Consider the following 109,973-nt stretch of genomic DNA (forward strand, 5'->3'; position numbering starts at 1 on the left):
GTACAGGGAAGGGCACTGGAGCACTGATGGTAACAACCCCAAGGGGGAACTAATCTAAATACCTCCTGTGATGATTCATAAATGACAATACTTTGTAGCTACCGAAAAGAATGAGGTTGGATTATCTGCAAAAGTCAGTGAAAGAAGCAAGATGCCTAAGCATATATAGAGAGAGTTGTAACCTCTGGGGTCTTGCTATGTTGCCCAGGCTGGACTTGAACTTCAAACAATCCTCCCGCCTTAGCCTACTAGTGGCTGGGACTACAGGCACACAGCACTGTGCCTGGCTCTTCATTTGTGTATTTTTTTTTTAAAGGGCATACATATTTTCAGGAAAGATACCTAAAAATCTGAAGTGAACCTCTAGTAAAGGAAACTGGGAGTTTTGGGGGAGAAAGGGGTTTTTACCTTCTTTTCTGTACTATATGAAATTCTCACAATATCTTATAAGTCAAAATTATTTGTTTAAAGATCGCTTGAAGTCAGAAATATGTGAAAATAATAGCCTTAATGAAATTTTGGAAAAGACAATTCATTAAAACTGTGTACCAGAGATTAAGTACATTTTCATGCAGACCAGAGCAGGCTTTTTTTTTTCCCTTCCAGAGCAAGCTTTTGCTTTCCTTCTTTAAGAGTGATTTATTACCTCCTTAGTGACAGCACAGCAGGGTATTGGCTCTTTCCCCCTTCCCTGAAACTTCTGATTTTCATTCACCCTAGACATTCAACAAGTGGTTTCCCAGCTCCCAGAGTTTGGCTCAGTGGTCAGGAGGGAGTTGAATCTATTCCCACTTTAGATTTTCGTGCCAATGTGGGCAGTTGGTATTTGTCTAGCTGGCTGGAGAATGGATTGTTTTTAACTTTGGGGTTTGTAAATTGGTTTAGGGTGCCCTGGAAGAGATAAAGCAGAGGGTCAGTCTGAAAATACCTCTGACTTTATGGCCAAATTTACTTCAGGCTGTGGCACTGTAAGGAAGATAGCAAGGAACTGTGGCTGGTATTAGAAAAAACAGAGCTTAAACTGTGTATGTTCTATTAAATAAAACTTGTGGGAGGTCATTTTTTTGGACTAAGCTCCTACAGGAGACCCCAACAGACCAGACCAAACTAGAATGGAGTCACTCATGCTAGGTGCCATGTAATCAAACTGAACTTTAAAATAGGTCAGTTAAAAAAAAAAAAAGACCCAGAACATTCACAGTATCCCATTAGAAGGGGCCCCGTCAACCTGAGCTGGCATAAGGAAGTCCCCTCTGCTTTAACCCATATAAAGACACCTTTTGTTCCTTGTTTCCATTTTCTTCTGCTTTTTCTGCCTATAAAACCCACTCCTGTGCTCAGCCTTTCTGTTTCATAGATGGGATGCTGCCTGATTCATAAATTGCTAATAAAAGCCAATTAGGTCATTAGACTGAATTTGTTGACATTTTGGTTTTTGGCAGTTCCAAGAGGCTTCCAGCATCATCACATATCTAAATTTAATCACAACTTGCTAATCCGTTTTGTATGTTAGTACCACTATCTCATCCCCAAGTTTAAAATCATATACTTCTCTGGCTTGAAGTGTTCTTATGTGATTCATTAGTTCTTAACCTTTTTTGGGCTCATTTTTTGAGAATCTGGTGAAAGCTATGGAGTCTCCCTTCCCCCACGCTCTGCCTTCTCGTGGAAAAGAATACATTTTTAAAAGTTCATGGACACCATGAAACAAATCCATGGAACCTTGGTTAGAAACGTCTACCATTAACGAATATTTCTAAATCCCTCAAATTAACATTTATAGAAATTGGTAATTATAATCATTTTTCATTTAAAAATATGGCCCATTTCTGCTTTATCAAACCATATTCTAAATGTAATTTTCCATTTCCTTGAAGATTAGGGGTCATTATGAGCAATCACTGCAACACGACTAATCTAAGAAATAGCAAAAAAGGGCAGGCAATGCCCGTAAGGAGTTCTAGAAAGACACTAGGCTCTGATTTACAAGGATAATTTTATACTTACTGATTCTGTATAGTCTTGGCCATCTCCTCCTCCATGCAATTCTTGTGTCAATTCTAATGACCTCTCTTCTAATTCTGTTCAAGTAATAAACCAGAAAAACAAGCTTGTGAAGTAAAAGTAATGGTACCCCTAATGCTGGGGTCAAGGTGCTCAGCATTGCCTGAGGGCTGTAAACAAACACCTGGCAGTCTCCAGGGTGCACAGGCCTCTTAGTATTTACTCCAAGGTCTAGCTGTGCTCTGGCTGCTTGAAGCTGCCAGCAGGATGCAATGGGACTGTCTATAGAGGGCTTTTTATCATCTTTTTATTGTTTTATTTTTATTTTTTTTGAGACGGAGTCTCACTCTGTCACCCAGGCTGGAGTGCAATTGCGGGATCTCGGCTCACTGCAATCTCTGCCTCCCAGGTTCAAGTGGTTCTCCTGCCTCAGCCTCCCGAGGGATTACAGGCGCCCACCACCACACCCAGCTAATTTTTGTATTTTTAGTAGAGGTGAGATTTCTCCATGTTGGTCAGGCTGGTCTCCAATCCCTGACCTCAGGTGATCCGCCTGCCTCGGCCTTCCAAAGTGCTGGGATCACAGGTGTGAGCCACTGCGCCCGGCCTATCATCTTTAAGAGAAAGTTCTAGCCATCCCCTTTAGTTAACTATTAGAGTTTGCAAAAGAAATCTTATCTTTTTATCCTTTCTATTATAATCTTGCTGTTAATGAATTATATAAAATACGCCTAATTTGTACTAAATACGAATATGTGTTTATATTTAATAGACAAAACATTGTTTTGGTGGTAAAAATTTTCCTATAGGAGGAAGACATTTCTTGCTCCTTTGATTTTAGAAGAAATCTGCTTGCATCCCAATAGGACTTACAATGGGTACAAAATACCTAGGGAAGAACTGAGTTATAGAGGTGTCGTATCTTACACAATAAACTGTGGGGTCAGGCCCTTTGGGGCTCAAATCCAAGACTTTTGAGACCTTGTGAACTCCTGTTGTGATCCTGGAGCAGTAAAGGCTAAGGGTCTAGGAACCAGGATAACAGGATTAATAAAGATATCCTTATTTATTTACTAATATGATTGAAGAATGTGAATCCACCGTACTTTATAAATAAAGCACATTTCAACAGGAAGCAAAGCTGTGTTTCAGAGACAGTGAATAAATGGTTTCCGTTGGTTGCAACAACAAAAAAGTCTTTTTCTGGGTCTTGAAATCAAAACCTGTAATTTTTTTTTTTTCAGACAGGGACTGACTCTCGCCCAGGCTGAAGCGCAGTGGTGTGATCACAGTTCACTGCAGCCTCCACCTCCTTGGTTCAAGCAATCCTCCTGCCTCAGCCTCTTGAGTAGTAGCTGGGATCACAGGTACATGTCACCACACCCAGCTTTTTTTTTTTCCTTTTTTTGTAAAGATGTGGTCTCACTACTTTTGGAATCTTCATAGAACGAAAAAAAAAAAAAAAGATCTGGTCTCACTATGTTGCCCAGGCTCGTCTCAAACTCCTGGGCTCAAGTGATCCTCCTGCTTTGGCCTGTAATTGCTAATTCTATGGGGGAAAAAAAATCAGCTTATATTAGGAATTTATGTGAGATGACGTCTTACGGCTTCAAATTCATAAGAGATTTAGTAAACAAAGGGTCTCTGCAATTCAAAGCTTAACATATATGTGAAATATAGGACCCAAAACATCCAATATCAGTGTGATCGGGGTAAAGTGGTCACTGAGATGTCAAGTGATCAAATGAATAAACAGTCCAGTGTTTGCTGTCATCACACTCTTAGTTCTATTTGTTCCAGGCCATTGGATTAATCTAAATACCTATTCTACACATGTCCTAACCCTGGAGAGGGAGTTACTGAGGCATACAAAGATCTCAGATAAAATGCAGACACCAAAAACTAATCCTCTCACTGGAGATATATTGTTTTCATGCGTAGTTTGCAAAGAAGGCTGTTTATTGTGCCAAGCCCTTCCTTTCCATGCACTCATCCACACCAAGTTACATATATCTCTTTGTGTCTCGGTTTCCTCAGCTTTAAAATAAAGATAATCACAGTACCTATGCTCACAGGAATACATGAAAAGATGGAATGAATTAATAATAGAAAGCAGTAAGTAAGCATTTGTGTATTATTACTTTATTATCAATACTTAGTAAAGTTGTAAGATTAACATATCAAAAGTTGGCCAGGCACAGTGGCTGCTCACACCTGTAATCCCCACACTTTGGGAGGCTGAGAAGGAGGATTGCTTAATTTAAGCCCAGGAGTTTGAGACCAGCCAGGGCAACACAGTGAAACTGTCTATACGAAAAAACAAAAACAAAAACAAAAAAACCCAAAAATTAGCCCGATGTGGTGGCCCATACCTGTAGTCCTGGCTACTTGGGAGGCTGTGGCAGGAAGATCACTATGGCCCAGGAGTTCAAAATTCCAGCGAGCTATGATCACATGACTGCACTCCAGCCTGGGTGACATAGCAACACCCTGTCTCTATTTAAAAAATAAATAAATAAATAAATTTCTATATGTAAAAAACCCATTTGAAAATAATAGAAGATTCAACCCACAATGGAACTACAAGAATATTTTGACAATGTGCAGTAACTATATGAAGAAAATGAAGATTCTGAAGGTTATAAAGATTTAAATGAAAAGACATTTCACATTCCTGAATATCAAAGTTTCAATATTATAAAAGATGTCGATTTTTCCTAAATTAACCTAGAAACAATGCAAATCCTATGAAAATACCAAAATGACTTTTTTTGGGAACTCAACAAAATGATACTAGAATTCATCTAGAAAAATCTGATAGAAAATTTCTGAAAAATAATAGTAATTTAGGTGGATGGAATAGGAACTTCTTCCACTATGTATTGAAACATACCATGAATTGAAATAGGGAAAAAGAAATACAAAACAAACTGTAGGTCATTAAAAGAGAATCCAGAAATAGACCACAATACAAATGGAAATTTAGTCTATGATAATGGTGGTATTTCAGATTAGTTGGGGAAAGAGAGATTACCCAATAGGATCTGGTATAACATCTGGCTGTTTAGAAAGGAGTGAAGCTGGACCACTATGAAATACTCTTATCAAGTCAGGGTTCTGTGCAGGAAACAAACTTCTCTAGCTATTTCAAGCAGAAAGGCATTTAATACAGAGAATTAGGTCGTTACAAAAATCATTGAAAAAGCAGTAGGAGCAGAAACTGGAGACCCACGATCATTTTACCATCTGTGACCCAAAGGACAGGACGCTAGTGCTGCTGCCACAGCATTAACTCATACCCACGAAGCAGGTGACAAGACGCTAAAATGTGGAGTCTGGTTGCTACAAACAATTCCTGCCTGCAGGAGATTGTTTACTGGCATAGTTGATGGCCTCTGCCTCCAAATCTTGACCAAGTACACATCATTGGTAGAATATAAACTGTTCAGACCTTACTTATCTTAGAATCTGAAAAACTTCATGTTTAGCCTTTCATCCCCTGTGGTATGGGGTAAGGAGGCATGGGACACCATGCCAAGTGCTAAGAGACAATATCTAGCACACATTCTTACACTAAAATCAATTCCAGATGGGTGAGTTACCTGTAAAAAAATAGAATGAATCTATCAAAAATTTATAATCCTGGAGTGTGGAAGGTATTTCTAAGTAGCATGTGAAATTCAGAAGCCAAAATGGAAAAGCGATGGATTTACTTACATAAAAATTAAAAATGGATATCCATCAATATTTAAATGCACAAATCCCTTGACCACTGCTAGGAATTTACATTATGGAAATGTTTGTGTAAGTCTGCAAAGGTATGTACCCAAACAATGCAGCATTATTTATAAGAGCAAAACTCTGAATCAATAAAACTATGGTCTGCTGTATGACAGAACACTATGAGGGCAAGTAAAAGAAGAGATTTGAAACAAAGATGTTCCCTTTGTTTAACAAAACACATCTGCAGACATATATTATCTAACCCTATATAGAGATTACATTATTTTTGAAAAAGTCATTAGGAGTTATCTTGGTGGGAATATTACAGTAGATTCCTTTTCTTCTTTGTTACTCTAATTTAGAACTTTTAAAATTTCTAACTTTCCCCTCTCCCCTACAGAAAACACAAACCAGAATAATTTTTTAAATTCTATATTTATTTTCTCTTAGAATGTTCATGATTTTTGGTTTTCTAATTTAAACATACATGACTTCAAAATTATATAAAATTGTGTTCTTTAGATGTGGCAAAACAGTATACACTGTGAAATCACTCCATTTCTATTAATGACTGAATTATTTTACAAATAAACTGAATTTTAGTTGAAAGAAAAACTACACTTAGAGGAAACAATTCTATCATACATATACATTTACAGTTTTTTACTTTTACTATCTCTTTATTTAAAATCATTCTTTCCCAAAAACTATACTTCAGCATGAGACTTTTAGATATAAGTATCCAATGGGTAATTAGTATATACAGAGGTGGCTGTGACAAATTACCCACAACTCTAATATATTCTCCTCCAAAGGTGAAAAAATTTCCTTTTAGAAAGCATTTTAACATTTCTTCTCATCATCTACAAAGCAGCAGCAATATTTAAATTATCAAAAATGACAAATCCAGTAATACATAATCATAAACAGTTCCTTAAGAAATGTATTTGAAAAGCCATTATTCCATAAAATATTTACATTGTTTAAATTACATGACAGCAACATTTTCTATTTTAGTTCAACATATTAGTAAGAATCTCTAAACCCCCCAAAAAGAAACGCTATTCATCTTTAATAAAGGAGACTTTATCCTTGGGTTTATTCAGCATCTTTATATCATCCAACAGCTTTTTGGGTGTTAAAACATGTGTAGAACCTGGTAGGAGAAAAGAGAATTTTTCAGAGGCCAGCAGTTAAATCAATTTTCCTTCGCTTAATATAATGTGTTGTCCTTCAAATATGTAAAGTGCAGTAGCCTGGGGTAATGTAACAAAATTTCTGTAAGACATCTTCCTGAAATCTGCCTATGCTGCAATATTTCAATCCTTCTTCACCACTGAGCATGTTCAGTAACTTTTCAGAAACAGTGGCCATTCCTAGTGCTTTGTCTACTTTGTGCTATACATTGGTACAATGAAGGGCAAAACTGGGGATTATCCTATCCTCAGCACTATAACAGTTATTGTTCAATAATAGAGATCCACTAAGTAGTGCTGCAGGTCAAGGCTTAACACACAGATCCAGCGCCTCCATGGGTCAGGAGAGTTTACCTATCATTGGCTTTGACTGAAATTCTTATTTTTTAATTTTTTGTAGAGACGGAGTTTTGCTTTATTGTCCAGGCTGGTTTCAAACTCCTGGCCTCAAGTGACCCTTCTGCCTTGGCTTCCCAAAGTGCTGGAATTACAGGCCTGAGCCATTAGCCTGGCCTGAAATTCTTAAAACTTAATTCCACACAGGCCTTGCCAATGTCATGTCCATATCCACAAAAAATTCAAAATATTTTTGAAGTAGAAATGTATTTGTGCATCAAAAACTATTTAACGGTTAAACAAACGTACAGAACATACTATTTTAAAGGAGCAAGCTCCTTTTCCTCAAATAAGCACATTTTAAAATAAAACTATCAAAAAGTCAACTAGGAAAAAACTCCAGCACATCAGACAAAACACATTCTATGGTTAACAATTTTTTTGCATTAAATTTAGTTTCAAATGTGTAACACAAGATAACATTTTACATGTATACTTTTGCATTTAGAGTTTGTTTAAAAACAGAAAAGAAGGCTGGGTACGGTGGCTCATGCCTGTAATCCCAGCACTTTGGGAGGCCGAGGCAGGCAGATCACCTAAGGTCAGGAGTTTGAGACTAGCCTGGCCAACATGGTGAAACCCTGTCTCTACTAAAAATACAAAAATTAGCCAGGCGTGGTGGCAGATGCCTGTAATTCCAGCTATTCAGGAGGCTGAGGCAGAAGAATCGCTTGAACCCGGGAGGCGGAGGTTGCGGTGAGCCAAGATTGCGCCATTGCACTCTAGCCTGGGGGACAAGAGCGAGACTTAGTCTCAAAAAAAAAAAAAAAAAAAAAACCAGAAAAGAAGAAAAGGAAAGTCTTACCAATAATAACTTCACAGGATTTATGTGCCTGAGAAACTTCATAAGCACAACGCATTTCAGAGTATGTAATCCCTCCAATTACAAAAACAATCAGCTTTGACCCATTTTTTCGGTCTTCTAAATAATTAGCTCTGGGTTTCTGGCGAGCACTAAAAAGTAATTAAAAAAAAAAGTAAACATGTTATAAACATTTCCAAAGCCATAATGCTTGTAGACTTAAAAAACCTAACTCAACCAAACTCAAACTTGCTACCAATTACATTGATTTTTTTTTTTTTTTTTTTTTTTGAGATGGAGTCTCACTTTGCAGCCCAGGCTGGAGTGCAGTGGAGCGATCTTGGTTCACTGCAACCTCCGCCTCCCGGGTCACGGTTCAAGCAATTCTCCTGTCTCAGCCTCCCGAGTAGCTAGGATTACAGGCATGCGCCACCATGCCCTGCTATTTTTTGTATTTTTAGTAGAGACAGGGTTTCACCATGTTGGCCAGGCTGGTCTTGAACTCCTGACCTCGTGATCTGCCTTCCTTGGCCTCCCAAAGTGCTGGGATAACAGGCGTGAGCCACCGCGCCCGGCCCAATTACATTGATTTTTAAGGAAATGACTTAACCATAGTATGACTAACCAAGAGTTAAGCAGGACAGCCACATTTCAAAAACAATTCTAACAAATCATGCCTAATCTGGCTTGGCATTTTAACCTACAGAGTAGAGCTAACATCCTCCCTTATTATTTCATAAGAAGAAATAATGTACCTGAGAAGTCTGCAGCTTCTTGAAATTAAAAAAAAATTAGAGAGTGGCACTGAAAAAGGTTTTGAAGATGTGAAGGGGAAAGGGGCAAGTAATACTTTGGAGCTGATGTGGTATTAGGTTGTTCCTTGCTGGAATGGAATTCAGGAACCTACGATGGTAGGAGGTTGGCTGTTAAGAATTAGACCTGTGTTTCGATTTTTATTCTGCTTGTTTTTGATTCAGTATGACTTTCAGCAAATTACTTAACTTCTCTCTAAACCTCAAAGGCTGTTACAAAGATGAAATGAAACAATGTACAGAACACATTAAGTACAGAATCTGGTGTTGGGTAAGTACTCAATAAATAGTAGTCATTACTTTTACCATTCCTCCTCCAGATTGCTCTAGATCCCCAGAGTCTCATATAGTAGCCACTAGCCACATGAGGCTATTTAAATTTAAATTAGTTAAAATTAAATGAAATTAGAAATTCAGTTCTTCATCCATACTTAGCCACATATCCAGTACTCAAGAGCCACATGTAGCTAGTGGCTGTCATACTGGACAGTGCCAATACAGAACCTTTCTATCACTGCAGAAAGTTCTATTGGCTAGCACTGCTCTAGAGCATAGGAATTACTTTTTTTGTTCACAAGCTCCACTGGTAAAAATTTTTAGCTTTTATTTGAAAAGTAAATATTTCAAAATAAACATTCATTTATAAACAAATATATTAATGTGTAAATGACATATGTGTACTAGTATATATTAGTAAAACTTAATTTCTTCTTTTTTAGGTAAAAATAAGTACCCAATCGTTCATTTTGTTATCTACTTTGAGAGTAGATGACCTAGAATGCCTTGCAGTATAGGATCTCATAGCAAATTTTTGTTTTGGTAGAGATGGGGTCTTGCTATGTTGCCTAGGCTACAACGCAGCAGCTGCGGACCAGCATCATCACAGGGCACTACAGCCTCGAACTCTTAGGCTCAAGCAATCCTCCCACCTCAGCCTCAAGTAGGTGGACTTACAGGGGTGCACCACTGCACCCAGCCCCATAGCAAACTTTTAATAATGTTCTTAGCTGGGCGTGGTGGCTCACGTCTGTAATCCCAGCACTTTGGGAGGCCAAGGTGGGCGGATCATGAAGTCAAGAGTTCGAGACCATTCTGGCCAACATGGTGAAACCCCATCTCTACTAAAAATACAAAAATTAGCTGGGCATGGTGGCGCATGCCTGTAGTCTCAGTTACTCAGGAGACTGAGGCAGAAGAATCGCTTGAACCTGGGAGGTGGAGGTTGCAGTGAGCCAAGATCACACCACTGGACTCTAGCCTGGGTGACAGAGCAAGACTCCGTCTCAAAAAAAAAAAAAAAAAAAATCTGAATCTAGCCTTTCAGATGATCGCTTCCATTCATTACCTTAAAGAATGAGGCAGTCAACAACAGGAAACAAATTTTAAAAATTAAAATTAAAAATTTCCTTTCCTTTTGAAAGATGAAACAGGAACAAGACCCACTCTTGCTCCCATACAAAGTCAAGGACGTATTAATAACTTTGGCTTAAGAACTGTTTCAACAGAGAGAAATAGAGTAAGAAGGCAAAAGAAAAGGAGACAACACTGCTCAAAACAATTCTAACAATTTCTAAGCTTCTGAATAGCAATTTTAGAGTAACGGGATTATATTTAATTTGTTTCACATACATGTGAAGACTGAGAGATATAAAGATAATTAAATCCCTAGATCCTGAAAACTTCCCTCTAAATAGCACCAAGGAGCACTGATTAAAAGCAAACATGTTTTTAAAGCATAGCTGAGAGTAAACAAGTCACAGAAATCTCCAGGGCTATTGGTAAAAAGGAAGCTAAATACTAGAATGGTAAACTGAGGTGAGGCTTTGTCTGCCTTGTGGAGTATTTTCTGATCTTAGCAAACAAGGGGCCGAGCCCTGGGTACTGTGCAAGGTACAGATTGGGAGCTGACACCCTGCATAAGGTCAGGACAACCTCAAAGGCAAGGGGAGATGCAAGGAAGCTTCTCCTCTGATAATTTAGCCACAGGCCTGTCACATAGAGTCTTAAGTATTAATCATACTACCTTCATGGTCTGAGGAACCCCAAACTGAGAAATTAACACAAAAAAGAAAAAACCTCTAATCTGGCAAAAGCACATGCAAAACCTGCCTGAAGGGACCTGCTCTCAATGCTGGCTACCGAAATAAACTCAGCATTCAAAATTACAAGACACATATTGAAATAAGTAACTATGAGTCTGCAGAAATAAAAGGCAACAGAATTGAACCCAAAGAGTGTAAATTAGTGAATTTATTAGATATAGACTACACATTAGGTATGTTTAAAATGACAATAGACAAAAAAGGAGGATAGAGTATGACAAAATAAGAAATAACAAAAAGTCCAAGCATGTTTAAAAAAGAAACATGAGAACTTCTAAAACAGAAAAATAAAGTCACTGAAAATAGAAAAAGAAAAAATAGCTTATAGAGCAGATGAGACACAGTGTAAGAGAGACCTGAAGAACTGAAAACTAAATCTGAAGAAAAATTTCTAGAATGAAACACCAGCAGAAGAAATAAAAAAGTGTAAGAAATTAAGAGACATTATGACAGAATAAGATGTTCTAACAAAACCAAGACTACAGAAGTGGCAATATTTGAAGAATTTATGAAAGATGTAAATCCTCAGATTCAGGAAACATAAATGAATTCCAAAGAAAGAAACAAAAATAAATCCTCAGATACACATAGCACAGGGAATATACAGAACCGAGGACAAAAAACAACCAGAGAAAAAAGGTTAATTATTCACAAAGGTACAAGACTGACAGAAAACACAACTCCCTCCACCTTCCCAAGAGCTAAAGTAGAACCCTGGAAACAGTAGAATATTTTCTACAAGTGTTGACTGAACATACCTCAGCTCTTAGAAATTCATAGCTGGCTAAGAACAACGACCAAATGAAGAAACGAATAAAACTGTAAAGACTACCACCACTGGCCAGGCGCAGTGGCGCACACCTGTAATCCCAGCACTTTGGGAGGCCGAGGTGGGTGGATCAAAGGTCAGGAGTTTGAGACCAGCCTGGACAACATGGTGAAACCCTGTCTCTGCTAAAAATACAAAAATCAGCAGGGCGTGGTGGTGCACATCTGTAATCCCAGCTAGTCAGGCGGTTGAGACACGAGAACTGCTTGAGCCCAGGAGGCAGAGGTTGTAGTGAGCCGAGATCGTGCCACCGCACTGCGGCCTGGGTGACAGAGCAAGACTCTGTCTTGGAAAAAAATAAAAAATAAAAAAGACTACCAGCAACAGACCCACATCAAAGGATACACTTCAGAAAGAAAGAAACTGAGCCCACACGAAAGGGGTGGTGGGCGATTTAACAGGTTCACATGCATGTACAACTGAATTTTAAAAAACCAATAATGCTGCTTAGTAATATGGGGGGTAAAAAAGATATAAAGTGAACACAAATGAAGTAGTATAACATTTAAGGGGTGCATGGTTTACATCCAGTTGGTCTAAGGTTCTTGTATTGTTCAAGAAGAGGGCAGAGATACTAATTAATCTTAGACTTTGTTGAGTCAAATATGCTTAGTAATAAACTGCTACAAGAATAAAAATAGATAACATAACCTCCAAACCTTTTGTAGAAAAGGAAAAAATAAAACAAAAGTAAAGTCCTCAGTCCAAGGGAAGCACCCTATCCAGATATACGTAAAAGTACAAGAATGCTCACTGCATACTGTTTGTAATAATGCCAGTTTTGAGACAGCCTAAATTTCTATCACGTGGAAAACAGATGAATAAATTGCTATACTCATATAACTATATACCAACTAGCAGTCAAAATTTATGCATGTATCAGTCTGGGATAAATTTCACAAACATAATGTGACAGAAACAAAAAAAAGCAGGCTGCAGGAGGACACACAATATGACACTATATTAAGTTTAAAAACATAAGATAGCACTTGTGGTCATGGCAGAATAAGGTGGTCAGGAGATTCCCCTCTAAGAAAACAAGTATACACCTGGATGAAATTGTGGGGAAAACAAAACAAAACATTTCAGGTTAACTGGAAACCACAGGCAGACAACAAATTGAGAAGCATTTAATCTTGAATATCTGCTAACATATCTGGTAAGAATGGTGGTGGTGAACATGTAACCTTCTAGCCTGGGCTGCATCTAACCCTCACTGCTCTCCCAGCTCAGTCAGATAAAAATTATAGCTTTACTGTATTGGTGGAAGACTTGATTCAAGGTGGGGCAGTGAGGCGAGTACAAAATCCTGCAGCTTTGCTAGGTGTGGTCTCAACTTAGGATGGGCAGCCAATCAGGTACAAACAAATAAATAAATAAATAAACAAATAAATAAATAAATAAATTTGAGGTGGAGTCTCGCTCTGTCACCTAGGCTGGAGTGCAGTGGCATGATCTTGGCTCACTGCAACCTCCACCTCCCAAGTTCAAGCGATTCTCCTGCCTCAGCTTCCTGAATAGCTGGGATTACAGGAGTGCGCCACTATGCCCGGCTAATTTTTGTATTTTTAGTAGAGATGGGGTTTCACTATGTTGGTCAGGCTGGTCTTGAACTCCTGACCTCAAGTGATCTGCCCGCCTCGGCCTCCCAAAGTGCTGGGATTACAGACATGAGCCACCGCACCCGGCCAGGTAGAAATTAAATAAGGAAATCCCAGAAGTAAAGAAGCCAAAGAAAAAAGATAAGCTCTCTACACATCATTAGTTGACTGCTAAACTATGCATGTGTGGGGAAAACCTGAGAAAGTCCAGGAAAAAAAATGAGGGAAAAAAGGGCTGGGTGCAGTGTCTCACATCTATAATCCCAGTGCTTTGGGAGGCTGAGGCAGGAAGATCGCTTGAGCCCAGGAGTTCAAGATCAGCCTGGGCAACATAGTGAGACCCTGTCTCTACAAGACATTTAAAAATTAGCTGGGTGTGGTGGCACATACCTGGAACCCTAGCTACCTGGGAGGCTGAGGTGGGAGGCTCACCTGAGCCCATGAGTTTGAGTTTATAATAAGCTACGATCATGCCACTGCACTCCTGCACTCCAGTGTGGGCAACAGAGAGAGGCCTTGCCTCTATTAAAAAAAAAAAAAAAAAAAAAAAAAATTAAAAAAAGGAGGGAGACTTAAGAACTGCCTATTTTGGAATGTAACCCGTAACCCACACTCAGCTTGATCAGTAGAGGATGGAAGCCATACAGGCTTGAAGTGTCTGAACAGATAACTGACTGACCTCTAAACTACACAGACATAGGGGCAACCACTAGAAGCTAAGATAAAAAATTTAAAAATTTTAAAAACTCAATAAGGACATCAGTGGCTACAAGAGAGCAAGAGAGAAAGATTCCATAGTTGAAGTCCACACAAATTACTAAAACAATTTGGAGTTGCTATAATACATTATCTAAAAGGTCCAATTTTCAACCAAAAATTAGTAGATACACAAAGAAACAGGAATGTGTGACTCATACTTGGGGGAAAAAAAAAACATTCAATAGGAATTAACCCTGAGTAGACTCAGATGTCAGGGACTTCCAAGCAGTTATAAATATGATCCAAAGAATTAAAAAGAAAAATATGCTAACAAGTTAACAACAGGGAATCTCAACAGAAGAAGTGGAAATAAAAAAAAATCAAATGGAAATTCTACATGTAAAAATACAATAACAAATTTTAAAAAGTGAAAGAAAAGAGCCTCGGTAACTCACAGGACAATGTCAAACCCTCCAACTTATGTGTAACAGGAGTTTCAGAAAGAGAGGAAGGAGAGAGAAAGGAGCAGAAAAATATTTGAAAAAAATAATGCCTGAAAACTTCCCAAATTTGATGAAAATTATTAACTTGCAGATTTAAGAAACTCAACAATCCTCAGGTAGAATAAACACAAAGAGAACTATACCTAGACACAACACAGTTAAACGGCTGAAAGCCAAACATCAAGAGGAAATCCTGCAAGATATAACTCAAGACACTGTTTAGGATACAAACATATGTAGAAAAAGTATAAAGACATACAGGCAATAAACACCAAATTCAGGACAGAAAATAAAGGGAAAATAATAAAACCAGAGTGTGATATACAGGAAGCTTGAATTATGCTTATAATGATTTAGTTAATAAGCTGGGCACTGGGCATAAGGGTATGCATTGTAACATTCTCTATATCTTTTTAAATGTTTAAAGTACCTCAACACAAAAATAATTATCACAAAGGATTAAGGTCTCTGCTATGTGAAGGAAGAGGAGGTGGGGAAGGAAATACTTCTTGTTTCATGAAAATATTTTTTATAATAAAGTACATTTTCATATTGCTTATCTGGATTCATTTAAAACAAATTACAGATAAAGAAAAAATACAGGATTATATACTTGAAAGAAAGTTGCCAAATATGAGTATCTGTGTACCATTTTAAATTATTAGTCCATAGAATGAAAATTTCATTGATTTTCACTTATAGAATTTACCTTACAGCTCCTGAACCATTCCATACTGCTGGACACTGGGAACAATATGGCCATTCTTTTGAATCTAATCTATTATCAATAGCATCCTAAGGAAGGAAAGAGTTAATTCCATCAATAAAATTGTAAATTGCAGGACTTTGTTTGGCATAAAGGTCAAAACTTGGATTTGCAATTGAGGAACCGTAGACATAAATATTTAGCATAAGATTAGCCTTTTCTTTGAAACTCATAAACCTTATTTCCTTCAAAAATTAGTGAAATCATTTACTTATTAAACCAATATTTGCTGCATGACTCCCTTTCTTCATTTGGAGGGTCCCCATGCTGTTATAAGGATTCCAGGCACCTTATCAGAACCTTTAGTTCTATGGTGCTGGGGGTCTCTAATCATTATTCCAGTCATGACACACTTCTAAAGCTTTGCCCTTCATAGCTACTACTGCTACGGCCTAGGGGTACTCAAGACAATCCAATGGGATATGGGAAGTTTTCCTTTTCATTTTATTCTTTAAAATTTTCCCTTTTTTCAGTGTTAGATTTTATGATATATGTATGTATATAAATATAGTGTATACATAGATTATATATTTTTTATTACAGTAATGCTTAACTTATAAGTAAATAGGTTCATGCTCACATTTTTTTTATGGTTAGGTGTGCATGAACTGAAAAGTATGGAGACCACTGCTTTACAGCATGGTAGTACAAGTAGTATTAACAAGTGGGCACATGGATTGGGCACAAAGTACTCAGTAGTCCAAGAATATTTCAGTAAGACTGCAAGAAGAGAGGAAATCAAGTTTCAGGAGAAATTCTAAAGGCCTAGGACTGTCATGGATCCAAATGTGTATTTTCTGAATTTAACATGCAAATCTTTGTTAAGGGGTTCAAGAAAGTCATTTCTTATTTTACAAATACTAGCCATGGTAAACTGATTAGGAATATGTTTAAAAAAAAAAAAAAAAACTAGCCATAACAAACTACTTAGTTCTACATCATCCTTGTGAGAAAGGAAAAAAAATTCTTACGTTAGAGAAAACAAAGTCTAAATTCTTTAGATTTTTCATATATGTTTAAGCATGTGTGAATAACATAAAATTAGCCAAGCAAAACAGAGAAATCATAGCTATGCACTGTACCAAATTAGCTCCCAAAAGAAAGTGTAAACTGGGGTTTAAGTCAAAGGAAAAGGGGAATAAAAACTATATGATCATGACCGAAGAATCAGTGTCATGATTTTATTAAGCTCATCAAGTAATTTTAAAATTAGCTCATTTTATAATTTCCTATAATTGAATAATGTTCTCTAAGTGTAAACAGTATTAAAGGCATGATTCATCTGACAGCAAACTATAATGAAGTTTACATTTTAATCCAAAAACATTTCCAAGAATATTGGCATCTAACACTTTCTAATAGTGGTCCACATACAAATGTTATTTTGTTGAACTTTCATTCAAATAAATTATATTTTGCCACATACAGCTATTAAAACAAAGCAGTATTTTTCATAAAGCATATATGTGTTTATTTTTTTTTATTTTGAAACAGTCAGTGGTGTGAGTTTGTCTGAGGTCTTTAAGAAAAGAATCTTCAGCCAGGCGCAGTGGCTCACACCTGTAATCCCAGAACTTTGGGAGGCCAAGGTGGGTGGATCATGACGTCAGGAGTTCGAGACCAGCCTGGCCAACATAGTGAAACCCTGTCTCCACTAAAAATACAAAAATTAGCCAGGCGTGGTGGCGTATGCCTGTAGTCCCAGCTACTCAGGTGGCTGAGGCAAGAGAATTGCTGGAACCTGGGAGGCAGAGACTGCAGTGAGCCAAGACTGTGCCACTGCACTCTAGCCTGGGTGACAGAGTGAGACTGTCTCAAAAAGAAAAAAAAAAAAGAAGAATCTTCAAGAGTTTCCTCTCCTCCCTTGACCCCAGATACAGGCTTTTTTGTGAAGCCTCCAACCACTGCAGAAACTTCCTGCCCAATACATATACTCAGACTGACATAAACTACAAAAAGTAAAGAATACTCTAAAGAGGGCACTCAGGTACAAAAAAAAAATTTTAAGGATTTTTACCTCCATAATATCTTTGATAAAAGGTGTCCATCGAGAGAGCTGAAAAGTTTCTTCTGTAGACCGATCCTTTCTTAACGGTTTGCCTTGTTGAGACTAATACAATTAGAGGAAAAAATTAAAAACCAGTAATTCTATTCAGATATAATACTCTTATGTTTCCTAACAAAGATATTTAATTTACCAGTAAATACTATATTGTATTTGACTTAAAACTAAGAGTGGAGATGCCTACTTTAAAAAATCTGAGTGTGGTCACATAACTCCACTGAACAGTATTTTGTGCTTTAATGCTAAAATTTATTTATAATCATATCAGAACATATGTCTATTAAAAAAAAAGTATTATAAAACTTGATGGCTGTAGTCCCAGCTACTAGGGAGGCTGAGGCAGGAGAATGGCATGAACCCAGGAGGCAGAGCTTGCAGTGAGCCGAGATCGAGCCACTGCACTCCAGCCTGGGTGACAGAGTGAGACTACGTCTCAAAAACACACACACATACACACACACACACAAACTTGATCGGGCTGGATGCAGTGGCTCACACCTGTAATCCCAGAACTTTGGGAGGCTGAGGCGGGCAGATCACCTGAGGTCAGGAGTTCGAGACCAGCCTGGCCAACAGAGTGAAACCCTGTCTCTACTAAAAATACAAAAATTAGCTGGGCGGATGGCAGGCGCCTGTAATCCCAGGTGGGAGGCTGAGGCAGGAAAGCTGCTTGAACCTGGGAGGCAGAGGTTGCCATGAGCCGAGGTCATGCCACTGCACTCCAGCCTGTGCTACAGAGAGAGCCTCTGTCTCAAAAAAAAAAAAAAAAAGATGGGAAGGAGTGAGATTCTAAATAGAGCTCTTCAAAATTTGACTTTGAGCCTTGTTTTTTTTTTTTTTTTTTTTTTTTTTTGAGACAGAGTCTCGCTTTGTGCTGGAGTACAGTGGTGTGATTTTGGCCCACTGCAGCCTTGACCTCCTGGGCTTACGAGATCCTCAGCCTCCTGAGTAGCTGGGACTACAGGTACACACCAACACACCTGGATATTTTTTTGTTTTTTGTAGAGGTGAGGTCTTACTATGATGCCCAGGCTGGTCTCGAACTCCTGGGCTCAAGAAATTCTCCTGCCTCAGCATCTCCCAAAGTGTTGGGATTACAGGTGTGAGCCACCATACCTAGCGAGCCTAAATTTTTTTAATCAAGAAAATATATGCTTATTTTCTCTGCCATATTATAGTTAAAGGTTACACATTTAACTAAAATTGACAATTGTTATACATGAATCATAAAGACAAAAGTATAAGTAGTGAATTATGACAGAAGCCATAAAATACAAATTTGCTAGAAAACTACATTTGCCCAAATTACATATGGAAAAGAGAACAAAATCTTTAATTGCTTATTCTAAATCTATAGAGTGAACTTAAGAAGATTGTCCACATTAAAAAAAAACAGTTAATACATACAACCATACATACACATATATATAAAGTATATACACAACATAAGACTTCTTACTTGGGGAACAATGGGAACACCAAGGTAACTCCAGTTACGAATCATGTCACTCTCATTTTCTATCTTTACATTCTGGATCAACCTGTCCAAATTTTCTTCCGTAGTTCCTTAAATAGGCAAAAATATGAGTGCACAGTCACATAATTGCTACCAAAATAATTTCAAGGTTTTAGGCAGTACCCATGAATGAAGCTTTTAAAATAAAAAACAGTCCAAATTATATCTCCTTCAGTCTTCTCTCAATTTCATATTTTCCCTTTTATCTTAACCAAGTTCAGCAACTATCTTTCGGTTTTCAAAGATTCTTTTATGATCAATAGTAAAATACTTATTAAAAAGTGATTATCTCCATTACCATTAATACTGAAGATATAAAGTAGAATTGCTCTTATTTTATCACAATTATCATGATTTTTGTTGAGTAGAACTGGAAGGAGTACTCGCATGGAATCTTTCACCTTCTGTCCTTCTGCATCAGTTCCAAGTGCCAGGTCCTTAATGAAAATAAAATATTGTCAGTGATCTATAACCAAAATTCATTTTTTAGTTAAAAACATCTATTATTGGCCGGGTACAGTGGCTCACGCCTGTAATCCCAGCACTTTGGGAGGCCAAGGCGGATCACCTGAGGTCAGGAGTTGGAGACCAGCCTGGCCAACATGGTAAAACCCCATCTGTACCAAAAATACAAAAAACCAGCCGGGCGTGGTGGCAGGTGCCTATAATCCCAGCTACTCGGGAGGCTGAGGCAGGCAACTCATTTGAACCTGGTGGGGCAGAGGTTGCAGTGAGCCATGATCAGGCCATTGTATTCTAGCCTGGGCAACAAGAGTGAAACTCCGTCTCAAAAAAACAAAAGACAAAAAACAAATAAAATCTATTATTAAATCTTGTCAAATTTTAATGGAACACTGATGACATTACACAAGAAAATATGAACATCACTTGTAAACTACTGTTTATACAAAATACTAAAGGTCAAAAAATAAATCAGAGAAGATAAAAATCATTAATCTAAACCTATGCTATCCAGTACTATGGCCACTAGCCACACATGACTACTGAACACTTGAAATGGGATCAGTCTGAATTAAGATGTGCTGTAGGTACAAAACACCAGGAGACTTGAAGTAATATAATGCAAAATTATCTAATTAATAACTTTTTATACCGATTATATGTTGAAATAATATTTTGAATACATCAGGTTGTCAAAGTTTTTTTTTTTTTTTTAAAAGAGACAGGGTCTTGCCCAGGCTGCCCTAACTCCTGGGCTCAAGCAATCCTCCCACCTCAGCCTCCTGAATAGCTGGGACTATAAGCACACACCACTGCACCCAACTTATTCGTAAAATTAATTGCACTTTTTAATTTTTACCTTCATTAATATGGCTATTAGAATAATTAAAATTACATGCAGCTAGTATTCTATGAGGGGCAATGGTCTAAACAGTTGAAGCATGATATAAAAGGCCCCTTGTAAAATGAGCTCTGCTGGATGCTATATTAAATGCTGTACTGAGAAGGTCCTGCCAACAATGCCACCCTGAAATCATGCTCCCAAAATTTAAATCATTCCATTAAACAAAAAATATACAATATATTAGGAGGGACTGTTTACTAAGATACTCTACAGCTACTTGTTAATGTTAGTGGGGAATGACATATTAAATACTGCCTAGGTGGCTCCCCTGATAAGAGAGAGTCTGTGATTCTGTAAAAACCAACCACCGTATCAAGCAAAAAGTTAGGTTTTAACTTACAAAGTTTATCCTGGAAATTTGTTATGAACAGAGGCATTTCTGACTCTGCACATACCTGTTCAGTTTTGCAGAGCTTTTCTATATTAAGCTTGAACTTATTCATGCAATCTTCTGCTAAGTTAAGATGGACAACTTGCTGAAAAACAGAATAAATCAATCATTTAAAGGATTTTAATGACTTTTGTGCAACTGGTAATATTAAACTTTTGAGACAGGCCTGAAAGAAAGTATGGGCTGAGGTGAAAGAAGGTAACATGTACGCAAGGGAACAGCTCAAGAAAGGAAGTAAATGAGAAGGTGATTTACAGGTGAAATGGTTTGGCTATGTCCCCACCCAAATCTCATCTTGTAGTTCCCATAATCCCCATGTGTTGTGAGAGGGACCTGATGGGAAGTGTTTGGAACATGGGATGATGGAAGTGATTTCCCCCATGCTGTTCTCGTAATAGTAAGTGAGTTCTCATGAGATATGATGGTTTTACAAGTGTCTGGCATGTGCCCTGCTTGTACTTCTCCCTCCTGTGGCTTTGTGAAGAAGGTGGCTGGCTTCCCCTTTGCTTTCTGCCATGATTGTAAGTTTCCTAAGGCCTTCCCAGCCATGTAGAACTGTGAGTTAATTAGACCTCTTTCCTTTATAAATTACTCAGTCTTGGGTATTCCCTTATAGCAATGTGAGAACAGACTAATACAACAGGAGGCAATCAACAGACAGCATAAATGGGATGGAAGTGTTGAACTGTTGAATTTGTGTTGAGTTTGACAGTAATGAAAAATAACATGAGAAAAATACCCAGAAGTTCTTCAAGTTCATATTCTCCTTATCTTTCTAAATGTTTCAAGTATTTTAACACACACAAAAATCATTGGTTGACTAGGGTGCAACATGACAAAAATGTTAAGATTATTCTGATAGTATTTGTAAGGAGCAAAAAAATAGTTTACCTGACTAAACAGCTTAAATGCTCTTAAATCTACTAATATGTAACTATTACTTTAAAGAAACATGTAGAATAACATCCACTAGTCAATCTACTGCTGAATTTCTTATAAGGTTGATAAATATTACTCTGTTAGGCTATTCAAGACAAAGATATAGAAAACTTTAAGCTGGATTCAGATAAATCTAGGTTATACATATAGAGAAGTTATGAAGAAGCTTAGATATATGGGATATTTCTCAGACCTATAGTAAGGTTTTAGAGGACAACTAACACCAAGTATTCCATGAAACCCACTGCTAAATCGAACTACAGAACTGAACATAAACTGAATATAAACTAAAACTAATTAGGTATCTCATATACAATACTGCTTACCTTAGTAATCTGTTTTCGGAAATGGGGCATCTTTTTCATCAGCTGGGTAAGAGCACTAAGTGATGTCTAGGAAAAATCAAACTTTTTTTAGGCAAACCTATGATTCAGTTATTCCATATTACAACTTTGAAATCCTAGAGTTTTACAAATTATCAAATCTAGTTAATTTACTGAATATTTGACAATTTTTTTTAAAGAAGAATTTAGGAGGCTTCTGGTTTCACTCACAATAACGTAGCTGATATCAACATTACTCTCCCTTCATAAATAAATAAGATTGGACAAATAAATAAAACAATAGCTTTCAAGTAATGGATAAAAATAGCTCACAGCTGAGACAGCTGAGTGAAGGAAAGCACCAAAGGTGATCCCTGCAAGCACCCTCCCTTTCCCTAAAGTTGTTTTCCAAACACCACTGAAAGGAAATACAGTTCAAGTAGACAGCAATTATCTCCCTGGGTGCAAAAAAAAAAAAAAAAGAAAAAAGAAAAAAAAATGGAGATAAGAGGTTGGGGTTGTGAGGTAGATTTTGGGAAGCAGGGTGCTAAAGAGAAAGGAGCTAGGCAGAACATAACCCAAAAATGTGTAAAGAGATTGTCCTTGAACCCCTAAGCTGCACATGTACAGGGCATAATCCTCAAAGGTGTAATAAAGAACAACTTCTGGGTGGTTAAATGTTGGACAGAGATTTCAGAGGGGTCTTAGTGCTAAAAATATACTAGCATCTCCTGATCTAGACAAAGTAAAGAGACCTAAGTGAACATCCTATACATTCAGTCCTGGGACTATGCCTTAGGACTCAGTGCAAAAGTGAAATAAACTTACCATAACATTGTCTAACATGAAGTTACAACAGAATCACGATTATTTCTCAGCAACTTAACTGCCTGCCAGAACAAAACTCAACATTCTGTGTAGACACAGCATCATCTAGAACCTCTGCAATGTATCATCCACCATGTCTAGCACAATAAAACATTAATAGGTGAAACAGGAAAGTGATTGATACTCAAGTGATAAGACAGTCAATAAAAGTAGACCCAAGATAAGGAATAAGTTCTAGTGTTTGATATCGCAATGGTGACTATAGTTAACATATATTTTGTATTTCAAAATAGCTAGAGGAGAAGATTGGAAATGTCCCCAACACAAAGAAATAATAAATGTTCAAGGTGATGGGTATTCTAAATACAATGATTTGATCATTACACACTGTATGCATGTATAAACATATTACATGCCTCATAAATATGTACAGTTACTATGCATCAATAAAAAAGCTAAGAAAAGAACACCTCAAAATGTAAAAACAAAGAAACTCCCAAAAAGTAGACCTAAGATGGAGTTGGCAGAAAAAGACTTCAAAGTAACACATTTATGTTAAAGTGGAAACAGAGGAAAAGATGGACTACATGGATCAAAAGATGGGGTATTTTAACAGAGAACTAGAATTTATTTTCTAAAAATCCAATGAATGTCCTAGAGTTAAATATAAGACTTTAAGTTAAAAGTACAATGAACGACTTTCATACATTGCTAGTGGGACTGTAACATAGTACAGCCACTTTGGAAAAATAATTTGAAAGTTTCTTATAAACTTAAACATACATTTATTATTGATCCTGCAATCCCACTCTTAAGCATCCTCCCAAGCAAATGATAACATCTGTTCATAGACATGAATGTCTGATATGAAGAAGGTGAATATTTATAGTAGCTTTATTCATAATTGCCAACAATTGGAAAAACTAAAATGTTCTGAAACTGGTAAATTGATAAACAAATTGTGGTACATCCATATGATGGAATATTACTCAGCAATAAAAAGTAATGAAACTACTCTTGCATGCAGCATGAATGAATCTCAAATGCATTATACTAAATGAAAAGAGCCATAGTGTATTATTCCATTCATTGGACATTCTGGAAAAGGCAAAACTACAGGGTCAGAAAACAGATTAGTAGTTGTCAGGGGATGGGGACTGAGTTAAGGGGTTATCCGCAAAGGGGCATGAGGACATTTTTGGGGGTGATGACATTATTCTCTATCTTGATTGTGGTAGTGGTTATATGAGAGTGTGCATTTGTCAAAACTCACAAAACTGTATACTATAAAGGGGAAATTTTACTTTATACCTCAGTTTTCAAAAGGATACAATGAAAGGGTTTAATAGCAGACTGAATACAACAGAAGACAGAAGTAGGGGACTCAAAGTCAGGTTAATAGAGAACATTCAATTGCAATGTAGAGAGGTTAAAAAAAAAAGGTAACAGAATGTAAGAGATATAGAATACAGTCAAGAGATCTAAAAAACATGTTGACTGGGGTCCCAGAAAGAGAGAAGACAGAGAATGGGACAAAATGAAGATGTGAGGAGATAATGACCAAGAATTTTACAAACATCATGAAAGTTATCAACCGAGTGACTCAAGAAGCTCAGCAAACCCCATGGAGGATAAATAGCAAGCAAACCACATTATAGTAAGGCATATCATGGTCAAATTGCTAAAAATCAAAGATACAGAAAAAATATTAATAAACACAGTTTATCTTCAGGAAAACAATAACACTTAACAGCTGCCTTTTTTCAGCACAAATTATGGTAGCCAGAAGGTGATGTATTGAAAGCTTTAAATTGCTGAAAGGAAAAAAATTGCCAACTTTGAATTCCAAATCCAGCAAAAGTATCTTAGAAAAAATTGCAAAACAAAGATGTCCTCAGACGAAAAGAAAGCTGGGAGAATTCAATCTAACCCAGTTGGAAAAACTGAAGAGCAGTAAGAAATAAACAGTACCAGATTGTATAAATATGTGGGTAATAATAAAAGTCTACTGAGTGTTTATAACAAAATAACATCTTGCTTTTATTTTTTGGGTTTTTCTTTCTGAAAAAAATAACACCTTGAGTTTATAACATACGTTGAAGTAAAATACATGAAACAACTGCACAAAAGAGAAAGTGGATAAATGAAATTAAACTATTATAAGATTCCTGAATTATTCAGGACATGACATATTCAGGACATACTATTAAACTAGGGTAGGAATACATTTTTAAATTTCCAGTATAATAACTAAAGGAAGGGCTAAAGGCAAAACACAAATTGTTATATTGGAGATTAAATGGAATTTATTTTACAAAAAGACTTGATAAAAAAGACTTGATAATGAAGAGAAAACAAGAAACTAGATATAAATTTAACTATATCAATAATTACATGAAATATATATGAACTAAACAAGCATTCTAATTAAAATATTTTTGGGCTGGATAAAAAAACAAAATTTAACCAAAAAAGAGAATTTTAGACCAATACCCCTGATGAACATTGATGCAAAAATCCTCAATAAAATACTGGCAAACCAAATCCAGCAGCACATCAAAAAGCTTATCCACCATGATCAAGTGGGCTTCATCCCTGGGATACAAGGCTGGTTCAATATACGCAAATCAATAAATGTAATCCAGCATAAAAACAGAACCAAAGACAAAAACCACATGATTATCTCAATAGATGCAGAAAAGGCCTTTGACAAAATTCAACAACCTTCATGCTAAAAACTCTCAATAAATTAGGTATTGATGGGATGTATCTCAAAATAATAAGAGCTATCTATGACAAACCCACAGCTAATATCATACTGAATGGGCAAAAACTGGAAGCATTCCCTTTGAAAACTGGCACAAGACAGGGATGCCCTCTCTCACCACTCCTATTCAACATAGTGTTGGAAGTTCTGGGCAGGGCAATTAGGCAGGAGAAGGAAATAATGGGTATTCAATTAGGAAAAGACGAAGTCAAATTGTCCGTTTGCAGACGACATGATTGTATATCTAGAAAACCCCATCGTCTCAGCCCAAAATCTCCTTAAGCTGATAAACAACTTCAGCAAAGTCTCAGGATACAAAATCAATGTACAAAAATCACAAGCATTCTTATACACCAACAACAGAAAAACAGAGAGTCAAATCATGAGTGAACTGCCATTCACAATTGCTTCAAAGAGAATAAAATACCTAGAAATCCAACTTACAAGGGATGTGAAGGACCTCCTCAAGGAGAACTACAAACCACTGCTCAAGGAAATAAAAGAGGATACAAACAAATGGAAGGACATTCCATGCTCATGGGTAGGAAGAATCAATATCATGAAAATGGCTATACTGCCCAAGGTGATTTATAGATTCAATGCCATCCCCATCAAGCTACCAATGACTTTCTTCACAGAATTGGAAAAAACTACTTTAAAGTTCATATGGAACCAAAAAAGAGCCCGCATTGCCAAGTCAATCCTAAGCCAAAAGAACAAAGCTGGAGGCATCACGCTACCTGACTTCAAACTATACTACAAGGCTACAGTAACCAAAACAGCATGGTACTGGTACCAAAACAGAGATATAGATCAATGGAACAGAACAGAGCCCTCAGAAATAACGCTGCATATCTACAACTATCTGATCTTTGACAAACCTGAGAAAAACAAGCAATGGGGAAAGGATTCCCTATTTAATAAATGGTGCTGGGAAAACTGGCTAGCCATATGTAGAAAGCTGAAACTGGATCCCTTTCTTACACCTTATACAAAAATCAATTCAAGATGGATTAAAGACTTAAACGTTAGACCCAAAACCATAAAAACCCTAGAAGAAAACCTAGGCATTACCATTCAGGACATAGGCATGGGCAAGGACTTCATGTCTAAAACACCAAAAGCAATGGCAACAAAAGCCAAAATTGACAAATGGGATCTAATTAAACTAAAGAGCTTCTGCACAGCAAAAGAAACTACCATCAGAGTGAACAGGCAACCTACAAAATGGGAGAAAATTTTCGCAACCTACTCATCTGACAAAGGGCTAATATCCAGAATCTACAATGAACTCAAACAAATTTACAAGAAAAAAACAAACAACACCATCAAAAAGTGGGCGAAGGACATGAACAGACACTTCTCAAAAGAAGACATTTATGTAGCCAAAAAACACACGAAAAAATGCTCACCAACACTGGCCATCAGAAAAATGCAAATCAAAACCACAATGAGATGCCATCTCACACCAGTTAGAATGGCAATCATTAAAAAGTCAGGAAACAACAGGTGCTGGAGAGGATGTGGAGAAATAGGAACACTTTTACACCACTGGTGGGACTGTAAACTAGTTCAACCATTGTGGAAGTCAGTGTGGCGATTCCTCAGGGATCTAGAACTAGAAATACCATTTGACCCAGCCATTCCATTACTGGGTATATACCCAAAGGACTATAAATCATGCTGCTATAAAGACACATGCACACATATGTTTACTGCGGCACTATTCACAATAGCAAAGACTTGGAACCAACCCAAATGTCCAACAATGATAGACTGGATTAAGAAAATGTGGCACATATACACCACGGAATACTATGCAGCCATAAAAAATGATGAGTTCATGTCCTTTGTAGGGACATGGATGAAATTGGAAATCATCATTTTCAGTAAACTATCACAAGAACAAAAAACCAAACACTGCATATTCTCACTCATAGATGGGAACTGAACAATGAGAACACATGGACACAGGAAGGGGAACATCACACTCTGGGGACTGTTGTGGGGTGGGGGGAGGGGGTAGGGATAGCTTTAGGAGATATACCTAATGCTAAATGACAAGTTAATGGGTGCAGCACACCAGCATGGCACATATATACATATGTAACTAACCTGCACATTGTGCACATGTACCCTAAAACTTGAAGTATAATAATAATAAAATAAAATAAAATAAAATAAAAAATAAATAAAAAATTAAAAAAAACAAAAACAAAAACAAAAAAACAAAATTCAACTACAAGCTCTTTTTAAGAAGCACACTTTAAATATCAAGACACAGGTAGTTGAAAGTAAAGGATGGGAAAAGATATACTATGTAAACACTAACAAAAGAAAGAAGATATAGTGGTATTAACATCAAAGTAGACCCTAAGACAAGAAATACTGCAAGTAATAAAAGGGACATTTTATGATGATAAAAGGCCAAATTCAACAGAAAGATAGCTATCTTAAATGTATAATGAACTTAACATAGCTTTATCAGTTAATATAACTTCAAAAGTTGAAAGGACTAAAGAAAAACAAACTAATTCACAGTCATGATCAGAGTTTTTAATATACCACTTCTAGTAACTGACAGAGCAGGTCAAAAAAAATCAGAAAAGAAATAGAAGATTTGAACATGATTAACCATCTTGATTTAATGGACACATACAGAATTTACATTCCTTTCAAGTACACATAGGGCACTTATGATAATATATGCTAGGTCAGAAATCAATTTTTTTTTTTTTGAGACAGAGTCTCACTCTGTTGCCCAGCATCCTGAGTAGCTGGAGCCACAGGTGTGTGCCATCACACATGGCTAATTTTTGTATTTTTAGTAGAGATGGGGTTTCACCATGTTGGCCACACTGGTCTTGAACTCCTAGCCACATGTGATTCGCCTGCCTTGGCCACTCAAAGTGCTGGGATTACAGGCATGAGCCACCATGCCCAGCCCCATAAATCAAGTCTTAACATATTTTAAAAGACTGATGTCATACAGTGCACATTCTCTGACCACTGTATAATTAAATTACAACTCAGTAACGGAAAGATAACTAGAAAATTCCCAAATGCTTTGAAATTTAAAAACATATTCCCTATATAACACATGGGTCAAAGAAGAAATCACAATAAGGGTTAGAAAATGTTTTGAACTAAATGAAAATAAGTTATTCCAAAACTCCTGGGATGCAGCTAAGTTTGAGATGGAAATAACTATAAAATATATACAATAGGACAGAAGAAAGGTTGGAAATCAATGTTCTAAAACTCCAACTCAGGAAGCTAGAAGAAAAAATTTAAACCAGGGGTGTCCAATATTTTGGCTTCCCTGGGCCACACTGGAAGAAGAACTGTCTTGGGCCACATATAAAATACACTAACAATAGCTGATGAGGTTAAAAAAAATCACAAAAACATCTCATAATGTTTTAAGAAAGTTTACAAATTTGTGGTGGGCCACATTCAAAGCCGTCCTGGGCTGTATGTGGCCCGTGGGCCACAGGTTGGACAAGCTTGATTTAAAACAAAGTAAGCTGAAGGAAGGAAATAAAACTGAGTAAAAATCAGCTAATATAAAACATACAAGAGTGAAAATCAACAAAGACAAATGTTGGTTCTTTGAAATATCAATAACATGCAGTGGATTTTATTTTATTTTTTTTACATGGAGTCTCACTCTTTTCTCCAGGCTGAAGGGCAGTGGCGCTATCTCAGCTCACTGCAACCTCCGTCTCCCAGGTTCAAGCAATTCTCCTGCCTCAGCTTCCCGAGTAGCTGGGATACAGGTATGCACCACCAAGCCCGGCTAATTTTTGTATTTTTTTTTAGTAGAGACAGGGTTTCACCATGTTGGCCAGACTGGTCTCAAACTCCTGACCTCAGGTGATCCGTCTGCCTTGGCCTCCCCAAGTGCTGGGATTACAGACGTGAGCCACCGCACCCGGACTGCAGGGGATATTAATAATATATAGGGGAATAAATAAATTAACAATAGCAAGATTAGTAAATAAAATCTAACTATAGATTATACACATATTGAAAGGATAAGAGGACATTTCAAAATTTAGATATAATAGACAAATTCCCTGAAAAATGCGATATCCCAAAACTAATGCAAGAAAAAGTAAAAAACTAAATGGTTCTATATCTATTAAATAACTTATCATTAATTATAATGAAAGACCTCCCCAAAAAGAAGTCTCCATGCCTGAACTGCTTCAATGGTGAATTCTTTCAAGCAGCAATAGAACAAGCAGTAACAATCTTACACAAACTCTTTCAGAGAATGGAATGATAAAGTGTGCATCACAATTCATTTCATAAGACCAAAATAATCTTGCTGCTAAAACCTGACAAGAACATAACAAAAAAGGACTATTACAGAAAAGTATTTCTCATAAATATAGAAGCAAATATCCTACAACAAAATATTAGCAAACAAAATCCAGTGATAGAGGAAAAGGATAATGCATCATGATCAAGTGGAGTTTATTCTAGAAATGGTTACTTTTATGTTAGTAAGTCAATAAATGTAATTCATCACATTAACAGAATAAAGGGGAAAAAAAGACAATATCAAAATGCCTTTGATGAAATCCAAAATCGAAATTTCCTGATTAAAAGAAAACAGAAACAGGCTGGGTGTGGTGGCTCACACCTGTAATCTCAGCATTTCGAGAGGCTGAGGCAGGAGGATTGCCTGAGCTCAGGAGTTCGAGACCAGCCTGAGCAATATGGTGAAATTCTGTCTCTACTAAAAACACACAAAAATTAGCTGGGCGTGGTGGTGCACACCTGTAATCCCAGCTGCTTGGGAGCTTGAGGTGGGAGGATCGTTTGAGCCCAGGAGGTTGAGGCTGCAGTCAGTTGAGATTGCACCACTGCACTCCAGCCTGGGTGACAGAACAAGACACTGTCTCTTAAAAAAAAAAAAAAAAGAAAAAAGAAAAAAACAAAAAACAGAAACACAAAAAAACCTGTTGGCAAACTAAGAATAGAAAGGAACATTCTTAATCTGATAAAACTACCTAAAACTAACATAATACTTAATGATGAAATATTGAACTCATTTCCCATAAAGCTGGTAACGAGACAAGGACACTCATCATCACCAGTTTGATTTCATGTTATACTGGAGGTATCAGCCAGGACCAGGAGATATTAACTACTAAAAAAAAAATTTAAGACGTATGACAAGCTTGTCTAACCCACCTTATTTTGTAGTTGTTGTTGTTCTGTTTTGTTTTAGGCTTTTTGCAGCCTGAAGCCATGGTTTTTAGTTTCTGTCTCTAGTGATAAGTGGAAAAGAGGGTATAAGGAAGGGACTTTACCAGCCAAAACAGAAACTAAGAACCCATGACTGCATTCTCTCCTTTGGACACCTCTGGAAGATTAATTTAGAAAGGAAGAGACTAAACTTCCTTTATTCACAGATTATATTACTGTGTATATAAAAATCCAGCTAGGCGCACTGGTACCTGCCTGTAGTCCCAGCTACTCGGGAGGCAAGGGTGGGAGGATTGCTTGAACTCAGAACTTTGAGACTAGCCTGGCCAACAGAGTTCCGATCTGTTAAAAATAAAAAAGCCAATCTATAAACAAAGTACTAGAATTAAAAAATAAATTTAGCAAGGTCACCAGATCCAAGGTAAATATTCAAAAATCATTCATATTTTATATACTAATAAAGTAAAATGGAATTTAAAAAATACCATTTATAACACCAAAAAATCAAATACGTAGACATAATCAAAGAAAAAATGTGCAATACCACTAAAATGAAAATTGTAAAATGTGGCTGAGATAAACTATCTACATAAATGGAGCTATATTCTATGTTCTTGGATCAGAAGATGCAATATTTTTGTTAGTTCTTCCCAAATTAGTGTACAGATTCATGTAATCCCAATCAAAATTTCAGTTAAATGTTTCCGTTGAAATTGTCAAGCAGAATCTAAAATGTGTATTAAAAGACAAAGGTTGTAACAGCTGAGACAATCTTGAAGAACAAAGCTGGAAGACTTATACTACCAAATTTCAAAACTATTACAAAGGTACACTAGTTAAGACAGTGTAGTCTTGTTACAAGGATAGACAAATTGACCACGGAAAAGGACATGGAGTCCACAGACCCACACATTTATGGTCATTTGATTTACAACAAATGCATTACTGCCACTCAATGGTGAAAGGATGGTCTTTACAATAAATAGTGCTTGAGTAATCAGATATGTATAACGAAATAAAATGAAGCTAGACCCTTACACCTCACAGTATAAATCAAAATTAATTTGAGTGAATGGCATGGTTTGGCTCTGTGTCTCCACCCAAATCTCACCTTGAATTGTAATGATCCCCATGTGTCAAGGGCAGGACCAGGTGGAGATAACTGAATAATGGGGGCAGTTTCCCCCATGCTGTTCTTGTGATAGTGAGTGAGTTCTCATGAGATCTGATGGTCTTATAAGGGGCTTCCTCCTTCACTCGGCATTCTTTCTCTCCCCTGCCATCCTGTGAAGAAGTGCCTTCCACCATGACTGTAAGTTTCCTGAGGCCTCTGCAGCCATATGGAACTGTGAGTCAACTGAATCTCTTTATAAATTACCCAGTCTCAGATATTTCTTCATAAAAGTGTGAGAATGGACTAATACAGTTTTGGTACCAGGAGTGGGGTGCTGCTGTGAAGACACCTGAAAATGTGGAAGCAACTTTGGAACTGGGTAACAGGCAGAGGTTGGAACAGTTTGGAGGGCTCAGAAGAAGACAGGAAAATGTGGGAAAGTTTGGAACTTCCTAGGAACTTGAGTGATTTTGGCCAAAATGCTGACAGTGATATGGAGAATCAAGTCCAGGCTTGGGTGGTATCAGATGGAGATAAGAAACTTCTTGGGAACTAGAGCAAAGGTGACTCTTGCTATGCTTTAGCAAAGAGATTAGTGGCATTTTGCCCTTGCCCTAGAGATCTGGGGAACTTTGGTCTCGAGAGATGATTTAGGGTTATCTGGCAGAATAAATTTCTTAGCAGCCATTTATTCAAGAGGTGACAGAACATAAAAGTTTGAAAAATCTGCAGCCTGACGATGTGATAGAAAAGAAAAACCCATTTTCAGGGGAGAAATTCAAGCTGGCTGCTGAAATCTGCATAAGAAACAAGGAGCCAAATGTTAATCACCAAAACAATGGGGAAAATGTCTCCAGGTCATGTCAGAGATCTTTGTGGTAGCCCCTCCCATCACAGGTCCAGAGGCCTAGGAGGAAAAAATGGTTTCGTGGGTCAGGCTCAGCGCCTTGCTGCTTTGTGTGGTCTTGGGATTTGGTATCCTGCATCCCAGCTGTGGCTAAAAGGGGCCAAAGTAGAACTCAGGTTATTGCTTCAGATGGCGCAAGCCGGTGGCTTACATGTGGTGTTGGGCTTACGGGGTGCGTAGAAGTCAAGAATTGAGGTTTGGGAACCTCTGCTTAGATTTCAGAGAATGTATGGATATGTCTGGATGTCCAGGCCGGAGTTTGCTGCAGGGGTGGAGCCCTCATGGAGAACCTCTGCTAGGGTAGTGCAGAAGGGAAATGTGGGGTTGGAACCTCCACACACAGCTGCCACTGGGGCACTGCCTAGTGAACTGTGAGAAGTGGGTCACCATCCTCCAGATCCCAGAATAGTAGATCCACCAACAGCTTGCAACATGTGCCTAGAAAAGCTGCATACACTCAACACCAGCCCAGGAAAGCAGCTGGGAGAGGGGCTATATCCTGCAAAGCCACAGGGGCAGAGCTGCCTAGGACCATGGGAACCCACCTTTTGCATCAACATGACCCGGATGTGAGACATGGAGTCAAAAGAGAGCCTTTTGGAACTTTAAGATTTAATGACTGCCCTATTGGATTTTGGACCTGCATGAGGCCTGTAAGCCCCTCTGTTATGGCCAATTTCTCCCATTTGGAACAGGTGTATCTACCCAATGCCTGTATCTCCATTCTATCTAGGAAGTAACTAACTTGTTTTTGATTTTATAGGCTCATAGGCAGAAGGGACTTGCCTTATCTCAGATGAAACTTTGGACTTGGACTTTTGGGTTAATGCTGGAATGAGTTAAGACTCTAGGGGACTGTTGGAAGGGCATGATTGTGTTTTGAAATGTGAGGACATGAGATATGGGAGGTACCAGGGGCAGAATGATACAGTTTGGCTCTGTTTCCCTACCCAAATCTCACCTTGAACTGTAATATCTCCACATGTCAAGGGCAGGACCAGGTAGAGATAACTGAATCATGGGGGCGGTTTGCCCCATGCTGTTCTTGTGATAGTGCGTTCACACAAAATCTGATGGTTTTATAAGGGGCTTACCCCTTTGCTTGGCACTCGTTCTCCCTCCTGCTGCCCTGTGACGTGGTGGCTTCTGCCATGATTGTTAAGTTTCCTGAGGCCTCCCCAGCCATGTGGAACTGTGAGTCAATTAAACCTCTTTTCTTTATAAATTACCCAGTCTCAGCTATTTATTCATGGCAGCATGAGAATGGACTAATATAGTGAATTATAGACTTAAATGTAAAAGCTAAAATGATCAGCCTTACTGAAGAAAACAGAAGAATATATTAATGACCTCAGGGTAAGCCAAGACTTCTAAGGACACAGAGAAAGTATAAAAGAAATAAATTGATAAATTAGATTTCATTAAAATTGAGATCTTCTGTTCATCAAAAGATACATACATACATAAATACATGTATAGGACTCATATCCAGAAAATAACTTCTAGAAATCAGTAAGAAAAACAGACAACTCAATTAAAAATGGGCAAAAGACCTTCAATGGGCACTTCACAAAACAGAATATCCTAATGGCCAATATGCACAAGAACATTAGAGAAATTGAAATTAAAACCACAATAATATACCACCTCATGCAATGAAATTTTAATTGAAAATAAAGGCAAGAATGTATCAAGTGTTGGTGGCAATATGAAGCAACTAGAACACTCAATTATTGCTGATGGGGATGTAAATCAGTTCAAACACTTTGCAAAACTTTTGGCATTACCTATTAAAGCTTAACACAATCCTACCCTATAACCCAATAATTTTACTCTTAATATACCCAAGAGAAAGAGTGTGTATGTCCACCAAATGACATGTACAAAAAAATCCATAGCAGCTTTGTTCATAATAATCCCAAACTGGAAACAAACTAAATGTCCATCAAAAGGAGACAAGATGAACAAATTGTTGTATATTTACATAATGGTATTACTACTATACACGAATGAAAAAAATGAATTACTAAAATACGTAACACAGGTGAATCTCATTATGTTAAGTTCAAGAACACGATCTATGGTGATGAAAATTAGAATAGAGTTTACCTCTGTCAGGATGGGTACTGACAGGGAAAGGACAAGAGGGAATATTCTGGAATGATGAAAATGTTCTGTATCTTGATTTAAAGTGGTGGTTTCAAGCGTATATATAAGTAAAAGTTATCCAGTATAAACTTAAGATTTGTGTGCTTTACTTATAAATTATATCTGAATATAAAATCCCAATAATGCATTGATAAAATTGACTAAATGGCCTTAAAATCAACTTTATGGCCAGGCACAGTGGCTCACACCTGTAATCCCAGCACCAAAGTGGGCAGATCACTTGAGGCCAGGAGTTTGAGACCAGCCTGGCCAACATGGCAAAACCTTGTCACTACTAAAAATACAAAAATTAGCCAGGTGTGGTGGTGCACACCAGTAATCCCAGCTACTTGAGTGGCTGAGGCAAAAGAATCACTTGAGCCTGGGAGGTGGAGACTGCAGTGAGCTGAGATGGTGCAACTGCACTCCAGCCTGCGTGGCAGAGTGAGACTCTGTCTCAAAAAATAAAATAAAATTAAAAAATTTTAATGAAGCAGGACAGACAAAAATGTTGTTAACTATTGAAACTAGGCAATGGGTATGCAGGAGTTCATTCTCTACCTCTGTGTTAGAACTTTCCAAAAATAAAAAGTTAAAGAAATAAAATAAAGATTTTAAACAAACTTTAAAATTCACCTTCACTATTACTTTGAAAGTTAAGTAAGACTCTTACCTTTCCTTCTGTTGCTTTCTTTGTTGATGAAATTTCTTTCATAAGCTTGGGAATTTCCCTGTCAAATTGTGAGAGAATTCTTTAAATTTCTAAGATGTAATTCTTTACAGAACTATTTTAAGGTTACAAAATGTACTATCACATAGTGTCTAAAAATTATGGAACAAAAATTAAAATGAGTTCACATACTCTAACACAACTGCGATATGTCGATGTCGAATTCTAACCCAGAGGTCATCTTCTTCTTCAAGGATGGCCTCCTTTTCTTTTCCATCTGTTTTATATCTACAAGTAGACAGAAGCACTAAAACTTTTTGATTTTTTTCCCTCCAAAATCAAAAGAAACATTTTCACAAACAATAATTTCAAGACACAACTCAAGAAACTAAAAAGTAAAATCCACTATTTTAGGGGGGTAATGAATACCTACTCAAAACTAAGGCACGTTGCTATCCTTACATTAAAAATAAGTCCTAAGCCTACCAAGACATTTTCAAATATTCAGTTTAGGTGTCATTATTAGAGTTTTAGTTCAGCAAAATTGTACCTTATAAAAAAAATTCAACATCCTACAATTAACTTTAAGAACAAGACTGAATATACTAATGCTTTGTGTTCTAATTCCCTACAACACTGTTTTGATGTGCTAATAACCCACAGTACAATTATCAAATCTCCATTAAGAACAGGAATATCGGCCAGGTGCAGTGGCTCACGCCTGTAATTCTAGCACTTTCGGAGGCCGAGGTGGGCGGATCACTTGAGGTCACGAGTTCAAAACCAGCCTGGCTAACAGGGTGAAACCCTGTCTCTAAAAAAAAATACAAAAATTTAGCAGGGTATAGTGACACACGCCTGTAATCCCGGTTACTCTGGAGGCTAAGGCAGGAGAATCACTTGAACCTGGGGGGCGGAGTTTGCAGTGAGCAGAGATCGCACCACTGCACTCCAGCCTGAGTGACAGCACAAGACTCTGACTCAAACAAAACAAAACAGGAATATCCTCCCCAATATAACCTATTAAATATTGAAGGTGTTTCAGAATTGGTACAAAATTCACAAACATTTATCATCTGTTTCTTTATTCTCCCCCAACCCTATAACCACATCTCCTTTACAGGATGAGAAAGAAAATGAGAGAAAAAAAAATTAATGTAAGCCATAAAAATTGTGATAGCTTTAATGAGTTCTGCTGAAGTGAGCAACAATTTAAGGGATTCATGAAGCTATTCAAAATGGGCTTCCTGACTGATTCCCCTTATCTTTTTATGCAGATACCCTCCTTCCATTTGTGGAACTAGACAAGACTGAATCATCCTTGGAACTACTGATTTCCTGAGTCAAGATCAGGAAGGACTGCATTGAGTTTTCCTAGCTCTGAACTACAAATAATACATATAGACTTCGCTATATGAATATAATCGTTTCTATAACCCCCACAAATTACACATCAGTCTATAAAACCATCCACCCGTGTGGATTACAGATGTCCAAAGACAGAATCACTGTGCTCAATTATATAAGGCTGCACTAAGGATGAAAGCCCTTTTGTCATTTAAAATACCACTTTGTTCTTATACAATACCTTTGACTTATAAGTGATTTGTAAACAAAGATAAGAGTAACAAGCCTGACAATACTCAGGTGATGAATATCCCGTTTTAAAAGTAAATTTAGTTGGGAGGCTGAGGTGGGTGGATCATTTGAGGCCAGGAGTTCGAGACCAGCCTGGCCAACATAGCAAAACCCCATTTCTACTAAAAACACAAAAATGAGCCGGGCGCAGTGATGCACACTTGTAGTCCCAGCTACTTGGGAGGCTGAGGCCGGGAATCATTTGAACTCAGGAGACGAAGGCTGCAATGAGCCGAGATCGCGCCACTGCACTCCAGCCTGGGCGACAGAGTATGACTCCGTCTCAAAAAAGAAAAAAAATGTCCAACAATGATAGACTGGATTAAGAAAATGTGGCACATATACACCATGGAATACTATGCAGCCATAAAAAATGATGAGTTCACGTCCTTTGTAGGGACATGGATGAAATTGGAAATCATCATTCTCAGTAAACTATCGCAAGAACAAAAAACCAAACACCGCATATTCTCACTCATAGGTGGGAATTGAACAATGAGAACACATGGACACAGGAAGGGGAACATCACACTTCGGGGACTGTTGTGGGGTGGGGGGAGGGGGGAGGGATAGCATTGGGAGATATACCTAATGCTAGATGACAAGTTGGTGGGTGCAGTGCACCAGCATGGCACATGTATACATATGTAACTTACCTGCACATTGCGCACATGTACCATAAAACCTAAAGTATAATAATGATAATAATAATAATAATAATAAAAGAAAAAGAAAAAAAAAAAAAAGTAAATTTAAAGAAGTCACCAACATGAAAACTTGAATCTGGACACTTAGAGCTTCCTGCTGCTTTGTATTCTGTTTCCATAAAAAATTGTGATGAAGGCTGGGCGTGGTGGCTCACCCCTGTAATCCCAGCACTTTGGGAGGCCAAGGCAGGCGGATCACCTGAGGTCAGGAGTTCAAGACTAGCCTGGCCAACACGGGGAAACCCCGCCTCTACTAAAAAAAAAAAAAAAAAATTGTGATGGAGCGGAAACCACAGGGAGCTTTACTCCCAACTAATTCTTATCTCTGAATGTTTTTGATTCAGAAAGAAGGGTGTATAGTAGCTTTTTAAAAAATAAGTCTCTACTTAAAAAAAATTAAACCTTGCTTTGCTTGCCAGCAAACCTAAAGAGATACATATTTTAAATATTAGGTTAGAAATGTCTAAAATTTATATCTACGGTCTGGAACTAAATCCTTTACCATCCATTGGTTTATTAATTCTCTTCTAAACCTCTTGAGTAATGCAGGTTTAGAGACCTACAGGGTAACAGAGGTAAATAATATCCCCTCTGAATAAACTGCTTAAAATAACTTTTATATTAGAAAAATAGCTATGTTATCTAACATTAATACAGATAATACAGAGAAAAACTCAGAAACCAAGATTTGACCAGAATGCAAATAAAAATACAATAGAAAATACAAATTTTAACAATATTTAAGAAAAAAACAGTATCATAACTATCAAAAGTGTCTGTATCTTAAAACTAACAAATTAGTTTAACCATAAAATTTCAGAAAACTAATTTTCATTTTTATTATTGTACTCAAGCAGTAAATCGTAGCTGACAAATACCAGTTTGGATTCAGAAATCATGATATCAAATAACATTTGTAATGTATGTAACACATACACCATAAATGATAGAGATACAGTAAGATGATTCCTTGATAGAAAACTATTTCATTTTCCATTTAGGTTTTTATTTGACATTACTTTTAAAGTAAATATGTTTATACCAGGATTAACTCAGTAGAAGGTACCAAAATGGTAAAACTATGCCTGTTGTCCTCAATAGCCATCCTATTTAGTTTTCTAGTGTTCCAATCTTTTAAAATACATTATGTTGATAAGACACATACACTTTTGAATGTATGATTCAGAACAATTATAGCCTAACAATTTTGAACATGGTTTCTCCTTCAATAAATATGATAGTGAGCCTGGTATTTACTTTTCAAAGCAAAAGGGCCAAACTCCATGTGTTTAAATGTAGCTCTACTGTACACACAGTTAACGAAGCAAACACACCAAAAATGCTCCAAAGCAATCAAATTACGCTTTAATTTACAAGGTCAACATATCTGTCAAAGACTATAACTGTAGGAATAAGAGAAGGATAAAGTCTCTGAATAGAAAAGGTTACAGGGGCTTTCAGATTTCTGGTGCCTATATAAATCATTAAATGTTCATATTCTATCCTGTTTGTATATGCCCTTTATATGCCCTTCAAGTTATACTTGCTTGTATGTATCATTCTCAATTGGTAGTAGATCATATGCCATTGCCTGAAAGGTCAGTTCATGCAGGACAGTGGACACAGGATCAAAGCCACGATCAATTATTAAGAGCTGTGAATGAGTTTTACCCTAGAATAACAAGATAAAATCATCTTAAGCAGCTTCAATTTCTTAGTGTGAACATAGTTTTAATATCTTAGAATACAAAGCACCCTTTTCCTAAGTTCTGTCCCTTTTCCCCACCAAAAACATACAACAAAACAAAACAAATGGTTAATTGTCTTAAGAATGTGAAGTTATAATAAAACAAAGAAAAATCTGAGTAGCACAGGAGAGAAAAAATGAAGACTACATAACTAAAATCTAATTACTTTTGTAATTAGAGTAAGAGGGTACATTTAATAACATGGGTTTGAACTGTGTGGATACACTTATACTCAAGAGTTTTTTCAACTAAATAACAGATAGAAAATACAGTATTCGCAGGATGTGAAACCTGCATGTATGAAGGGCTGACTTTCCAGATATGTAGGTTCTGTTGGGCTGATGCAGGACTTGAGTATGCGTGGATTTTGGTATACACAGGAGGTCCTGGAACCAACCCTCCTCTGTGTTTACCAAGGGACAACTATATAATAGCCTGAAAATTCCTTTTAAAAAAGTAACATTTTGTTTGCACTATATCTATTTTCTTATGAATTGAGTTCCAAAAGCACTAAAACTGATATAAATTATGAATAGTAGCTACTATTTGAACTCTAAGTATTAGACATTTTACTAAACAAAAATACATGGATTATTTCATTTAATTCTTTTAGTAATCCTGTGAGACAGGCATTATCATCTCCAGTTGACCATGAGGGCATTGCGGCCTGAAATGAACTAACTTGCACAAATCACACAGGTAGTAAGAGGCAGAATGGAGATTCAAATGCAGGTTTGCTCCAACGTCTGTGCTCTTAACTGTTATGCTATTTTAAAAGACTGTACTGATACCAACTAAGATGATAAATCACAATGAAAGCCTTGTTATCATTAATTCGCAAACATTGCTAATCACTAAACAGTGAATAACAGTGCTGGAAACATTTATTGTTAATGTCAGTATCTTTCATATTTCATTTTAAAAAGTAATAAATTCTTTGGATTAGTATTCAAAGCAATAACAGATAACTACAGATCATTATACAAACATTTTCTATTTATTTACACATAACAGCTAAATTTTATAGGCTAGATTTTTAAAACATTTTACAATTAAGCACATTAATTTAATTAAATTTTGAGACAGTATGATATGGTGGTTCAGAGCACAGCCTTGGGAATCAGCTAGGTGTGAATCTGAGTCCAGCCTTGACCACAATCTTGCAGTACAAGTTTGGCAAAATGCTTATCCTGTTTACATGGCAGTATTCTCTTGTAAAATGAAACACAATTATGGAATCTTTGCCTTATAAGATTACTGAAAAGGTTAAATATAATCATACCATGAAACACAGCACAATAAGCCCTCAAAAATGTGAGCTATGAATCTTCAGAAATATAAACAGGAAAAAGTGCAATATAAGTTCTATAGCAGGCTTAGGGCTTATGATAGCATGTGGGAGGAAGCAACACTTGGCCTGAAGAGTCAGGAAAGGCTTCAAAAATGAGGTGACACTTTATCACTTTATCAAGTGTCCCTGAATAAAGGAAAGGTATCAAGTATTTGAAGGATGATTAATTTTCCAGGCAGAAAGAGTGGAAAGGACAAGTTTAATTTTTGTGGATTTTGCTCTTTTTCCACTGAAAACATGAAGGACTAAAAACATATTTGATTGTATATCTCTTCATTCAACAAACATTTATTCACTATCTTCGATGTGTACTAAGCCATTCTGTCTTCAAAACTACAACAAGAATAACAGCCTTCACTAGGCCTCTAAACCAAAAACAGGTAATTTTAAGGTAACTAACCTAACATCTAAGTTTATATCTTCCATTCCAGCCACATTAATTATGGATTTTGCCTTTTTCTCTATTGCCTCTACCTAAAGAACACTGTTTTCCATCCAATGAACTCCCTCTTTATCATGTTACCTCATTCTTCAAGCTAAAGGGCCTCTTCTTCTTGGGATGCCTTCCAACACTCCAGTTTAGAAGATAAGCCCGGGACTATATTCCCATTATACTCTGTGTATTCTTCTCTCATTCCACTTATTACACAGTATTGTAATTGGTGGTTTCTTGGCACAACTCCTCTTCTAAACTAGCAACAGCTCCTTTTCTTCATTCTCCAGCTACTGTAATATGGCTTCCTAGGCCTCTGGCACCACCTCTGTCAGTCTCCTCAAGCTCTTCATTCTGTCACCCACATGTAAATGCTGGTATTTCCCAGATTTCAACCTTAGTCTTTGATTATATTATTTCCATAGGATAACAATGGCTGCCATTTATTAAATTCCCATTGGTGCCAAATACTTACATGCTAACTTAATCCTCATACCACCTAGCAAGGTATATATTATTTCATCTATTTCATAGATGGAAAAACAAACTCAAGGTCACAGAACTAGTGATAATAGGAATTCCTACATTTATTAAATGTTTACTCATTGGCAAGCATTATTCTAAGGACTCTGCATGTATTAACTCATTTAATCATAACTTTTAAAATAGGTATTCTTTTATTATCCCCATTTTATAGAAAAGAAAATGTAGTTACATAGAAGTTACATAATTTGCCCAAATAGACATCAACTATGAATTAAACGGCAGAACTAGATTTGGACACAATGCTGACTTCAAAATCTGTTAGTTAATAGATTCCCCTCTAAACCTATTAAGGTTTGCACAATTGTGTATGTTAATGATTCTCAAATCAGTATTGGAGATCTATGTTAATGACTCCCAAATCAATACTAGAAAATGAATGAGCAAGTTTCTCTGGCTTATAAAGAAATAAAACAGACTTTATGCATAGTCATTTTACTTGCCTTGCATACATTACCTTTATTAGGCTCTTTTCATCAATCTTGTAGTAGTCGTCAAGCTTTTTTTCAACAAGCTGTGCAAGCTTACTGGCATTATCTAGAGGTTTACTAGAAATGGAAAAAAGGATCAAACAATTATCTTTCTTTCAGTGTATACTTTATAATATCATGAAGTTTAATTCTAAAATTAAACCGGAATTTTAAAAATGTTTACAAAATGAAAAATTATTTTATAAACATCTAAAAGTTCAGATAATATATCAAATAATGTTATATCGATATATTTGGAATTTACAAGGAAAAACCTTATTATATCTGCTTCAGATTTTTTAATATAAAGGAAATAAAATATTACATGTAAAGTTGCAGTTCTTTTTATTCCGCTCCTAAGTCCTGGTCCTCTCCCATACCCCTGCCTCAAACCAAGGCAACCATTATAATTAATTTCACGTGTATTCTCCCTCCAGTCATTTCTGTTTCATATGTGTGTGTGTGTGTTTGAGATTTATCTACATTGACATTGACACACATATCAGATTTATTCATTTTATCTCCTATATAGTATTCCATCATGATTATATTGGATTCTATGTATCAATTCCTCTAAAGATGGACATATGAGTCATTCTTATTACACTATTACAAATACTGAAACAAATGTTTCAGCCATAAAAAAGAATGGATCTTGACATTTACAACAACATGGATGGAACTGGCGGTCACCATGTTAAGCGAAATAAGCCAGGCACTGAAAGAACATTTCGCATGTTCTCACTTGCTTCCGGGAGCTAAAAATGAAAACAATTGAACTCATGGAGAAAGTAGAAAGATGGTTACCAGAGGCTGGAAAGGTGCAGGAGTGGTGGGTGATGATTTAGTGGGGATGGGTAATGGGTACAAAAATATAGGTAGAATGAGTAAGATCTAGTATTTGATAGCACAACAGGGTGACTACAGTACATTTAAAAATAACTAAGAGTATAATTGGATTGTTTTTATCACAAAGAAAGGATAAATGCTTGAGGTGATAGATATCCTGTTTACCCTGATGTGACTATTATGCATTGTATGTCTGTATCAAAATATGTCATGTACCCCATAAATATATACACCTACTATGTATCCACAAAAATTACTTAAGAAAAAAGAGAGAGAAAGAAAAAGCCTCTTCACCAGCACAACAACCTCAAAAATGGGAGGTCTCATTGTGAGGGCTTCAAAGTTTTACAGAATCTTTAGGTTTTATACCATAAAAATAAATAATGTAACATCTATAAAGGGTAATTCATTAAACTCTTTGTACAATATTTTCAAAAGAAAGAAACTTCATTTTAAAATTATACTTTAAAGTCTATAAAGCATAAAGGAATATTTTGTGAAAACAGGTAGAATTTTAAAAGACAGGATTACAGATTATTTATTAGCATCACTCAAAACTAGCCCCCATGTGAGCGATAAAATTATAAATTGGCTATATTTACTCATTTCCCTGAACATAACCAATCACCAACAGTAGAAGCTTCAACAGTTACTAAACTCTTAACAGGAGCCAAACCACTTAGCTCAGCTCCACTGAGTCCAGAATGCAATTAGCACATCTCTTATAAGAAAAAGGTAATCCCAGCACTTTCGGAGGCAGAGGCAGGCGGATTGCTTGAGCCCCAGGAGTTTGAAACCAGCCTGGGCAACATAGAGAGACCCCCATCTCAAAAAAAAAAAAGGAAAGAAAGAAAGAAAAAGAATGTTTCTAATACCCAAGGTATGAATAAAGAGCTTGTCTGGTAATACCTGAATTAAGGAGATAACTTAATCTCCAAGGAGATCACTATACTTTTTCTAAGTACTAATAGTGGAATTTTTAAATGGTAAGTGAAGAGTAATGTGACTTAAAGTACTGCATGAATTTAAAATTAAACAGTTCAGCCAGCTAACTTGACAAATGCCAATGTTCAAATTAAAGGACTTTTAAAAAGACAAATGAGTAATACTTACTACGAGTAGTGCAATATATTTACTACCATATTTATTAGTGCTGAATGCTTTACAGATATTAATTCATTTAATTCTCAAAACAACTGTATATGGTAGGTATTATTATCATTCTTATTTCATAGATAAGGAAACTGAGGCGAGAGGGTCACACATGAACTAGCAGACCAAAATTAAAACTAAAACTGCCTGGCACACACAACAAACAACGTGGATGACTCTCAGAAAATAAAGTTGAGCAAAGAAGTCAAAAACAAAAAATATCATGTGGTTCCATTTATACCAGTTCAAAATCAGGCAAAATTAAACTATGTGTTAAAAGTCAGATGGTAGTCATCTCTAGGGAAGAAAAGGGACGGGAGAGCTGGGAGGGATCACGGGAGAGGCCTCTGAGATGCTGTTAATGTTCTATTTTTTTGACCTTGGTAGGGTTAGATGGATATGTTCATTTTGGAATGAATTAACACGCCATATCTAGCACGTCCTCAAACAATGTCATTTTGTTCGTCATCTCAATATAATGCTGAGGAAAAAGAAAAAAAGATTCCTGGCTGGCCACTGTCTGTGTGGCATTTGCATGATTCCTCCACGTCTGCATGGGTTTTCTCCCGGTATTCTGGTTTCCTCCCACATCCCAAAGATGTGCAGCATGTTTGGTTAACTGGCATGTCTAAATTGTCCCAGTCCGAGTGAGTGTGGATGTGTGTGTAGTGTGCCCTGCAATGGGATGGTATCCTAATCTGGGTGGGTTTCTGCCTTGTGCCATGAGCTGCTGGGGTGAGCTCTGGCCATCCTTCTAATGAGCCTGAACTAGAATAACTGGGCAAAAAATGATCCTGTTTTTATTAATCTTTCTTAAATGTACATATAGTCACATTTCTTTCAATGTTTAATATTAGAAGTGTTTCAGGTCTTTATGTAGAAGTCTGGTGACATTACATAACCAAGCAACTTAATTCTTGTTTATATCAATTAGCCTATGGTAAAACTGGTTTTGTCAGTTTACGAGAACCCATCAACAACATTAAGTGAGGACTTACTGTATAGACAATTTAGGCACTTTATAGTAAACTTCATTTTTAAAAAGAAGTATATAAGTCAAGGTATATAGTACTAAAGTTAAAATTTTACCCCTTAAGAAAACCCCAAAATTTATTTAGAATAGGCACAGAGATTAGATACTATAGATACTTAGACATTGTAACAGGTATCCATAGAATATGGTCATTTAAATTTGCTGGTGATTTAATGAAAAACATTAACTGTAACACTGTATTCCCTATGTGACAATAAAGACATTTCCTCTAAGCATTCTTTAAACTGATGAAAAACTGTCTGTAAATTGTACCAAATTTAGGCTCTGAAATTCAGTAACAGAAGCTATTTGCTATTTTGAAATTTAAACCACAAGCTTTAAATCTCCTATATGTAGAGCATGGTAATTACACAAAGAAAATAAATTTTGCAAACCAATATGCAAAGGTACAGAGACATTACTTACCTCTATAATGAATGGTAAACAGGAAGTATAACATGTGCAGATGCTCAGTGTCTCACCTTTTATATCTTACTCCGGGATTTTCATCCAAGGTGGCACACACTGTAACTATCTGGTCAGCCATTGCTTCCATAATGGCATCTTTTCCCTTTGCATTACCAGGGTCTGGACTATAACAGTAATAGAATGCATCTGGTACATCAAGAGTATACACCTAAGTTAAGACAAAAAAACTCACTGTTAATCTGGAGACCTGATTTAAAAATATATATACATTTATATTTATGTTATATATAATGTATATATTATATATATATCATATATAGGATATACATGATATATATCTATATATGATATTATATATATAGATATATATCAAGAAAATGCAGCAACTATTTGGGGCAGTTAAAAAAATACTTGCACTAACCATGCTGTTTCCTGAAACAACTGTGTCTTTACCTTAATCAAATTTCATTTTCTCTGTCATCTTGATTTCATCCTTTATTTCTTTTCTCACTCTCCTCTCCTGCTTAGTCTACCTCTCTCCTTCAATTCTTGTTTCATATACAGATTGTACTATCTGCTTTTTACTACCAGTGCAACAGATGAAGGAATCTGAGATAGTCAGACTAAAATAAAAATCTAACTCCTAGCACAGAGAAACACAACATTACCAAAATCGGCCTATATCTCAGACATAAATTATAAACCCTAACCCATTAGAGAGTAACCCAAAAATCTCCCATAGTTAGTACGTGTCTTCAGTTCTTTAGCTTATACTCTTCATGTCCTTAAAATAAGAGACATACTTCCCCAAAAGACATGGCATTGTGCCAGACATAATATAAATCTTACTATACGTACGTACAGCAAAACCTCACAGATACATTCATTTATTCAATTAACAAAATAATTTACTTATGTACAAAGAACTGGATTAGAGGATTTGGAGGATACAAAAGCAGGAGCTCCCTAAATGGTATTGAGAGTTCCCCGCTAAACTAAATTTTGTTGTTTTTTAAACAACGATAATTTATCTTAAACTATGAAAATTTATTGTAAGTGAAAGTAGGCAAGTAATAAACATTATAGGTTAAGTAATGAATTATGAATAAACTTCTTGCATTTCCTTTTACACAGTTATTCATTTCTCTGGACATAACCCAGCACCAACAACAGCAGCCTGAACATAGATGAAAATTTAGCTGTGGCTCATCCACTTATCTCTTTCCTGCTCAAAGGCTAGGATGCTGTATTAATTGTCAACAAGCACCCTACACTTGAACTGTGGCTTCCTCATAGTATAATATCCCACAGCAGGAGATAACATTATTCGTTTAAAAACATTTACTGCACAGCACCCAAGGCTTCTCCCTCCCACTCACTGATACCAGATTTAGCCACGGTCATGTGTAGGTTTGTTTTTGTCTTTGTTTTTTAAGATGGGGACTCACTCTGTCACCCAGGCTGGAGTGCAGTGGCGTGGTTATGGCTGACTGAGGCCTTGAGGTCCTGGGCCCAAGCAATCCTCCCATTTCACCCTCCCACATAGCTAGGACCACAGGTATGTGCCACCACACCTGGTTAATTCCTTTTTTAAGTTTCTTTGTAGAGACAAGGTCTCACTTTGTCACCCAGGCTGGTCTAGTACTCCTGGGCTCAAGCAATCCTTCCGCCTCGGCCTCCTAAAGGGCTGGGATTACAGATGTGAGCCACTGTGCTCAGCCTGGAATGTATGTAGAAGATACACATGCCACTTTCCAGCAGAAGCTTTAAAAGCCATTGTGTGGCTCCACTATTTTCTCTTTTCCCTTGGCTATGTCCCAGACTAGCCCTTCGGCCTCAGTACTAGAATGTAGAGGATGTAGAGCAAAGCCCCAGCCAAACAACAATGGACAACACAAATGAGAAATAAACCTTTGTTGTAGTAATGCACTGAGATCTGGGGGGTTCCTACCACAAATTAATCTAAGCTATCTAATACCCCAATGTACCAAAGATAATCTGGGGGCTGGTTCTCATTCTATACTCACATTTCCTCCATTTCCCTCCTCCTCTAACTCCTCCCCACTTTCCATCACCATCATTAAAAGTTTTTTAAGACTACTGCCACGTGCTTTTTTCATCTTTATAAACCCATAATCAGCTCCTTAAATACAGATCCTGTCTTCCATCTACTCTTCATGCTAATCTATAGCTAGCTTGTTTCTATCTCTCCAGATCCCTTCTAGTATCCTCTCTACTAACTGTACCAGACTCTCTGTACTCACTAAGGTTCACTGTAAACAAACTCACTCATATTCTTGAATGCTTTCTATGTTTGTCTGACCCTTGAACAACAAGGGCTTGAACTACACAGGTCCACTTATATGCAGATTTTTTTCAATAAAAGTTACAAAGAGTGTGCCTGCCTCCCCTGCCACCTCCTCTGCCGCTGCCACCCCATGAGACAGCAAGATCAGTCCCTCCTCTTCCTCCACCTCTGCCTACTCAACTTGAAAATGACAAGAATGAAGACCTTCATAATAATCCACTTCTATTTAATATTAAGTATATTTTCTCTTCCTTTTGATTTTCTTAATAATATTTTCTTTTCTCTAGCTTACTTTGTTAGAATATAGTAAATACAATAGACAAAATATGTGTTATTCTATTGTTTATGTTATCAGGAAGGCTTCCACTCAACCGCAGGCTATTGGTAGTTAAGCTTTTGGCGAGTTTAAAGTTATACACAAATTTTTCAACTGCACAGGGGGTTGGTGCCCCTAACCCCTATGTTATTCAAGGATCAACTCTACTTGCCTTATTATATATGTGACAGCATCACTTACTTTAAATCCTCTGAAAGGGAAAGAAAGATCTTCCTTTAATCCCTTTGACTCATGGAATCACCATGAGTGAGTTAATCTTCCTCTCCATGTAATTTCTAAATGTGTTGATGTCCAGCTTTATTTCTCTGAAGCACTGTCATATCTGACTTTACCAATCTCTCTGCAATGATCTCCTGACTTCTAGGACTCTACTTTTTGTTAAGGACTTTACGACCAGTTCCACAGTTTGCTGCACCAGCTAATTTTCTGTCATTATTTTTGGTGGAACCAGGAGCCTCCTACATACAATACAGTCCCAACCTACCTACAGAGAGCCTATCTTTCATTCCTTCACCTCTTATAAGCCACATTCCTGCTGTTCTCCTGCACTCTTCTGATTCTGTATCTTTACATCTAGATTAGTTTTACCTCCTAGGTTCTTTCCCTCTTCATTACTATCTTATAAAAATATATCCATTCTTCAAATATTTTCCCAATCTCCCAGTAAGAATTAGCCTCTCTTAATGCTGGTGCAGTGGCTCATTCCTGTAATCCCAGCACTTTGGGAAGCCGAGGCAGGCGAACTGCTTGAACCCAGGAGTTCGAGACCAGACTGGGCAACATGGTGAAACCCCATCTCTACTAAAAATACAAACAAAACCTAACAAAACCTCGCTCCTAAATGCATGAGATGATGGATACATTCCTTGTATCATTATACAACATAGATATGTATCCAAATATCAAATTGTATCCCATAAATAGGTACAATTACAATGTGTCAAATAAATAAATATTTAAAAAAAGAATCTCCCTCCTTTTGTGGCCGACTACAAGATGCTTCCCCAACAAACATCCTCCCCTTTTCAGTAACTGCATTTCAGTTCTTTGTGAAGAATAGCCATATATGCCCAGCTAAAAAATTTTCTCAGTTTCCCATGCACTTATGTGTAGCCATGTGACTCAATTTTAGCTAATGAGATAAAAACGAAAATTATTCTCTCATTCTTTTGTATATCCTCAAATGATGATGTAATAATTCTACAGTATGGCTGGGAGCAGTGGCTCATGCCTGTCCCAGCACTTTGGGAGGCTGAGGTAGGAGGATTGCTTGAGCTCAGGAGTTCTAGATCATCCTGGGCAACATAGCAAGACCTCATCTCTACTATAAATGAAGAAAAAATTAGCTGGGCGCAGTGGCATGCATCTGTGGTCCCAGCTACTTGGGAGGCTGAGGCGGGAGGACTGTTTGAGCGAGACCCTCTCTCAAAGAAAAAAACAAAATTGGGCCGCCCACCTTGCACATGTGCAGGCAGCAACGAGGCAGGTTGCAGCAGGGCACAGGTGCTATGGGGCTGAGCCATGTGCAGGCCATTTTCTTTGACCTGGACAACACACTCATCGACACAGGTGTGACAAGCAGGAGAGGCATGTTGGAGGTGATAAAGCTCTTACAATCAAAATACCATTATAAACAGGAGGCTGAATTCACCTGTGATTAAGCTCAAGATAAACTCAAGAAGGAATGTTTTCACCATTACAATACATGCATTACTGATCTAAGGACTTCACATTGGGAGGAAGCAATCCAGGAAACAAAACATGGTGCAGCCAATAGGAAATTGGCTGAAGAACGTTACCTCCTTTGGAAAACTACACATTTACAGCACATGACACTAAGGTCAGTGAGATGTCAAAGCTATGCTCATTGGAATTAGAAAGGAGGTCTGCCTACTTTTAGTAATGAATGGGGTCAGACAGACCCAGAGGGAGAAGATGAGGCTTGTGTCTGTCAGTCCTATGTCCAAGCTGTTGTAGGTGAACAGCAGAGGGAGGAGAAGCCAGCACCTTCCATACTTTATTACTGCTGCAATCTCCTTGGAGTACAACCTGTGGACTGTGTGATGGTTGGTGACATGTTAGAAAGCGACACACAAGGAGGTCTCAAAGCAGGGTTGAAAGCAACAGTATGGATCAATAAAACTGGAATAGTGCCACTGAAGTCCTCCCCAGTTCCATATTACAGTTTCTTTTGTGCTAGAGTTACCTGCTCTCTTACAAAGTATAGACCGCAAAGTCAGTATGCCCTCTTAAAGCACCTAAAAGGGCATGATTATGAATGTTAAGAGTCAATTTGGAGGGTTTGAGCTAAGAAAACTTAAGCCTTTCTGCTTACTATGGTCCAGTTCTAAGAATAATTTTACTTATGATTTAAGAGCCGATATTGTGAAGGTCCTCCTAACTCAACTGCTTTTAAGTTTTGACAACCAACCTCTGACTGGTATTTACATCTGAAAATTCAGATTGCATTAATACAAGTCAGCAGTGTGGCCCAGAAAACTTGAGGAAATATATTCTTTGCTAGTCTGTGACTGAAGATTTTAAAACTTATTTTATTAATCTTTTAGTATCTTGGTTCCATACCAAGCAGGATAGCTTACACATGGATGCACAAATGTAACGTATATGTTCTGGCTTAAAAATAGATATTTTTAAAGAATACCTATTCTAAAACATAGAGACTTATCATAGCAACTGGATATGGTTAATATGAAATAAGTACTAAGTCACATGCAAATCAAAGCATTTCATAGTGAAATTTTACATATTTTCTTTTTAAAACATAAACCATATTTTTGCCTACTTTAGATATATACATTTTTTATATTATGAATCTGATTTTCTTGCATGACCTTTTTTTTTTTTCAGGGGCGGGGGCAATTTTTCTGTGGTGTGTACATAACAAATAGATGTCTCCAGTTAAAAAAAAGCTGTTAAAATCAGCTGGGCACGGTGGCTTATGACTGTAATCCCAGCACTTTGGTAGGCCAAGGCGGACAGATCATTTGAGGTCAGGAGTTTGAGACTAACCTGGCCAACATAGTGAAACCCAGTCTCTACTAAAAATACAAAAAATTAGCTGGGCTTGGTGGCACATGCCTGTAATCCCAGCTACTCGGCAGGCTGAATCAGGAAAATCGCTTGAGCCCAGTAGACAGAGGCTGAAGTGAGCCAAGATCGCACCACTGCACTCCAGCCTGGTGACAGAGTGAGACTCTGTCTCCAAAAAAAAAAAAAAAAAAAAAAAAAAAAAAAAACGCCAGGAGCAGTGGCTGACACCTTGACACCTGTAATCCCAGCACTTTGGGAGGCCAAGAGGGTTGGATCACTTGAGGTCAGGAGTTTGAGACCAGCCTGGTCAACATGGTGAAATCTCATCTCTACTAAAAGTACAAACATTAGCCCCGCGTGGGGGTACGTGTCTGTAATCCCAGCTACTCCGGAGGCTGAGGCAAGAAAAATACTTGAACCTGGGAGATGGAGGTTGCAGTGAGACGAGATTGCACCACTGCACTCCAGCCTGGACGATGGAATGAGACTCTGTCTCAAAAAAAAAAAAAAAAAAAAAAAAAAAATCAGCATGTGGTGCTTTTTACCATGACATTTTCACACCTTTGCACAGTGAGCTTGTAGCTTTCTTATAGTCTTTGCCTCTTGTGGAAATATTTTCACTGTCTTTTCCCAGACACACAATGGGGTTGAGGGAACTAGACTATCTTGCTGGAGATAAGTACAAGCCACATGGCACCAAAAATTATTTTTCTTCTGTGGATCCATAAGAGGAAAATTCCCTTGGCGTGGGCCTACCCATGGAGGCTCCTGTTTGTTTTCTACTGACAATGGTTTCACCCATGTGATGAACCTAACAGAAAAGAAGGTTTTGCAGCATGACACTGGTACAAAAACAGACACTCAGATCAATGAAACAGAACAGAGAGCCCATATATAAGGCCGCATACCTAAAACCATCTGATCGTCGACAAAGCTGACAAAAACAATGTGGAAAGGACTCCCGAATCAATAAATGGTGCTGGGATAACTGGCCAGCTACATGCAGAAGACTGAAACTGGACCCCTTCCATATACCATATACAAAAATCAACTCGAGATGGATTAAAGACTTAAAGGTAAAACCCAAAACTATAAAAACCCTGGAAGACAGCCTAGGCAGTACCATTCTGGACGTAGGACCTGGCAAAGATTTCAAGACAAAGACGCCAAAAGACATTGCAACAAAAGCAACAACTGACAAATGAAATCTAATTAAACCGAAGAGCTTCTGTGCAACAAAAGGAACTATCAACGGAGTAAACAGACAACCTATACAATGGGAGAAAGTATTTGCAAACTATGCATCTGACAAAGGTCTAATATTCAGCATCTATAAGGAACTTAAATTTACAAGAAAAAAACCCATTAAAAAGTGGGCAAAGGATATCAACACTTTCCAAAAGACATACAGGTGACCCACAAGCATATGAAAAATGGCTCAAAATCACTGATCATTAAAGAAATGCAAATAAAAACCACAATGAGATACTATCTCACACCAGTCAGAATGGCTATTTTTAAAAAGTCAAAAAATAATATATGCTGGTGAGGCCGCAGGGAAAAGGGAACTCAAACATTCCGTTGGTGGGAATGTACATTAGTTGAACCATTGTGGAAGACAGTGTGGTGATTCTTCAAAGACCTAAAAAACAGAACTACCATTTGCCCCAGCAATCCCATTACTAGGTATATACCCAAAAGAATATAAGTCTATCATAAGGACACATGCACATATATGTTCACTGCAGCACTATTCACAATAGCAAAGACATGGAATCAACCTAAATGCCCATCAGTGGGAGACTGGATTAAAAAAAAATGTGGTCTCTCTCTCTCTATATATATATGTACCACAGAATACTAAGCAGCCATAAAAAAGAATGAGATTATGTCTTTAGCAGGAACATGGATGGAGCTAGAGGTCATTATCCTTAGCAAACTAATGCAGGAACAGAAAACCAAATACTGCATGTTTTCACTTACAAGTAGGAGCTAAATGATGAGGATACATGGACACAAAGAGAGGAACAATAGGCACTAGGCCTACTTGAGGGTAGAGGGTGGGAGGAGGGAAAGGAATAGAAAAAATAACTATTGGGTACTAGGCTTAGTACCTGGGTGATGAAATAATCTGTGTAACAAACCCCCTTGACATGAGTTTACCTATAACAAACCGGCACATGTACTCCAAACCTAAAAGTTAACAAAAAAAGTTAGGGCCAGACGCAGTGGCTCATGCCTGTGATCCCAGCACTTTGGGAGGCTGAGGTGGGTGGATCACCTGAGGTCGGGAGTTCAAGACCACCCTGAGCAACATGGAGAAAACCCGTCTCTACTAAAAAAAAAAATAAAAAAAATACAAAATTAGCTGGGCGTGGTGGCACATGCCTGTAATCCCAGCTACTCGGGAGGCTGAGGCAGGAGAATCGCTTGAACTTGGGAAGTGGAGGTTGCAGTGAGCTGAGATCGCGCCATTGCACCCCAGCCTGGGTAACAAGCGTGAAACTCCGTCTCAAAAAAAAAAAAAAGTTCGGTTTTGCTATGAGCCATTTCCAGAGTGCCATTATAATACTTCAGTGACTCTTATTAGAGTTACCATCTGCCTTATCTGTTTTTCGTATTTTTGGAAATCTATCATCATTTTATAAATATCTGCTTCAGTTCACTCGGAGCTTAATAAATAATGGTTCCACAGCAAGGCATCATCTTACAACCACAGAATTTTCCCTAGACCATTAGGCTAGACAATCTCATGATTACACTAATCAAACCTGGAGTAAAGTGGTTGATAAAGGACAAAAGGGGTTATCCAATGGTTAATAAATATAATTTAGGTTGGTTTTTGGTAGGTTTTTCTTTTAAATATTGAATAAGAAACTACTAATGTAAAATATTAGATTGTATGTTGGAATGTATGTAGTTATGTCTCCAAGTTTAATACTCAAAGAATCAAATTCTAGATTGTATCTATCTGTAAACCTATTTCTTTAGCCAGTTGTTTTCTATCTATTACCAAGAAACAGGATTCTGTGCCCTGTGAAAATATTCTTTTATGTTTACTTCTTACTCTTGATTTTTAAAAATGTGACTGTGTCCTAACCTGTCCCAGGATGCTGTTGCTGTTAACACTGAATGTGTGTGAAAAGGGTATGTTTGTAGTTCCAGGTACAGTACCCATATGGCCTTGACTATATTTTAGCTATTTAAAAATTAAGTTGGAGGATTTTGGCAAAAGTAGTTATGTGTGCGATTGCTCTAACAGACTGGTTGGCATGTGATGCTGAGGTCTTGCCCTTTCAGCCGTCCCACAGGATAGATATAAGCAGTGTCACATTCATTATACTATTGGTGAAGGTTCATCGCTCCAACATGAGGGTGGCAAATTTCAACAAGATCACTCCCAGGATGTTAAGTGAGCAGTTCTTCAGCAAAAATGAGGTAGGAAGAAAAAATGGAATAACTGAATAATATAATATCACATTCCATTGGCACCCTTCCTATGGGAAGAATTTTGTTATCTACCTTCTGAGTGGAATGTTACAGAAGATATTTTAAAATATTGAAATAAGCCTATGATTTTTATAATGTTGTTTTAAAATAATATTCCTTAAAATTAAAAAAAGATATAACAGTAAAAAAAAAAAAATCTACAATCATCTTAGATCATAAGGACCATGCCTAGGAGACTAGACCCCTGACAATTTCACAGAGCTAGCATTATCACCCTTATATAGCCTATTCCTGATTTCTTGTATATTAGGAAGAAATAAATTTCCATGTTGTGTAATACATTGAACGTCCAGAGTTTTCTTTTAATTAGTTGAGCCTAGTCCTACTTGATTTAACCATGACTGAAATAGTTTTTGAAGATGTCTAATACTTTTTAATCTCTTTATAGTATTCAAATGAGGGTAGGACATATATTTTGCTCATCTTTTCACAGCAGACTGCTTTGCATTTAACAAACAACATCCACTGAACATAATCTTGATAAATGCTCAGTAGGCCTTTGCTCATAGCTCAAAGCACCTAGTAGTATTTCATTTATATTCTCACTTGCAAACAATCAAAAATCCAAAATATTTTCAATGTAATTTCTCCAAAACAGTTAGATTTATTAAGCAGACCCTCTTTTTTTTTTGGAGATGGAGTCTCGCTCTCTTGCCCAGACTGGAGTGCAGTGGTGCCATCTCGGCTCACTGCAACCTTCGCTTCCCCAGTTCAAATGATTCTCCTGCCTCAGGCTCCCAAGTAGCTGGGACTACAGGTGCTAACCACCATGCCCAGCTAATTTTTTTTTGTATTTTTAGTAGAGACGGGGTTTTACTATGTTGGCCAGGCTGGTCTTGAACTCCTGACCTCATAATCTGCCCACCTCGGCCTCCCAAAGTGTTGGGATTACAGGCGTAAACCACTGTGCCTGGTCAAGTATACCCTCCTAAGACTCTTTGCAAGTAAGTAAATTAAAAGAAAAAAATTCTTATAGGAAAACCATTCACAGATGGGACCTTACATAATCACAATATTTTGTAAAGACTGATAAGTAGAAACTTCTCAAGGGCATTCTCTAGACATGCAAAGACAGGTTATTTCTATTCACCATCAAATTATTCAGATATCTACACAAATCATTCCTTCAAATACAGCAACTGCAGAATTTTAATAAATTCTGGGGCTAAAATTATATTTATCTTCTGTGAAGCGAGATGTTCTAGAAATGTTTGTAATATTTCTCACACTACCACTTAAATCCTACATCATTTTCAGAAGCTCATTTTCACCCTATACTAAACTTACATATTAAAATAATAAGTTTAAAGGAAACTTTTGGAAAACAGTTTAATGTTAAGCAGATATGTTAAAATCTTATACTTTGGATTATTATCTTTCTTTATCAAAAACAGCAGTATCAGCTGGGCATGGTGGCTCACACCCGTAATCCCAGCACTTGGGGAGGCCGAGGCTAGTGGATCACCTGAGGTCCAGGAGTTCGAGACCAGCCTGACCAACATGACGAAACCCCATCTCTTCTAAAAATACAAAAAAATTAGCCAGTTGTGGTGACGCATGCCTGTAATCTCAACTACTTGGGAGGCTGAGGCAGGAGAATCGCTTGAACTTGGGAGGTGGAGGTTGCAGTGGGCCGAGATTGCGCCATTGCACTCCAGCATGGGTGACAAAAGCGAAACTCTGTCTCAAAAAAAGAAAAAAACAAAAACAAAAAACCCAGCAGTATCTTAAAAGTAATATCGTAGAAATCCCTTATCTAGGACTTGTCTATCCCTTAAAATATTGATCATAGTTCCAAACAACAGCCAACTATTTCAATTCTATAAAATGCTAGAATCCAAACACAGAGAACAGAGCAAAACAAACCTTAACAATTCATTAGCTGTGTGATTTGAGGCAAGTTACTTGATTTCTTGATCTTCAAAATGGAGAAGTACAATCTATTCCTATGGCTATTGAGAGGATTAAATGAATAAATTTATGTAAAGCACTCAGGAAAGTATATGACACATAGGGAGTACTATATGAGTGTTTGGTTATATCATTACAATCATTGCTATTATTAATTGAAGGCTCAATGTTCCAAAGGCAAAACAAGTCAAAAAATCCCTTCACTTTATAAATTAAAATAATTTACATAATATTATATAAAAAGTTTATTAAAGAGCATTTGTTTTAATATCACAAAAGGTTACACAAGCTAAATGAAACACTTTTTTTGGAGTCATCTAACAAAGACTGTGCTCAAAACTCTCTTGATTTCATAACCTGGTAGTTCTGTAATTTGACAAACACAGGACTTGGTGGCAGATATGAAATTTAAGCCCTGCTATTCATTTTTAATTCCAATTTATTGCTCACGCTTCTGACTCCATCATGGGAAATGTCTATTTGTGGATTAGGTTCAAAATTCACTAAATACATATAAAAAATATCTTCAGAATATACTTTATTAACAATAAGCCATCAAACCAAATTTGAAACCTGTCACGAACTAAAAAATAAAAATAGAAAGTACCTGAGATTCATGTGGAATGAAGGAAATATTTATTTCTTTACATCTTCTTATTGACTTGGAGCAAGAAGCCTTAATTTTGTTAAAGAGATTATCAGGGCAAACTGAGGGGAAAAAAAAAACAAAGCATATAGTTACATCTATATCTTTATTCCTTTTAAATAAATAATTCTAACATCCAAGAATAGTTATACATAATTACTGGCTTTCACAGAGTTATTATGAGGACATAAATAATATATAAATATTATTATTTGCTTTACAAAAGATATATTCTAGTGAAAAGGACTATAACAGAAATTCCATCTTTCCCATTCACATCCACCATAACCTCAGATATATTTCCTTAAAGATCTGCTAACAGAGCAAACTGAAATTGTTAGGAAGAAAAATCACATCCAAACTTATGACTTAACAAACAGCAGCACTTTCAGGACATCTTAGAAATTTATACTACTTTTCCAAATTGCCACTAAGTGATCCATACTACAATCATACAACACAAATCATTAATTTTTCCTTCAATTAAAGGCAGCTTTCTAACATTAGAAAATTCTAAGACTCTATAATACTAAGTTCTGGAACTCAGAGCCAGTGTTTTTCCCCTTTCATCAAAAAGTTTATCATTCCATTAGATCTAGGTTGGAATATCAACCACTGGCTCCTAGTATCTTTTAACATGATATCCTTTAGCCTTAAGATTCCTTAAGTTAAAAGAGGGTTCACATTCATTAAATTTCATCAATTCCATAAACATGATGCTCTGTATAACAAGGTTACATTACAAATACTTATGGTGTGACATTTTTTAAAATGCAAACTATTAGGCATGAGATAAAAATTTATAAGAAAAATGATATACTACTTACTTAAAGTGAGGAACCTCTAATAGCAGAGACCAAGACTTAACTTAGATAAATGATATTTTTATTTTGAAGTATATTATATAACATATAACATAAGACAGTATTGTATGTGTCTTTGGACTTCTCTGTGATTCTTTAGTTACCAGTTTTCTATGTGATCATACGGCAGAGTAAGATAAATGTGACCAATTTTCTCCCTTTATATTTGCCAAACAGATGGCTGTTTTCTTCAGTGCCCTCTCAAAAGGTCTTTGTTTTTCACAAGAGAATCAAATCCCTAACTGAAACGCTGATTAAAAGTATTTCTTCCTGTCAGCAGCACAGGATTTGAGGGCTAGCCCTCTCTACCCATCCCTCACATCCCGGCATCCCAGGAAAATGATTGTCTTTTGAAAGCAGTTGGGAATAGTTTCTTTTAATTTTCTATCCCCTTAATATGAATTAGGATAGATATAATCTTACATTTTTAGATTCTTTCTAGCCTAATTAGAATAAATGATAAATAGAAAATCACCAGGACTGAAATAATATTATAAAAAGTAGATACTTTAATGACATTTTGGGCTGATTTTTTAAAAGTCGACAGTTTAAAACCAATGGGATTTTGAACAATGAAGCAATAACTTTTTAAAAGACTTACAGTCAGTGAAGTAAATATATGCTGCTTTATACTTGTTCTCCGATTTACTTGCAAAATCATGCAAGAAACAATCTACAGACTTAAAAAAGGTTAGATGTTAATACACGTTTTATTAAATATTAATTTAAATATGTTACCTTCTGAAATGACTAAGATTATTTTATTTCAGTGATAAAATAAAACTTTACTGGCTAAAAGTTTAATTTGTAAACTGATTTTTTAAGATGCTACATTCTCCAGCCAGTGATAGCTAATAAAGTAGTAACGTAAAAAGAGTAAGGTAATATTAACCAGTTTTGGTTTTGAAAAAAAAAAAAAAAAGAGTAAGGTAATATGTATGAACAGGATGCTCTTATTGGCAATGAAGAGGTCTAGGAAAACTGAAACAACATAAAAGACAAGACTATTGGAATATAACAGATTAAGGAACTAGAAACCAACATACTATAAGTATCATCTACATGGATAACGAACCACCAAGACTTATGACTGGAGAAGTGTTGAAGTGAGACACAGTGAGTGAGAAGCTTAAACTATCAAGTGATTAGAAAGACCCAAAGCTTGGTAGGTGACTGCAAGAATGAGGAATATACAATTTTATATCTTGCTTTTGTCACTTAACATTCAAAATGACCATTTATCTAGGTCACTGACAACCCCAAGAAAAATTATTTTTAATGGCCACATGGGTTTTCATTTATTTATCATTTTATTCATATATTTCATTCAGATATCATCATATGGTCTATTATTTATTAATGCTAAAATTTAATTAGATTTATTTACTACCAGAAACTTAGCTAAACCATTTATTTCCTAACAATAAACTCTAAAATATAAAACATTTTTTAAGGTTCTTGATAAAAAATTACAAACTATTTTCCAAAAAGGCTATATCAATCTATACTCCCACTAGCAGTATATGGTAGTTTCTGCTCCATTATCCACTGATAACCAGAATAGCCAAAATGCACACACACATACACACCCATATATATATTTTAAATCCCTCTGCCAATTTGCTAGGTGAAAAATGGTGCTTTTAAGTTGCATTTTTTTTTCCAATCATGAATTTTTATCTTATGGAATTATATTACAGATAAGATATAAAATGTCATTAAAACCCACTAGCAGCCAACATGTAGAGACTAAAAAGTGTGTATCTTTTTGTTTTTTTTTTAAATGTCTGCTGGAGTTTTTTAGAAGTGAAATGAAACAGGGACTGCCAAATTAATGTTCTACATGGGAATAAGTGAGAGATCAGGTTTTCAAAAATGCATTCTCAGATATTGTACAGAATAAAGAAATCTGATAATTTGGCTCTAAAAGGTTGGTATCAAGTATGAGTTAGGTCATAGAGTCAGATTACAAACTAAAGAATTTCCTTTCACATAAAATATATATATACACAGATATATACCCATCTTCATATATACATACAAATATGCTACAGGAAAGTCACTGAGATAAAGAAGTAATCCAAGACTATAGATTATTTCTTTTACCTACATTACCATCCCCCTAAAAGGTATATAGTTCAATAGGAACTGCATGAAAAACAGAACATGCAAAGAAATGTTATTTTATACAATTTAATTCTGCTTTCATATATGGGGAAAAAAGGAATCCTTTTACTTATACATTCTCATTGGGAAGAATGCAAATAATCTTCTAACACAGAAAAAAACTTTCCTAAGCAAACTAGTTTATGGCAATATTTTTCTACTAAAGGGTACTTTATTACTATGAATTTTCTGTTAGTAAACCATAACAATGGTGAAATATTGATGAACCTGCTTTTTAAGGCCTCAAAATACTCACCTTTGATGTTGGAGTGATGAAATAAAGAGCTTTCATTTGTCTGACAGGTTCACGATTCTTATAAATATTCTCTACAACTAACAAGAAAAAAGGTCATTTTATATAACCAAATATTTATATACTTAAAATAATTTTTAAATAAACTTTACTGTACTTTCCATTTATAATAATATGAAAATACATTTACAAATAATATGAAAACAAAAACATTTACTGGGTTTAACATTTTCTTTGTCTTCACTGGATACATTTTAAAATCCTGAAAAATGAAAAATGAAAATTCATTTTCTTATATGAATAATGTAAGAAATTATTCATTTCTTAAATGAATAATTCATTTTCTTACATGAATTATTCATTAAAATTATAATAACCTTGCAAGTATTTTACAAATGAGGAAACTGAGGCTTAAAGAAGTAACTTATCCAATCACACAGTTAGGAAGTGGAACAGGCAGGCTTCTAACCCAGATGTGACTCCAGAGCCCAAGTTTTTACCTGCCACAATGCTGTTTAAATAAATTGCCGATTAACTCCTATTCTTTCAAAACCACACATATTTATTTTTTCAACAACAGAACGTCACTAGAATTTAGTCAATTATATTTTTTATTATGGAATTAAGCAGTTTATAAGATTAGCTAAAGCAAAGTGAATATAAAGTCAATAAACTTTGTCAAATTAACTATTTAAAGCTACATATATATTTCTTAAAACTAATTTAAAGTATCCTTCAACAAATCCAGAGAACCATCTTCCAAGATTCATGTTGACAAAGGGCCTAGAAAGAATTAACATTAATGTGACTGGCAAGAGAGGTTGCTGCTGGACTTCTCTTTTAAATATGGTGATTTCCTTTTCTCATTCCTAAATGTATATTAGTAATGTATAGGTTTATCATAACTACTACTAGACAACCAAATAATATTTCCAAGGAAAAATTTAATCTTTTTATCTTCATTCTCAACTATTATAGTTTTACTTGAAAAAATTAAGGTTTAATCTGTTTTCATTTATTTCAATTGTTTAATGCTCAAAATGGAGTGTCTTACAGTCATGTTATACATATTATTTTGTTTGGTGAATAATGTACATGTTAAAACACTGAAAATACTGTGACAGATATGATTTAGGGCTCAGGCTCTGAAAATATTCTGAAATCTCTTTATTAATAACAGAAAGTGCCACTTCTCCATTCACTGAAAAATACACATCTATCAAACAACTAAAAAAACAAAGAGAAAGGTCTTTAATAGTGAAAAAGAATAATCTAATTCCCAGTCTGTTTTTTACTTTTTATTTATTTTTTTGAAATAAGGTCTCGTTTTGTCACCCAGGCTGGAGTGTAGTGGCACAATCAGGGTTTACTGCAGCCTTGACTTCCCTGGCTCAAGCAATCCTCCTGCCTCAGTTCTCCAAGTAGCTGGGATTACAGGTATGTGCCACCATGCTTGGTTAATTTTTTTGGATTTTTGTAGAGACAAAGTCTCACTATGTTGCCCAGGCTGGTCTTGAACTCATGAGCTCAAGTGATCTTCCTGCCTCAGCCTCCTGAAGTGCTGGGATTACAGGCATGAGTCATTGTACCCAGCTTCAGTTTATTTTTTTTAAGGTTTTACACTTGACTTTATTCTCCACTCAAGTAGCAAATCCTGACAGAGCATTTTTTTTCCTGATTTTCTTTTAATCCCAAGACACTACTAAATATTTTCATGAATCACCTGAATGACAACAGAAAGTCTGACTGCTGAACCTGCCAATGCTCAGTTTCATAGAGGGATTTTCAGGAGAGCTAATGTGGAACTCAAAAGGACAGTTTTGAGTTTAAGTTAGAAGATATGACTACAATTAAACCATAGCAAACTTAGGTGGTTCTGGAGGATATCAAAGGTATCCCACAGCAGCGAGCTCTATGATATACAGTCCTATGAAATGCTTCTCAAAAATAGCTTTCTGTGGCCAAATAAGTTTAGAAAACTGAATACTATCATTTTACCCACGGGATCCACTTATACCTTGGCATATAAAGACTCTGAAGTCCTAAAGAAAGCTGTTGAGCTCTGTTTAATACTGTTTCCTAAACGTACTGGCCACAGAATCCCTTCCTTGAAGAATATCTATTAATAATGAGCATACAGTAAGAAACAATGGTCTACAAAATGCAATAAAACCTCCCTACAGTGCATAATGGCTCTGCAGTTCCACAGAACTTTTATGTATTATCAAATGGTTCTCACCCTAGTTTCACATCAGAATGACCTTTCAGAACTTAAAAAACTTAAGTGGCTTAATCAATATTTCACTTATCCAGTAGTAGAAAAATCAAGGCTTCAATTTTCTAATTTCTAGTTTAGAGCTTTTTACATTGAGGGTCAGGAAGACCACAGTTGAATATGTAATCAACAATAAAGGTTACTTTATGGCTGGGCATGGTGGCTTACACCTGTAATCCCAGCCAGCACTTTGGGAGGCCAAGGCAAGTGGATTACTTGAACCCAGGAGTTTGACACCATCCTGGGCAACATGGTGAAACCCTGTTTCTAGCCAAGAAAATATACAAATTAGCTGGGTGTGGTAGTGTGTGCCTGTAGTCCCAGCTACTTGGGAGACTGAGATGGGAGGATTGTTTGAACCCGGGAGGAGGAGGCTGCAGTGAGCCAAAATCGCACCACTGCACTCCAGCCTGGGTGACAGAGTGAGATCCTGTCTCAAAAAAAAAAAAAAAAAAAAGATTATTTTATGTATAATCATCAAAACATAAATATTATATGGTCAGACTTTCTTGAGAATACTGGGTATGCTTTTGAACTTCATTAAATTAGGAGTAACGGACGGTACATAAACTACATTAGGATCCAAAATATAAATGAATTATATTTCACTTGGAGCCTCAGATTCCTCATTACAAATGAGAGTATTTATCTGTCTTCATAGGGTTATTATGAAGATCAAATTTTAATAAGTGAGTTAAAGGATGATGAATTAAGAATAACATGATTATGCATGTTACAAGATATTGGTATTTTCCTCAATAGGTAATACAGATTAATATCTCAATAACAGAATCCCGCTTAGAGGAAGATAACTTCTTATGACATTATGATTTTTTTTCAGAATCTGTAAGTATTTCAAATTTTCATACTAAAACTGATTTAAACTTATAATTATTTGTCTCATTTCTGGTAATAAAGATAAATTTATGAAGTCAGCATTATGCATTTGTAAACATGTACAACAGTTGATTTTATGACATAAATCTTGATATCCATTTTAAAGCGATATATGAAACCATAAACTAAATCAAAATACTGAAGTAAAGCTTGTGTATCAATATACAAAATTGTTTTATATATATATATATGAGTAAAACATTTAAAGAACAACCTCAACAAAGCAATTGAGTTAGGCTTGGTTAGAGGTCTTAATTATATGTCTCAGCTGAGGGAAAAAAAAACTGACAGAAGATTCAGAGAAAAGAATGTTAAATCTAATCGTTATGGCTACAGTAATTTAAAAAAATAAGTTCCTTTGAAACACAATTACTAACTAAAATTTAATACCTCAGATCTCCCCCAATTACAATTAAAAAGTGTTCATGCCAAGAATAACACTTACCAGTAATACCTTCTTCTAGAAGATCTGTCATTTTGCAACACGATGCCAAAAGCTTAGTGGTAAATTCATCTAAAAGCATTATCTTAAAACAAACACAAATTTAAAAATACTGTAAGCATCCTATTACCAAGAATGAAAAAAAGAATTTTATCCATTAAACTTTATAAGCCTTTTATAACATAAAATATCAGGACAGTAGGCAAAATGATCTCATCTTTTATCTTGCATGAGCTAGAGATTTTCTCAATATACATGCATATAGTATTGTACATAAGTAAGCAAACAGAAATACTTCTAATTTGAAGCATAGAGCTTATTCATTTTAAATGACACTATGTTTAACATCAAATTTTCTTAAAATTACAATTGCCACTTGTAGAACAATTATTGCACAAAGCACGGTTTTAAGTAATTTCCATGGATTAATTCACCTCATATTTACAATTACCATATGAGGTATTACCATCACCATTTTTATAAACAAGGAAACGGGGCAGAGAGAGGTCAAGTAACTTGTGCAAGGAGCCACAGCTATTAAGTGGTGAAGTTAGTATTTGGAGCCAAGCAGTGTGATTCCAGACCCTATATAGTCATCCCTCGGTATCCATGGGGGTTCGAGGACCCCTATGTATACCAAAAATCCATGGATGCTCAAATCTCTTATATAAAATAGTGTATTTGCATGTAACCTACACACATCCTCCCATATGTCAAATCATCTTTAGATTACTTATACTAGAATACCTAATACCATGTAAATACTACGTAGTTTTTACACTGTATTGTTTTTAAAGTTTGTATTATTTTTTATAAGAGCAAGGTATGCAAACTCTACCTTCCATTCGCCTTCTTTCTTGCAGTCATCAAACACTGTTGCTTTTATCTCTGTTTAAAAAAGAAAGGAATTACTTAGGAATTAAATAAACAGAAACATAGTAATCCAAAGGGTCCAAAATGGCTAAGGAAAAATCCAATTTGAAATTTGTTAAACTACATAAAAAGCATACATATTTGTTAAACCTTATGGAAAAATCCAATTCTAATACCTAGCCTATACAGTACATTTAAACTGTAATCAATTTTTTAACTTTAAAAGGTATTATAAAAAGGGTTAATATATTTAAGTACATGAACATACCGAGAAAATATTTCTAAAATTATTACCTGATTTGGTTTTTCCTATTCTACTTAAATCCCAAGTAAAACAAGATGAAAACAAAAAACCCATGGGAACATCCTTAAGTTGCCCATTGCTAAATTATATCTGATGACCAAATCTGCATAAACATTTTTCATACTGATTTACTAAATTATGCTTTTCAACAATACGTATCACAGAATTTGGATACCAACATTCAGTCTTGATTTATAATCAATAAATATGTTCCTTACAATGATTTTCAAAATTATCTAAATATGTTTTAAAAATTAGTTCACTGATTTAAAAACATTTTCCATTATGTATTAAATAATTTATGTGGACAATTTATACAAATATCTGTTCTACTGAATAAAACAATTTCCCACACTATGTTTTATTAATGTTCAATTGATTTTAAAATCGGTAGTAATACATAGTAATACATAAAATATAATTAAAATATAAATTATAGTAACCTGTTTTTCATTAATTCTTGTTAATGAGATGGTTATTTCATTAACTTAAGCTTTTCCATTTCCTAATTTATATTTAAGTTAATGCTTTTGGGAAATTTATCAACAAATTTTTGGTAAGAAGTCATGTTAAAAAATGACGGCTCTTCTATCAGAGGGTATAAATAATAACAGTTACTGTGGTACAATAAAAAATATTTGGTTTTTACCCCCTGTTCCTGGCACAGAGCCCCTAAAGCCCTTGGAATCTCCTGAGTGATAGCATCTCTTCCGTCTGCAAATGAAATGACTCTTGGGTGAGGGGCCCCTACATAGCTTTAGATTGAGGGCTGGTCACCAGACCAAGCCATGTTTAGAGGGATGGAACTTTCAGCCCCACCCCAGGACCTCTGGGAAAGAAAAGGAACTGGAGATTGAGTTCAATCACCAGTGATGTAATCATTCATGCTTACACAATGAAGCCTCCATAAAAACCCCTTAAGAGAGTTTGGAGAGCTTCCAAGGTGGTGAACAAACCATTGTGCCAGGAGGGTGAGACACCCACCTCCATGTGGATAGAAGCACCTATGCTTAGGACCTTTTTTGACCTTACCCTATGTACCTCTCCAACCTGGCTGTTCATTTGTATCTTTTGTAATAAACTGGTAATAGTAAGTTAAGTGTTTTCTGAAGTTCTGTGAGCCATTCCAGCAAATTAATGAACCTGAAAGGGAAGGGGGGTTGTAGGAATTCCTGACTTTGTAGCCAAGACAGACAGAAGTGTGGGTAACCTAGGGACTTGGTACTGGCATTTGAAGTGAAGGCAGTATTGTGAGACTGAGCCCTTAAACCTGTGGAGTCTGACACTAACTGTTCCTAGCTAACTAGTTCCTAACTAACTGGATATCCTACAATTCATTTCAATTCTGACACTAATACAGTTGGTGTCCAGAGTTGGAGAACTGGTTGGTGTGAGGGGGGAATAAAACACATATTTGGTATCAGAAATGTTGTTAGTAAAAGCAATTCAGTTATTTATAGTCATTTTCAGAATTGTGATCTGGAAGGTTGTATTGTGATTGAGAAGATTTGGAAGTGTTATGAAATATCAATTGAGATAATTATATATTGTTTGCTAGGAGGATTATAGCGTTATATGAGAATTATGGTGAAAGTCTGAAATATTTAACCATAATTTAAGCCAAAAGTGCTGGCTTCTAGAACCCTACAGGCAAAAATAAAGGATTTTCTCAGGTAGAGCTCAGATACAGAAATATTATGTTGCTTTTCCTTTCAAAGCTAGCGTCATTCCTTATACCTCAAACAAGCTGAAAATTGAAGACATTTGCTTGTTTTTATCAGATTTATTTGTGTCTTTCTCTTAAGAAATGAATGCTCATGGAATTTATGATGGAGCAGACTGGAGAAAAGCTCCCCAAGCAGAAGTCATCTCATTACAGTCTTTGAAACCTTAGAACTGCATTGTCCTAGATGGTGGAAACCAGCCATATCTGGCTATTGAGCACCTGAAATGTGGCTAGTCTGAACTGAGATATCCTGTAAGTATAGAATACATGTGAGACTTCAAAAACCTTAGTACAAAAAAAGAATGTAACAAACTTATTAGGTCAAATATAATATATTAATTTTACCTTTTTACCTTTTTATGTGACTACTAGAAAATTTAAAATTACATATGTAGCTTGCTTTAAATTTCTAATGATAGAACTGTCTTGGAATCTGAAGATACTTGGATCTATCTGTGTCTGCCAGAGGAAAAAAAAAAAAAAGAATCTGAAGATACCTAGAGAGTCAGTGTTATTGTCTAAAAGAAAGAACTAGTTTTATGGAGATAGTAAGGGCATTCATAAAAAGTGACACAGTCACAGGTAGGTATGTTTAGAGAGGAGTCAAAGGAAATCATATCAACAAATACTATAGAACTAAGGAGGTATTTCCTCTAAATACTAATGAAAATCTTTTGACCTTATATCCGTTTCTCTAGCATCCTAAATATGGATATACCTCAAGACTCAATTCTCTTACTTTTGCTCTGCTTGTTCTCAGAGCAAAGGTAAGAGAATCTGCTCCCATGGCTGGTCTCCTCAGAGACCATATTCATCATCAAAGTTTCATCTATGATATTAATCTTTCGATTTTCCACAATCTTACAGCCTTTCTCTTTGAACTTCATTCAACTATGCAATACAGATACAAGCAGCTACATGTCTCAAGTTGAGATTACAGCACCCTGAAAACTACTCTAGATTTATTTCTCTAAGTATTATTGTCATTTTCTTAGTCATTGTCTTTGTCTATTTCCTCCTTTCCCCACACCCACCTACTAGGCATATTGATTGTTCTCCCTGGTAGCTATTACTTTTCATTGCTACTGTCACCCAGCATCGACTTGATTCTTCTCTCTCACTGAACTACTGCAATAGAATCCTATCTGGATTTCCTGCTTTCCACCTCCAACACCTTTGCTATTTCAATCCATTTTTCACACTGCTGTCAGAGTCACCTTCCTGAAATACAACCCTTTGTTTATATTAATACACACCTCGAAATTCCCTCAAATGCTCACTCTTGCCTACAGAATAAAATCTAAACTCTACTATTTAACATCCTCCACTGACTGGCTTCTATCTAATCTCTAAATTAATCTTCCACTAGTCCAAAAGTTACCCAAATAATTTTTGTTTTTGTTTTTTGAGACTGAGTTAATGCTCTGCCACCCAGGCTGAATTGAGTGGCATGATCACTGCTCACTGCAGCCTCAACTTCCCAGGCTCCAGCGATCCTCCCACTTCAGCCTCCCGAGTAGCTGGGACCACAGGTGTGCATTACCACACCTGGCTAATTTTCGTATTTTTGATAGAGATAGAGCTTCACCATGTTGCTCAGGCTGATCTCAAACTCCTGAGCTCAAGCGATCCACCTGCTTTGGCCTCCCAAAGTGCTGCAATTACAGGCGTGAGCCACTGTGCCCGGGCTTATGCTAGCTATTTATTTATTTATTTAGACTCAGGGTCTTGCTCTGTCACCCAGGCTGGAGTGCGGTGGCACAATCAATGTCCACTGCAGCTCAGCCTCCTGGGCTGAAGGGATCCTCCTGCCTCAGCCTCCCATGTAGCTGGGAACACAGGTGCATGCCACCAAACATGGTTAATTTTAAATTTTTTTTGTAGAGATGGGGTCTCACTTTGTTGCCCAGGTTGGTCTCGAGCTCCTGGGCTCAAGGGATCATCCCACCTCGGACTCTCAAAGTACTAGGGTTACAGGCATGAGCCATGGTACCTGGCTTATAATTTTTATACAATCTTTTTTATGGCATCTGAGTTACCAGTTAATTTTTTAAAGTCTAACCCATACTATCCTATATTTGCTCCACATTTTATTGCCTTACTTTTTATATCTTAGATCTTTAATATATATGAATTTTAAAAATTTGCTGGAGATGGACTAAGATCATGCCCAAGTATATAAAAGAAGAGCAAGAAAGCACAATTAAAAAAAAAAAAAGACGTCAGGCAAAAAGCCTTAAATGAAAACCTAATAGTAAATATTTATGTCCCAAACAAAACAACATAAAATAAAACTATGACATAAGAGAAAACTATCAGGAATGCAAGCAGAAATAAAGAAAATATAACAAAGTGAAGATCTAAAAAATGGAATCATGGAGAATTCAAGCTGAAGAAAACATGTTGAAGAAAATGTAGTCCAAACCCCTCATGGTTTAAGTTAGGAAACAGAAGTATAACCTAGAGTAGAAACCAAGTCTTGTAATGACTAGTTCAGTATGGAGAAATAATAAACCATGCTTTTATAAATAGTGCATAATGACAATGTTTTTGAAAATCAAATAGCAAAAGCAAAAAAATCAGATTTGTAGGCCATAAGGGAATTTATATTCTCAGAAAACTAAAACATGGCTGGGCGTGGTGGCTCACGCCTGTAATCCCAGCACTTTGTGAGGCAGAGGCAGGCAGATCATGAGGTCAGGAGTTCGAGACCAGCCTGGCCAACATGGTGAAACCCCGTCTCTATTAATAATACAAAAATTAGCTGGAAGTGGTGGCGCTCATCTGTAGTCCCAGCTACTCAGGAAGCTGAGGCAGGAGAATAACTTGAACCCAGGAGGCAGAGGTTGGACTTCCACTAGTCCAAAAGTTACCCAAATAATTTTTGTTTTTGTGTTTTGAGACTGAGTTATGCTCTGCCACCCAGGCTGAATTGAGTGGCATGATCACTGCTCACTGCAGCCTCAACTTCCCAGGCTCCAGCGATCCTCCCACTTCAGCCTCCCAAGTAGCTGGGACCACAGGTGTGCATTACCACACCTGGCTACTTTTTGTATTTTTGATAGAGATAGAGTTTCACCATGTTGCTCAGGCTGATCTCAAACTCCTGAGCTCAAGCGATCCACCTGCTTTGGCCTCCCAAAGTGCTGCAATTACAGGCGTGAGCCACTGTGCCCGGGCTTATGCTAAACTTGAACCCAGAAGGCAGAGGTTGCAGTGAGCAGAGATCATGCCATTGCACTCCAGCCTGGACAACAGAGTGAGACTCCATCTCAAAAAATAAAAAATAAAAAAAAGGCCGGGTGCGGTGGCTCACGCCTATAATCCCAGCACTTTGGGAGGCCGAGACGGGCAAATCATGAGGTCAGGAGATCGAGACCATCCTGGCCAACACGGTGAAACCCTGTCTCTACCAAAAATACAAAAATTAGCTGCGCGTGGTGGTGCATGCCTGTAATCCCAGCTACTTGGGAGGCTGAGGCAGGAGAATTGCTTGAACCAGGGAAGCAGAAGTTGCAGTGAGTGTAGATCGTGCCACTGCATTCCAGCCTGGCAACAGAGCAAGACTCTGTCTCAAAAAAAAAAAAAAGAAAACTAAAACATGTTATTAAATTCCTAATTATGATTCCAACAGATTCTGCCTCTGGCCCAAATTATTCAGTGAACAGGTAAGAATCTTTATAAAAGCAAACCCAGGGGCCTGAGGCAGGAAACCAAAGCAATAATCATCACGAGTCAGCTGAACAAAAACAGACTAACTGTGAATGGGAAAGACCACCCAGGGGCTTTCAAGATATAATGATCAAAAATTGTATGAAAGCAGAATATATACAAACTAAGAACTGGCTGGGCGCGGTGACTCACGCCTGTAATCCCAGCACTTTGGGAGGCTGAGGTGGGTGGATCACGAGGTCAAGAGATCGAGACCATCCTGGCCAACATGGTGAAACCTCATCTGTACCAAAAATACAAAAATTTGCTGGGAGTGGTGGCGCGTGCCTGTAATCCCAGCTACTCAAAAACAAAACAAAACACACACACACACACACACACACAAAAAGAAGGACTAGTGTATGACCAACTAAATATAAACAAAAGTAAATACTAAAGCAATTATTTCTAGGTAGAAATGTAGTAAATTGAATATTTATTCTTTTTTTTTTTTTTTTTGAGACAGGAGCTCACTCTGTCGCCCAGGCTGGAGTGCAGTGGTGCAATCTCAGCTCACTGCAACCTCCACCTCCCGGGTTCAAGCGATCCTCCTACCTCGGCCTCCCAAGGAGTTGGGACTATAGGCACACACCATTCATTATTAAAGAAAACACTACAGTAAAGGGCATGGAGGATTTCTTGTAAACATAACAGTGTAAGGGTAAAAAGACACCATTATAAAAGTATTTGGTGGTGATAAAAGTCAGAATACTGGTTACTCTAGGAGAGAGGGTGGAGCTTGAACTGGGAAAGGTCAGTCATAGGGTGCTTGGAAACATTCTTTTATCTTGATCTGGATGGTAGTTACATGGGTAAAAAACTCATCCAGCTGTGCACTTATCACTAGTACACTTCACACTAACATTACGTTTAATTAAATATATTTTTTTTTTGAGACAGAGTCTCACTCTGTTGCCCAGGCTGGAGTGCAGTGGCGCGATCTCGGCTCACTGCAACCTCCGCCTCCCAGGTTCAAGCAATTCTCCTGCCTCAGCCTCCCGAACAGCTGGGACTACAGGCACGTGCCACCATGCCCAGCTAATTTTTGTATTTTTAGTAGAGATGGGGTTTCACCATGTTGGCCAGGATGGTCTCGATCTCATGACCTTGTGATCTGCCCACCTCGGCCTCCCAAAGAGCTGGAATTACAGGCGTGAGCCATCGTGCCCGGCATACTTAATTAAATCTTAAGAGTAATTTCTCTTCAAAATAGGAACAAGAAAATTGCTTCCTCTCAGCACTGTTTAATGAATGCCAGAAATGCTAGTGACTGCTCTTTGAAAAAGGAGGAGAAAAAATCATTTTTAATGGTTCCCCACTGCCTACAGAATGTCTAAATAATACAGCAACCAGGCCCTTCATAATCTGGCTCCAACCTACCTTTTGGTCTATGTCCGTCTATCCCTTGCAATGAATACCCTGTACTTGATCAAAAGCAATTGTTCCCTCTTCCATAATCAACCACTTACTTTGTCACCTTTAGGGTTTGACATAGATTTCCCTCTGCCTGTCAAAATCCTACTACCTTTCAAGAAACATCTTATATGTCACTTCCTCTTGAGCCTTCCCTGACCTCCTCCCATAGAGAAAATAATTCCTTTTTCCTCTCTTCTTCCAAAATTTCATACTGCTAATACAGCAGTCATTAAGTACTTGTGCACCTGTCTTCTCCCACTCAATTGTCAATTCTAGGAAACCAAAGAACAGAGTACATACTCAACACTGATTTAAATAAATGACTGTGTAAATATCCAAAAATTAAAAAAAGAAAATTTTGCCCAACAAAATAAAAGAGAAAGCAACCAGAATGAAAAAAGACATAAAACAAACATAAATGAATAAAACAAAAACATGTGATTCTATGCATGCTTGTATTTGCATAAAAAAACTTGTGGATGGATTTATAAGAAACCTAAGAGTGATTGTCTCTGGAGAGGAAGGTTGGAAGATTAATTTTATTTTTATTTAAAATTTTTTAAATCTAATTTTATGTTGTTTTTTTTTTTTTTTAAGACAGGATCTCACTATGTTGCCCAGGCTGGTCTATGAACTCCTAGGCTCAGGTGATCATCTTGCCCCGGCCTCCCGAAGTGCTGGGATTACAGGCGTGAACCACCGCACCTGGCCATAATTTTTTCTTTTCTGCTATCAAAATTTTTTGCCACCTCAAGGTATTTAAAAAGCAATTTAAAATGTTAATTACGAGATTGTGAAGCAACATGAAAAATGTTGAGTCAATGTCAGTTGTTTAAAAAAAAGGAAGTCACAGAATGACAGATAATAAAAACAATGTCTTTATCTGTATGAGGATCAGAAGGAAAACGTGAAAAAGGGAAAAAGCTTATGATTCAATATGTAAAGAACTGGCTTAAATACATACATGCGGATGTTAATCACATATATATCTTGGAAATTATTTATACAACACAATTTGTTACCCATTTTCACATAAATGTATTTAAATACCATTGTTTTAAAACAACTCAAATCTTAAGTCGGCCATGTAAATCTTGAAAAAGCAAATGCCAACCTTAAAATTATCTAATCTTTTAAAAGATAATTTCATATTTTTCACCTATTTATACATTTGCTTAGTGCCTGCTATATGTTAAGCACTATCCCAGTTACTGATTTGGATTTTTAATTTTAGACAAGGAACTCTAACTCCCAGAATTCTGCTGACTAAATCATTTGTTTTTTGTTCAACAAGTTGGACTAAGAAATACTAATTAGATGCTACTCCCTTTTCCACTACTAGGCCATAATTATTTTGAACTCAGAGATGCCAAACAATGATGGTTATTCCTGTTGGGTGGTTTCATTCTTTCTCTAACCTGCCAGACCTAGGTTTGGAGCGATGTTTATGAAAGCTGTGGATGATACCGCAGAACATCAGTAACCAATGAGTCGGGTCCTAACAGTAGGGAGGGGCCCCCGAGAGTGTAGGGAAAAGGGAAGGAGCGGCTCTTCCCCAGGCTACGCAGGAAGATGTCACGGCTGGACACCGGTCATTCCAATGGTCCCTTCTCAAGAACTTTTCAGAAAATAGGCTCCTCTCGGAATAGGGGAAGAGGAGTCTGTTAAACAGTGAGGTTTTTTGAAAAGCACGGGTTGATACTAACACGAATAAGCAGAATAAACAGTCCTTGCAAACTCCAGTGTGGGGTGGAGATGGGGGCGGAATAAACAACGCCCGGATTGTCTCGGATGGAGAGACATCCCCAACTGGTGGAGCGCAGCCGGGAGCGGAGAAGAGTGGGGAGCGCGGGCGAGGACACTCACGGGCTCCGCGGGAGGGAAAGCCGGACCAGGCGGCTCACCCGGGGCGGAGCTTCGCGGCCAGAGCGCGGCCGAGGCGAGGGGGTGCCGGACGCCAACGAGAAGGCCGCGTCCCGTCGCACCCCGCCCATCCCTGGTGCTGGCAAGGAACGAGGCAGGGCAGGAAAGCAGGAAGAAGTCCTCACACAGGTCCCAAAGCAACAAGTGCTCGCGGCGGCTCCTCATCAGACCGCTGGGTTGGGGCTGCAAAACGAGGCCCGGCACGGCAGCCTCCCGGCCTTCCCTCTCTCAACCCCTACCCCACCGCACTCACTCTGCCACACGACGCTCTTTAGCCCCCTCTCTGCCACCGGCGGCGCCATCTTCCCGACACTGCGGAGCAGCAGCCACCACCTTCCACTCCCAACCTACTTTGGCCGCAAAAGCGGCGTTGGGGTGGCCCCGCCCCTTGCTGCAGGGGAATGCCCCACCCCCTCTAGCAGACCTCGCCCTCCGGTGTCGTCACGCGCGTCAGCAAGGGAATTTCCGCCCACTCCCGGACGGAGGCTGCGCAGTACAGGTGGAACCTCCGTGGGAAGTCGGGCGCCCCCTCGCGGGAGGCTGCTGTCGCCCGAGGTTCGACGTCCTGTGGCCTAGGAACGCGAAGTGCCAAACCGATCGTGAGCCAAGGCCGTCTATGAAATTCCGAGTTCACACATACACGAAGACTGGAGGATCCTCCCCTTTACAGAAGAACTCTTCACTTCGCAGGGCGATTCATAATAGACTTCACTCAGTAGCCAGCCCAGCTACCCAATGGAAAATGTACTGTCCCCAAATGTTTATTTCATTCATTTTTTCAAGGACACAGTAATTGCGTAGAACTGTGAGGTACCCTCCAGTGTGCCAAGAACTGTGCTGGACTTTTAGGAAGCTCAAAGAAATGAGAGATCGACTCTTTCCCCTGAAGAATTTGTAATCTAATTAAAGAGCACAATTCCTGGAATGCTGCAGGTAGTTAAAACTTAGTTTAAAAATTGAGTGCCTTAATGATAAGATATACATAAATGAACCAACAAAACAATAATCACTTAACAAATTTATGCAACAAATGTAGAGAGGGCCTCTTAATGCTTCAGAATCTAAAATTATTGTTGAAAGTTGATTCACAGAGGAGATCTGAGCTCAGAAAGTTGAGGCAGAGATCTGTTTACTGAGATGGTTCCTTTGGGACTTTAAATCAAAGTCATCAAACGTAAGTGAGATCAGTTTAGTTGCTAAGAGCCCTAACTGTGAGATAACCATATGACATTGGCAGAAAGTAGGCTTTCCTAGAAGGATTTGCAAAGAACCAGTGGCTGTAAAGATTCAAATTGGTCACACAGGGAAGTAGAAGTGGTTAGATACTACTACTACTAATAATGTCTAATATTTACTGAGTGCTTACTTACCATATGCCAGGCACCATGCTAAGTAGATTACCTCACTGATCCTCAAAGCAACACTTACAACAAGGAAACTGAGGCTTAATGAAGTTAAGTAACTTGCCAAGGATGCACTTAGTGGTGGAGTGGGAACAAAGATCAGGCTTGGCCTACATGGAAAGCAATAGAGTAGTCTGTGGACTAACCTGCAATTTTTAGGAGAGAAACGGAGAATGAAGAATTAAGAACAGGCTGGGCGTGGTGGCTCACACCTGTAATCCCAGCACTTTGGGAGGCCTAGGCAGGAGGACTGATAGAGGCCAGGAGTTTAAGACCAGCCTGGGCAACATAGCAAGACTGCTGTCTCCACCAAAAAAAAAAAAAAATTAATAAAAAAGTTAGCTGGGCATGATGGCACATGCCACCTGCAAGCTGAGGAGTTGTAGCTACTTGCGAGGCTGAGGTAGGACGACTGCTTGAGCCCGGGAGTTCCAGGCTGCAGTTAGCTATGATCATGCAACTGTTCTCCAGTTTGGGCAACAGAATGAGACCCTGTCTCTAACAATAAAAACGGCCATAAAATGGGTTCTGGTATAACCTATGGCATGAGTGGTTTTTCTGTTTAAGGCTTATATGAGAATAGAAGCTGGAGCCCTGACCTCCTTTAAACCTACTCTAAATTGATTCAGTTGCTCAATTTTTTAAACAAGTGCACATATGATTTCCCTCTCCCTTTTCATTTTAAGTTAGGTTCTGCTTAGTTTAGCAGGGTGAAGCCCCAATCCATAAGAAAAATATGTGCCAGGGAAGATTCACCCTTCTGAGGTGAAGCCCCTTGCTCTGAAGAGCCAAACCAAGAGGGAAGAGTGAGATGGATAAGGTGCCTCCATCTCTTACCCTTCAGGAGAATGACCAAGTGCCAGGGAATAATACAAAGTCCCTCTGGGTTGGAAGTTTGACTCTGGTCACATGGGGTGCAGCTCTGGCTCATGCTCCTGAAGGCCAGAGTCCTTGGTGGCACTGCGGAATAGTGGAGCAAGCATGGTCTTTAACTGCATGTAGGCATAGGTTTACATCCTACAAAATCTGGATCTGCCTCTTACTAGCAGTGTGACCTCAAACACCTCAATTTCATTGCACTTGTGTGCTGAATATGAATATATTATCTCAAACCTCACAACAGCCCAGCAAGATGACCATTGCCATTTTACGTATGAGAAAACTGAGGCTCAGGGAGGTTAAATAAATCATGAAAAATCTCAAAATGAGCTAGGATCTGGATCCATCTGGCTCCAAGGCCATTGCTCTTTCTAGTGTACCAAATTGCCTATCCTCCCAGGCTCCCCTAGTTTTGCATAAGCTCCCTAAGCAGTTTCTCTACGTCTCCTCTAGTTTGCTTGCCTAAACAAATTGAAAAATGAACTTGGATTCCCTAAACGTGATACAGCAAAGTAGAAGGTAAAATCTGCTAACACCGGCCAGGGATGAAAAGCTGCTTTGTATAATTCAGAGCAGGTAAATGGCCAAAATAACCGAGGGTTGAATGTACACGCACTTCAGTTAGGGCAGATCACTCACTCTCTATCCTATTCCCAGATCTCCTCTAATAAGTGATCACTTATCCATAATAATCTAGAGAAATATTTTCCATAAAGATATCATGGGTACCTAACATAAAGATATGATAAATGCTTGAGGTAATGGATGCCCCAATTACCCTGATTTGATCATTACACGTTGTATACCTGTATCAAAATGTCACATGTACCCCATAAATATATGCAACTATTATGTACCCATAAGAATTAAAATTAAAATTTTAACTAAAAGATAGCACGAATTAGCAGGTCTAATCAATGCTACTTACTTCTCTCCCTGAAACTTTGTGTTTGAACTGATTAGCCATGTGAACATGGGTGGGCTACTTGACCTTTCTGGGCCTGTTTTTCCCTACCTGTATAAAGGAGATAATGTTACTACTTAGCTTGTAGGGTTGTTATGAGAATAAAACGAGCATATGGAGAGCACTTACAAGCCGGTAGTTTGTGCTATATACACATTAAATAACCTGATTTTATCTTTACTCACTGTGGATCACATTTTCTTCTATGGCATTCTGACCAAAACAATTCAGCCTTAGGTGCCTAGCTAGGCAGATGGCTATTTCACTTTCTGTGCCTTGGTATTTGTAGGGTATTAGGTGTGCTCTCTGATGCTTCCAACTCCATTTTTAGAGATATATACCTTTGGCTTGTCTCCATTCATGTACAGATGTTCTGGGGAAGATCTCTTATTAGTGACCCTTTACGTATCTCTGATCAGTCTCATATAGAAAGCATATCAGTTCTCTCTGGCAGCGCACATTGATAGGAAGTTGAGAGAACAGAAAGGGAAGTTTGTTCTTTCTTCCAAGCTCAGTTCAAGCCTAATTCCGTGGTCCAGTTCCCCTGGGCAGAGTTTTATGGTTGTTCCTAACTACAGACATTCTTGGCTCCGTAGCCATGTGTTTGGGGAGCAAGCACTGGAACTATGTGTGTGCATGTGCGTGTGTGTGTTATACAAGTCTACTCACATTTTTTAAATTAGGTTACTGATATTTGAAGGACAAACTTTTTTAGGTATGAGAGATTTATGTTATATTTCATTGCCTTCCCCCTCCAAAGATGAAAAAAGTAATTACAGTATGAGTCGGGGATACGGCCAGTAAGACTGATGGTCCTCCCCCCAAAAGATGCATGTATGTCAGTCGGCCACAGTTTGAGGCTCTCCATTTGACATCTTCTCTCATGCAGAAAGCATAACTGCAATCCTTCTAGCAACAGGCTGGCAGCTCTGCTTTCCCAGATGCTCCCATGGATGTCACGCCACCTGATGCTTTGGCTCAGTGAACCCTGCAAACAGCTCAGCTTTGCTCCTAACTTGCGATGAGGGCGTTTGTTATCTCAGGTTGCCCTGGCAGCTACTGCTTTCCAACCTATACTGAAGTCCTGCTGGAGGTTTGTCTTGGGATAAGTGCTGTCTGCATGTGGGTGGCTTGACTTTCTGGGAGTGAACATTTCCAGCCCTTGAGGGGGCTGCAGGCAAGTGCTGTTGTCAATAAAACACTCATGAAGTGGATGTGTTGAAGTCTGTGGTGTGTCTGGATGTGAAATCTCAGAATTTCTGCTAAGCAGACCTTTCTTGTTTCCAGGGTTCTCACAGTGTGCCAACTCAGGCTAGCAGCCGTCCAGGGGATTTTCTGGATTCATTTCTCTCCAGAGTCCTCACATAGCAGATCTCCAACTGCTGTGCAGGTGAGGACACACCTGACCTTGCCCTCAGGAAGCAGAGTCAGAGTTGTTCTTCTAAAGGCCAAAGGAGCTTTTCCTATCCTAGAGGCATTTTTATTCTAAATTCTAGTAGATCGTTTCCATCTCTAATCACTAACAAATGAGACAACTCTGCAAGACAAATGGGAAAACATTTTAAACAAAGACAAAAAACTTTGCCATAAAATCACACAAAATCAATTTACATTACTCACTTGGTCAAGTTTTTGTTTTTATCTGGGGCTCACTTTGTCATTCTTCATTTCTCTTCCCTCTATAAATCACTGAAAAGGGTAAGGAAGGGAAGCAGTAAAAGATGCATTCAATATGCAGACATTTTCTTAAAAAGCACCAGTATCTGAGATTTTATGTGTATGTTGATTTGAAATGCTATTTTTGCAGCACTTCATGGCAAGTAAACATGAAACTATGACAACTGACAAAGTGTTCAAACTGATCAGCAGTTTCTAACCAGAGCAATCTCTCTCCTGCTTCACCAAATGAACCCTCCCAGAGTCTCTTTAATCCCAGACCGCTGGTTCAAAACAAAAGAACTTTCCTTTTCACCCCCAGACCAACTTGCTGTGCTCCTCAGGGAACTCCAAAATTTTTAATGACTCAGGGAGTTTTATATGGAGAACATAAACCTGTTTAGCTGCTAAGTACGTCACAGAGAGGAAACTTCCTCAAAGTTGCCCAGGATGTACAGGTGACACTGAAACATGTTGGGTCCTAAAGATGAAGGAACACCCCCAGCCCCTGCTCACGGTGTGATGTCAGGCACAAACCCCTCCCATCTATCTACCTCTTGTTAGAGCCCCTATCACCTCAAATAGGTTTTTTTTTTTTCCTTTCCCTTCCAACTTGCATCAAATTTCCAGCATTAAAATAGCTTTCTTGAATTAAAGCCATGCTTTTTGTACTTTAGGATGCATCAGAAGTACTTTAAGGGCTTGTTAAAACAAAGAAGGGTGGGCCCTAGCCCCAGAATTTCTGATTCAATGGGTCTGTGGAAGAGTCTGAAAAATTGCATTTCTAAGAGGTTCCCAGCTGATGCTGATGCTTTTGGCCCCAGGATCACACTCAGAGAATCAATGAGGAAGTGTATTATGAGGACCAAGGTTAAAATGCAAATATCTTCATTAGAAGTAGCACATTAAAACGTTAATAATTGGTACATAATAGAATGTGATATGAGCTTAAACTGAATATGAATTAACAACTACCATTTATTAAGTCGTTGTTATGAGCCTATTATTGTGTCCAATAATTTACATTCTCATTTAATCCTTATTTTCTTTTATGAGGGATTATTATTTACTCCAATTTTCAGATGAGGAAACCTAGGCTTAGAGAGAATTTACACAACTTGACTAAGAGCAAGTGATGGTGGCAGGATTTGAATCCAGATCTCTCTTAAAAAGTCTGTTTATGGCCGGTGCGGTGGCTCACGCCTGTAATCCCAGCACTTTGGGAGGCCAAGGCAGGTGGATCACATGAGTCTAGGAGTTCGAGACCTGCCTGGGCAACATGGTGAAACCCCATCTCTGCTAGAAATATAAAAATTAGCCAGGTGTGGTGGCGCACATCTGTAATCCCAGCTACTAAAGTGGCTGAGGCGTGAGAATCGCTTGAATCCCAGAGGTGGAGGTTGCAGTGAGCTGAGATTGCACCACTGCACTCCAGCCTGGATGACAGAGCAAAACTCCATCTCAAAAAAAAAAAAAAAAAAAAGTTTGAAAAGCTTTAGGATACTCCAAGAGTCAAAGAAAACCCAAAGTCTTAGACCAGCAAGATTCCCATGGCTCCTCTTAGCATATCCAGAGGCTCCAATGTCAGCCCAGGGACCTGATTGGACTTGCCCTGTGTTTGGGGAGGGGAAATGCTGAAATTGAATACAGCAATTTAGAATTTCCCCCTAGATATAATGACTTCCACATGACCTTAGAAACCCTCAGATAATCTGGCTTACTCTTGTTTTTTGAGAGCCTTGCAGGATTTTTTTTTTTCTTTTTTTTTTTTAGAGAGATGGCGTTGAGAGCAGAGGGAGCTCTCACTTTGTTGCCAAGGTTGGCCTCAAACATCTGGGCTCAAGTGATTCTCTACCTTAGCCTCCTGAATAGCTGGAACTACAGGTGTGTGACACTGTGCCTGGCTCCTACAGGATTTCTACAAGTATCTACTTCAAGAGAGTGGCAGATTTCAGGCTAAAGACTGAGCCCTGGCTAAGGAAGGGAATGGTGAAATAAGCTGAAGCCTAGAAGGACAGAAAAGAGGACATTAGTGACCTAAAGCAGTGCTCCTCAAACTTCACGTGTATCAAAATCACCTGGCAACCTGATGGAAATATAGAGGCACTTCACTGGGCCAGGGCCTGGGCCTCTGCATTCATCATTAACTGTCCAGGAGATTCTAATACACAGCAGAGTTTGAGAGCAGTACCTAAGCAGTGCTACTCAAACTTGAATACACGCGCGAATCACCTGGGGATTTAGTAGGTCAGGATGGGGCCCAAGACTGTACATTTCTAAAAAGCTCTCTGGTGATGCTGGTGTCTCACTCTGTCACCCAGGCTGGAGTGCAGTGGTGCTATCATAGCTCACTGCAGCCTTGAACTCCCAGGCTCAAGCAATCCTCTCACTTCACCCTCCCAAGTAGCTGGGACTACAGGGGAACTACAGGCACATGCCACCATGCCTGGCTACTTTATTTACACTTTGTAGAGACAAGGTCTCGTTTTGTTAGCCAGGCTGGTCTCCAACTCCTGGGCTCAAGCAATCCTGCTTTCGTCTCCCAAAGTGCTGAGATTACGGGCATGAGCCACCATGCCTGCTCTCCTTGCCACCCCACCTTTTGTGTTTTTTGTTAAAACATAGACATTCTTTCTTTTCAAACATTTTTTAATTTTTTTTTAATATTTTTAAATTTTTATTTTTTTGTTTTTATTTGAAACTCTTCCTTTAACAAAATCATAGGCAAGGCCAACATACCATACACCACTCCTCTCCCCTGGGGACCTAGGACACTTCTACCACACCTCTATGTCTCAGGGAGATACTGATTAAAGATTGTAGACCTAGGTCCATGTACCTTTCACTGAAGACCAGGGCTTATGGTCTCTAGTACTTTGGGAGACTTTTTTATAATTAGAAGTGTCCTCACAGTTTGTTTTCAGTAAGCCAAATCTGTTCCTTTTTGTAGTCATAGAAAACAAAAACTCTTGAAAAAATTAATAAGGATTGTGCTTATTTCAGACCTGCAGGTGGGACAGGAATTGAAAAGTGTGTATCCTGCTGTGCTCAGAGAAGCAATAGACTAGGAGAGGAAGGGAGCCCAGGCAGAGAATAGGGAGTGGAGACTCTAGACCCAGTTCCTGCCAGTGGAAGGGGGTGTGGGTGGGGAGCCGGCCCCAACTGGAAGGCTGTCCAGTGGGGTTTATGGGCAGGAAGGCTTCATTTACACTCACACTGTTTGAAATCAGCCATGTCTGAATGGGGAGGGGTGGGGTGGGGCAGGAGAGAAGTTCTGTCGTTTGGGGTTGATAATATTCCCAGGGGATTTTTTCCTAAGGTCCCAGACCAAGCTGTCCCCTAAAAGGCTGTTGCAAGGACTCCTCACGAGGCAGTGTACACTGCTTACTGGGTCAGCACTCATGGCTCCATTTGCTCATCTCCACCGCCCTGCCAAGAATCATCTCTGTGGGGGCAACCAAAATAGCCTAGACAAGATCATCCCCGAGCAAAACCGAGGAGGCAGTGAGGGTTCTCTTTATTCCAGCTGCCCTTTCAGCACCCTCTCTCTCCACGGGGTATACCCACTCATGCAAACCAGGAGCAAACATCGTAGCTCTCTGCAGGCCGTTAACAGATTCTCTCTAACTCCTGGCTACTCCATGTGTGGTCAGACCAGCAGCCTCGGCATCGCCAGCATCACCTGGACCTTGTGGAAATACAGTCTCAGACGCTTCCTACACTGACCAAATCAGAATCTGGCTTTAACGAGGCCCCAGGTGATGTGTGTGCACAATAAAGTTTGAGAAGCATGGCTCTAAAGTAGCAGTTCTTAGCCTTGGCTATACTTCAGAATCACCTGAGGAGCTTTTACAACTCCTGATGCCCAGCTCTCACCCCAGACCCATTAAATCAAACTTTCTGGGGACAGAACCAGACATCAGTTAATTTTAAGCTCTCCAGGTGACTCCAGTGTACAGCTGAGCTGGGAATCACTTTCTGAAGTGTGAGGGATGAAGCCGCTGCCCCTCCCAAAACTATTTACATTTTCCTGTAGGATCCTAGAATACTAAAAAGACTTTAGAATTCAAAGAAATTCATCTCAACTGGTGGAATCTGAGAGGAGGCACTATAATGGGGAGAAAAAGTTATGGGATAAGAGAGCAGGAGCCCCTGGTATCAAAGAAAGAAAGCATTTGCTTTCTAATTGAAAAGTCAGCTGACTTCATTAAGTAACCCCAAAATGGAGCAACAAAAATCCTGTTCTGTTTTGTCCATGAGAAAAATGACTTACCCATTCCAAGTGTACTTCCAGAGCAAGTTACTGTAATAAAAACACAAGCATTTAAAATAAAATCTATTCATTTATGTATTTAAGATAGTGAAGATTTAACTTAAGAAAGGATAAAAGGAAAGTAAACCAAAAAATGAACAAGAACGAACTTGGGTGATAAGAGGAGATACTACTAGCAGTATGACCTGGACAAGTCACTTCACTGTGCCTCAATTTATCTGAAAAGCAGTAAGAATAAGCATACCAAGCTCAGCTGGGCGCAGTGGCTCACACCTGTAATCCCAGCGCTTTGGGAGGCCCAGGCGGGCAGATCACCTGAGGTCAGGAGTTTCTGAGACCGGCCTGGCCAACATGGTGAAACCCCATCTCTACCAAAAGATACAAAAATTAGCCGGGCATGGTTGTGCACACCTGTAATCCCAGCTACTCAGGAGGCTGAGGCAGGAGAATCACTTGAACCCAGGAGGCGGAGGTTGCAGTGAGCCGAGATAGCGCCATTGCACTCCAGCCTGGGTGATAGAGCAAGGCTCCATTTCAAAAAAAAAAAAAAAAGAATGCCAAGCTGATAGGTTTGTTATAAGGACTGAGTTAATACATGTAAACCCCTTAGAACAGTGCCTGGCACATGGCATTCAATAAATATTAGTCGTTATTGTCATTTACAATATTGTCCTGATTATCAGATTAAGACATCACTGATACTGCAAACAAACAAAAACAAAAAACATCTCCCAAATGTATGGCTTTTACCAGGGACACTGAGCAAAGGAGGATTTCCTAACTTGAGTCTAGATACCTAACATTAGTAAGCTGAAATGGCTACAGGCTTGAGATGGCGTCCCATCAAAGAACTTGAGTTCTAACTCACGAGGACTTCTGGTGGCTAACCAGCCTTCAGAGGAATGACTCTCTAAGGGTGAAATTGTGGGCATGGAGCAGGAGAAAGAACAAAAGACTTCCATCACTCACTTAGCTGTATGATCATAGGCGCAAAAATTCATTGATTCATTCTTTTTTAAATTTAAAATATATCAGGCAACAGTTATGTGCTACGTACTGGGAGTCAAATAGATAATCATTTATTAGGAGAAATAACACACATTCAATTCACAGTAATATGTTGCAGTACAGATAAGGGTGCTGTGGGGTCATAAAGGAGGGAGAGAGAGGGCTAACTCTGCTTATGGTAATTGGAGAAGGCTTCACAGACAAGGAAAATTGGGGCTGGTAGAGTTCTCTTGGTGGAAGTGGGGTGGAATTCTGGGCAAAGAGAAGAGCACTGCAGTAGCTCCAGAACATGACATAGAATAGGAGGTGTGTGTGGCAGGAGCAGGCACCCGTGAATGATGCCAGACGCCTAGACTACAGAATAGAGTCCTCTCAGGACGGATGTTGTGGAATGAGCCTAGAATTTCTCTTTTCAGGCCGGGGACAGTGGCTTATGCCTATAATCTCAGCTCTTTGGGAGGCTGCGGCAAGAGGATTGCTTGAGCCCAGGAGTTCGAGACCAGCCTGGGCAACAAAGCAAGACCTTGCCTCTACAAAAAAATTTTAAAAATTAGCCAAGCATGGTGGGGCATGCCTATAGTCCCAGCTACTTGGGAGGCTGAGGCAGGAGTATTGCTTGAGCCCAGGAGGTCAAGGCTGCAGTGAGCTGTGATTGCACCACTGAACTCTAGCCTGGACAACAAAACAAGGCCCTTTCTCAATTAAAAAACAAACAAAAAAACCTCACAAAAAAAACAATTTCTCTGTCCAGTACAGTGGACACTGAAGTAGCTATTGAACATGTGGCTAGTTTGAACTAAATGTACTATAAGTACAAAAGATACACCAGATTTCAAAGACAGTATGAAAAATATACAAAATATCTATTAATAATTTTTATATTGATTAGATGTTGAAATGATAATATTTTGGATATATTGGATTAACTAAAATATATTATGAAATTAATTTCACCTCTTTTTACTTTTTTAATATGGCTACTAGAAAATTTAATTTTTCATACATGGCACATATTAAATTTCTATTGAACAGTGCAGGTATAAGTAGACAGGGGACAGATTATAAGGGACTGTGAACACCATGCCCAGAGGATTGAATGTTATCTTATGGGGAAATGGAAAAGTTTTGAAGATGTGGCAGCGTAAAAGTAACACAATTGGACCAGTGTCCTGGAATGATAACTCTGGTAACATTACAGAGGCTGGAGTAAGGACAGGGAGATGGGACTGGTGCAGTAGTCTAGGCGAGAGGTGGTGAGGGCCTGAGGCATAGCAGTAGCTGTGGAAATGAAGAGAAGACTCTGGATTTAGGAACCATTATGAAGGTGACCAGGACGAGAATTCAAGATTACTTAGATATGGAGGGTGAGGGAGACAGAAGCTGACTCCAGGGTTTTTAGCTAATGTACCTGAAACAAGGACAATAGGAGGAAGATCAGAAACAGCAGAGGATCAGGAGTTCCTTTTGCCCCTGAGGGGTTTGAAATGCCTGGGCACCTCCAGGTGGAGGTATCAAATTTGAATATGGATTCAGGGGTCAGGAGAAGAGAAGAGTTGTAGACAGAGATCTGGGAGCCTCTGAGCTTCAGTTTTCTCATTTATAAAGTGGAGATAATGAAATATGTTGAGCCTACAGCATAGCATATTTTGAGCATTCGATGAGATTTGTAATATGAAACCACTGGATAAATTATAAAGTATTATGCAGTTATGATGCAGTATTGTTATTGAGCTGTAGACTCATTTTCCTAAGAGCTCATCCTTACTCCAGGAACCTATTCCTGTCCCTTCCCATAGGACTATGCTTTGGGCCAGCTTGTCCTGTGGACCAAATAATGGAAAAACAAGGAATCAGAGCATGACAGCCAGGGACAATGAGAACAGCCCCTTGGGAGGAACTGTCCTCCTTCCATCACCAAGGGCCATCCTGAACCTCCTGTCACCTACACATCATTCGAAATTTTAGATTCTGGCTATCAGTAAGGGCTTGTGAGCCAATATTTATTCTTTTTTCTGTGTTCACCTGCAAAATTCTAGGGCTTCATCATCTCTTTTCTTCTAGGAATATATGAAAAATATATGACTGTGCCCTGGGCAAGATAGCAGAAGGTGCTGGAACACAGAGCTGAGAATTGCTAGTGTTTTCCTGCCAGCTCTGGTGAGATGGTAGTTGCTGACAGCCATGTTTTGTGATCACAGACTGTCTGCCCACTCATATTGCCAAGCCTAGCTTGTGATTTAAAAAATTCATTTTTTCTGATCCTCTAACTTTTCCTCAGTCATAATTCTCAGTCTGTGCAAATAAAAGTTCAAGTTTCCTAATTTCCAACATCCCAGGATGTCTATCATTATTAGTAAGACTATGTTAAAAAATCTATCCCTAAATCTCAAAGCAGAAAATTATCTTAAATTTGCTTTACTAGTTAAGCACCAAGCATCTAGTCCTTTTTAGGAAGGGGAAGAGTGGGACAGAGAAGATAATCTCTAAATTAAATAATAATAAAGCATCACAATTCCAAAGAATCTTGGGGTCTTCCACAGCCAGAATCTGCCTGTGCTGTGTAGAAATTTTATACCCTCGACTGGGTGCAGTGGTTCATGCCTGTAATCCCAGCACTTTGGGAGGCTGAGGCAGGTGGATCACCTGAGGTCAGGAGTTCAAGACCAGCCTGGCCAATATGCTGAAGCCCCATCTCTACAAAAATACAAAAATTACTCAGGCATGATGGCGGGTGCCTGTAATCGCAGCTACTAGGGAGGCTGAGGCAGGAGAATCACTTGACCCTGGGAGGCGGAGGTTGCAGTGAGCCAAGATCGTGCCATTGAACTCCAGCCTGGGCGACAGAGTGAGACTCTGTCTCAGAAAAAAAAAAAAAAAGAAAGAAAGAAATTTTATACCCCCTGTGCCCTTCATACATAGTAAAGAAGTTTGATTGCATCTTAATTCACAGATACGAGTTCAGGGTTAGTTTTAGATAAACTGTCATAACTTGCTTTACCTGAATATATTTTTTTTGGACAGAAAGTAAGCTTCAATCCTGTTTCAGTAACTGGTGAGACCATCACAGTGTATACATCCCCACAGGGTATCTCAGTAACATCACAGAAACTGAGGCCAGCATTGGGGGTGCACGTGAAAATGCCTTTGGAGCCATAGAGGTCAGTGCTGTAATTGGCAGAGCCCCTGGAGGCTTGCCAGTAGATCCGGATGCCATTAGGGCCCAGCCTATATAATTTCACCCCCAAAGGGCAGCAGGCACCTAGGCAATAAAAATAACAAACACAAAATCACTTGTTTTATTCCACCATCATCCAAAAATGGCCTTGATTACTGCAGGGAAAAAATATAAGCAAACTAGTCTAAGTAACAGGATTAATTACTGGTTAGATCAGAGCAAGATTTGAAGGGGTACTCAAGTTATTTCCATGGTGGGCCACATAATCAGAAATCCATGGGTGGCTGGGCATGATGGCTCATGCCTATAATCCGAGCACTTTGGGAGGCCAAGGCAGGAGGATCGCTTAAGCCGAGGAGTTTGAGACCAGCCTAGGCAACACAGGGAGATCCTGACTCTACAAAAAAAAAAAAAAAAAAAAAAATTAGCCAGTTGTGGTGGTGCACACCTGTGGTCCCCTTGGGAGGATGAGGCAGGAGGATGGCTTAAGGCCAGGAGTTCAAGGCTGTGGTGAGCTATGATTGTGCCACAGCACTCACTCCAGCCTAGGTGACAGAGCTAGATCCTGTCTAAAAAAAAGAAAGAGAAAGAAAGAAAGAAAGACCGACAGACGGACAGAAAGAAAGAAAGAAAGAGAAAAGAGAGGGAGGGAGGGAAAGAAAGAGAGAGAGAGAAAGAAAGAAAGAGAGAGAGAGAAGTCCATGTGTGAAGGTGGTGTGCAGTATGAATTTTTAATATAGAACAATGATGAGTCAGAAAGGTCCAAAAATTGGCAGATACATATTGTACATGATTCAAACTGTGAGTCAAAGGCACAGAATCCTTGTCAAGATCCCTCATAATGCCCTAGTTTTATTTGATTTTGGTGGACTTAAACTTAAATATAATTAACTGCATTCAGCCTTAATTGAAGAACCAATTTTGCCGAGATGAGTAGCATGACACTTTGGGTGCAGCCATTTATACAACATGCCAGTGACCAAGTTTGCTGGTCCACACTTCATCCATGGTAGCTGATTAGTACTTTTTTCCTTTTCTAAATACCTTGAGCGAGCCACACATTAGGTGCCAATAAGGGCATCAAATGGATTCCTTAGTAAGTAAGTTAAAGATCCTACTGTATAATTTTTAAAAGTTATTATAATCAAGCTTGCTTGATTTATTCTTAAAAGAATAAGCAATGGGTCATATTCTGAGAACTGGATATCAAGGTGAGAACTTAGGCAGTAAATCTAATACAAGATAATGGGTCAAAAGAAAGTACACACCAGCTGACATACATGGAGCATGTTCTGAATGTTCTCACATTATGATTTATTTTGATTCTCAAAACAACTTCGAAGGAAAATATTACTATTCCTGTCTTTTTCAATGAGGAGACAGAATCAGGGAAGATTAGGCAACACAGCTTGTAAGAAGCCATGTCTAATTTTGACTCCGAGTTAAGACTCTTTCTACTGCCTCTAGGATGCCAAAATTTTATTCCAACTCTTCCATCCCATGCCCCAGGCAGATGTAACTTATCATTGTGCTCTTTCTCCTTAAGCCTAGGAAGCATCCTCACGAGTTTTAGGAAAACCATGCTACAAGCAGCCACTTCAGTGGATTAGAATCATGCAAGAGATTTGGTAACCTTGCACTGTTTTTACCTTCCCCTGCTATTCCCTAATGGTGTGGTCTTTGTGAAGAACAAGGTACAATACTGTCAGTAGACAGATGCCTTTGCTCTCTTAGCCTGTTGAAATAAGAAACCATTGAAGGAGCTGAAGAAGCTTAGAAAAGAGAGGTAGCAGCACAATAATAATGAGAAGGAAAAAATGCAAACCAAACAGAATGTGTGATTTAGCTTTCAGAAAACTCTGCCAGGCTGCGTTACTCTGTGTTGCAAGTAGCTGTGTCGTATAAAGATACATCGTCCCTTCAGAAAAAGCCTACATGAACATTGTTACTAGGGGAGTTAATTCACCAACTACCAACAGAAGCCTCTGAAGCTTTGAGGTTCTAAGTCAAAGGGAAACTATAACCATTTTAGAAAGTAATCTGAGTTTATAATGCAAACTAGGTGGAGATGCAGCATCTTTTTAAGTGAGGAGGAAAGGCTTATAATAGTCAAGTCCTTACTGCTATTCTGGAGCTAGAGTTCACTTACCAGAGAAATAACTTTGGTAGGAGCAATCTGCAGTCAACCCAGTGGCACTAATTGCTTTTAATGTCACTGTGTAATTGATGCCACATATGATGCATCCCAGGAGGCAGTGGTTTTGATGAGTGTGACACTTAGACTGTCCAGTGTGTGACTTCAGAACTGCAACATGGGTTTGAGCCACTCTCCCAATAGTCCAGCTCACGTTGATTACTGACTGGGTGATTTGAGTTACTGTCAGACCAGTTGGACAGCACGGCACTTAAATGGGATAAAAGAAAAAGAATTGGAGATTTATTTCCACTGAAGGTTATTTGTGAAAAATGACAAAGAATGGTATTTTGCCTGTGTTTCACTCAATATCCTACATTCCCCAACTTTCCATTGTTAATAAAAAAATTCCTTTTGTTCATTCCCTCTGATGCATCATGTAACATTCACTGTATATAGTGGGTGCTTTCCCCAAGAATGCACTGCACCAACTGGGTGTTGAAGGTTTCCACCATTTTTTTTTCAGAATAAGAAAGAAATCCTTTGTTGCCCCTATCTTCAACAATTTTTTTTTTTTTGAGATGGAGATGGAGTCTGACTCTATTGCCAGGCTGGAGTGCAGTGGTGCAATCTCAGCTCACTGCAACCTCCACCTCTTGGGTTCAAGCGATTCTCCTGCCTCAGCCTCCCGAGTAGCTGGGACTACAGGTGCGTGCCACCATGCCCAGCTAATTTTTGTATTTTCAGTAGAGACAGGGTTTCACCATGTTGGCCAGGATGGTCTCGATCTCTTGACCTCATGATCTGCCTGCCTCAGCCTTCCAAAGTGGTGGGATTACAGGTGTGAGCCACCACGCCCGGCCCATCTTCAACAATTCTAACTGCAAATTTCAAAGTAATGGTTGCATTCACTTCTCCCAATAGAACATTTCATAGCATTAGCAATTAAGTATAATTTGGCTTTCTTGAAAATTTCATAGTACATCACTGATATAAAAGCTTGATTTCTTAGCTGCCTAAAATACCACAACCACCTTGATTTTTCAGGGACTCATTACCCAGAATATAGGATACCTAACATCTTCATGTATGCAGTATTTTGTATGGTCTCTATCTTACTGCTGGCTTCTTTTTTTTAGGTATCTCAACTTTTATAGTCCAAAGTGCCATCTATCACTGTATATAAGAAAAACTAATGTCCACAGGCTTGAAGTGATTTGCCATGTTTCATTCATACACAATGCTACGCTGTAATAGTAGTTTTCTCTTATGGAGCTCTTGCTGTGCATCAGGCACTATGCTAAGTGCTTTGCAGCGTTAGTCAACTTAATACTCATAGCCACCCTATGAGGCCATTATCTCCCCTTTACCTATCAGGAAACTGAAAGTCAGAAATTTTTTTTTTTTGTGACGGAATCTCGCTCTGTTGCCCAGGCTGAAGTGCAGTGGTGCTATCTCAGCTCACTGCAAGCTCCACCTCTCGGGTTCACGCCATTCTCCTGCCTCAGCCTCCTGAGTAGCCAGGACTACAGGCGCCCGCCACCCCGCCTGGCTAATTTTTTGTGTTTTTAGTAGAGACGGGGTTTCACCATGTTAGCCAGGATGGTCTCGACCTCCTGACCTCGTGATCCGCCTGCCTCGGCCTCCCAAAGTGCTGAGATTACAGGTGTGAGCCACTGCGCCAGCCAGAAAGCATTTTTTAAAGAGAAAAATTTGAAAGGGCTTAGCCAAAGAAATAAGTAACAACCCAGCTCATTTGGCTACTCATTTGTTAGCTGTTTCAATAGATTATATCATAGGGGAATATGAATTCAAATAATTGTTTTGCAGAATGAGTAAGTATTCCTTCTCTGATGCCAGTGAATGGATATACTAGTCTTGAGGATATTTTTACAGAACTTGTAAAATATTGAAAATTTTATTTTCTATGACCAGGACTCTTTGAAATGTCTCTGAGTTTAGTGTATTTCTGTTGCACTGAGGGTAGATTAAATAAGGAAGTTCATGTCTTGAAACACTTTCTAAGGACCCCACTGAAGTGAACATTCAGGCTAGTGGTTGCTACATACCTGTTTCCAGGGGCACACTGTAGCTGGGCAGGCTCCGTCCTGCCTGTGTTTCTGCCACAGCAGTGACAGAGAACACTGAGCCACAGGGCAAGCCCCACATGGTACAGGACTCTTCCATGCTGCTGCACTGATACAGTCCTTTCTCCCCCTGGGCAGTCACCGTGTAAGTAGCGTCATCATTAGTGGATCGCCAGTGCACATTAATCATGGAGAATGCATCCCTTGAAACATTTTTTATTTCAGGACTGCAAGGAGCTAAGAGATTTTACAGTATTAATTGAAACAGCATGAGTCAAAAATATCACATGTGCCGTTTGGTCTAAAATTGATTTTGCCCCCAGTGAGATCATCATAGTTTTCAACCACGTCATGCATGTAGGCCAAATTCATAGTGCCTATGCATGGAAAACTGTTGACATTAACACAGGGCATTGGGTTCATAGAGTACTGGACTAGCTGGAAAATGTTTAAGGGCATTGTGAACTCCAAAAGCAAAAGTAAGAAATATATTTACACACCTTCATGGTGTGAGTACAGGCAGGCCCCTCAAAGATAGGAGGAACTGAATGGCTGAAGTAATCATGGGCAAAACCTTCTACTCTCCCCACGGTCTCCCTTTTTGTTTTCATTTTTTCCACTTTCCTCTTCTGCCTTCTCCTCTGCCTCTCCTTCGTACAACGGGGGCTGTCTTGGTCTCCACTAAGATTGATTAATGGGATTTAACCTTTTTATTGGTCTCACTGAATGCCCACCCTGAGGCTCACAGCTGGGGTGAATCATTCAGACACCAGTGAGTGGAATGATAGCTGTGCCTTACCTGTGGTTATGAACTGGGGAGTACATGACATATTGCTGCCTCGGACTTCACTGAATGAATACACCGTGATGTTGTACTTGGTGTCACACTCTAGAGCCGAAAGGGTGCACGCGGGAGCAGTGTCATTGCACTCAACCATGTTGTACCCATCTACAGCCTTGGTTTCATACAGTTCGGCACCACGGACAGGAGACCAGACAATCTGAACTCTGTCACTGGACACCAACACGGGGTTAATGTCACTAGGGCAACAGGGAGCTGAAAGCAGGAGCAGAGGGAAAATGGCAGTCCCATCAAGAGCAATGCAGCCAGGGGGGACACTGAGTCCTGACCTCCCATGCCCAGAGCCTCTGTCACTGCCCTCCCTAATGATTACAGTGACTCCCTATAGGTCTGTCAAGGTCCAATCTTGGCCTAATTGTCACCACATAGAGGGTAAATCCTCAGCATAACATTGAAGGTCATTACAAGCTATAAGGTTCAGCTGTACTCCCCCCACTCCCTGCCACACCAGACTCCTCAATTCCCCCACGCCACGTGCGCCCTTGTTCTCTATGCAGAGAAGATTGCTGACTCCTCCACTGGAAAGTCATTCCCCTCTTCTGCCTGGTAAAATCATATGCAGTCCACCTTCTCAGATCCTGTCAGCCTTTCCAGACACTAAACCAAATAAGACTGGGGGGTAGGGGTCATAGTAATATAAGAAGATTTTTTTTTTTTTTTTAAGAGACAGGGTCTTGCTCTGCCACCCAGGCTGGAGTGCAGTGGTATGATCTCAGCTCACAGCAACCTCTGCTTCCTGGGTTCAAATGATTTTCAGGCCTTAGCATCTGGAGTAGCTGGAATTACAGGCACATACCATCACATCCAGCTAATTTTTGTATTTTTAGCAGAGACAGAGTTTCTCCATGTTGCCCAGGCTGGTCTCAACTCCTGATCTCAAGTGATCTGTCTTCCTCGGCTTCCCAAAGTGTTGGGATTACAGGCGTGAACCACTGTGCCCGGCCATATATAGGTAGGTCTTAAGAGACCCTAAAGAACCCCACTGGCAAATGTCTGACTCAGCTTGGAGTTTCCCTGGGATGCTCTTGCCCCACCTACATTCCCATTCATCCTTCAAGATCCAGTTCAAGGCCACTCTGGAGGGCCCTCTCGTGTTAGGACCTTATTGATAGCCTCTTTTTCCACATTCCAAAGGCACCAATGATTTAGATCCCTCATCCTGTCAAAATTTACTGTAATTCAACTAGACTTTTACATAATTATGTTTGAGTATTCTTATTTGTAATGTAGTTATTTAATTTCAAATCACTCCACTCATTCTTCAAAACTTGAGCATCTCCTATATGCTGATCACACTATTATAAGCACTGAGGATGAAGAGATAAATAAGACATAATTCCTGCCTTGTACAAGATGCAAGCCTAGTGGAGGAGAATAATAGCAACAGCAACGGTGATGCTAATAATAAAAATATTTGCATCATGCCTTGTCACACACAAGACCTTTTTACATTCATGTTCCCATGATTTGTCCCATTTTGCAGTGGAGGATACTAAGGAACTAGCAAGGTGGGCATCATTATCCTCACTGAAGGAATGAATTAGTGGTCAAGTTAGGGTGTAAACCCAGGTGTCCTACTCCAAAGCCCTCCACACCATGTAGCATCTTGGCCATTGTATGTCTGTCTTGGTCTCAGGGAAAGAGTGACCTCCTGAAACAGAGGCACTGCCTTCTCTTTGGCAACAGCACATGCTAGAACACTCACTGAGTACATCTTTGTGGAGAGTTCAATCTTTCAGAGCAAGGTTGAACAACTACATTCTTTCTCCTCTTTTCACTCCCAAACCTTGCAGTCTAGTTATGCTTAGGTCCACAAAGCCAAAATTCCCTAGTCTGGAAAGAATGTGAGATAAGAGATTACTTTCTGTTCTTGGCTCTAGAATGACTCCCAGGTGGTAAGTCAATAAGTGAAATAGGTGATCCATTCTGCTGCTGAGGTTAGCGATCTCAGAACTCCCTTGACAAACATCAAATGGGACTTACCTGTGGTATAATTGAATATGTCACCCAAAGGACTTTGCCCTGCCTTGTTATAGGCAAAAACACTAATAAAATAAGTGAAGCCACACTCAGATAAGAAGTTGCACTGAGTGAGAGATGTGTTGCAGTGTACTTCCAAGCCGTCATCACTCTTCACAAAGACCACATAGTAGTCACCCAGATCTACATTGGACCAAGCCACAGACAGGTGGCCAGGGGGATCTTCTTGGATCGTCACTCTTCCAGGTGCACAAGCAACTAGGAAATGATCAATAATAAACATGAGACTACTGCAGGAGATTTTCTTCACATCTTTGCAATTATCCAAGATTTCAGTACAACCCAAATCAGCAACTCTGAGCTTTGTGACAGATTGAATTTGGTACACAAAATGCAAAACTGTGCACTGGAAGCATTAGAAGATTTTCTTTATAGGACCAAAGGCTATGTTATAGGCCCCAAACCACTACAACAAATTTTAATGACCTCTTACATTCTCTTGTTATATGAAATATTGTTTGAAATAATGAGCCATCAGAGATTCATAGTCATCTTAAGACATACAAATTTTCATTGTTAGATTATTTGTTGAAATATTTAACTTCATCCAGAGATGAAGCTAGTCTGGCTTGAGTGGAATAATGAATATCCCAGAAGTTACCTGTTTTAGAGATTAAAATACAGACATCATTCATTGTGTTTTATATTAATATGTTCTCTAATTCTTCCAGCAACTATCATCATTTTACAATTGAGGAAACTGAGGCTTATAGAGGTTGGTAAGTTGTCTAAGATAACATAAGCAGGAAGGAATGGAGCTGGGTCTTTCTGGGGGCTTATCTGTAAAGCCTCCATAGCATGGAAAGTTCTTTTTTAAAAAAAACTATTTTTTTAAATTTATTTTTTATTTTATTTATTTATTTTTTTGAGACAGAGTCTCACTCAGTTGCCCAGGCTGGAGCGCAGTGATGTGATCTCGGCTCACTGCAAACTCCACCTCCCGGGCTGAAGTGATTCTCCTGCCTCAGCCCCCCGAGTGTCTGGGACTACAGGTGTGCACCACCATGCCCAACTAATTTTTGTACTTTTAGTAGAGACGAAGTTTCACCATGTTGGCCAGGCTGGTCTTGAACTCCTGACTTCAAGTGATCCTCCCCCCTCAGCCTCCCAAAGTGCTGGGATTACAGGCATGAGCCAATGCGCCCAGCCTAAATTTATTTTTTAATTAATTAATTAATTAATTTTTGGAGACAAGGTCTCACTCTGTCACCCAGGCTGGAGTGCAGTGGTGCGATCTCAGCTCACTGCAACCTCTGCCCCCCAGGCTAAGGTGATCCTCCCACCTCAGCCTCGTGAGTGGCTGGAACTACAGGTGCATGCCACCATGAGCAGCTAATTTTTGTATTTTTTGTAGAGACGGGGTCTAGCCATGTTGCCCAGGCTGGTCTTGAACTCCTGGACTCAAGCAGTCCACCCATCTCGGTCTCCTAAAGTGTTGAGATTACAGGCATGAGCCTCCGTGTGCAACCTGGAAAGTTTTTCTAACTGCAGCCTCTCATGCACTGAATGACAGAATACATTCTCATGCCCATTACGTCCTCCAGGGAGCATCTTAAGCATAGAGTTAAGATACTAGATGCTACGAATAAGGAACAAATCAAATAGTATGTATAACTCAGTACAAACTCAGGAGACATTCTCAGATGTCCTAAAATTTATCTCACACAATAAATGCTAGACTATGTCAAAAGCAGGCATGTATTGATTTGGTTAATATTGACTGTTTCTCTGTGTTAAGGCAATACCTCATTTATCCACATAATGCCTCATTTATTGATGGAACAAAATCTTCTGAAAGAATGAATTCAAGTAAAGTTTGTTCATTCAAGTGCTAAGCTTTTAAAATTTTAGTTTTCTCTAGTGGAAATCTTCCCAAAATATATTACACACTTCTGGGCCCCAGGAGACACATAGTACTTTGTAAACATAGTTCTTTTATTAATAAGTCAAGGTCATCCCCATGATCATGACTGTGTTATACACAAACTGCCTTAGAACATCCTGGACCTGTAAGTGTGAAGGACTATTTCAATGGCACTTAACCCTGACTCCATAGTAGAATCAACTGAGGAGCTTTTACAAACTATTCATATCCAAATTCTATTCCCAGCAACTCCAGTTGGTCTTAAGTGGGACCTGGGTATTGGGATTTTATAAAAGCTCCCCAGATGCTCTTAATGTGTGTCCAAGATTAAAAAACTCTGCATGGTTCTCCCCTGCATTAAATGCCTAGCTGCGTAACTCAGAACTGCTATGCTTTTGAAAGTGTTTTTTCTCTCTTCTCCCACTCTCAGCTATTTTGTCCTCATAATCACTTCTAATGTACCATTCACATTAAATCACAGTTGTCAAAAGAGAAGCCAAATCATCAAGTTTGTTATCATTGACCTTAATTTAACATAACTATAACAGAGTGCGGGCCTGAAAGAATAGCTTTATTTTTTTTTCCTGTGGAATGGAGTGCATCAACTTGGTGACAGCTTGTTTTCTTTCTGTTCAGAAGCTTTTTAAACTTAGGATGACATAACTGACTGTTAGATAAAGTAGATATTATTGTAATTGTCAACACTTTCTTTGGCTTTAAGCATTGGAATTAGGGAAACTTGAGCAGCTTGAATCTCAGCTCTACCGCTTATTATCGGTGTGCCCTTGGGAAAATTATTTAACTTTTCTGAGCTTCAATTTTCTTATCTAAAAAAAGAGATAATAGAACCCACCTCACTGAGTTGTCATAAGATTTAAATGAATTAATATACTTATAGTGCCAGAGACATAGTAGGTCTTCATTAAGTGTTAGTTTCATTAAGTGTTAGTTTCCATCCCCAAGACACATAGATATTTCTAAATAGAGGAGTCAACTTCCACATGTGTATGTGATTATCTCTCTGATAAGAATGAAAATGGAAAAATATCTAAACACATGTTCAGAACTAGAAATATCCTATCTTTTTCTTAAAAAATGGCTGCTCCCACCAAGCCTAGGACATGAGACATGATGTAAAGAAGACACAGTTATCTGTATGCACAGTTAGAGCTGTGTACAACTCAAACCACATCTTAGAATTTTCACGGCTTTAGAAAGGAAAAATAAAAAACTAATTAATGAAAGATCTGGAATAGAAACCAGGCCTCCTAATTTTCCAAAAAGTGCTTTTTGCAATACACAATATCTCTCTTCACTATCAATATTATTCAAACTCATGAGAATGTCTAAATCAATGCTTTCATTTAGACCAGGCTTTCATTTTCATTTTTTCCAGAGTATTCAGAAACATTGTCAGTGAACGTCTCCTTTACAGCAGTCACTGCTGCAAGCCAGTCTCACTCTTGTTTACATACCAGTTTTCAAGGTCACTGCTGAAGATGATTTGCTAGATCCAGCATCATTACTTGCTAAAACTGAAATCGAGTATTCAGTTCCACACTGGAGGGAAGAGATGGTGCAGGAACTGAAAGTTGTACTGCAGGTCAGCTCTGAAGAGTCACTCAAAGCCATCACAGTATAATTGAAAGCTCCTTCTGCCAGTGCCCATGAAAAAGATGCCTTCAGAGCTCCACTATCGAAAGAGACTTGAATGTTGGCAGGGGCCCGAGGACCTACATTTTTGAGAAACAATTAAGATTTTGTAGTAGCCTTACAAACTAAGTAAGAGTTGGCATAACAATGTTTCAGAGCCTGGAGGATAAGGTACCCAATAGTTGGATAATTACAAGTGTTCAAAGCATAAAATTGGGATTTAGGATGATGCCTGGGAACTGGTAATTCATCTGCTATTATGCAAACTCATAATAAACTGTGTGATCTTGACCCCATATTATTTACCTTTTTTGTTATTTAATTTTTTCTCATATGTAAATAGATCTAATAAGATCCATGCCTAAGACCTATAGGTGCCAAAAGACATATTTTGAATGAATTAATGCATTATTTAATAAGTAGTTAAAATAGTTAAATGAAATTATAAATGGGGAGAACTAAAAGGGCTATGTGGGCATGTTATTATTAAGTGATAGGTCAAATATTTTCTGTTATTGATCAATGAAATTAAACATATCCCTTCGTTACTTTTGACATCTGCTACAACTTTTACTGCAATAGCTTTTCGGTCATAATTGTTTTAGAGGAGCAGATTTTCTTTCTATTCATTATCAAAAGGAAGGAAGGAAGGTATCAAGTGTGATGCATACATATTAAGGCAGTCTTTTAGTGTCTCCAAAACACTTAACCCTACATTCTTGTAAATATACCTTCCTTTCTTAAGAGTTACCACATTAAAAAAGCGTAAGAAGGTGTCCTGGCCTGGGGAGGGGAGAAATTGGCCTCAGTTCTTTGGAATCTGTACTGTAATAACGCCCACGCAGCAGGCCTTAGGAAACTGCTTAAACAGTCTGTGAGCAGAGACCAGCATCCTCTGGACATGTCTGGGGCAAACAGAGAAGGCTTTTTTTTTTTTTTTTTTTTTGAGACGGAGCCTCGCTCTATTGCCCAGGCTGGAGTGCAGTGGCGCAATTTTGGCTCACTGCAAACTCCACCTCCGGGGTTCATGCCATTCTCCTGCCTCAGCCTCTTGAGTAGCTGGGACTACAGGCGCCCAGCACCATGCCCTGCTAATTTTTTGTATTTTTAGTAGAGACGGGGTTTCACCATGTTAGCCAGGATGTCTTGATCTCCTGACCTCGTGATCCACCCGCCTCGGCCTCCCAAAGTGATGGGATTACAGGCGTGAGCCACCGCGCCTGGCCAGGATGGCCTCTTTGAGGACATGAGGACCTAACTCATTCTCTGTAAGGCAAGCACCTGCCATGTTTTTCCCGTGGGCCATCTTGACAGGCCCCTTCCCACTGCATGGTCAGCTTGTCTGCAGAGGCATTTCTGCTTTAGGGAAGTGCTGGGCCCAGGGCTGGTAAAGGTAGCCTGCAGTGTTTTAGGGCAACTTGCTTTTCCCACATGGAGCATGGGAGAACTAGGAAAAATAGGTAGAGTAGTGAGAGCCTGTTATGGGTTGACTTGGGTTCCCTCCAAGTCCATATGTTGAAGTTCTTACCCCTAGTACTCTCAGAATGTAGCCTTATTTAGAAATAGGGTCATAGCAGATGTAATCAGGTAAGATGAGATCATTAGGGTGGGCCCTCATCCAATATGGCTGATTTCCTCATAAAAAGAATAAATTTGGACACAGATAAACATATATAGGGAAAATTCCATGTGAATGTGAAGATAACCATCTACAAGCCAAGGAGAAAGGCCTGGAACAGATTCTTCCTCACATCCCTCAGAAGGAACCAACCTAGCCAACACCTTGATTTCAGACTTCGTAGCCTCCAGAACCATGAAACCAAACATTTCTATTGTTCAAGTCATCCAGTTTGTGGTTCCAGCATCCTTAGGAAACTAATCTAAACTCTGTAAAGCGAAATCTAAACTCTGTAAAGCTTTGTAAAACTCTGTAAAGCGAAATCTAAACTCTGTAAAGCTTTGTAAAACATGGGGAAACCTATGAAGGGGAAGTCTTTAAGAAACAAATTATTCTAGGGGATGCTGTCTCAGTGCCCCAGCCTAATGAAGATGCTCCCTCCTGTGCCTCACTGTGTCTGCAGCCTTCTGCCAAAGCATGGTCAGGTGAAACTGGAAACGCTGACTCACCATTGGTCTCTCCTTTGACATAGTCCATTCTTTGAATGGAGGGATCATGCTTTATTTGCTTTTGTATTTCCATCAGCTAACCTATGCCCAGCACACAGTGGGCCCTCAACAAATGTGGAAAGAAAAAAGCAGTGTGAAAGGGAAAGGAAAGGGAAGGACAGGAGGGGAAGATAAGGGAAGGAGGGAAGAAAGCAAGCCAGCCAGCCTAGGAAAAGGCCCAGGGAGACTGACTTGTCACAGACATCCTGACTCACCAAGCCTGTCATGAATCACCTCAGGGCTATGATTATACTACCTCCCTAGGGAAATAGTATAGAAGGCAAACCCCTCTCTTCTCCCTACATTCTGCCTTGGCCCATACACTATGGGGCTTCCATTCCCCTCCAAACTTAGGGAAAGTTGGAGAGAACATTTCTGGTTTCTTTCCATCCTTTCCTGTGTCCTCCCCAAGTGGAGAAACAGCTAATCTGGTTGGTGAGAGTCTCGTATCTATTTAGGTTACATTGCCAGTGGATGGCTTACTCTGCCTCAAGGAAAGAAAAAACACCCCCTCTTGTTCTCTCTCTCTCTCTCTCTCATTTGCTTGGCTCACTCCAGCAGCTCAATTTGGACCTCCAGTTGTAATGCTGCAGAGTCCTTTGCTCGGGGGACCTCTAGGTGGGATGGTGAGAAAATGCACACCAAGCTTCAGCTTCTCCCCACAGCTGGAGGAGCAATAGTGGGAAGCCCCATGCTGACTTCAGACCCAAGCTGAGGCCTTTGGGAAACAGATCTGAAACACTAATTCCACTGCAGCATCAAGCACTGTGCCTGCAGAAACCTTGCTTTGCTTACTGCTGTATCTCTAGAACAATGCCAGCTCAAAGTTGGCACACACTCCCTCAGTATCTGCTGAACAAATGAATTCCTATTTGGCCCAATTCTTATACTAATTGGCCTGAACCCAGAAAGGGACAAGGGGTGATGGGTAAACCTAACAAGAATCATCTTCTTCTGTGTGAGGTCGAATGTGAATGCTGAAATTGAGTTGGAAATTAGAGGGCGGAGCCATGCTGTGTGCATTCTGAGTAGCATTTCTTTATCCATGCAGAAAGCGTTTAAACTACCGAGGAGGAATAGACAAGGCACTATAAATAACTTCATAATAAATTTAAATAGCTGCTGCCAGCTGCTCTGTACTTGTCATGTAACACTGCTCTTGATGGCTGCAACACACAGCCCCCCTCATTAATCAAAAGTAGAATTGTTCGAGGCTGAGCTGAGAAGTTCTTACTTGTTCTCTGATTGCAGGTGGAGTCATCCCCAGGGATTCCATTGGCATTCCAGGCATAGGCCTTTATGGTGTAGAGAGTCCCGGCTTCTAAACTGGTGAATGTCAAGGAGGTGTTTGTAGTATTCTCTTTCCATATACTCCCCAAGCCATTGGCTCGCATAATGGACACAGAGAATCCAATTGCCATATATACAGCTTCCCACTGCACAAGAATGGAGTCTGAACTTGGAGAGCTTACTTCTAGAATTGGTGCAGCCAACACTAAAAAAATAAAAACACATGCATTTGTGTTACCAAAGTCCAATAGAGGATAATTCAAATTTAGAAGCAAGTAAATTGATATCCATAATATACAATAATTATTTGCTTTATAACAGCATTCACAACAAAGTTACATTAAATAATTGCTATTTAAGTGTATACTAATCATAAATGACTTGGCAGAGGAATGGGAAACAGAGAAACGCTGAATATCAGGCACTACTTTTAAATGAAGTTAGTCAGAAATTAGATAAAACATTCCTATAATCATAATATAAATCAATGGGAAAATGAGGGGTTACACTATTTTAATGTGCACGTAACTTTTCAGAAATATGCCTAGGTACGACTTTATCAAATCAATTTCAGTAATGCTGATGACAAACTCCAAATGCTTTTATTTGTTTTGTTAACATATATGCCATATGGTCAGAGTGCAGCAAAATCCCTTCTCTGTGTTCTTCATTTGGCATGTTAAAACCAGAAATCCCTATTTCAGAGATTTAAAAGCTGGGATGCTTTTAAAGATGCCCAGAAATGGGCTTTATTTCCCAAAGCAAAGCATCTGGCATTTAAATGCCACCTCCTCCACAGATAGCTGAATTCTCAAACAGCATCATTTGCGTAGCTTTCACTTCTGGGCCTTGAATTGTAGGCACTCATGTGACACCAAATCACATTCTGCATTTGCAGCACCAGAATAACTGATCCAATTCACAAGCAAACACTCAACGGAGGATGAGCATCCATCCAGCCACCTGTCTTTGCCTGCTTTGGAGGTGATGCCTGGCTTCTCCCAGCAGCGCTGATGGATCTGATGGTGATTTCGTACAAGGTTGCAGCCTTTAGTCCCATCACAGTGCCTGGGGAATTGGCCACCATGGTTTCAATGACTGTGTCCCCATCTTCAGCCGTGAGGAGGTAACTGGTGGCACCCGGCACTGTAGCCCATTCTACAGTGATACTGTTGCTGAGTTTTGAATATGCCTGATCAATAGTGGGTATTTCAGGAGCTGAAAGAGGTTTTAGAGTTGTACATTAGCCAAGATACCTACAAAGATGACTTCTTTCATCATTTTACTCTTCAAGCTAAATCAGTCTCATGCCTGCCTTCAGACATAAGTTTTGCCCTTATTATTCAGATCAAGGAAAAACAGAAAAAGAAAGACAAAGCTACTCTCCAGAAGAGATCCAGAAAGCTCAAACCTCTCATTCAGGGATGGGATTTCAAAGTTTTCCCCAGTTGCCTGTGGGGTAATTTGCACTTTTTGTACTTTTAAAAGAGCTAAATAAGAATGAGAAGTAATTACGGGAAAGAACTCTGGGAAGAGAGAGAGAATAATTGAAAGGCTTTCTTCTAGAGGATTCTACTCCAGTTGGGCATTCTGTGAATTTTTCAGGCTGCTTTGCCATTGATCTCCCCTCCTGGTCCCACAGCCATCCCACTGCCTCCAGCTGGACCCATCTCCATTCCTCCTGCCTCCGCCCCGTGGCTGTGGTCACTCTCTCATGCGCTTTGCACGTTTTCCAGATAACCTTTAATCCAATGGAGCAAGGAGGGAGGATTGAGTTCTTTGTTATAATTACTCCATAGCACTTTCTTTCATATTATCAGAGTGGAATAATTCTCAGAGTCTTCCATACAAAATAAAAGCAAACTTTATTCTCCCTTTCTCTATCACAATATCTGCCTCAGCATAAGAATGCGATGAGCCGGGCTATGGTCTGCCAAGGAGATGTGAATGCTTATGTCATGGGCTTACACAAAGCATTCCTACACTCAGGAGTATGGAGTAGGAGATACAGCACAGTAATCAGATTTACTACTTTACAAAATTCCATAGATGCAAAAATGCCTTGGATATAGGAGATCTAAGTGGAAGAAAAGGTCAAACAAAAATAGCTGAGTTTTATTTGAAACTGGCACTTGGCCTTTCAGGTTTAATGTACTCCACTTGCTGGGTAAAATCACTATATGTCAAATTCAAAACTAAAGGGAAGACAAACAAGCAGAACTACAGGGCAAAGAGGGAGAAGGAGTAAAGACAGACAGGTGATTCTCCAGCATCAACTCCTCTTCTCCCAGAGCCAAGTCCCTATGTGCATGATACAGACAACTTTCTCTTTCTGTACCAATAGCCCAGAGAGTTAGCTTTGGCAGCATCTCAGAAATAACCATGCTGCAAAAATGAACAAAGTCTCCTCTGTGCCCTGGCCAGACATTCCTTGAACATCACCCAGGATAGTCTCTTTTGCCATTGAAAGAAAATTATGACAGTTATATACGCTAGGGGAAAGTCTCAGGCCTGCTTGTCGTAGCAACTTGCCAGTGGACGCCAATTCTGTAGGAAAGGGCTTCGCTCCCTCTCTCCCCTACAGAATAGAAAGCCCCAGCAGGGGCTCCCTCTTCCAACAAACACACACACACACACACACACACACACACACACACACACTGCTCTTCTGCTCCCCCAGCTAATGATCCTATGCTATATGCCTTCTTTCCTCTAATTTTCTGGTGTCTCTCAACGCCTTCTGTTTCCTCTGTCCCCAGAGTTAATCTTATCTCCTATGTTACCAGTTCTGTTCATTGGAATGAACTAACTTCCTGGGAAAATGACAACCAAACTGGCCACAGACACAGGAGGCCGGATCGTGCATTCACGGAGCGGTTTGAAAGGCATCTAAAAGGCTAGCATGACACAGACCCTCTCCCCACGGGCCTGTCATGGGGCCCCAGGGCTCCACAAAACTGGCCTCATGGAATTGATCTAGGAGAGGCACATTTGCTTGGAAGTCATAATGCAGGAAGCCAGTATCGCAGAATGAAACTCGGGGTTGTGTGGTGGGAAAATAGAAAAGGGTTTGGATTCAGGAGCTCTGGGTTTGAGCCCTGGCCCTGCTATTTACTTTTGTGTGTGAAGGCATGCAAGTCATTGTACCTCTTCTAGACTTGTCACCTTCCTCGACAAATACGGATTATTAATACCCACATATTAGGATTTACTTTGAAATTTAAAATACCTGCATTTTAGGATTGTTGTAAAGAATAAGTGAAGTAATGTATGTTAGGGCACTTGGAAAGTGTGTGTGTGTGTGTGTGCGCGCGCACGCGCACGTTTGTGTATGAGCCAAGACAAGTAAATTTTGATGGGTTCAGAAAAGCCAGGCCATATGGCGCTGCCATGGAGGGGTCCTGTGAAAGTGGGATTCTGAGGAGTGTGTGGCAAACGCAGGCTGGAGAGACAGATCGTCTGTTTTACACCTGGTTTTAGGGCAGGCTCTGACCAGCATCAACAATGAAAGAAGATCAACACCTATGTAGTATGTTGCCCTTTAATAGATGAGAAGCTGGAGTGTAAAGTCCATAAAGTAGCAGCAGTTCCTTACTCTTTCTTACTTCTATGTTTAGCCCACTGACTGGACTGACGAAAGAGAAAACTTTATTCCCTAGATGTGCAACCAACCACTCTGATCAGTCAAAAATGAACCCTTTGATTCTCAGCATCTGTGCATTCCACCAGCTCAAAGAGATCTAAATTAGCCCACGAGGCCCCGGTGACCAGACACAGATACACAGCAATACCAGAGCCCAAAGAGAATCAAAATATACACAACCAAAATGAAACTTTCTATACAGTGTAGCTAATACACATTCCATCTATTGAAAAGCCAAGACTCAATTAGCAATTGAGTCAATTAGCAGCAGCATCAGTAGCTTAGCCTGACCCACCATTTCTCTAGAATAGTACAGATGCTATAAACACCAAAAAGGGGCCTGTTCTGAGGGCTTCGTCTGTCCTGGGTGTGCTAGGACCTTGTAAGAGACGGCAGAGTTAGATTCCGTCTACCCAAAGGCCACTGATTTAAGAAGACGGCCGGCTGCAGTGGCTCACGCTTGTAATCCCAGCACTTTGGGAGGCCGAGGCGGGTGGATCACGAGGTCAGGAGATCGAGACCACGGTGAAACCCCGTCTCTACTAAAAATACAAAAAATTAGCCGGGCGTGGTGGCGGGCGCCTGTAGTCCCAGCTACTCGGAGAGGCTGAGGCAGGAGAATGGCCTGAACCCGGGAGGCGGAGCTTGCAGTGAACCGAGATCGCGCCACTGCACTCCAGCCTGGGCGACAGAGACTCTGTCTCAAAAAAAAAAAAAAAAGCCACTTTATATATGGCCAAGCAGTCCTTCCTATAGTTTCCTGGCTAATCCTAAAGATCTCTCAAGAATAAGACAAGTAAATAAGAATAAAGCAAGAGATGGGGTGTTGCTATGTTGCCCAGGCTGGTATTGAAATCCTGGGCTCAAGCAGTCCTCCCATCTTGGCTTCCCAAAGTGCTGAGATTATAGGCGTGAGCCTTGGTACCTGCCCAGGAAATAGAAATTTTTAAAAACTTACTGTATATGCATGAATTTTATGAAATTTCATGGCTCAGACATATATCTATATCAAATTTTTTAACTGTCTTAATTTCACTTCCTTCTCTGTGGTGTAGACAAAATAATAAATAAAAAATTTTCTAATTTATGTCGAATCACTATGAGGATTTATCGGTGATATGGTTGATATTATGTGGTTCCTACAGATAAGCTAAACCATCCTAAAAATAAATTTCCATTTCAGGTACTTAGATTTCTAGCACAAATGAGCTAGGAGGGGCTTCTAGATAAATTATTTTTGCCTTTAGTTATCTACTCAAGAAAGATGGAGATCAACTATTTTTAAAAGAGGGTCCCCTTTCAGCCCTGAGTGACTATTGTCTATATTTCGAATACGCAATATTAGAAGTATAAAGTCCTTTTTAAAGTAGGGAATATTGATAATTTAATCAAATATAACATTTCTCATTTTCCCTCTAATTCCCCAGAAGATAAACAAGAACATTTGTATAAATTAGACTCTGTACAATATCTTAATTAGAATGATGATCATTGTAATATTTCACACATGGCTAACCGTATATGAGAAAATGCATGCCTACATGACTCTGTACATGATAGTCCTCAGCAAGAACACTTTATGAAGATTTGTCTTTCAAGTTCAATCCATTTATTTGTCTTACCGGTTATCATCTCCCCAGGACCCAATATAGTGCTTAGCACCCAGTGTGAGTGCTCAGAAAATATTGAATTTTTTTTCTCATATAGCCTTTATATTTCAGGGTAGCCCGTGAATTAACAATGGAAATTAAAATCAAATACGAGAAGGAAAAACTTGCAGGTCAGAAAATTGTACCTGATTTTGCTGAAGCAACCTGAAAAGGAAAGTTTGGAAAATTAGAACCACACAGAAAAACACAACTTGAACAAACGTAAAACATGAATAAAAGCGGTAATAATTTAATCACAACATTTTTATACATAATGTGAGCAGTCTTTCAATCCATACAAGTATTTCTCCACACAAATCATTTCCCAGCACCCAACTCTATCACAAAGCAACTCTAAATAGAATTTAGAGGCTGGAGGCAGATTCCATTACTATTTCATTTTTTTCCCCTTTGAATCTGCCTATTGAACTAAGTCAGTAGCTGCTGACAGATTTTTCAGAAATCTTTGTTCTTAAAATATAATGATAATCTTGTTTTCTTTCTCTAGTATATGGCATTAAATTTCAAACACGCAAACATATACAACCTCGGTACAAACCAAAAGTATTCTGATTTCTACCTCCCTATTCCCCAACTCCTCAAAAAAAAAAAGCAGAGAAAAATAATGTGTCTTTCTTTTTTCCCCTAAATAGTTGTGGGTAGTTGGAATGATGAACTCACCATTTTAAGACAGATGAGAATGAATCCAATCAAAGTCAAACATATCTCTCGTCCACCAGCCATCCTGTTGGACATAGTACTCACATGGCACAAAACAAAGCAATCAGGGTCCTCTTTGGCCCCCAGGAGTATAACACCGTTGGTTGCTGGGATGTAGGGCTGTGATGCTGGGAAGAGACCCTAGGAAGTAGCTCCTCCCCTTCAGTGTGGAGCTGACCTGTAACCAGGGGCACTTGGAGACCGGCAGGGACAGGTATTGCAAAGACTGAGAAGAAGAAGAGAGTTGGAGAAAGCCACGGCAAGCGGGCCAAAAAGCTACTGTAACCTTGGTTTCAAAGTAACCTTCTTTTTAAAACCATTTCTGTCTGAATAAAAATTTTAGAAAGCTGCACAGAAAGTTGTTGATGTGGTAGAATAATTATTTTAAACTCGGGGATGCTGACCAGTTTTATTTTTCTTTTTCACCTTTATTTGTTGTTGTTCTTTTAGTTCAAAGTGATCGGTCCTACTGTCAGGAAGAATTTGTTGCAAAACTTCAACATGGAATATGAAAGGGCAGGAGCATGTCCCTGTACTGAGAAAGATAGTGAGAGGTCCCTGGTGAGCACATTACATTTACCCATCCACCGTACCACCCTGCAGTTCCAGTACCTTTTTTTTTTTCATTTTTTTAGAGACAGGGTCTTGCTATTTTGCCAAGCAGCCTCCAACTCCTGGGCTCAAGCAATCCTCCCACCTCTGCCTCCTGAGTAGCTGAGACTACAGGCATGCACCACTGTGCCTGGCTAGTTCCTTTTATTTCCAGAGCTGTCTTCCTAGTTCACACTCTTAATAATAATCAGCATTTAATTTAAGAATTACAATGTATAATTTTAACAATGAACAGATACATAAATGAATAATAAACATAATTAATTGGCTTACCTGAAATCACACAAGAATTAAATGATCAAACTAGAGTTAAAATGCGTCAGTCTGATTTCTACTTTCAACCAAGATAGGATTACAAAAAAGGGAAAAGAACTGCATTTACCGTCCCTGACTTTAAGATTTACCATAAAGCTAAAATAAGATACAGACTGGGTGGTATTGGCATGAAGATAGATAAATAGATCAATGGGACAGAGAGTCCAAAAATAAACCCGCATATATATATAATTGATTTTCAACAAAGATACAAGGCAATCCAAAGGAGAAAGAATAGACTTTTCAACAGATGGTGCTGGAACAACTGGATAACCATATGCAGAAAACATAAACTTTGATTCATACCTCACACCATATTAAAAAATGAACTCAAAATGGATCATAGATCTAAATGTAGCACCTGAAACTATAAAATGTCCAGAAAAAAAAAACACAAAAGAATATCTTTGTGATGTTGCGTTAGGCAAAGATTTCTTATATACAACACTAAAAGCGTAATCCATTTTTAAAATTTGATAAATTGGACTTCATGAAAATGAAGAATTTCTGCACTATTAAGGGAATGAAAAGATAAGCCACAGACTGGGGGGAAATATATCTCTTATAAAGGACTTGTATTCTGTGTGTATGTGTATTCTCAAAACACAGTAATAGGAAAACTCAATACAAAATGGGCAAAAGATATGAACAAACACTTCACAGAAGAAGACATACTCATGGAAAATAAAGGCATGGAAAAAATCCTCAACATCACTAGTCATTAGCAGAATGCAGAAAAGGTTTTTTTTTTTTTTTTTTTTTTTTGGAGACAGGGTCTCATTCTGTCACCCAACCTGGAATGTAGTGGCACAATCACAGCTCACTGCAGTCTTGACCTCCCAGGCTCTAATGATCCTCCCACTTCAGCCTCCTGAGTAGCTGGGACCACAGGTGTGCACCACCACACCTGGCTAATTTTTGTATTATT

General features: G+C 38.6%; 3 protein-coding genes and 1 pseudogene across 8 annotated transcripts; 2 read left to right on the top strand and 2 right to left on the bottom strand.

The window, feature by feature from the left end:
- Positions 1-6,188: 6,188 nt before the first annotated feature.
- STXBP3 (syntaxin binding protein 3) lies at positions 6,189-75,045 on the bottom strand. Of its 3 annotated transcripts, none has more exons than XM_054503571.2 (19): positions 74,906-75,045; positions 65,538-65,587; positions 64,703-64,784; positions 61,089-61,165; positions 59,268-59,346; positions 57,765-57,865; positions 46,094-46,248; positions 42,565-42,655; positions 39,580-39,704; positions 35,880-35,975; positions 35,691-35,748; positions 22,037-22,102; positions 20,776-20,856; positions 19,313-19,451; positions 18,958-19,064; positions 17,451-17,543; positions 15,377-15,462; positions 8,125-8,273; positions 6,189-6,883 (listed from the first exon to the last, which is right to left on the bottom strand). In XM_054503571.2, the coding sequence occupies exons 1-19, from the start codon at positions 74,952-74,954 to the stop codon at positions 6,789-6,791; spliced, it is 1,779 nt and encodes a 592-aa protein (XP_054359546.1). In that variant the 5' UTR covers positions 74,955-75,045; the 3' UTR covers positions 6,189-6,788. The 3 variants fall into 3 exon arrangements, with proteins under 3 accessions (XP_054359546.1, XP_063520648.1, XP_063520649.1); XM_063664578.1 differs by lacking the exon at positions 74,906-75,045 and adding an exon at positions 74,436-74,454; XM_063664579.1 differs by lacking the exon at positions 8,125-8,273 and having other exon boundaries at positions 74,906-75,039.
- Positions 50,194-50,938, top strand: LOC129006158 (N-acylneuraminate-9-phosphatase-like; annotated as a pseudogene).
- Positions 74,441-98,945, top strand: LOC129006723 (uncharacterized). 4 transcript variants are annotated; one of them, XR_008492277.2, is made up of 5 exons: positions 75,017-75,585; positions 79,186-79,288; positions 93,921-94,045; positions 95,805-95,852; positions 98,394-98,945. XR_008492277.2 is itself a non-coding variant. In XM_054437126.2 (2 exons), exon 1 carries the CDS (start codon positions 74,521-74,523, stop codon positions 75,226-75,228), a length of 708 nt encoding a protein of 235 aa, XP_054293101.1. In that variant the 5' UTR covers positions 74,441-74,520; the 3' UTR covers positions 75,229-75,585; positions 79,186-79,509. The 4 variants fall into 4 exon arrangements, 1 of the variants encoding a protein (XP_054293101.1); XR_008492372.1 differs by lacking the exon at positions 93,921-94,045 and having other exon boundaries at positions 74,590-75,585; positions 95,805-95,848; XR_008492311.2 differs by lacking the exon at positions 93,921-94,045.
- On the bottom strand, positions 78,607-108,168 carry FNDC7 (fibronectin type III domain containing 7). The gene is made up of 13 exons (XM_054502515.1): positions 108,080-108,168; positions 107,545-107,563; positions 103,070-103,324; positions 102,051-102,311; positions 98,473-98,730; positions 95,077-95,331; positions 93,031-93,288; positions 92,214-92,468; positions 90,160-90,414; positions 87,834-88,094; positions 83,828-83,857; positions 79,519-79,587; positions 78,607-79,435 (listed from the first exon to the last, which is right to left on the bottom strand). Exons 1-12 carry the CDS (start codon positions 108,152-108,154, stop codon positions 79,556-79,558), a joined length of 2,214 nt encoding a protein of 737 aa, XP_054358490.1. The 5' UTR covers positions 108,155-108,168; the 3' UTR covers positions 78,607-79,435; positions 79,519-79,555.
- Between the last annotated feature and the right edge of the window lie 1,805 nt (positions 108,169-109,973).

The sequence above is a fragment of the Pongo pygmaeus genome, chromosome 1 (genome assembly GCF_028885625.2).
Source record: "Pongo pygmaeus isolate AG05252 chromosome 1, NHGRI_mPonPyg2-v2.0_pri, whole genome shotgun sequence".
Lineage (NCBI taxonomy): Eukaryota > Metazoa > Chordata > Mammalia > Primates > Hominidae > Pongo > Pongo pygmaeus.

Excerpts from the sequence above, each read along its gene's own strand:
- LOC129006723 (XM_054437126.2), top strand. The coding sequence starts at position 74,521 with ATGGAGAGACATCCCCAACTGGTGGAGCGCAGCCGGGAGCGGAGAAGA.
- STXBP3 (XM_054503571.2), bottom strand. The coding sequence starts at position 74,954 with ATGGCGCCGCCGGTGGCAGAGAGGGGGCTAAAGAGCGTCGTGTGGCAG. Across the intron at positions 22,103-35,690 it reads AGAAAGCAACAGAAGGAAAG|ACATCACTTAGTGCTCTTAC; the intron begins GTAAGAGTCTTA and ends GATTTTTCCTAG. Across the intron at positions 8,274-15,376 it reads AATGGTTCAGGAGCTGTAAG|TGCTCGCCAGAAACCCAGAG; the intron begins GTAAATTCTATA and ends ATTACTTTTTAG.
- FNDC7 (XM_054502515.1), bottom strand. The coding sequence starts at position 108,154 with ATGTCCAACAGGATGGCTGGTGGACGAGAGATATGTTTGACTTTGATT. Across the intron at positions 98,731-102,050 it reads CACCTGCAATCAGAGAACAA|GTCCTCGGGCCCCTGCCAAC; the intron begins GTAAGAACTTCT and ends TCAAAAATGTAG. Across the intron at positions 93,289-95,076 it reads CATATTCAATTATACCACAG|CTCCCTGTTGCCCTAGTGAC; the intron begins GTAAGTCCCATT and ends TCCTGCTTTCAG.